At 39.0% G+C, this 144,179-nt stretch overlaps 10 protein-coding genes across 15 annotated transcripts in view; 4 read left to right on the top strand and 6 right to left on the bottom strand.

Annotated features, from left to right (window-relative positions):
* Positions 1-3,120: 3,120 nt before the first annotated feature.
* Positions 3,121-16,596, bottom strand: LOC117299490 (F-box only protein 30-like). Its single transcript, XM_033783033.1, has 6 exons — positions 16,414-16,596; positions 12,625-13,601; positions 11,991-12,134; positions 10,959-11,114; positions 5,316-6,200; positions 3,121-4,470 (listed from the first exon to the last, which is right to left on the bottom strand). Exons 1-6 carry the CDS (start codon positions 16,415-16,417, stop codon positions 4,249-4,251), a joined length of 2,388 nt encoding a protein of 795 aa, XP_033638924.1. The 5' UTR covers positions 16,418-16,596; the 3' UTR covers positions 3,121-4,248.
* A 10,980-nt stretch (positions 16,597-27,576) lies between these two features.
* Positions 27,577-41,067, bottom strand: LOC117299432 (crk-like protein). Of its 2 annotated transcripts, XR_004520075.1 has the most exons (8): positions 40,816-41,067; positions 34,629-34,748; positions 33,416-33,563; positions 32,105-32,260; positions 30,996-31,124; positions 29,733-29,927; positions 27,813-28,391; positions 27,577-27,773 (listed from the first exon to the last, which is right to left on the bottom strand). XR_004520075.1 is itself a non-coding variant. In XM_033782968.1 (7 exons), exons 1-7 carry the CDS (start codon positions 40,839-40,841, stop codon positions 28,224-28,226), a joined length of 942 nt encoding a protein of 313 aa, XP_033638859.1. In that variant the 5' UTR covers positions 40,842-41,067; the 3' UTR covers positions 27,577-28,223. The 2 variants fall into 2 exon arrangements, 1 of the variants encoding a protein (XP_033638859.1); XM_033782968.1 differs by having other exon boundaries at positions 27,577-28,391.
* Positions 41,068-48,708: 7,641 nt separating this feature from the next.
* Positions 48,709-70,607, bottom strand: LOC117299678 (oxysterol-binding protein-related protein 11-like). 2 transcript variants are annotated; one of them, XM_033783229.1, is made up of 17 exons: positions 70,497-70,607; positions 68,169-68,194; positions 66,846-66,951; positions 65,085-65,135; positions 64,729-64,890; positions 62,319-62,552; positions 61,565-61,749; positions 60,591-60,691; positions 59,072-59,202; positions 57,760-57,845; positions 55,943-56,024; positions 55,411-55,561; positions 53,854-53,964; positions 52,174-52,334; positions 51,329-51,445; positions 50,266-50,427; positions 48,709-49,271 (listed from the first exon to the last, which is right to left on the bottom strand). In XM_033783229.1, the coding sequence occupies exons 1-17, from the start codon at positions 70,605-70,607 to the stop codon at positions 49,149-49,151; spliced, it is 2,100 nt and encodes a 699-aa protein (XP_033639120.1). In that variant the 3' UTR covers positions 48,709-49,148. The 2 variants fall into 2 exon arrangements, with proteins under 2 accessions (XP_033639120.1, XP_033639122.1); XM_033783231.1 differs by having other exon boundaries at positions 66,846-66,954; positions 70,497-70,548.
* A 787-nt stretch (positions 70,608-71,394) lies between these two features.
* LOC117299051 (tripartite motif-containing protein 3-like) lies at positions 71,395-75,172 on the top strand. Its single transcript, XM_033782454.1, has 2 exons — positions 71,395-71,521; positions 72,709-75,172. The coding sequence occupies exon 2, from the start codon at positions 72,735-72,737 to the stop codon at positions 74,508-74,510; it is 1,776 nt and encodes a 591-aa protein (XP_033638345.1). The 5' UTR covers positions 71,395-71,521; positions 72,709-72,734; the 3' UTR covers positions 74,511-75,172.
* Positions 75,173-80,377: 5,205 nt separating this feature from the next.
* LOC117299587 lies at positions 80,378-81,253 on the bottom strand. The gene has a single exon (XM_033783137.1). It carries the CDS (start codon positions 81,251-81,253, stop codon positions 80,378-80,380), a length of 876 nt encoding a protein of 291 aa, XP_033639028.1.
* A 2,848-nt stretch (positions 81,254-84,101) lies between these two features.
* Positions 84,102-92,525, bottom strand: LOC117299718. The gene is made up of 5 exons (XM_033783274.1): positions 92,025-92,525; positions 91,183-91,298; positions 90,445-90,741; positions 86,076-87,322; positions 84,102-85,682 (listed from the first exon to the last, which is right to left on the bottom strand). Exons 1-4 carry the CDS (start codon positions 92,068-92,070, stop codon positions 86,981-86,983), a joined length of 801 nt encoding a protein of 266 aa, XP_033639165.1. The 5' UTR covers positions 92,071-92,525; the 3' UTR covers positions 84,102-85,682; positions 86,076-86,980.
* A 1,264-nt stretch (positions 92,526-93,789) lies between these two features.
* LOC117299106 (solute carrier family 46 member 3-like) lies at positions 93,790-116,338 on the bottom strand. Of its 3 annotated transcripts, XM_033782551.1 has the most exons (7): positions 116,222-116,338; positions 115,494-115,608; positions 112,569-113,657; positions 111,890-112,024; positions 97,768-97,851; positions 96,145-96,304; positions 93,791-95,222 (listed from the first exon to the last, which is right to left on the bottom strand). In XM_033782551.1, exons 3-7 carry the CDS (start codon positions 113,530-113,532, stop codon positions 95,126-95,128), a joined length of 1,440 nt encoding a protein of 479 aa, XP_033638442.1. In that variant the 5' UTR covers positions 113,533-113,657; positions 115,494-115,608; positions 116,222-116,338; the 3' UTR covers positions 93,791-95,125. The 3 variants fall into 3 exon arrangements, with proteins under 3 accessions (XP_033638440.1, XP_033638442.1, XP_033638441.1); XM_033782549.1 differs by lacking the exons at positions 115,494-115,608; positions 116,222-116,338 and adding an exon at positions 114,435-114,563 and having other exon boundaries at positions 93,790-95,222; XM_033782550.1 differs by lacking the exon at positions 116,222-116,338 and having other exon boundaries at positions 115,494-115,730.
* On the top strand, positions 98,787-109,406 carry LOC117299107. Of its 2 annotated transcripts, none has more exons than XM_033782552.1 (10): positions 98,787-99,097; positions 100,772-100,998; positions 104,110-104,193; positions 104,830-104,969; positions 105,708-105,795; positions 106,109-106,316; positions 106,765-106,928; positions 107,662-107,827; positions 108,284-108,402; positions 108,968-109,406. In XM_033782552.1, exons 1-10 carry the CDS (start codon positions 99,034-99,036, stop codon positions 109,292-109,294), a joined length of 1,587 nt encoding a protein of 528 aa, XP_033638443.1. In that variant the 5' UTR covers positions 98,787-99,033; the 3' UTR covers positions 109,295-109,406. The 2 variants fall into 2 exon arrangements, with proteins under 2 accessions (XP_033638443.1, XP_033638444.1); XM_033782553.1 differs by lacking the exon at positions 98,787-99,097 and adding an exon at positions 99,114-99,792.
* Positions 116,339-131,459: 15,121 nt separating the features above from the next.
* On the top strand, positions 131,460-136,181 carry LOC117299586 (G-protein coupled receptor GRL101-like). The gene is made up of 3 exons (XM_033783136.1): positions 131,460-131,674; positions 134,188-134,275; positions 134,994-136,181. The coding sequence occupies exons 1-3, from the start codon at positions 131,460-131,462 to the stop codon at positions 136,179-136,181; spliced, it is 1,491 nt and encodes a 496-aa protein (XP_033639027.1).
* Positions 136,182-141,540: 5,359 nt separating this feature from the next.
* Positions 141,541-144,179, top strand: part of LOC117299091 — a 5,472-nt gene continuing 2,833 nt past the window's right edge. Inside the window, exons 1-2 of the mRNA XM_033782516.1 lie at positions 141,541-141,723; positions 142,801-142,916. Coding sequence (XP_033638407.1) covers positions 141,678-141,723; positions 142,801-142,916 — 162 coding nt within the window. The 5' untranslated portion in view covers positions 141,541-141,677. The remainder of the gene's footprint in view (positions 141,724-142,800; positions 142,917-144,179) is intronic.

Genomic DNA, 144,179 nt, shown 5'->3' with positions numbered 1-144,179 from the left:
TTGATAGCCTGTTACCAATACAAGTAAGTTTTTATAAAATGCTAACAATTATTTTGAGTAATTACCAACAGTGTGCATGCCTTTAACCAGTAACAGTCGGTAAAGGGCAATATTAAAACAACATCACTCTTAAAATCCAAAACACAAAAATTAAATTTCATGTTTTAATATTGAGCAGCGTGTACTATACAATTGAATGGGGGAGGGGAAGTGTTGCTCTAAATAGTTGTTACAAATGGGAGTTTACAGTAAAAAGTGCAGTTGTTTTGGGGAAAAACACGAAAGAAACACGACTTTTTCAAAATCGAAGTACAACTCATATAGCTGAGAAACAATAGAGCTATATGTATTTAGAAGCCGTGTGACATATAAATGTAAGTGAACAAACCTATGTAAAAGCAATTCATTGGCAGTTCAAAGTTACAAATAGGCCTACGGTGATAATACACATATTGGTGTAAGGGTAGAAACCAAGAATTAAAAGTTTCTCAATGGTTGAGGTACCTGCTGCTAAGTACTCAAACTGCATTGAGCCATCAGGCTAGCACGGTGGTCTAGTGGTAACACATCTGCTCTAGCAATGCAATGGTTGTGGGTTTGAATCCCACATGCGTGATTCTCCTGTGAATTTGATTCACATAACTTGAAAAGTACCGAGTACATAGGGCCTACCTTGTATACAACGGTGGCTGATCTCAGTATGGAGTTATAAGGGCCTATACAGCGTTATAACGCCCTCAATTTAGGGCGTTATATCGCTCTATTTTACAGCATTGTAACACTCTATTAGGGCATAACAATGCCCTATTACTCAATTAGGGCGTTATAACGCCATAAATCAGGGCGTTATAGTGCAGTATTATAAGTTATCACACAAGCGCTCGTGGGATACGGAAAAATATAGCGCTTCTGCGTCCCATATCCGAAGGCCTCGTTGGATATGGGACACGGACACGCTATATTTTCCGTATTTCCACGAGCGTGCGTGTGATAGCGTATTTATCTTCAAGCAAACTTGGCGCGTGACATAGAACACACAAGACGCATGGTAGTGATATTAGCCGTGCAATAGAGGTTTTTATCACCACTCCGTTCTGCGAATCTGATTGGAGGATTAGCGCGTACTTGAAGATAAAGGGCTTTATTACGCCCTATATAAGGGCGTTATGACGCCATAAAATTAGGGTATTATAACGTCGTATTGGGGCTGAGCGTTATAATGCCGTAAAAAAAGGGTGTTGTAACGCCGTAAAAAAGGGTGTTATAACGCCATAATTTAGGCATTATAACGCCATAAATTAGGGCGCTATAACGCCTTACAGGGCATTATAATGCCATACTTAAAAAGTGTTTAGTTGTTGGCGGCGATCAGCCACCGTAGTATGCAGTGCCTATAACATTTATCTGGTGTAAGGGCTTTGTGCCATGTCTGAAGTAGCGGCTAAGAGTGTAAGACTGTTGCTAACAGCCTATGCTTCAATGCATGCTAACATGTTCGGTTAGCCACAGCCATAGCATCAGCCACTAATTCACACAGTTCCTTGTGGTGAGGCAAACAAAATACAAAACAATGAAATAAAATTGACAGTTTATTGAGATACATGTTAATCTTACTCCTGTATAACGGCAAGCATTTCAATACATTATCAAGAACGAAATTGCATAGAATTTGTACATATTATTTAAGTTAGTTTTTATATTTAAAATATTGTTGATACAATAAATTATTTAAATCTAGTGTAGCTTATTTAGCTACAAAGAACAACGACTGATGATTCATATTTTGATCATTATGGAGTTGTTTGCTGCGGGTGGTTGTGGCTTAGTGTTCCGTTACACTGGACTCTGAGTTTGGGGGCCCTGACCAGACACAAGTTGGTGATGTAAAATTCACATATTTTTTTTTTTTATATACATTGCTTGTGACTGGTATTCAGCTATTGTTTACTTAGCATAACAATGGAGTTGAATCTTGGTCGGTATTCTGATTTTACTAAGCATTGATTATTTTGCTTAAGCAGCTCTATGTAATTGGGCCCATGTCGGTAAATCTATTCTCAGAACGAATGTAGTAGGTTAGACTTCCTAAACAGAAGATGTACTGCTGACAATCAGAGTGCTAGATGGTAAACCACTATGAACAGTATGGAAGTCACATCACACTCAAAGAAAAGTAGGCGTATTGAGCCCATAAAAGGGACAAGAATTGTTTTATGTTTTGTTCCCTGGAACACCCTTTGATTGGCATGGATCTTGGGCACTAAATACATTAGACAAATTTTAAATCTAATCGTCAAACCATCAGTCAAGTCAAACCAATCATTCAATATAGAATTAATATTACATGCATTCCTCGGAATTACATTCTGATTGAGTACAATTTAAAAACCTGTCAAATATTTCACTATTTTTCATTGCACTCACTCAACTACTTCACATCTGTCGGCAACTTGAAAAAGAAAAAAAAAAATCCCCAAATCAGACATGTCAGAGAGAAACATTGAAGAACGAACAATGCTCAACTTCCACAAAATGAGAAAACTGCAGCAGAGTTCACGAAATGCTACGATTAATCCTATCTCGAGTTAGATCGAGTAAACTTGTCCTAAGTTAGGATGGGTTCAATTTTGTCCTAATGTCTATTGGTCTGACACTTTACTCGTCCTCAGTCCTAAAATTAATCCTACATTTAAGTTAGGAAGAGTTTGGTAAAATCAGCGGCTGGCTACCTCCCAATAATACCCAAGTAACCTGCCAGCCCCCGATTTCACCAAATTCTTCCTAACTTTGGATTAATCTTATTGAACACATCTTAAAGACCCTGGACACTATCGGTAAATGTCAAAGACCAGTCTTCTTACTTGGTGTATCTCAACTTATGCATAAAATAACAAACCTGTGAAAATTTGAGCTCAGCTCAATTGGTCGTTGAAGTTCCTAGTAAAACAAAAAAAACCTTGTCACACGAAGTTGTGTGCTTTCAGATGCTTGATTTCGAAACCTCAAATTCTAAATCTGAGGTCTCGAAATTAAATCCCCGGAAAATCAAATCTTTCTGTCTGAAATGTCATATTTAATGAGAAATAAATAACACTAATTTCATTTTATCACTCAGTGAACGTTTTTTTTTTTTTTTTTTAACAGACACTGACAGATGTCATGCAAAATGTGCCGTTGGTTTTTTTCACTACTTTTCTGTGACCCAGATGCCTGATCGATCTCAAATTTCTACAGGTTTGTCAGTTTACATACATTTACATGGTGGCTTGCATAAAGTGCTTACACTGCCAGCAACTGTTTTGTTAGCAAAAAGCAGTTAATTCTGTAATAGTTCCTTTAAGGTTTGGAAGTGAAAAGCTCTTTTACAAATTTGTAAATCATAAAATAAATGAGATTGGAAGAACACTTGTCAGTGAGATTACTGGCCCAGTGCTAAAGTTAAACTAAACTCAGACCAGTGGTCTATGGTCTAGTTAATACTTCAAGCTCCGTTAGCTCAGTACGCCTCTCTTAATATTTATGCATGACGTCATAATTCTTACCTAAAATGAGGCGTTGGGCGCACATTCCCCATCACTTGCAGTGGTTGCGCCCATTGCCTCGTTTTGGGTAGCATTGTGACGTACTGTACCTCATGCACAAATATATTTATCAGGGACCAAAAGTGTTGGACTTGCGTATAAAGTCAAAAGAGAAGAACAGTACAACTGGGCTCAATTTCACAAAGCAATAAAGTCCATCGTACAACAACGTGTCAGTATGACCATAGTGATTTGTATTGTGACATCACACTTACTAAGCAACTACGATTGATTTGCAGTTATTAGATTGATTAAAGCCTGGTTTATATTTCCTGCGAATGCGATACAAATTTTGATGTCACAAATTCGCAACAAATAACTCGCATCAGTTTAAATATGCTCAACTGCTGCGAAACATTTGCAGCATAAACAGAGCTGATTCGGAACTCATATCGCTTTCGCATTCGCAGGAAGTATGACCCGGGCGGGCTTTACTCTTTGTGAAATCGGCCCCAGGTAGTGTTTGGTACATGTAGGCTGTCTGTGGTTGGCAACTTCTTGGCTTCCCGATAGTAGAATAGTAACAAGTGGTCAAAGACGTAGGGAGCAAACCGGTAACCAGCAGTTTTTATCAGCCTACAATAAACAGGAAGCCAATGTTTCAAACTCGATCCACAGACCATGTTCAAGATCAACAACTGCCACTCCTACCTCCCCCTTTTGGCTCTCAGCCACTCCCCTCAGTGAGATCCTCCTGTGACCTTTTGACCTCTAGCGATTCATCAGCAGTGGGTATTACTGGCTGTGGTAGTTTGATCATGACCCGCACTGGATCTGTCTGCGTGTGTTTGACATTGTAAGGGCACTTACTAAGGTGAACTGCCATACTGGGGAAATCATCAAAACCCCACTTCCTGATGGGTGTGAAGGCGGTGCTGAAATGCCATACCTATAGTGTAACAAGTAAATCAAAGTCAGTTAACAAATTCTTTACCCCGATGCAAATTTAAGAACTTATTATATTATTAAAGTGTTTGTCTTAAAAGGGCAAGGTGATTTTGATTTTGAAAAGGGCACTTCCATTAAAAACTATTAAAACAGTCTATTGGAATTTGTTGAAAGGGCACCCAGGTCAAAAAGTTGGGGCCCCCTTCATACATGTCATAGCCTCCCTGAAATTCCAAAATTGTAAGCATCATGGGAAATAATTTTGTCTGAAGCACCCCAGCGGATTCAAAGCTAATAAAATATGTCAACATTTCCCTATTTTCACTTCAATCCAAAGATTACCAGAAGAAGGTGATCTAAATAATAATAACCAGTTTTTATACAGCGTTTTTCAAACCAGAAAAGCGCTTCCAACATTATTAGGCCTACCCCTGTTCACTGGGACATTTAATTTATTCCTTAAACCATGATATCAAATCCCAAGGGAGTTAAAAGCATGCGCACCAAATTTGCGCTAGCCTGCTCAGATAAATCAATTACAAGTACCATCTGTGCCCTCACAGGTACCCATTTACCCCTGGTGCAGAGAAGCAATTATTATAGTAAAGTGTCTTGCTCAGGGACAAAAGTGTCACGACCGGGATTTGAAGTAAATGGTCATCACAAATACATAACATATGAATTTGAACTTAGAAACGTAGTGTTAAGCGCGGTATAAATTTGTATTATTATTATTATTAGTATTATTGAATTTGGTGCTCTCTTATCGGAGAGGCCACGACACCCTACAAATAGTCCAGAGCTGGTGTTATACCCTTGGAATAGAAACAATATCCACATACTTACCCTGTAGGCCACTTTCCAGTGTCCACGCTGCTTCTCCCACTGTTGAATGACCATGCCGCGTTCCTCGAGAATACTACAGCATATCTGCCGCAGTAACTTGGACGTCACTGCAAGGTTGCACAGACTGAAGGCGTCCAGGAATCGAGTAAGATATCTTAGAAGCTCTGAGGGAAGGCCACTCAGATAATCCGGCTCAGAATCTGCGTTGACTTTCTGATTGGATGAAGTGTTGTTAACGTTCGATTTGTCTTGGCCAGAACAATGTGTCGTTGAGCTGTTTGGAACAGCGTTTATTTGATCTTTGGTGTCAGCCTCAAAACCGCCATTTTGCTTTGTGGCACATAATTGCACAGTCTGCATAGCACCTTTACAAGAGCTGCTTCCCGATTGGTTGGCCTCGAGAAGGGAGCCGTCTGATTGGTCAACCTGGTCTGAGTTTCTTAGTTCAACATTTGAGGTAGACATTTCAAGCTTGCCGTTTCTCTCGGACATGTTCAAGTGACTGTTTGTGATAGCTTTAAAGGTGTTCTCGGAGAACCCTGGATTGTCATTCTGATCCTGGGAATACCCGTTTACAATGGTTGGTATTGTCTTGTCCTTTCCATTGGATGTGACACCCACCCATTCCATCTCGATGGGTCCATCAGCCAGAGTTATTTCCTCCATCGGTATGGGTCTGTTCCCATCCAATCGCACACCAAAGCTTTCCAGATTCTCATTGTGGACGACCCTGGCGGATTTCTCACCAGGGTAGAAACGGCGTTGTGAGAACGTACAACCGTATGGTGCTAGAGGACAGCGTGGCTCCAGCCAGCCATTCAGACCGCCGTGAATGTCGCTGTGGACATTTTGAAAGTGGGAAGCAAATTCATCTCTTCTGAAAACCTACAGGAAACGGATTTAAAAAAGAGTAAAGTTAAGTGATTTAAAAAAGAATAAAGTGCAATTAAATTGTCTGCTATTATAGACTCATTGTACTGATTACCATCTGCCCCCAGTCTGCCATTTTGAAATTCAAATTACATCTACATGTAACTCAGTGAGTTGTGTTAGATGAATTAGGTCAATACATGTACATGGTAATTTCAGTCGCGGTTTGGGGAAGATAAACGTACCTGGCAACACATGTACAGCAAAGAATAATCGACTAGAGATGGATTTGAACCAACGACCTCCGGTTTAACCATGGAGGAAGGAAGAAAAGGAGCTTGAACGAATGGACTTCAAAAGTCGAACCCGTGGTACCGCGGTCGTTTAACGACACCTCGTCATTACACACATACCTTACATAAACAATGGGCGACCTGGCGCTTGTGAATTTGCGCGTGCACACTTGGTTCTTCGCCAAACTATGGCGTCGTAATGTCGTATGGATATAAAAGAGGAAAAACTACTTTTTTGAGACGCGATAACATTTTTCAACGATACTGTACACCTTTACGATTAACACAATTGAATACCAACCACTCTCGTGTGCTAATACCCAAATTTTGATCCACCGCTATCTTTTTCCACTGGTCAGACAGGGGCATTGTCAGGGTATTCTTTTGTTACTCTGCGGTTTTGCGGGTCGTTCGAGCTCCTTCTCTTCCTTCCTCCATGGTTTAACATGCCAACTGAGCTACGTACATGTATCTAGCCCTACCATGCCTACATGTACATGTACATGTTTGTTGGCGTTCCCCAATTTGTTGTCAATTTCTTTGTCATATAGCTGCAGGGATCACACCTATATATAATACAGCCATGGAAGCAGCGGCCAGGGGATCACCTTGACAGGATGCCACTTTTTTATTTATTTTAAATATCAAGAAAACCACATGGGAAACCGACTCGGTAAATTTAAAGGCAGTGGACACTATTGGTAATTACTCAAAATTGTTATCAGCATAAAACCTCACTTGGTAACGAGTAATGGGGAGAGGTTGATAATATAAAACATTGTGAGAAACGGCTCCCTCTGAAGTGACATAGTTTTCGAGAAAGAGTTTAGAACTTGTGGTCTCTAAATCAAGCATCTGAAAGCACACAACTTTGTGTGACAAGGTTGTTTTTTCTTTCATAGTTATCTCACAACTCCGACGACCAATCAAGCTCAAATTTTCACAAATTTGTTATTTTATGCATATATATGTTGATATAACTATAACAAGTGAGAAGACTGGTCTTTGACAATTACCAATAGTGTCCAGTGTCTTTAAGTCCTCACAACAGCAACATAGAAACAAATACAAGTTTGTATACTACTGTACTTGCATTCTCTGCAGAAATGGCGAATACAACAACACCAGATATTATTTTTCAAAAACGTCTTTTACATCTAAAAGCTAGTTTATGTTACAAAAAAACACTTCAAGAGTTCAACAACTTACTGAGAAGTGGGCAAGAACATGTACATTCAAAAAGGCTAATTGAAACATACACAACAACAATTTCCAAAAGTTGCCTGCAAGTGATCTTTGGACATTTAAATTTCTAATCATCTGGAGTACTTCAGACCAAATCTTTTCACAGCATGGTTGCCACCATTACCATCTTTATTTAAACAAGTCGGCTATTGGATAAAAGTTACACACTTTATTTTGAGGGTGATGACCAAACTATGACCAAGGCTAGAATTTTTTGAAAATATCCACAAGACCCCAGGACTTCCGTCAACCAATAGGGAAGACACTAGACAAAAAATGGAACCCCCCCCCAAAAAAAAAAAGAAGGAAAAAAAAAAAAAAGAGACGGGTAAAAGAAAACAAACACACATAACAAACGAACACACACATAACTAAAACAACTATTACAAATAAATAATTATAAACCAACCAAAAAACAAACCTAAACACTAGTCTGAAACGGTATTGAGTGTCTGCCATCTTGAATGAACTATAAGACACGACTGTTTCATGACCAAGTTGTACACAACATAAAACAGCCGCAGAACTTAAACAGTTCATCCTCGCCCAAAGGGTTGTTTTTATTAAGAGTGAAAATGGTTTGAGTTGCGACTTGTCGCGCTTACAACGTGTTTGGTGAAATGGATTGTGAAACTCGTCGCAGCCGCGACGTGTCTTAGGTCCGTGACGCATCGCTAACCCTACGATGCGTCGCTACTTGCGATGAGTTTCGTGAAATCGGGGGCAGGACTCGTAGCTCAGGATCTTTACTGGACCGGGGTATCATTAACAAGACAGGACTCGTAGCTCAGGATCTTTACTGGACCGGGGTATCATTAACAAGACAGGACTCGTAGCTCAGGATCTTTACTGGACCGGGGTATAATTTACAAGACAGGACTCGTAGCTCAGGATCTTTACTGGACCGGGGTATAATTTACAAGACAGGACTCGTAGCTCAGGATCTTTACTGGACCGGGGTATCATTAACAAGACAGGACTCGTAGCTCAGGATCTTTACTGGACCGGGGTATCATTTACAAGACAGGACTCGTAGCTCAGGATCTTCACTGGACCGGGGTATCATTAACAAGACAGGACTCGTAGCTCAGGATCTTTACTGGACCAGGGTATCATTTACAAGACAGGACTCGTAGCTCAGGATCTTTACTGGACCGGGGTATCATTTACAAGACAGGACTCGTAGCTCAGGATCTTTACTGGACCGGGGTATCATTTACAAGACAGGACTCGTAGCTCAGGATCTTTACTGGACCGGGGTATCATTAACAAGACAGGACTCGTAGCTCAGGATCTTTACTGGACCGGGGTATCATTAACAAGACAGGACTCGTAGCTCAGGATCTTTACTGGACCGGGGTATCATTAACAAGACAGGACTTTTGGTAATTACTCAAAATAATTATTAGCAATTCTTACTTGGTGATGAGTAATGGGGAGAGGTTGATGGTATAAAATATTGTGAGAAATGGCTTCCTCTGAAGTGACATAGTTTTCAAGAAAGTTCCACGAGATTGATTTGAAGACCTCAGATTTAGAATTTGAGTTCTCGAAATCAACCATAACGCAAACAACTACATGTGACAAGGGTGTTTTTTCCTTCATTATTACCTCGCAACTTCGACGACCAATTGAGCTCAAATTTTTAACAGGTTTTTTATTTTATGCATATATAAATGTTGAGATACACGTACATGTACACCAAGTGAGAAGACTGGTCTTGACAATTACCAATAGTGTCCACTGGCTTTAACTGCCCCATGCTGAAGTCACTTGCCTTGGGTCACTAGTAGGGCCACTGATTTTCCGTTTCAGAAAAGTGCAAATTCCGTTTGGCAAAAACATGAATTCCGTTTCAGGCACAAAAAATTCCGTTTCATGTTTTTTTAATTAGATAAAAGGTTGTTTAATACCCAGGGACACACTTATAAAAATCAATTTGAGATAAGTTGCACTGTTGACTTCGTAAAATGTTCATTTGAACTGACAAACTTCAAAAAAATACTTTTTTTTTATAATTGTAGATTATTTTGTGTACTGCTGTTCTAAAAAGGTTGCACTGTGACTGCAGTATCAATGCACATGATGTGATAGACTTGATTCCAAGTCTAAAACTGCAGTTGATTCTCTGCATCAGCCACATTGTAGGCTAATGACAGGAGTGTATCCACAAGAGGGCGCTGTTTCAGCATGATCAAAGACTTGGAAACAAGTCTATGGACGTGACCATTCTCCATCCACAAACAAAATGTCAGCCATTTTGTTTTCGCTTTGGCGACAGAATGTTGACAGTTTCTGGTTTTATTTTAGACCTTTCCGAGATGAAAAAACATTGTATGTGTTCTTATAGATCATAGGTAAGCTAGTTTGTGTATGATTGTTGGTAAAAGAGAGGGAGAAAATGCAATTTGGGTGAACAAAAAATGTTTAAAACGTGCCGCGAATAATGCCCTTCGCTTAACCATGTTAACAACGTGTGTACATCATGTGTGTAAACATTGAGGATGGTGTGAAGTAGAACAGAATGATCCACGGTTACGATCTCGTACTTTTTAATGGTCTGATTTCTGATGCCTTTTTAGTTTAACAAAAAGAATCTTAATAAAGAATGCAATTTCAATAGTTTTGGCGTCAAGAAAAAAAAAAAAAAAAAAAAATCAAATTTTCTGAAATCCCGTTTTCCGTTTCAAAGGGCGGATTCCGCGAATTCCGTCCGTTTTCCGCGATCGCGGAAAATCAGTGGCCCTACACTAGTCAAGTGTAAAATTTGAACCCTGATGACCCAAACTCAGGCATGGAGTTTCAACTTTGAAAGGGCAAGGCCACTTTCTTTTTGCAAAGGGCACTTCCATTGTAAAATCTGAAAGTCTAGCCTATGGGACACTTTTGAAGGGGCACCAAGGCCAAGACCAGGGGCATCGCAGGTCGTGGCCTCTGTGGCCTCCAGGTAATAAACCAATCCATTAGGCTCCGCCCCATTGCGTATTGACCAATCACAACGCAACGAAGGTCCGACAAATAAGGTCCGACATGCGTGCACGTATGCTTGGCGTGCGCGGCAGAGTTGTGCAGAAAGGCATTGGAGAAGCTCACATGTTCCTGCTCACACGTGCGTCGGGGGCGGAGCCTAACGGATCGGTCTATTCCAGGCCTGCCAAACGTTAAACAAAACTACAGCCACAGTAGAGACTACTAGTGTGACGTATTTCCTGGTCTGACTGGTCTTCTTACATACCTGAGCACACAGGAAGGTGTACATTGAATCCGGTTTGGCCTGGTACCTAGTGATAGACTCCAATGATAAGTCAAGACTCAGAGACGCTTGTTTTGGAGAAGATGACCCAGTGGCTGGAGAGTAGGCTACACTGGACCCAGAAGTTGTCGTCGGAGGCTGGAGCCAGATTAGATTAACAAAATAATAATAAAAATAGAAACTAAATTTGAACTGTATGGTGGTCATGTATGACACAAGCACAGGGTCAGGTATGGCATACCAACCCTAAAGGGACACGTTGCCTTGGATCGGTCGAGTTGGTCCATGAAAACTGTTTGAAACCGTTTGTTATGAAATGCATGATTGGAAAGATGTATTACAAGTGGAAATATACAGTGTACATTTAACAGTTCAAGGCGTATAGGGAAAACCGTGCAATTTCAAGGCATATTTGTGTGGATCATTATATTCTACTTTTACAACATCTTTCCAACCATAATAATATGCATTTCATAACAAACGGTTTCCAATGCTTTTCTAAGACCAACTAGCCCGATCCCTTTAATATCCCAGTCCAAATTATTTGGTGTAAAAACAATGAAAGAAGAGGAACTAGGCATGGTGTAGCTGTTCTCTTGCAGTTACAAAAATAATCAATGACAAAGTACATTCAATACAGTATTAACGACAGTGGACACTATTGGTAATTGTCAAAGACTTGTCTTTATAGTTGGTGTATCTCAACATGTGCATAAAATATAAACCTGTGTAAATTTGAGCTCAATCGGTGGTTGAAGTTGCGAGATAATAATGAAAGAAAAAACACCCTCCATCACATGAATGTGTACTTTCTGATGCTTGATTTCGAGACTTCAAGTTCTAAACTTGAGGTCTCAAAATCAAATTTCTCGAGAACCACGTCACTTCAGAGGGAGCTGTTTCTCCCAATGTTTTACACTATCAACCTCTCCCATTACTCGTAATCAAGAAAGGTTTTATGATGATAATTGTTTTGAGTGATTACCAATAGTGTCCACTGCCTTTAATACATACCTCAATCACTTGTATCTTTGAGTGCCCCCACAGTGGTGCTGCTGATACTTCCCCTGTACTAGACGGTGTGACAAATAGCACCGGTAGTGGCAATCCAGTCAAACTATCTTCACTGCTTGATGAGCTGTGCCTATGATCTGCAAGCTTTTGGGAGGGAGTGGGGGAGATAAAAATCAAAATAGTAAAGTGGTTTTCTGCAAAGTATAAAAATCAAGGCCTAAAATTGGTGTGTGATGAAATAATATTCGAGGCGGTAGGCCTATAGACAGACCTTTCTAAGATCTCACTGATATCGCTCACCAAGCTGGAGTTACAAGAGCTGAGCACTCAGAAACCCCATGTAGTGTACAGTACTCCATTATGGCAGATAGATTCACAATTTGCTGCAGATGAGATTCGATCGGGTTTGGAGTCATTTGTCTGAAATAGTATTAATGGAGAAACAAGCCAAAACAGGCCAACAGGGGTGACATTTAAACAAACATGTTTTTGTAAATTAAAATGCTAAAATACATCAGGAAGTAAAAATTAGTCGAGACTAGTGTCTCATACTCGCGACTAATTGAGCCGTGACTGTCGAGTAGTAAATTTCGGGAAAGTTGGCCAAATAAAAAGTGAACATCAATCAACTTACTTCTTGGGTCTGGTCTTTGCTCTTCAAATCCCTCGCCAATGTCTCCCTGATAATCGTCAAATGCACATCGTCATCATCAAGATGATGTCCCGCTGTATTCTGATCAGTGATTGGCTCATTGCTTTCAGACAACTGCTGTGATTGGCTGTCCTCTTTCATGGCCTCCCGTGAATCTAACAAGCGGTCCAGACGTTCCTTGCGCCTCTCGCAGTGTTTACAGTGAATGTATGGATATGCCGAGGATCCCATACTAAAATCGGGGAGTTCAGGAACAGGTGATGACTCAGTCATAACATTAAGTGCCTTTGAAAGTTGCTGCACAGTGTCCTGACTCGCACGGTAAAGCTCATCACAGATGCTCTGTCGCAGCCCAGCGGGGCTACGTGATCGCTTCTGCTCAGTTTTATTCTCCCATTGATGCATATCCTGTAGAAGGTTTTCAAGTTCTTTCTCCTCATCAAACTCTTTCTCCGAGCTGCCGTTGGTGTGCTGGTTGGTGAGTGGTACAGCTGGATGACGCCGGTTCAGACTGTTGGTCAAGATCTGCCGTGTGCGGATTGATGCTCGCATCGACTTTGTCAACATGCGTTGGTCGCGTAGAGCAAGGGCGATGTCCAGTTGCTCCTTGTTGAAGTCCATCAGGACTTGCACAGGTTGATGGGACTGACGCTCGCTGGAGCACACCGGCCAGCGATTCCACTCCATGGTGCAGTGGACGAGGCTTGCAGGACAGACATTGAGATGTTGAGACATGTTGGATCGCTGCACCTCAATGGGGCATCCATAGCCACAGTTGATGCATTGGACCTTCTCGTTACTGCAGAGCATGCGGTGTTCCACTGCCTTACAGCTGTGGAACCTAGCCCCACATTCCAGTTCACATTGTATCATGTGGCATGATGTGAGGCGCGTGTTGCACCTGGTGTTATGGCAGGTTTGACAGTGGTCATGGTTGTCTAGTCCCGATGAAGGCATCCCTTGATAGTATAAAAGAATAAGAACACATTAATTACTTAAAATTGTGGTGAACCTTTATCACTTTGATCAGTTCACCAGCCAAACTAGCCTTTGCAACAAAAATCCACCCGCTGCTTTGGGTGCTAATCTGGACTTCACGTTCATGAGATTTCCCTATAATAATACTAGGGGCCTTTCTCAAACCTGGGCTCGGCCTCCAGCTTAGGCTCTGTGCGCTGTGTGCGTGCGCAGCTCGGCCTCCACCTGCTTTCTGAAGTAGCTCAGCGCAACCTGCACGAACATCAGAACACCGAGTGTAAGCCTTAAGCCAAGGTTCAAGAAAGGCCCAAGATGTACTTGAAACAGAAAAACCTCATGCTGCCGATGTTAGTGTGGAATAGCAACAAAAGTGGTTATTCAATATGGAAAAAATACATTTGTATTGACTGAGTGAGGGGCAGAGTTTTAAAATTATAAGCCACAGGTGATGGCAAATTCATGACTTTGCCCAAAGCGAATGTAGCCATGGTTTTGGTTTTGTAATTTGAACTGTTCCCCGATTATTAAGCAGTCAATATTTCTTTTAGGTATACCGAATCAAGATTCTTCTAATCAACAACACTCTGACTATACGGTGAGAGGTCGTCTGTGACGAAAGGTCACGCCGTGACACGGAACGCTAAGTTGTAAATTAGGGCCTATATATATACAATACATAGTTTGCGTTTTATTCAGAGCGGGCATAGTCACTATAATATTTAATATGACTATGATGTCATCTTGATAGAAAAAGAGAGCCTACACAGCTCAGGGCTGTATGCTTCGTTTTTGAAAGGGCAAGGGCACCAAGGCATTTTCTCTTTGGCAATGGGCAACTCTATTAGAAAATTGCCAGATTCTACTGGAGCATTTCAAGGGCATCAAGGCAAAGACAAGTCGCCTCCGTTGCCTCCGTGAAGTATCAGGCCTGATAGCTATTTCCATGACTCCATTTTCAACCAATCAGAATAGAGGATTCTATATGAGGTATGTGTATAATATGATAGCCCTATTGGGCAGTCTCCCTACTTTGGTTAGTCTGTGTTCAGGCATGTCAGGGTATCTTATCGAAGACGCCATCTTGTTTGGGTGAATTATTGAACAGTGAAAAAAGCTTTAATTGTGCACTTTTTATGTAAACAGCGAGCAATGGGTCCTGCTGGCTAGTCACTGTACAAGCTACGGCAAACCCAGAGTTTGTGGTAGGCCTACCACCAGGGACAAGTGTGGGTAGAATTGAAGCCCGATCATACATGTATTCCTACAAATGCGAATGTTGACAGCAAATTTGCAATGAATATTTCTCTGCTAAACTTACTTGCGAATATCGCTGCAAAATGTCAGTGTTGTTTGAGTGTTGTGAATTAATTTCAAATTCACTTCGCATTCGGATTTCGCATGAAGTATGAACTGGTCTAAATACCTTGTTAACATAAAAATATCAAGATCAAAATTTCGTTCCCTTTTTTTTTTTTTGGGGGGGGGATTTAGTTCCCTTTATAAATGTTGAGAAAGTTCATTGTTAAAAAGATATGGTAGGCCTATAACTGTGATACTCTCCTCTAGAATGACGATTTGGTATTCAGTCTCTACCTGACTGCATGTAATGTACTTGCGTTTTCCCCATTTTCAGGTTTTTCTACGTCTAAAAAAGCTGAATTTTCTTCTATTTGTCTTGATAACAAAAAATTTGTGTGATGCTTTCTGCTTTGCAGACTTTTAACTTCTGATGACATGATATGATTGTTTGACATGTTTGACATGTATTGTAAAAACTAGTTTTAATATTATTATTAATTGTGTACATTACATGTACCTTGCTCCAGTTGCATTATATACAATGATGTAAATTCCTGTAAAAAGACGACTGCGGACAATCCTTGGTTCAGGCATGGAGGTATTTCTACCTCCATGGTTTAGGGTACATTTTATGTATGTGTGGGGACTATCCCCCCCCCCACTACCTATGATGGGGTGTTGATACTTCTAGAAACTATAAAAAGGTTCCTTGGGGGAGCCTTATTTATATTTTCTAGAAGTAGGGTGTTGAAACAAATATTGACTGCCTTTAAAGTTTTACTCGTGCTGTACCTCTCCATGCCTTCAGTGGTCCCCTGCTGAGTGTTCTACTTTCCCTCGGCTCCTGCTTGGGAAATCCGCCTCGTAAAAATAGAACGCTCAGGTTTCTTAGTTTTAACCAAGAAGCAGTTACTAATGGTAGCACTCCTGGAAGCAGTCAATAATTAGTCCCAGTGCTTACAATACATCATTACAATTACATGTAATAGTACTACTACTACTTGCATGATCATGAATTATAACTAGATTAGATATAAAGAAAAGTTTCCGTATGGCGCCACCACTTTTTCATTCGATATAAAATAATATTATAGGAGCTTATTTACCTGATTGATCCCTTTTTGTAAAAATGAGTGAAAAAGTGGTGGCGCCATACGGAAAGTTATCCAGATATAATTATAAACATGATAAATAGATTATTACACTATAATTTTCCATTTATAGGCCTACCTGGTACTGGTAGAAATAAGAATAAATTCCAATGCATGTTGGTAATCACACATGTACACAGTAAACCCTTGCTCTGTCAATTTTCTTCTTCCACGCTCTGTCTGTGTGGTGTAATCGAATTGAACTTTCTATTACGTGCTATACGTGGCTAGCTATTCTTTCAATACAAAGTTGTTTGTCAATTTACAATAATAACATTCCAATCAGAACACACACTACACTACTGTCTACAGAAAGAACATCATAATCATACTTCTTACTTACCCATTTCTTTACTTCAAAAGCCGGCAAGCAACACACCAAGCAAGGCGACCCCTTCACGTCCCTTTGTACCGTCTGTAGAGCTAGCTGGCGAATGACGAGGAATGCGGCTGCAGAGCGCAAGGCTCGATTAAATCGACGGGGAAATTCTTGGAATTCCGGGCATGATTATCGCTGTCTCTACCCTTGCCGGCCGGTCGGACCTCTAGCTCACAAGATGAAGTTTTTATCGTGTGTTGTTCTTCATCATCACATATTCACGCCGCGCTGGTGAACAAACCTAATACTAGACTTGGTTCCAAGTCTGTGATCTAGGCTAGTGTACCCGATCCCAACACATTATTGCGCCCTCTTGCACATTAACCACTGTCACATTGGCCTAGGATCAGGAAAATGAGAGTTGAGCGTGTGATGCAGAGAAATAACCACAGTCTCAGACTTGAATGGAAGTCTAACATCATAACCCCGCGCTGCATGACATTGATTACTTGCGGATACCAGGGAAAGCTGGAGGATTTTGTTGACATTTTGATGGGGCAGAAGAGCTAAAAATAGGCATACAGTAAAAGAGGGGGCGGGGTTTGCCGAGGAGAGTGCGCTAATTTTGCAAACATTTAATTACTTCTTTTATAATAACTTTTAAATTGAGGAGAATTGTGATTCTATCTCCGAAGTTCAATGATTTTGTTTTACAAAGGCCTGTGTGGAAGGAGGTGGGCTCACAACCCCCCCCCCCCCCCATTTTTGAAGTTTGGCCTTGACTTTTGTTTCCTTCATTTGTTTTTCATATATCAACGGTGAAATATTTCAATTAAATTCAATAAACATATTTGTTTATCCTGAGAAAATTTGTTACCATCGCTAGTTATTCCTTTCTATAAGTATCTCATTTTTGTTATGTAGGTGTAAAACTGGAACACAACTTTACCTGATGTATAATAAATTGCGAATTGAACTCGATACCAAATTAGTTGCCCCAAATACTTTGGCCCTATTAAAATTATGCAATTGTTAGAGGTTTACAATAATTACTGTTATAATATGATTATATTGGAGTGTACAGGTGGATCCATGGGCTGGGGGTGGGGGGAGGGGCTGGGGGTGGGGGGAGGGTCTAAAAATAGTAAATCCAAGACTCTGTGGCCAAGTTACTGTTGGTTGATCTATGGTTTATCAATGAACGGGACCCAAAACCCTTCATTATTAACTCCTCCCCAAACTGGAAAACGTGATTTCAGGTTTCTAGTTTCTCCTATTTTGTCTTTACTTATCCTCATCCGGAGGGAGTGGAGTGGACACTCTTTCTCTTCCCCGCCTTCTTTTGTTAACAGGGGCGCGGGGGGGGGGGGGGTAAGATAATTTTTATTTTAATTTTATATTCTTCAAATTTCTTCCTTCCAAAAAATTACAAACATACTAGTTTTACTCAAAACCTTTGTTTGTAAATTTCACCCCACAAGCCGGAGAATAAGGAATGGGTACCCCCCCCCCCCATGTACAATGTATACACATGCCTATTTCACAAAGAGCTACAATCTTTTTGCAAATCAGTTGTGGTTGCCGAGTAAACTGTGATGTCACAGTACAAATCACTATGGTGATACTGACAAATTGTCTTGCGGTGAATCTTACTGCCTTGTGAAATCGAGCCCAGACACTTACATTTTATTATAAATGAACAATGGCTATAATCATTGTTATGTTTATTTACATTTTATTCTAAAAAGGATTTAGTAGGCTTTACAACATTGCTTCTAGGGTTGTTAAATATCAATTTGTTTCTGATATAAATGGATGTCATTTTAATAACCAACAAATTATGTTCCAAGGTTAAAATTTAAATAACTTTTATTCAGCAATTGCATAATGTTTATGATATAATTTGTTTATCTCCACAACATTTGTAAGATTAGGTGGAAGTGAACCACACTGACAATACACTTTATTAGGATTAAAACTATCTGAGATATTGTTTAAGCGATAAGGCAGTAGAAGAGATTGTCTGTTAACCTGACTTGTCTAATATTAACCCTGAGGACGATTTCACAAAAAGCTAAGATTGATCTTTACTGCAAATCCATCGTAGTTGCTAAGTAAAGTGTGATGTCACAATATAAGTCACTATGATGGTGAAACTGACAATTTGTCTTGCCATGAATTTTATTGCTTTGTGAAATCGGCCCAGGTTCAAAACCAAAACGCACAACACACCTTTTGTGACATGTAGCAAACACAAGAACAATACAACTCTGTGGCACCAGTCTACTACGGACAACAACCTTTGTCCCCTAGTGGACCATGTATGGCCCAATTGTGCATAACTAATCAGTACTCAAATATTTCTGGGCAAAATTTGAGTCCAAGCATTACGGTACACCGATTTTGAAGCAATGTCGTAAAACTATAAAACCTGGCATATAGTTACATGTAAACTTCAGCATGGCATTCATCTTGCCAGCTTCATCCGTTGGTTTCCCACGATGCATTGTGTTTTATTAAAACGATGGCACTAGTGCATCTGGGCTCGTGAAATGCATAACACATGAACAGAAAGCCGCTTTGTTGAAGAGGCTGCAAAGTTGATTGGTTGGAGAAAAGAAAAAAACCTTACACTTGTAAGAGAGAAGACACTTCAGTTCTGGGTAGTGCAGAAGAAGCATGTTTTTTTTTTTTACTCATACAGGTTTTTTTCAAAACCAAGAATTCCGCTTTAGCACTGCCTTAAAGGATTTTGGTACTTTTTGTAACACAAAACACAATGTCCACAGATTAACATTAAATTTAAACCATTTGAAGATAATGAAAGTAGAAAGCGAACCTTAAAATATTAGTTGCTAAGGTGTTGTAGTTTTTGAGAAATGAGTAAAACAATGTCATGAAAATACGTTTTTACATGCTAAAATAATTTTCGTCTCAAAATCAGCGAGACGAAAATTCTTTTCATGACATTGTTGTACTCATTTCTCAAAACCTACAGCACCTCAGCAAGTAATATTTTCAGGGAAGCTTTCTACTATCATGATCTTCAAACTGTGTAAGTTAAATGTAATTGTTGACATTGTGTTTTTGGTCCTACAAAAAGTAGTCCTAACATAATATCAGATAATGCAGAAGTCTTGTGAGTTTTAACAAGTAAGGTTCTGTGCAGCCTCGCTACCATGGGCAGCACTCCGTATCGATACCTCACGTCACTGACCCCCTGGGAGGGATGTACTGGGAAACAACGCTGATTAGCTCAGGAAATGGTTTTGAACGCATATTATGTCAAGTGCGTGCGCGCGTCGTTTTGTCTGTTGATCACGCCCGCATTTTTAAGACACAAACACGTTTTTTAAAAACGAAAAACATTCTTTAAGACGAAAGTGTATACCAACAGGAACATGCCCTTGCCCCTAGAATGTGCCAGACTTTTGAGATGTTCCCTTACACTCTAAGGGTTGTATCTAAATACGATCCATCAAATGCAGCTATATGGAAATTGCATGAAAAACACAAGTTGAGACAGGAAATGTGACTGTAAACTGAAAAAGATAAATTAAAGGAACATGTTGCCTAGGATCCGACGAGTTGGTCTGTAAAAAGCGTTTGTAACCGTTTTTTTTTATTAAATAAAATACATATGGTTGGAAAGATGTTTTAAAAGTAGAATACAATGATCCACACAAATTTGCCTCGAAATTGCGTGGTTTTCCTTTTATTATTTGAACTAACAGGGTCGGCCATTACGGGAGTCAAAAGTTTGACTCCCATAGCTGGCCGACCGTGTTAGTCGACGAGGTAAAAAGAAAACCGTGCAATTTCGAGGCATGTTTGTGTGGATCATTGTATTCTACTTTTACAACCTCTTTCTACCCATATGCATTTTATGACAAACGGTTACAAACGCTTTTCAAAGACCAACTCGACCGATCCAAGGCAACGTGTTCCTTTAACTGTCCAGTGTCTTTTTATGTTACGAGACTCATTGCAATATTCAGAGTTAGTGACAAAAGTTATTAACGATCTGCTAGACAGCGCCCAATTTCATAAAGATGCCTATAACAGCATAACAAGTACACTGTAATCACAGTTTTTATCAGCGAAAGTACTTCATGGTGCTGATTTACATGAACACACGGTGTGTTTAAGTAAATCTACTTCAAGTTATTTAATGTAAACTGGGGCAGAAATTACTGCTCGCAAGTCAAAGTATTTGAACAGCATAGGTAATTGTGTGACCCAACACATACTTGAATAAACAAGTTAAAGTTTAAGCTCAACCAGTCACGGCAGTCACAAGGAAACAGTGAAAACCTCCATTACATGTTTTCATTGATTTTAAAACTAATTGTTATACTCATTTCACAAATACTAGCGTTTCAAACCAAAGACTTTCACCATGTTCACAGGGGAAGTTTCCCACCACGAGCATATTTATACCATCATGTTAGTTACAAGTAAATTTGTGACAAATTTCTGTTTTCAATTTAACAAAGTTTACCAATGTTGTGTGCACTTGTGTGTCCTGTAATTGTAAGCCCATTTAGTACTGCACTAAATTGCGAAAAATAGGCGAATATGTTTTGCGTACAAAACTTGGAAAACAGTGCATACCTTGAGCACGTTATTGGTGGATACGTGCACTGCCGTCTATTTCACAAAACTCTTCCTAACTTAAGACTAATCTTAGGACTAAGGACGAGTCCCAACCCTGCACTGTAGCATGCAGACCTTAAGATTAATCCTAAGTTAGGACAAGTTACTCGTCCTAACTCGAGATAAGACGAGTCCTAACTCTTTGCGAAATTGACGGCTGTATACGTGTTAAGACTACATTATTTTAAAATGCAAATGGGGACAATGACTCCAAATTGTGCAACCAATAGGTGGACTCAATATGCGCCATCGACCGCCATCTTTGATGTAAGTATTAAGGGAAAAGTGCATGCACAGCGCGTACGCTTTTTCCTTGTTAATACATGATCAGGTCAGTACATGAAACTGTGCCATTTATGAGCACCATGAAATTTAAAACAATTCTCACAAAGACATTTCTAATAATGCATTGCAAGACTTCTTTCGTTTGAAACAATGGCTCTACTCTACACCTACAGTATTCAATATCAATTACTCTCTTGGATCAGTTCCCATTTTAATCATTGGATAAAAAATTTAAGGCAACATTGAATTAAATACAACTTTGAAATAACTGTATAAGGTTTTTATTACATGGCAGGCAAAATGGCCTTTAATTATCTAGAGACACAAGCTACAACAAAGTCAGCTGGAAACCAAACAACTTTTCTTGTTTTTTTTTTTGTGTTTTGAGCCAAACGTGAACAAATAATACTTTTAAAGGCAGTGCACGACACTATTGGTAATTAATCAAAATAATTATAAGCAAAAAACCTTCCTTGGTGACGAGTAATGGAGAGAGGTTGATAGTATAAAACATTGTGAGAAACGCCTCCCTCTGAAGTACAATGTACATGTAATGTAGTTTTCGAGAAAGAAGTGATTTTCCATGAATTTGATTTCGAGACCTCATATTTAGAATTTGAGGTCTCGAAATCAAGCATCTGAAAGCACACAACTTCGTGTGACAAGGGTGTTTTTTCTTTCATTTTTATCTCGCAACTTCGACGACCGATTGAGCTCAAATTTTCACAGGATTGTTATTTTATGCATATGTTGAGATACACCAACTGTGACAGCTGTCTTTGACAATAACCAATAGTGTCCAGTGTCTTTAAAAGCCAAATGGCTTTACTGATTCGCATCAATGCTCATAGGAAACACAGCACAATGACTTTAAATTGCTCTATAAACAGTTTTATTTCGTTAGGAACAATTTGCAACAGCAACAACAGCAGAAACGTTAATTATTCTGTCAAAGCAGACTTGTTCTCCAATTTCATTAAAGCTGGCAGGCAACAACATTTCCGAAGGTAAAATAATCATGCTCAGCAAAAACAGACCACTAATAAACATAATATACCATGTAACTGGAACCTGGAGGGTTAGTATTGGTGGCATGTCTGACTCGACTGTCAAGCACATTGGACTGAAACTCTGGTGTTTCTGACCAGCAAAGTGTGGGTTCAAGTTCCGGTTGTGGTGCCTAAAGGCAGTGGACACTATTAGTAATTACTCAAAATTTTTATTAGCATAAAACTTACTTGGCAACGACAGAACGAGTAATGGGGAGAGGTTGATAGTATAAAACATTGTGAGAAACGGCTCCCACTGAAGTAATGTAGAATTTGAGAAAGAAGTATTTGTCCATGAATTTGATTTTGAGACCTTAGACTTTGATTTTGAGGTCTCAAATCAAGCATCTGAAAGCACACAACTTTGTGTGACAAGGGTGTTTCTTTCTTTCATTTATCTCGCAACTTCGAAGACCAATTGAGCTAAACTTTTCACAGGTTTGTTATTTTATGCATATGTTGAGATACACCAAGTGAGAAGACTGGTCTTTGACAATTACCAATAGTGTCCAATGTCTTTAAGCAAGACGCTTAACCAATATTGCTTTGTCCTTCCTGATGGGACTTACAGCAGTACATGTACAACCTGTGTGTTGTGTATTGCACACCAAGCACCCAGTACCCATGGCAATTTTTTTGCGACAAGAAACAATTTTCTGCTCGAACAGTCGACAAATTTGCAAAGAGCCAAACACTTTCGCTTTGTTACCAACGAAAATTCCATGTCAAATGTAACAAGCTTCTTACATGTCTTACATTATGTTTGCTTGGCAGAAAATTGTTCAGCATTACCGTCTGCAGATGCAAATGGGCCAACTGATATGTCCATAAAACTGCATTAACTGAAGATCTTTACAGAGACAAAAGTAAGGAAAAAAGTCAATTACTGATCTTGTAATTGTCAATTAACTGTATCATTTTTAGATTACCTCATAGTAATGTTAATTTCTGAAGTCCCCTACACAGAACATACAAAACAGGTGACATTTAATACTTGAAGACAGTTTAAAGTAGTTAAGTTGCTTTGCAGATTTCATATTATCAACATTTTAAAAAATGGTTAGCAGATGTATCAATCACACTTTAGTGTTTAGAGAACTGGAATACAGGGTTTCTTCATGTATTTGCAAACATTCAAAATGGATACTTGCATTTATACCAATGACTAGGGCACCAAGACAATGACCAGGAGCACCAAGGTAGTGACCAGGGGTACCAAGGTAGTGACCAGGGGCACCAAGGCAATGACTATGGGCACCATGCAATGACTATGGGCACCAAGGAAATGACCGGGAGCAACATAGACAATGACCAAGAGCACCATGGCAATGACCAGAGGCACCAAGGCAACGACCAGGAGCAATGACCGGGGGCACCAAGGCAATGACCAGCGATAAGATTTTGTAAATGAACTAAAACAAATACACCTTCGTTGTAATAAATGTTTGGCCAAAAAGCAACAGCTACGCAAAAGGCTGGCGTGAGCCATGCAAATTAAGAACATAGGTGGGAATATATATATTTGCCATTGCTAATTAACAAACAAAAATCTACTTTTTGTTTATTTACTTGTAGTAAATGTTTTCAAGTAGAAAAAAACAAAAACACTTCCTAAACAGAAGTGATGGTCAAGTCTTGTGCATAAAACACAAACAATTCTTTGTCAAAGTCAAGTTATCATTAAACAAATAATTTAAGTTTGGTAACTGCTTAAGCTCATTGAGTAAGCAGAATGAATTTTTATTACATGTGTTTTGTCAAGAACCAATGAGAACATTCCTCAGTTATAGGGTCAAATTTCATAAAGCTGTTAAGTACAACAAATTTACTTAGCCGTGAAAACTCATGCTTAGCAGAAACAGGTTACAAGCCCAAACACCTTGTAATGTAAAACATTTACGACTGGTTACTAGCTAAGTTTTGCTCAGCTGAAAATGTTGCTTAGCTGAAAGTACCTTTAACTGCTTAAGAGCTTTATGAAATTGGGCTAATGTAGAGCATGAGACCAAGTTCAGTTGGCGTGGTTAGGCACCACTGTATACCACTACTACCAACACCAAAGGGGGTTAAGAGCAACAATCACTGGCCCCCAAAAAAGTGCACTTTTCCTTTTACGCTTAATGTCAAAAGACATGCATGGCGTCTTCACACCTTTCCATTATTTGGTCTCAGCGATCATGGCAAACAATAAGCAAAGTATGCTAATGAGATTGAGGTCATGCGGGAATGCCACTACCTAAGCAGCAGTACTCTGCTTACAGCTTTATGAAAGTTGCTTGTCAAGTTGCACAACACACTATGGAGAGGGACTTGGACATGTTTACAAAAAAGAACAGTAAACTGGTAAAACTACACGATGATACAGACTGATGTTACTAGATGTACATGTATGTGAATAGCTTTTGAATTCCTTACCCAATGAGCTCGTCAACATAATAAAAAAATAAATAATAAATCCACAATGGGTAAAATATTCAGGATACATTTTTCTTTCTTTCTTTACAACTTCTTCTTAGAGCCTTGTATTAAATAATATCACTTCATAAAATGCAAAATAACAATGTTTGGTGATTTTCCTCTACATTTTGTTGGATGTGTTGATTAAAAATTAAGTCTTTACTTATAAACATTGTTGAATAAACAATAATATAGTTAATCAAGGAGGACTTAACATTCTGCAACGTATGTTGGCTACATGTATGGGCACTAGATTCGAGCTCTAGTTCGAGTAATGGTTACTTGTGTTGATGAGCCTAATACAATACTATTTGCTTTGTCCTTCCGATGGGACATACATGTAGGTAAGCCATAGGTTCCGTGGACTAGAATAAGTAGTGCACGTAAAAGAACCACGCACACTAAATCCGGTGTGTCTAACCACATAGCAAGTACCCTATTGTTTGTTCGATTTTATTCAGGCTTGTGAGCTACAGTGATTAAAGGGTAACGTTGCCTTGGATTGGAGCTTCTGAAACCACTTGTTCCGAAATGCATATGGTTAGAAAGCTGTTTTAAAAGTAGAATATAAAGATCCACACAAACATGCCTCGAAATTGTATGGTTTTCCTTTCATTTTGCGAACTAGCATGGTCGGCCATTTTGTGGAGTCAAAAATTCGACTCCACAAAATGGCGTGTCGTGTTAGTTCACAAACAAAAACCTTGGTTTCATTACCAGCAATATAGTGTTATACTTGTAATCATAATAACAATGAAACAATACAACATGTATGTAAAAACTAGGGTCTGCATGTGATCGTCTTCGTTATCAATATTTAGTGGCGATTCTGAAAAGAACCAGTCACTTGTCAGTGAAACAACTCGACATTTTGATTTGTTCTATCCCGATATGCATACCGATCATACTGTCCCCAAAAGTTGTTACTTTATAACATTAAGCACACATTTTACCATACCTTTACCCAACCTAAAACTTTAGGCTTGGGCTCAATTATTTGTTAACCACAGTAAATGTACTTTGAATATCAACACCTTATCATTAAATGAAAGAAACTTAAAAGCTGCAAAACTAGCAAGAATCAGTGTGCATTGTCTCAGTGATTGGCTCTTTGCTTATAAATGTTGGCTAGGGGAATAAAGCTGATAAAAGCCGCTCATAGTGTACGTCACAATTTCGGTGACTGATTCAGTGCTCTATAGTCTTAAGCCCGGTTCATACTTCCTGCGAATGGGAATGCAAAGCGAATTTTGGTGACTCAACAATCGGTACGCGCTCCATTTACCTTTGTGACATAATGAAATTCGCATCGCACGAAGCATTCGCAGGAAGTATGAACCGGGCTTTACTCTTGACCTGAGAGACTGTAGTAAAAACGTGTGGGCTAAAGTGAGCTTCATGCCTCTTAATTCTCAAAAATTATCCTACAGTGTAGTTAATAGCAGAGCATGTAGAAGCCTTTGAATTGTTTCATTTCGCTGCATGAATGTACTACTTTACTCAGTCCACTGTGTTACTTGAACAAGAGAATAACAAATCCCACTGCTTATTACACAACAAGCCTTTGCTGTCTTTCTTTTGTCAAGTCAGGGTCTGCTTGAGGGAATGATATTTTCACATCTGTGAACTGCCTGATGCTCCATAACTCAATTCAAATCATGGAGTCAGGTTTCACAGGGACTCGGGACAATGCCTGGGCGACGGTTGATATTTACTACTCGACTAGTCGCACCTCTTACAGTTGTGACTCCTCGACTAGTCGCGACTAATTTTTAATTTTCAAGATGCATTGCGGCATATTGTTTGCCACAGGCACAATAAAGTAAAATTCACGCTGAAGGATTGAAAGATTGTGTCACTGATGACTGATTGTGTTTCGTATGTAAATTATGTTGTCATGAATAGTCGTGAGTGAGACAATTGGTTCACCGAGCAGGTCATCTCGACTAATTTTGAGTATTTTTGGCGGCCCGATCAGAGGGACAGGTTGCCCTGGATTAGGCGAGTTGGTCCATGAAAAGCGTTTTGAATCCGTTTGTTATGAAACCCACTGTCGAAAAGATGTTTTAAAAGTAGAATAAAATGATTGATACATGTATTATGCCTCAAAATTGCATGGTTTTCCGTTTACGTCGTGAACCAACCCGGCATGCCATTTTGACTCCACAAAATGACAGATTGTGTAAAAATAAAGAGGGAAAACCACACAAATTTGAGGCATATTTGTGTGGATCATAATATTCTACTTTTAAAACATCTTTCTAACAATGCATTTCATAACAAACGGTTTCAAACACTTTTCATGGAACAACTCGCCCAATCCAAGGCAATGTTATGTGATGTGGCGACTGGACAAGATGCATTCAATAGTTGCGACTTACACAACAGTTGCACTAGTCGGCCCAGCTTACCCAGTGCTTCAGTGCAATCTCCCCATTATGAGGTCAAGTACACCAATGCCACTTATCTTTTACATTTTCATCTTTAACCGACAGATTAAACGCGGGTGGCTAGGGCGTTAGGATTTATGTACATTTGTAGAAAAATAATTTGCCATGAAGATTGCCAGATCTTTGTTTTGGGGGTGTGGGCTTCAAGGGCCCTCACTCCAAAGCCTTCTTCAGAGGTAAACCCAATTGCAAACAGTGAACCATGACCAAACGACGCTCCTTGTGTTTCACTGTGGAGTCTACCAAACATTCTAGTATGCATTATGGGGCGTGCTGCCCCTGGTGTATCACCTTGGAGTTTCCTTGGGTGTGCTGCCCCTGGTGTATCACCTTGGAGTTTCCTTGGGTGTGCTGCCCTTGGTGTATCTCCTTGGAGATTCCTGGGGTGTGCTGTCCCTGGTAATATCACCTTGGAGTTTCCTGGGGTGTGTTGCCCCTGGTGTATCACCTTGGAGTTTCCTGGGGTGTGTTGCCCCTGGTGTATCACCTTGGAGTTTCCTGGGGTGTGTTGCCCCTGGTGTATCACCTTGGAGTTTCTTGGGGTGTGCTGCCCCTGGTGTATCACCTTGGATCTTCCTTGGATGTGTTACTCTCACCATTGCGCCATGGAGCTCCACGAAGCACTTTTCCTAGTGTTTCACCATCGAAATGTCGTTTCACTCCTGTTCCACCTCTACAGTTCCAACCAATGCTTTCCACTTTATAGATTCCTTGCAGTCATGTGTATTTTATTGTAACTTCCTAAGTAATAAATCCTTCTGTCCAGCTTCCAATAATAAAAAAACTCTGGGCACCCGCATGCAGAGTTTATACGGGATCGTATTCACAATGGTCTAGATGGTTATATACAGTGGAGTGATAGATGTACATAAAGTCTTGTCTCTCTTTGTTCTCTTTTTCTTTGTCTTGGCTAACGAAGGGTAACACACCCCTGACATTATGCATTGGCACCGTTGGCTTTTCTTTTTTCTTCTATTAGTCCCTCGTAGGTCTTTTGGTCTAGTAACCGGACCCTATTGAACGGGAAGTAGCCCTTTTTGCCGTTCACCTCTCCTTGCCAGTTGCCAGACACGTTCTGGTCCAGCACTTTAATTATACTTCCAACCTAATGAAACAAAGAAAATTAAAAGAATTTAAAATCATGTGTGTCGTAATTTTCCGCGGATAAGACATGTCTCATCCGACTAACGATTGAATTCTTATGATGATCACCTCGTGAAGTCTTACGATTATACTGGAAAATAATACCTTTATTTTGTCCAGGGTAATTCTACTTGTTATCTTTTTTGCATGTTGTGTAGTTTTAAACAAGCTTTGGCGAACCCTGAACGAACGTATCGATCAAAGAACTTAATCACTGCCATGCTGATGCCCGCTAGTACATGTAATATTAAAATGTTAGGCCAATCTTTGAAAAGGTGGACTCAGGAAGTTACAATACCTCCTAGGAAAGTGACCCATGTGCTTCAGCTCAAATCACTGCTGATGGTCATTGCTGATAAACAAAATCTCAAACTGTGGCCGAGTCATCAACCACTTGTCATCCAACATTTGCAATGAAGTCTTTTTAGGTTTAATGAGTGCTGGAACTTTTGCTGGAAATCTCTTTTTCCAGACCTTTGATCTTGATTGAAATCAATAGGCTGCCACCCTTGCTTATAATTATACTTAGCAACCCTCTTGATGCTCGAGTGGTAAAACCATGTAGTAACCAGTGGTTAACATGTCAACACAATTTGCAGGCCTCTACGCTTTCATTTTTGAAAGGGCAAGGGCACCAAGGCATTTTGTCAAGGCACCTTTTCAGGAAATTATAAATTTCTACTGGTATAATTTAAGAGCACCAACGCAATGACCAGGGGGCATGGAGCGAGGCAATCACCTCCGTGAAGTATCAGGCCTGAATTTGGTAATGAGAGTTTTAAATGATTTTGCCTTGATGACCTAAATGGAAAGTATACCTTTGATTGTTGTAATCCTATATAAATTTAGATATTACAATAAGACTAACCATTGAAAATTTTGTTTCAAAAGGAAGTTGCATGTTTGACATCGTCAAAAATATGGAGTGATTATGTCCACACAGGAAGAATAATCCATAACTGGCATACATAATCTGAGAGACAGCGCTGTCAGTAACGCTTCTCAAATTCAGATTCAAAAAGTGATATATTTGTTCATAGCCACACTTCTTCAAAGTGTCATGATTCTTAAAATGCTTTCAAAAGCTGCTGTACTGTCATATCAAGTAAGATTTTATTGCCAATCAATTTAAGAGTCGTTACCAACTGCATACTGTCCCTTTGACTTAACTTATAGTACCAACATGTAACTTACATGTCGTGGAACAGAGGTTAAGATCAGCAGTGTGTGGGTTTGAGCACTTGGAATCATTACCACACAGGTACCCAAATAACTACCATTTGTTTTTTGTAGTTAAACATACCTCTAGTTTGAGTTGTGTGGAGTCGTATGCACAGGGCACTCTCTCTTGCGTGACCAGTGCATGTTGTACGGTGTTGGTTTTGACTGTGGTTATAACCTTATATTGGTCTTGGCTGGATGTCTTGCCATCCTCCCCCATTGAGAGCCTGCCGTCTCCGCCCCCTTTACCCTCCATGCTGGACCTCTGATCTGATACCTATTCCGGACAAAAGAAAAGAAAAACATTAAAACACTGGGGCCAGGGGTGTGATCATCCATGACAAATCCTGAAAGATGGAAGGCATTCTCCAAGGTGCTCATTCAATAGAATTTACAGATTCTAATTCCAAAACACACTTTTTTCCCCTGTGACAGTCAGTTCAAGTCATTTGACCTTAGAGCACATTGGGGTCGATAGCGACCACCAAAACAACGTCAAATTGAACTTTGATAAACTACAACACCATCCGCTCTTTTTCGTTTTATTTTAGAGCTATTGTTGAGCTTTCGTTTGATGTGATGTTTAACAGGGTTGAAATTTATTGGAAATTTATGAAAAACACGGTTGACATTTTAATTTTGTTAATTAATCTGTGCAACAAAGGGTTAAGAAATGCTGTCAAGCAAAGTGACACCAAAGAAATGTTTGAGAACCAGGAAAGAAATCAGAGTCCTGAGGGATTCCAGACATCCACGTAGTGAGAACCTGAACTATGTCAGTATGAATATCATCTAATTCATGACACCATCTTGCGCTAAAGTCTGCAAACTTTGACTTGTTTCAAAGCCAGCAAGCCAATAAAAGGTTAAGGCACTCGGCCGTAACCCATCGGGCTGACTGATGCTTCTGACTGCTGAGGTGTGCATTGCTGAGGTGTGCATTGCTGAGGTGTGCATTGCTGAGGTGTGCATTGCTGAGGTGTGCATTGCTGAGGTGTGCATTGCTGAGGTGTGCATTGCTGAGGTGTGTATTGCTGAGGTGTGCATATTGTCATGAAAACAAGCTAATCTTTACAGATGTCAATTATTTATTGACGTATTGTATTGATAATAAGAATTTAAGAAATACCCTATAATTTTGACAACAAATTTATTGTGAGGCACTTTGTTGCTGACTGAAATCAAAAGTATAAAGTTGAGCACTTTTGACAAAACTTGGTGACCCAGTTTTTAGCGACCCACTTTTGGGTTGCAACCAATAGTTTGCAATACCTTCATGACAAAGATCTATTGTTTACCAGACTGTCCAGAATCCTAATAAAAAATTTCAGTAAATAGGACTCACAGGTTTGATGTAGGGGGCAGGTACCAGACCTTCCTCACCCGCTGCATTCCTGGCTAGCCACCATTGGTCCTCATCCTTTCTGATAATAGTCAAAGTTTCGCCCTTTGAGAAGGCAAGGTCTTCTTCGTCCTGTGTAGGTAAGAATACAACAATATACTTTGAAACAATGCATGGGAAGGTATAATCTGTAGATTACAAGAGCTGTTACTTATTTACAGTACGCAACATTTATTATACGGCCATTTCTAAGCGCACATCCAGTATTTGGGCTACATCTGGATTAGTAGCTACTCCTTTTACATAGCACCATGCAATAGTTTACAAGGTTCCATGGTGCAATATACTTTCGATTAAACCACGAACACCAGCGGGAACCCCTTCTCTTTTTGATAAGTGCACTGGGTTCTTCTACCTGCGTTACACAACACAAAGGACCGACAGCTTTACGTCCCATCTAAAGCAGATGCATTATGGTAAATCATGGTAAAGTGTCATGTGTCACGACTGGGATTCAAACCCACACTCTGCTGATCAAAAACATCAGAGCTAGAGTCTGATGCTCTAAACGGCTAGGCCATGAAATGCCTTAGTTTACTGCCAGAGTAGATTGGGAATCAGGAGAACACCAAGCTCAAATCAAAACCAGTCCTGCTGTTCATCTCCTACGACAGAGTAGATTGGGCATCAGGAAACTAAACTATCGATTCAAATAAGAGCTTGTAATTTTCTGCACAGAGTAGCAGGCCTGAAATTTAACCATTGAAAGGGCAAGGCCATTTTCATTTTGCAAAGGGTGCAAAATCATAATGTCCATTGGAAAATCATTAAGTCAATGGGAAACTTTTGAAGGTGCACCAAGGACAGGGGCAATGGAAGCCATGACCTCTGTGGCCTGCTTGTAATTCCAGGCCTGCAGCCTATTTCACAAAACTTCACGCAGCTGCGTAAGTCCACTTGCAAAACGTTTATGGTGCAAGTTGCGCCATAAACATTGCGCAGTGGACTTACCCAGTTGCTTAAAGTTTTGTGAAATCGACTACTGGAGTAGACTGGGGACTGCAGAGTTCATTACCAGAAAGATTAACCAACATCGCAGAACAATAACTTACTGTTTTCTTGAAATTGTAGAGAGCTTTGCAGACCAAGCCGAGCCCCTGTCCCCTGGGATGATCCATGGGGGGTAGCGGAGGAGGGTTCTGTACAGGGTGAATGGGAGCTACTGGCTCAAAGCCGCCTATTTCTCTCTGCTCTTGGTGTTTGGGGCACTGCACAGGAAATAAAAGGTATTAGTTACTGAATGCACATTGAGCCTCTTTTCCTGTATCTAAAACATTCAGAACATCAGGTAATTAGGATTAAGTAGTAATTGGAATAGTGTGTCTTGCAATTTCCACTTTCCATTTAACAAAATAAATATGAAGCTTCCTGTATTATTGAGGAGAGTGCTTCGTGATCCAAGGAACCAATTTTAACAAGTAATAAAGCCTTGGTTTAATTAAAACATGGATGATTTCAATCTGGCTGATACTTATGATTTAAAAACCACGTATGATTTGGGATGTTTCATGGAGGTAACGGAGGCAATATCCCTTGGTCCACTATCCTGAAGTGACCTCTATCCTCCACGATCTTCCCTTGGTCCACTAGCCTGAAGTGACCTCTATCCTCCACGATCTTTCCTTGGTCCACTAGCCTGAAGTGACCTCTATCCTCCACGATCTTCCCTTGGTCCACTAGCCTGAAGTGACCTCTATCCTCCACGATCTTCCCTTGGTCCACTAGCCTGAAGTGACCTCTATCCTCCACGATCTTCCCTTGGTCCACTAGCCTGAAGTGACCTCTATCCTCCACGATCTTCCACTCCTATGCCGTCCACTAGCCTGAAGTGACCTCTATCCTCCACGATCTTCCCTTGGTCCACTAGCCTGAAGTGACCTCTATCCTCCACGATCTTCCACTCCTATGCCATATCCTAACAACATGTTTGGACTTGGCAGTTTTTTCTCATTTTGGTTCTGGTCTTTTACAGAAATATCTGCCGTCGATTTCACAAAAATCTTCCTAACTTAAGACTTATCTTAAGACTTACGACGAGTCCCAACCCTGCACTGTAGCATGCAGACCTTAAGATTAACCCTAAGTTAGGACGAGTTACTCAACCTAACTCGAGATAAGACGAGTCCTAACTCTTTGTGAAATCGACCCCTGGTGCAGTAAACATTTTGAGCTACAAGCCCTGGTCAATGGATCATTCTATTCCTGCAGTCGATTTCACAAACCTTTACGCAATTGCGTAAGTCGACTTGCGCAACGTTTATGGAGCAACTTGCAAAATAAACGTTGCGCAAGTGGACTTACGCAGTTGCGTAAAGTTTCGTCAAATCGGCTGCTGATCTGTATTTTCATCATAAATGTCTTACCGGTTCGATGAGCGTCGTGGTATCCAAGAAGTGCATCTTATAGAAGTCCAATAGGCTGGGAAGACTTGTAAACGTCTGGTCACCAATCATATAGATGTCCTTGTCTTTTGGCAAGTGGATAATGTAGTGGGACACTTTGCTGTTCTCACTGAAACACAAACAATTCAAATAAACATGTAATATCCTATTCTGTCAGCAGACTCTTCTGTGTTGCTAAGGGCTGTCCAATTGGAATATTGTTATATAGTATCTTGTTTTGTTAATCAAGTAGCCAAGCCATGACAAAGAGAATGATTTGCGCCCAAAAATATGTGAATACAGAGACCACTCCACAAACGCGCAGTATTGAAAACAGCTCTATGTAACTTGTGGGGGGGGGGGGGGGAGGGAGTTGTGGACTCACCAGTGGTGTGACTGCTCACACCCAAACGACCCTTCCCATGAAATATTTAAATTGCACTTAGCGCGTGCACACTAACATTTTGGTTGGCAAAACTGAGTGAATATCGCGCCGTTTTGTACATGGTTAACGCGATTGCGCGTCTGCTTAGTGCACAACTCTATGGCGTTTGCCAACCAACAGGGTCTGTACGCATGCGTGAAGGTAATTAGCATATTTCATGGGAAGGGTCCATTCACATCATGACTGAGCCTGTTCTTGAAGGGGCAGGGCAGTTTCTCCTAAGAAATGAGCACCCCTATAATTGGAAGTTAAATTTCTACTGCCAGAAAATTTCAAGGGCCATCAAGGTAATGACCAGGGGGCAAGGCGGCAATGGACCCTTCCCATTAAATATGCTAATCACATTCACGCATACGTACAGACCCTGTTGGTTGGCAAACGCCATAGAGTTGTGCACTAAGCAGACGCGCAGTCGCGTCTGCGTCACGCAGCCATTAGCCGTGTACAAAACAGCACGATGATCCCTCATTTTGCCAACCAAAAGGTTAGTGCGCACGCGCTACGTGCAATTTACATATTTCATGGGAAGGGTCTATTGTCAGTGTGCCTCACTACATTCAAAAACTCTCCCATTTTCATAATGACAATTTTGCATTCATACATTTGTACAAAGGAGATAAAATAGTTAAAAGATGGAATGTTCCATTCAACTCAGCATTAGGGCCTACCTTGTTGAAAAGAACATTCCATCTTTCAACTCAAGAAAATATTCTTACCACACAACCATTAATAAATTGTATAGTGAATTACCTGACACAGAGTACATAGTCTCCTGGACAAGTACTGCTGTCTCTGACAAGGTACGTCCCAGCCTTAGTGTTCTGAAGAATGTTGTCTGTTTCATGTCGAGTCAAGGGACCAAAGTACCACCTTAAGAAAACAAGAGAAAAAAAGAAAACCAATAATAACAATTTAGCGAACATTATATTTTGCATAAAAAAAATCTATAAATAAGGTACTCAAGCGTTGAACAGAGAAACATTACAAATTGTTTTCTTTTTGTACACAATAATATTTGCGTATCTGCCGCAATTTGCGTGTGTTGGCCTTATTTTCTACACGTACATGTAGCCCCTGCCTGGGGAGAATCATACCTCCCTCCAGTGACCTTTTCAGGGTTTGTAAGCTTCCGTTTTAAAAAGGTGAAGGTCACCAAGGCATTTTCTCCTTAGTGTTAGTAAAGGGCACCCTATAAGGAAATTGTTAATTTCTACTGGAGTACTTCAAGGGCACCAATGCAATGATCAGGGGGCTTGGAGGCAATCACCTCAGTTGCCTCATTCAAGTAATACGTAACAAGCATGGACTTATGTGCAAATCAATTTTTTTCAAAGACATTGCACAAGCATACAGGGAAGGAATTGTTAAATTCACCATTGGGGTTTTGATTTATATTCATAACTTACACTGGTACTTTAAAGGAACACGTTGCCTTGGATCGGACGAGTTGGTCTATAAAAAGCGTTTATAACCGTTTGTTATAATATGCATCGTTGGAAAGATGTTTTAAAAGTAGAATACAATGATCCACACAAATTTGCCTCGAAATTGCGTGGTTTTCCTTTTGCTTTGGGAATTAACACGGTCGGCCAATATATGAGAGTCAAAAATTTGACTTCCATAAATGGCCAACCATGTTAGTCGACGAGGTAAAAGGAAAACCACGCAATTTCGAGGCATGTTTGTGTGGATCAATGTATTCTACTTTACAAAATCTTTCCAATCATTGCATTGTACAACAAACGTTTACAAACACTTTTCAAAGACCAACTCGACCGGTCCAAGGCAACGTGTTCCTATAACATGGAAGGAAAGGTCCAATGCAGACACTTTCATAAAAAAAACCCCAATGTTTATAATGGAACTTCCCGCTGGTAGGTCCACATACTACTTTTCAAAGTATCATTCAAGTCGAAGCAAGAAGAATTCACATTAACTTGTAGTGTACATGTACACATACAACCCTTTTTAACATTTCTCAAGGAATGTTAAATGCAGTCTAAGGTGTGTGCACAAAAAAGGTCAAGATTGAAAAAAAATTATGTTCATGTAATGTTCACATGATGTCCTTACACGTACATCACGTTAAGGGCTGTAGCGAAATTGGTCATGGTGGGAGAACTTCCCTTGACAATTTTTGCTTGAAATGCTGTGCTGTCGTTTTTGAGAAATGAATAAAAAAATTAGTTTTGATTTGGATGATCGATTTTGCATGACATTTTGTGGGTTTGTTGTTTGTTATGTCACAGAAAGTGTACTGGCCTTTGCAATTACTGACTGCACATGCTCTAAGTCAAGGTCTTATAAATGCCCTCTCACACTGTGGCAAATATTCTTGCAAAATGAATATTTCAACTTCATGGTGAATTCGCCCAAAAATTACAATTGGATAGTTAATATTTTCATCTCAGTCTCACCCCTCGGTTGTCCTTGGTCGGCCTTCTCCTTACCAATATCTTTCGAATATATTACGAATGCTTACCAACGCTTGCCTTTACGAATGTTGCCATCGCTCACACACACGCTTTACCAACAATAGCAATGGCTTTTCTTATCAACGCTTCACAACATTCGCTGAAATTTAGAAACGCTTCCTAAATTGACCGATCTTTGTAAGGAGTTGGAGAATGACTTGTGAACTTTCCGAATTTGTTACCATTGCTTACTAAGACATGGTAAATATTGCAAAAATTGAGCGATTTTCAATTATTTCCATTCGTAAGCACATTCGCCTGCAAATTCGCCACAGTGTGAGAGCAGCATGTAACAGGAACGCTAAGCTCAATTGATTCAAGATAGTTGTACACAAAATACTACACTGCGACAAAGTAAGTAATTCATTAGTTCTGTCAGTTGGTGCATCAATACAGTGTACACCCAGAATAACAAGTGACCAATGATGTTTTCCTGCTTGCTTGGCACAAAACCAACTAGTACTGTGTTGTTATTATAAACCTCTAAAGAATACATATTTTTTTGTATGATAATAAGTACAGGAGTTTTCCCAGTTGCTGGAAACTTCCCATTACAGAAATACATTCTGTGGTAATACTTCTTGAAAACACTCTGCATTTCCTTGTAACTAAAAATTGTTTTGCATGCAACATTACATCTACAGACCATTGATCTGTTCACATATTTGGTAATACTATACATGTAGAGTAAAAAAGGACAGCAACCGGATGTGCATCAATCAAATATTATCTTACTGAAAAAGGTTGCAACGTTCATGTCTTAAATGCCCCATATTTTAAATACCCTACTTAAATGTGATTCTGTGACTGTAAAGACTGGCTATTAATCTTGGATAACATTTGCTTCTTTTACAAGTCAGAATCACTGGATCAATGGTTTTAAAATGGTAACCCAAAAGTCACAAGTTCCTTTTGGGAGAGTCACTGTACATGTAATTTGCATACAACCACCATGGTGAGGAATAGGCCTACCCACTGATTAAAGTAGACCCCTAAAAATAATAACAATATCATACGACTCATGACAAAAACCATAGTGGTCATTGTACATTGTATGTCAAAACAACCAAATGTGCCACAGGTCCCCAGGTAACCCTCTAAGATTTACATGAAACTTTACGTCAAACTTCTCTACTATCTGAATGGCTAAAATGAACACACACAACCAATTAATTTCATTCTCCATGTTGTTTCTGACATACAGACTAAGTAATATTTGCTAACAGCCTCCCCTTTTTGGAGCTCTGCCCCTGCGCATCGTCCAAATTGTGTCGTTGTGCTTTTTTTCAAGCTTAAAGAGCCCATTGTTTGATAACGGTATACAAATAGGGCTAAAAACTTTTACGCTTACTAAGGTTTGGCCCTAGATTCAGTTTTCGCGAAGCAAGCTAAAGGTCTCCATTACAGTGTACATTATGCGCGTGATACACATACATGTATGTACAATAAACAATACGGTTTTCAGGTTGACATAATGCGGGCGACGTTGAACTTGCGCACAAGAACATGTAAAAAGTGTAGGTTAAATCATCCAATTGATTCCTACTACTTCCTACCCTGGTACTCAGCAAAGTCCACTTCTGGATAATGTACATTTACACGTAAAAGCTGAGGAGAACTCAACTCGCAGTCAACTTTCCTGAATATGGAATAGTCTTGGCCCAAGACACCAATTACCTGAACCGCATAGTGTATTATGTACTGCGCTTCATGTTAATTGATTGCTGACGTCTTGGGTCAATCCATACCAGCCATATGCGTAGAGGCTGAGTTGGCAGTGAGTTGACGGCACAAGTGATTTGGCGGGAGTTGACTGCAATTAGATGTAGTAGGACCGATCTAATCTGCCTAGTGAAGGAAGGACTTGGAAAAGTTGAGGATAACTTTCTGTATCACGCCACCACTTTTTCATAAACTTTTACAAAAAGGGATATCTCATTGAGGTAAATTATATACTTTATTGTTTCATTGCATATAAAATAAAATAGTGCCAAGTGGTGGCGTTATAAGGAACTTTCCCAAAGTTAAATACGGCGCAAACAGTGAAAACTTGCCAAGGCCCAAGAAGGTGTTTGTGTGTGGTTTGGCAAGTTTTTCCAGTGTTTTTAAGAATTTCTGTTTTTTTTCCCGCAACACTGATGCCTAAGTTAAGTAGGCTAATCGCCGTTTATTGCAGTAAAAAAACAGCAGCTGATGAATTTTATCGCGCATCATGTTCAAAATGCTGCAAATCCTGTAAATTTACCTGCCATCAAGATCATACATGAACATGAAAACTAGGCCTGGGCGAATTATTTTAATATCCGGTTAATGGCGAATAGGTTTTCCTATCCGTAACCGCGAATGCCTTTTTTTTCTTAACCGGATATCCGCAATGGGCGCGAATACTTATTTATAAACCGGATAGTTCTGTAATTACAACCAACTAACCGAATATTCTTTAATATCCGAATATCCGCGGACGTCGGGCGACAACTGATAGGAATGTTTAGTCTGAATCCTTATGAAACTTCTATTTAGACAGCATAAAACAGCATAAATTAAGTATTTAACTATGCTCACCTCCGTGAAGAGTTAAAACAATCACATTTCTGACGTAATTTGTTCAAAGATTATGAAAGTTTTCTTTCACGTAGAGTCAATCCCGATCAAAAGAAAAGCAAATCGCCATCTTTAAATTAGATCCGGTTATTTTTATGAATGAACCGAGTGACAGTCTAAAACTAATATCAATCCGACCATAAGATCTCATTCACAAACGAACAGCGCCCTCTAGCGGCAAAACAAAATATTTTTAATATATTTTTTTAATAGCGCCCGCTAACGGCGAAAAAAAATATTCGAATATCCGGTTAATTTCGGATAGTTGGCCAGCAGTATCCGAATAACAAAATTTCACTATTCGCCCAGCACTAATGAAAACCATTATGACCAACAATTTGCGAGAAAAAAGTTGGAACCTGAAATTAACCGAAGCACTGTCTAACGTATGCCTGTCATAGAGCAAGAAAGGACTGATCCTAGTTGTGATGATTGCAGCATGGAGGAAGGAAGAGAAGGAGCTCGAACGACCCGCAAAACCGCAGAGTAACAAAAGAAAACCCTGACAATGCCCTGTCTGACCAGTAGAAAAAGATAGGAGACCTCCAGCTGGACGGCCGATTAACGAGCAGGATAAGATCTCTTTGTACAGAAGGTGTGGTACCGCCAGACTGCACCGTTGCCTTCAAAATTTGGGTATTAGCACACGAGGGTGGTTGGTATTCAATTGTGTTTCTCGATTTGGGGGGCGAAAGTGTGCACAATTTTTATCAGTGTCTTCAAAAAGTTGTTTTTTCTGTATTATATCCAAACGACATCATAGTTGAGTGAAGAACCAAGTGCGCACGCGTAAACTCACATACGCCAGGTCGCCCATTGTCTGTATAAGGTATGTGGGTTATTACGAGGTGTCGTTAAACGACGTGGTACCACGGGTTCGACTTTTGAAGTCCCTTCGTTCGAGCTCCTTCTCTTCCTTCCTCCATGATCGCAGCTGGAGGATGTTGACATCGCAACTGAACTAGGAAATGTACGCAACATCAACTCATCAACATCAACAAAGTGAAAATAAAAAATGTCTGTTCTCTTCTTGCCCATACACCAACTTGTTCGTAGCATTCTGTATACGGAAAAGTTTCCGCATGGTGCCACCACTTTTTCATTCGATATGAAATAAAATAGTAGGCCTATATGTAAAAATGAGTGAAAAAGTGGTGGCGCGATACGGAAAGTTATCCAGGCCTGCTGAAAATGAAATTGAAGTTATCCATTTTGTTTATACCAGAGCGTTAAAGCATGATAAGGTGTATTGTCGATCGTTTGATTTCAACAGGTGGCGCCCTGCGGTAAAAGGCATGCTGGGATAAGAAAGGGTTACTGTCTGCTGTAGTATCAGCAGACAGTACCCAGCATGCCCTAGCGCAGGGCGCCACCTGTCATGCCTGTTGAAATCAAACGATCGCCAATAGACCTTTTTTGCATGTATTATTTTGTATTTGTACGCGCTTTATTGTTTTTTTATATTATTAGGCCCCTAAGTCTTATTTATTATTATTATTTAACAACTCTGGTCTGTCTTGATAATAATATTCCCTTCTGACACACAAGCAACACAAACTATGTATTATAAAAAAATAAAAAATAGTAACATCATCACCCTGCGGAACCCGACAAAAAACACACACACACACACGCACTGTGGCGAGTGTGACAGTACTCAATCAAGAAATATACATGTATTGTAATGCCAATCAACACTAATTTGCAATGCCAATCGACACTAATTTGAACTTGTGTTTAAAATGGAGCCTGTACTGTACAGTAAAATCAGTAGAGCAAAACTGAACAGATTCTTTAAATCTCGTCTACTCGCAATATTTTGCTTGCGTATCTGATTTCACGCACTAACGTTGAATACTCACTTAGGATCAAGTTGGTCTGCCATCATTCCAGCTCGACCCAGCTCACAAAATGTCCTCAAAAACAACTTCTCCTTCCGAGAAAATACCTGACGATCCTTCCACTTTAGAGAAGAAGACTTCCTACGTCAATTAACGAGCTCGAAAGTGGTGTCAATTGGTTGAATCGTTCGTATGCTTAGGTCAGAGCCTTAACGAACTCTTTCGTCAAGTTCATCTCAAACATCAGGAAGTGGAATCGGATCGGGATTTTCAGTAGTCTAGTCAGAAAATGGCGGCGTGACGGGTTTCAGGAAGTTTTATGCAGGGACCAAAATAGCTCAGAGACGAAACATAAACTGGCCATCAAAGTCCCTCGCTTGCAATTATGTAGAAAATAGTACTACAACCTCATGCGCTATGCGCGGATGCTTTTTGAATACCACGTGTAGGCCGATACACAATTGGAAGTTTATAAACATCTTCCCGAAACCTTAGGGAAAATTGAAATTATTTTAATCGGCAGTTTTTTCCTTATTTAGGTTTTCCATCATTTATTTAGAACTTTCCCGAGCACCCTTTTGAGTTTTATTCTTGAAATTGTCAATTTCAAGGAACGCGGAAAGTGGCTGAGAAAAGTTGTATGCACGGTATCTTTTGGCCATCGTTTAGGATGCTACATCTTTTCCATTGGTCACAAAACTTTTTTTTTTTCAAAGGTTCAAATTCATCTTGTCAAAATAACTCTTTTCTCTGAATTTCTCAACATCATATGCCTGTACTGGTCTTAAGAAATGGAAATTTGTTGTTTATAGGGTGCAAAAATAAAGAAAGGAAGTGCAAGTCACCAGAAGCTCTAAAACCTTTCATGTGTCTATTAAGTTATTCCTGTTATTATACTAAAGTAGGATTTGAAACTTTGCATGGTGGAAATAATACGATATAGAAAGGTTTGCGATAACACCACGTAATGACTATCTCTAATGAGTTGGGGCGGTTCTGGTTTCAACTCTACGTTTCGATCAGTATGCTCTATTTCTCCAGAAGAAGATCAGAGCATACTGATCGAAACGTCGAGTTGAAACCAACGGTTCTTTTCAAAACCACCCCAACTCATGAAAGATAGTCATTACATGGTAATACCACAAACCTTTCCATATCTTATAATACTTGTTTTTTGTTTTCTGTTGAATTGATTTGTCAAAATTAAAGATGCTGTACATGTAGGTCAGCCTTTTGGCCGGATTTGAATATTCAACATGTTCAATCAACTTTGTTAACAGACACTTTGAATTCAGTGAATGATATTAGATGGTCAAGACGCCCTTGGTCAGTAGTTCTCAGAGAAGAGTTGTTTTAACAATCATTTCAATTTCCCTTGAGGTTTCTTGGAGATTGCAGGGAACTGGTTGCCTGTAAATTCCCTTATGCGACATGACCCTAAGTTTGCAAAATCGCATTCTTGTCCTAAAAGTGAAACGTATAAAAACAACTCTCTCAAGTGCTTCAATATTCATTGACTTTTATCCATAACGTTAATTTCAATTTGTACAAATACACAATGAAAGTCGAATCAATTTATGCATTAAAACTAAGTTATCAGGTTTTTAATAAGTGAGTAATATTGTAATATTTTGCAAGAAAAAAACACAAAATACACAAACACAAATAATATACTTGTAACCAATAAACTTCTGCTTTTTGTGTATAAATTGCTCACCAATATTGTTAGGCGTTTTCTCAGTTCAAATCCTATTATTTTAGCAGCGGGTACTGCAATGTTGTCTAAAGACATTCCATCTCCAGCTAAGATTAATAAGATTTTTTTTTTTTTTTTTTTTTTTTAAAGTGACACTCATTGCACTTCAACATTCTGGTCTTTGGGCCATGACACCATCTCAGCTCCCTGGGGAGTATACAGCCTGCGCTGATAAATATATGTAGCACATTACACAAAGCTAAATCAATCACAAGAACCATCTCTGCCCTCACAGGTACCAATTTATACCCCTGGATGGGTGAAGAGAAGCAGTTATAGTAAAGCACCTTGCTAAACACCTTGCCTTGGACACAAGTGTCGTGAGTGGGAGACGAACCAATACTCAGATGACTTAAACCACCAGAACTTGAATTTGATGCTCATAGACCCAACCTGGACATACAAAGTCAACAGAACAGTATTTGTGCTTATTGCAGACTGACAAAAAAATTAATGTTGCAAAATAAACAAAACATAAACCATATTTTCGATGTTTTTATGTCAAGGTTGACTAAAAAGATTCTTCAATTTTCTTAAAAGGAATTGGGTACTTTTTGCAACACAAATCACAATGTCCACAGGTTTACATTAAACTTACACCGTTTGAAGATAATGATGGTAGGAAGCTTAAAGGAACATGTTGCCTTTGATCGGTCGAGTTGGTCTTAGAAAAGCGTTTGTGACCGCTTGTTATAAAATGCATATGAGTAGAAAGATGTAAAGGTAGAATACAATGATCCACACAAACATGCCTCACAAATTGCACGGTTTTCCTTTTACATCGTCGACTAACGCGGTCGGTCATTTATGGGAGTAAAATTTTTGACTAGCATAAATGGCTTACCGGGTTAGTTCGCAAAGTAAAAGGTACACCATGCAGATTCAAGGCAAATTTGTGTGGATCATTGTATTCTACTTTTAAAACACTTTTCCAACCATATGCATTTTATAACAAACGGTTACAAACGCTTTTTTTTCGACCAACTCGTCCGATCCGAGGCAACATGTTCCTTTAACTTAAAATATTACTACAGTAGCTGAGGTGCTGTAGTTTTTTGAGAAAAGAGTGAAACAATGTCACAAATATACATTTTGAAAATTATTTTGGTGACTTGTTTTACTCATTTCTAAAAAAAACTACAGCATCTCAGCAAGTAATATTTTAAGGGAATCTTTCTACCATCATTATTTTCAAACTGTGGGAAAAAAGTTTGAAGTACATCTGTGGACATTGTGTTTTTACAAAAAGTACCATGCAGACCCTTTAAACGGTGTACTTTATGAAATCTAGGATGAGAATGTGAAACAAAAAAATGTAACAAATGAATAGAATAATTACATGTTCACACAATGACATAGTATGCCAAGTTCCATCAGATTCACAAAGTCACATCTCAGATGCACAAACCATACACTGTGACATCAGCGAATGATTTTATCTTGTGATCATAACACAGCTGCATGCAGGAAAATGCAGGACTGGATGTATGTTTCACAAAATCTATCAATTGCTACTCAAAAATCATCAATTGGTACTCAATATATAATTAGCATTCAGAGTACAATAAACATATTCAATATGAATAAGTTACTTTGCTTTGCATAAATTGCTGAAAAAAATCATTCAGGTACAACCAATTAGTTGCTGATTCTGAACACAACTCATAGAGTTATATATAAGAACTAGAGGGCGCACTGGTCTATATACGCGCTCCGGCATGCGCGCAGGCGGCCAAGTTGACAAAACTGGCATCCCACAGCGTGTGTTTGTACAACTCTCTACCTGAGACCTAACTACCAGGCTAAAAGAACATAAAGCACACGGCCACAGAGGGGAATATGACAAATCTGCCATTGTCAAACACTCCACCCATTTAGACCATGTCATAGATTGGGATCAGGCTCGCATCATAGCACCTGAGAGACATTGGTATACAAACGTTGAGACCAATTTCAGAACTGACTCCGCGGCAGTACAGTTAATTATGATCCTATAAGCTAAAGTAGTAGTCCAGTCTAATTTCTATACCATCCGCCCTGGTAATAGTTAAAAGCAGGACAGTTCTTTTCAGAACTGAGAAGTCTTCCGAACCTCCAATTATCTACTCCACGGCAGTAGAATAAAGCAAGACAGTTTCCCTAAGAACAACTCTACCTGGCAAGTAGATACACACATGGTGTTACCGCAAACCAAATATACACCTTCTTATAAATATTCATTAGTAATTCTCATTGATTTCATTTACATATTTACATATTATACTATACTTACATTATAAACAGTTCTAATTTAAGACTAATTTGCAAAGCTACTATACATAATGTGCAAAGGGCATGAAGGCAGCTGTCTCCATTTACGGTCAAGTCAATCATGTTTGGGCTGATTCAAAATTGTTTGGCAGGGAAAATTATTCCCTTTCCCAAATCGCTGGAAGTAAGAATCTGTGTGCATACAATAACAGGCAGGCAAGCTACATGTAGTGTGCCTACTGCTTTGCTTTTAGGAATGTATACATTTCTAACAGGATCTCTCAATAAGCATGAAACAATTTTGTAACAAAACACAATATCCACAGATTTTCATTAAACTTACACAGTTTGAAGGTAATGATAGTAGAAGGCTTCCCTTAAAATATACTTGCTGGGGTGGTGTAGTTTTTGAGAAATGAGTAAACAATGTCATGAAAATGTGTTCTACATGCTAAAGTAATTTTTGTCTCCCTGAGACAAAAACTCATTTCATGACTTGTTTTTCTCATTTCTCAATAACTACAGCACCTCAGTATGTAATATTTTAAGCTTACCATCATTATCTTCAAACCAGGTAAGTTTAATGTAAATCTGTGAACACTGTGTTTTGTGTCTTACAAAAAGTACCCAGACCTTTAAGAAATTTGGTCTTAGTTTTATGACAGTGGCAGATCAGAGAACAAGCAAATCTCAACTAACTTTTAATTGTTATTACATGTTTAAAACAAAAGGAATACAATACAAGCTGCTGATTTTAACTGTAAGAAATAGATGCAGACCTTAAGTTCACACCGGGATTAAGAATATTATTTGTGTTTCACCCAATGTGTGTTTTAAGTACTTTCCAGAGTTCCACGGTCAGATTGCCACGGTCATGGGTTGCTGTAGTAATATGCCTATGGATAATTTCCTGCAAGACTTTAAGAAAGTATTTAGTACGTTCCGCTTACAAACTGGATTCCTCAAATCATACACTGTATTCGGCAATATTTAATTTCAGGTTTATTTCTATTATTGTTTTTCAAAAGGGGGTCCCCAGAAGAAGCAAAGTACCGTTTTAGTGATAATGGGAAAATTTGTATTTTTAATGCATCTTGTGAAACTAAATTGTCTTTTCCTGATGCAAATTTTCATCTACATCATGTATTAAATTGTCTTTGATATGATAAACACGTTCCTCTTGTTTGTGTTGTAAAAGGTTTGTCCATACTGTAAGATGCAGCTAATTTGCCAAAAGACTTATGGAAGTCTATGTTTTTGGAGCCAGCGGATTGGGACGCACAGGGAGCAACTTTTCTCATGCATGTTATCCCATATGGTATTTATTAACAGTGCCATCCAATGGAGTTCTCTACATATTGCAGTCCTGGGTGATAATGCATGAACATGAAGGACACTGTGCCTATGGGCTACATGTAGTTATCAAGCTAATCAGGGGACAGTAAACTAAATTAATACAAATCATCAAAGGTGAAAGATATTTTGTTAAACCTGTCGGCGCCTACTCCTGCCCGCATATACCACGTGATTAAATAACACTTTGCTTGTAATGAAATACAATTACTTCTGATAATTTTATGCAAATTCTCCGTGGGTGGAATACAAATTGAATTTGATGGTATATGATATATCTAGAGCAGAGCGAACATGGGTCAACAATTACAAACATATTGCCCCCCCCCCCTCAATTCTGCCAGAGGGCAAATTTGAAGAAGTCAAATGAAATAGAAAGCGAGCAGAAATGAATCATTCTTGGAATGTTAAAGGGTGATATTTTAGCAGCTTGGTGAGATTGCTGGAAATGAAAAAAGCCCAAAGTGTCAAATTCACGTCAAATTATAATGTAGCGTCTTATTCGCAGGTACATTATGAATTGGGCTTTATTAGAGTTGTGCGTTGGTTTACTCCTTTGGTTTCATTCTGCCCGACCCCAAATCAGCTTCTTTGCTACATCAGTGGAAAAGCCTCAACCAACCAGTTTTGACACGGACTGAACACTCTACTTGTCAAAGCTGGATATTTGTACAATGAAAAGGTCACAAAATGTAACGAGAGTCGGACTCGTGTCCAATACACAGATTTGTTGTAGTGTGAAAAGGCCTTTTGTGGTGGTGGTGGTGGGGGGGGGGGGGCAAAAGTTGCACTCTAATACAAAGTTACATCATATCGTCCTCATAAATACAACCTGAGTCATGTATAGACCTGCTACGTTACTGTTAAAGAGCAAATTAACAAGTTTTATATAACACCCAACATGTCCAAGCAGATCCTTTTCATTTGGTTGGAGAATTGTCCGTCACGTAATAGCAAATAAAAGTACTATAGCACGCTATGTCACTCAGCGTGCATTTTTTGTTCCATTCACACTGCATTTTCGTTCCATCTGATTAGTACTATTGCACGGTGTGTAAAACATCACTGTGTGCGCGTGTCTTTGGTAATGCACCAGTTTTACTGCAAGGCACAAAAGAAACGGTTGCAATGTCACAATTAGAAATTGTAGGCCTAGGCCTACGTTTTATTTGTAATGAAAGTTGTATTCTTCAATCAAAATGGCAAAGACCTACTTGGATGTTATATAAAACAAATACTGAATGTTTTTCATTCATACAATATTGCAAATATTTTTATTCGTGAAAATATTTGCACTATTGCATGAATTAAAAACATTTATTATTTGTATATTATTTCTCTCTACTTTCTATTTTTGTTTGTTATAATCGTACAAACATACCTTTCCCTATTCAACAAGAGTGTGATTTGGTCAGTACAAGTAGATTAACAAACCGTCCTATAAAGGTGGATTTAAGTAACAAAAGAATGACTTAATTCTTCCAACAAAAATAAAGAGTTGTGTATTAAACATTTTAACATTGTACTTTTAAATTTCATAAAACAAAAAAGGAGTTTACAACCAACAAAAATATTGTTTACTCACTTTTTAAACTCCAAAAGGCGACACATTTTCAAACCTTTTTGAAAATTATTATTTTAGACAACATTTATTATGCTTTAAACAATACTCTTATGTAATTTATATTGAAATTACAATACAAAATGTAAAATTTCTTATATAGCAACCATATAGTTTCTTGCCTGCCGGATAATGCCCTGGAATGCACAAGGTTACTCTTTCTGCAAACAAAGTGACATGGGTGGTAATAAAGCTGCCGATTATAAAACATTCTAGTTCACCCAACACTCTACTGTTGAAATCTGAAATCTTGCCCAAGTCTTAAGCTGCGTTCGCATTGGACTTTGGGGTCTGGTAACTTATCGGCCCGAAGTTAACAGCTGTTCCCACTTGGATTAATTTGTGTCCGGTTACTTACCAGGTTGACAATTTTGGTCACAGGGTACATGTAGGTCACCATATTATTTGTTAAGTTACCGGAATGGTACGTTCGGATTGGACTTCTTGTCCCTGTTAAGTTAACAATGTTAAAAGTTACTGAAACTCGAATTGGCCTGTTAAGTTAACATCGCTGTGGTGGTAATTTCCCAACCTGGTAAGCTACCAGTTACTCTCACTTGGACTCAATATTGGTAAGTTAACAATTTTCAGCAGTAAGTTAGTCATTTTAAAGGAACACGTTGCCTTGGATCGGTCCAGTTGGTCTTTGAAAAGCGTGTGTAAGCGTTTATTATAAAATGTACACGGGTAGAAAGATGTTGTCGAAGTAGAATACAATGATCCACACAAACATGCCTCGAAATTGCACGGTTTTCCTTTTACCTCGACGACTAACACAGTCGGCCATTTATGGGAGTTAAATTTTTGACTCCCATAAATGGCCGACTGTGTTATTTCGCACAGTAAAAGGAAAACCACGCAATTTCAAGGCAAATTTGTGTGGATCATTGTATTATACTTTTCAAACATCATTCCAACCATATGCATTTTATTAAAAACACTGTTACAAATGCTTTTTACAGACCAACTCGTCCGATCCAAGGCAACGTGTTCCTTTAAGTTCAATGCGAACACGGCAAATGTTAACAGCGATGTGGCAGTGACTTACCATCCCAGTAGGTTACTGGCTGTTCGCTCTTGGACTTAATATTGGTAATTTAACAGTTTTCAGCTGTAAGTTAACAATTTTTAGTCAAATGCAAACACGGACAGCGCTGTGGCGGTAACTTACCAACCGGGTAACTTACCAACTTGGTAAGCTACTGGCTGTTCGCACTTGGACTCAATATCAGGAAGTTACCAATTTGCAGCGTTAAGTTAAACATTTTAAGTCCAATGCGAACATGGCTTTAAAATCGGTAAGATAACAAATGTTAGCGGTAAGTCTAAAATGCAAAAGCTGCTTCACCTATCTCGTCTCGTTGGATCTTGCTGTTACTGAACCTCAAGGGGCTGCGCATACTGCCATCCCTCATCCTTCTTTTGAAACAACTTGGTCTGCCAGTCGCTCTTGGTCTCTTTCCTCTCCCTTTCCTCTTGCCGCTGGTGCTCTTCAAGCTGAGTAGAGTGAGGTGCAAAAGTTTCAATATTAACCCTCCCACTCTGTGTACACTTTTTAAGCAAGATGACTACGGAGATGACCAAACATTTGGGAGCATTCAACTGCACCGGTTGTGTATGAAGACACAATTGTGCACAGAAACTTAACTGTATACGTGTCATTACCAGCAATCAGAGAAACAGCATTTAAAGTTGAACGCTTTTTAAAATCAAGCTTTCCTACAAATATCAGGCAATTTTCAACTAGTTTCCTTACAGTTGACAGAGGAGAGTTGATTGTTTGAATTTTATAATATTTAAGGTGTTTATTACTGCTTTTCGCCCTTAACTAATAAGACTTGGGGAACAAATTTATCAATAAGCAAAAAAGTAAGAAAAGTTTGTAATAGCTCTTGGCATCAAAGTTGAATGAAAACAGACACTTTCCATTTTTACTTCATGAAATGCAAGTTAACACACTCACTTCACACCGGGTTGCTGTCAGTTTGTGCATCCAAGCAGACACATGTTTTTTGTATATATAATGTATCCTGCATATTGCTTATTTCTATTTTTGCTTCACTCCATTATGTATTTGCCGTTATTTTTCACAGAAGTATTAAAGGCATTGGACACTATTGGTTATTACTAAAAATAATTATTAGCATAAAACCTCACTTGGTGACGAGTAATTGGGAGAGGTTAATGGTATAAAACATTGTGAGAAACGGCTCCCTCTGAAGTTACGTAGTTTTCGGGAAAGAAGTAATTTTCCACGAATTTGATTTTGAGACCTCAAGTTTAGAATTTGAGGTCTCAAAAACAAGCATCTGAAAGCACACAACTTCGTGTGACAAGGGTGTTATTTTATGCATATGTTGAGATACACCAAGTGAGAAGACTGGTCTTTGACAATTACCAATAGTGTCTAGTGTCTTTAACAAGAATGTTTATTGAATTGAAACTAGGCTTGTTCTTTAAACCCCTCTGAGATAAAATCAGGTGTACTCACATATCGCTTGTGTTCGGTAGCAGTGTTAATATCTCCAATCTTGAGGCTGTTTGTTACATTCTGCCATAAGCGTCTTGATTCAAACGGTCCTTGCTTTGCCACAGGTCGTATTCTCTTGGGTATGCTGCTAAGCTTGGTGGTGTCAATCACTTTCTTCTCACCCTGCGGAGAGCGGATACAAAGTCACTGTTATAAATACTGGGCATACAGAGCTGCTAAGCAAAACCATTTGTTTATCATGAAATTTCTTCCTTGATAAAAACAGGATTACCAACCATATTTCCGTTTGATGCATATTGCTTGTTCCTGGTATTCAGCTTGTTCCTGGTATTCAGGTATTCAGCTGTTGTTTGCTTATCCTGAAAATCATGGTTGGAAATTTGGTTGGTAATCCTGTTTTTTATTAAGGCAAAAATGTCATGCTAAGCAGAATTTTGTGCTTAAAAGTATGAAAATGGGCCCAGGTTGGCCAATTGCCTTGCCTGCCTTTCACAACTCCCTGTGGGAGTAGGAACACCGGGGATAACGCCCTTCTCTTTAAGATTAGTGCACTGGGTTATTTTATGTGTATTACACAACACATAGGACCTATGGCTGTAAGTCCCATGCAAAGGACGCAGCAATAATGGTTAAAGTGTCTTGCTTAAGGACACAAGTGTCATAACTCTCAAACCCACACTCTGCTGAACAGAAACACCAGAGCTTGAGTGCGGTGCTCTTATCCGCTCGGCCACTACACCCCGCAACATTCATTGTATACATAATTATATTTTTGTTCCTCTGAGCGCTTAGAGACTTTCTTTTGAAGGTGTGACCCCCGGTTCATACTTCCTGCGAATAGGAATGCGAAGCAAATGTTGACATCACACATTCGCAACAAGTAATTCGCAGCAGTTCAACTGTGGTCAACTTACTTGCGAATATCGCTGCGAAAGGAGTGTTTGACGTCAAATTTACGTCAAATTCACATCTCATTCGTAGAAAGCAGGAAGTATGAACTTGGCTTTAGGTGCTATAGAAATGCAGTTGTTAATAATATTATTATTAGATAAACTGAACGTACACTGGTGTATGAGAACTCTAGCTGTCCGTTCCATTCTCCTTGCACTCTGCAGATGATGGTGCTGGTTGGATTCTTCACCTCAGCGTTCAAACGATGAACCTTCCCACCATAAAAGGGCTGAAATGGAATCAGAAGGTTGGATTCATAACAAAAATAAAAAAAGAAATACAAATTTAAACAGTGCCCAATTTCATGGCTCTGCTTATTTCCGTAAGCAAAGAATATGCGGTTACGGAAGCATGGAATCTGCGCTTACGTCAAGCGTATCTCACAGGTAACTAGGGAGTTTTGGCTTGTGCACGTGCGTACTCCACATAAGCAGGCATTATACGCTTACATGGGGCAGCATGCTTTCGAGCAACAGTAATTTGGTTTACTTTTGTTACCCCTGACCCGCATGATTTGTCCGTTTTTTATTCCTTCTGGTTGTCGTTCCCATTTGGTTCTGTTTTCCTCCTGCATGCTCCGCCCTCAGTCGCCCTCTTATTGTGTTTATTTTTTGCTTTTGTTTTCTTTTTCAAATAATTTATTTATGTTAATTTAATTTAACCTTATTTATTCTTTTATTTAATTCTGTATTTATTTTCCTTATTTCTTGCTTTTTAATAATTTTTTTTTCCCGTTAATGTTCTGTCTTGTGCTATTGTTACTTGTTTGTTGTACCTTGTATTGGTCGAATAAATAATAATAATAATAATAACGAGGCTGGCGCAAAACTTCAGCGATTGCCCTGCAAGTGGAGAATGGAGATCGTAAGCGCAGAATTCGGTGGTTAGCAGAGCCATGAAATTGGGCCCAGCTAAACAGCTTTACAGAATTTGACCTTTGACGTACATAAGTCTCACCTTAGTTTGGAAGGTTATTGCTGCCTGGTACCCCGTCTGTGCGCAGTGTATTGTACACCTGCCTCCTAACTCCATCCAGGGAACCGTCAGTATCGAGCGTCCGTACGCGCTTGGAAACGTCATTGTGTAGTCTTCGCTATGCACCATGTCGTGGATAGTGCCTAATGTTTACAAAGTATAGGTACAAATTCAAAATGAAATTTTCAGACTAAAACATTTTATGCCGACATACTATATTAAGGTCCAATTTGAAATAACCACCCTAAACATGGATTTGAATGCCTCTACTCAATACACACAGGTCATTATTATGAAACCAATCATGCAACCTGCAATATTTCAAATAGTAAAAAGGAAGAGGGTTGAGGCTAATTATTTTGGTGATGAAAAATGAAACAACGTAATACTGTCAACTCGCTGTCAACTCGTTTGGTGCTGTCAACTCGCCGTCAACTCCTCTAATATACATTTAAAATCCACAAAAGAGGCATAAAACTCTAAAGTAATAGCTAAAAGAGAATTTTCATAAGTTTTAGGTTACATTTCGGTTATAAAATTGAGTTTATTTCTTGTGAAAAAATTATCTCTAAGCAGCAAATCTGTCACGCGCCATATTGCATTTCCACAGGGCTTATATAACATCGACAACAGAGGGCGCTTTCCTGCATTTGGAATAGTCTTGGCCCAAGACGTCAGTGATATGTACTGCATAGTGTATTACTCACTGCGCTTCGTGTTAATTGATCGCTGACGTCTTGGGTAAAGACTAATCCATACCTACCACCTGCGAAGTGGTTAAGTTGACAGCAAATAGTAGGACCAGTGCATGCTTTAATATTCGCGAGCGATCTCAGCCACATTAGTGAAAATCAAGACTTGTCAAACCATTTTACGCTATTGGATTTTACCATCGTAACCCTCATTGATACAACTAGATGCGTTCTCAGTAATTCGTCAGTAACTTTTTTACGCATTAAAAATAATATCGAGAAAGTTGGGAAATCGGGATCGTCACGATTTTTAGGGTCTTCAAAACTCAGAAACTGGGACTGTCCCGGGAAATTCAGGACAGTTGGCAGGTCTGTATCTTTTGTGCTTTAAAGGCAGTGGACACTAATGGTAATTACCCAAAATAATGATTATCATAAAACCTTTCTTGATTATGAGTAATGGGGAGAGGTTGGTAGTATAAAACATTGTGAGAAATGGCTCCCTCTGAAGTGACGTCGTTTTTGAGAAAGAAGTAATTATCCAAGAATTTGATTTTGAGACCTCAGATTTAGAATTTGAGGTCTTGAAATCAAGCATCTGAAAGCACACAACTTTGTGTGACCATGGTGCAAGAAGGTTTTTTTTTCTTTCTTTAATATCTCGCATCTTCGACGACCGATTGAGCTCAAATTTTCACAGGTTTGTTATTTTATGCATATGTTGAGATACACCAAGTGAGGAGACTGGTCTTTGACAATTACCAATAGTGTCCAGTGTCTTTAAGCAGCTCTCTGAAGCAGCTGAGTTGAGGCCGGTGCAAAGGTTTGTGGGTAAAAAACATTTATAAGGGGTGATTTAAAAATGTTACTCTAACTTCAAGTCTTGGGACGCCAGCACCTGGCATCATACTCTCATCGAGTCCAGCCAGCGAGTCTCAAAAAAGTAATAAATGCCAAATCCTGCACTCACCTTCCCCTGCGTTGTTGACACCAACGGACATGCCAAGAAATTTAGACTTTGTCCAGATCCATGTATTCATACAGATCTTATTGTTGGGACATTCCACGTAGAATGCAGACACTGAGGAGACAAACACAAAACACTGGTTATAGCAGGAGAGCGTCACAAAGTGTGCAAATCAATGGTCAAATTGTAAGTACGTGTACATATATAAACACCTAGCCCCATAAATTGGTCAAGCCCACTCCGTATCCTTGGCCCCACCATTGCTGTCAAACTCTTTCACTTTTTTGGGAAAAAAACTTTCTGCAATGATCTGCATCATGAACCTTACTGATCTATAATGCTTCTGAAGCTGTAGATAGCCCTACGCCTGGATTTGTTCAAAAAAACATCACAAGTTTTGGGTAAAAATCAAATGATTTTTGAGTGTGAAATTTCTCAACGATCTTGACAACTTGCTCGATTTTGAAGTACACACACGTTCTCATAATTAGTGGCCTTTCTTCAATTGTAGCGATTGATCATACAATACCATTATTGATTAGTAGTTAAGGGAACCCGGAAAAAAAAAAAAATAAATAACACCATATTACGTTAGGGTTGAACAAAGACAAATTTGAGTAGATCAGGATGTGAACCAATAACCTTCAGTTTAACGTGCCGGGAATGATTGACATCCATTTTGGTCTGAACAACCTTATTTGAAAAAGTAATTCAAAACGTAGACTTTGCTATACATTTTGCATTGTGCGCCACGCCAAAAACCTCAAAACCCTTGAAATACGATTGCAATTCAGATGCTGCAGTATGGAAGTCAGTGATGGCTTGTCGGTCACTAGTTTGATCGTATTAAGTGCAGGCTAGAGCTAGTCTTTTTGTCTTCATTTTTGGCAGGGAGGCCAAATATTTTAGCAGGGCGGCAAATTCTTTGGCAGGGCGACCTTCAACTTTGTGGAGAACACTGTTTTTTTGTTTTTTTTTGGTGCCAGTATGTACCATACCACAAAGCTGTTGTGTAGCAGCGGATCACAAGTTAACGATACAACCTAGGAAGCTGCAGCCACGGGATCACTTTAAAGTGGCTGCTTAAGTTTCTTGCTAAACTGTGACATAAAAAAAAGAGATTCTGCCAAAGAGAAACATTTTCTTACTGTTCATCAGCTCTATGAAATAAGGAGAAATGCCAGTCTTTACAATGATGTATCTGATCTCTCACAACCAACTACCATCCATAAATCAACTCAACTTTCTGACTCTTGTTCCCCTGGTATATCAACACGCAGTTACCATCCACTGAAATACAATCTCTTTTCACCCTGCACCAACATCTACAAAAACTCTTTTTTCCCAAGAACTACCCCTGCATGGAACAATCTTCCTCTGCCTGTTGTCAATGCCTCGCTCTCCCAGTTCAAATCCACTCTGAATCTACCCTAGTTGCTTCATCCGTCAAACACTTGCGTAATCTTGGCGTGATATCCCATCATGGGACTTTGTCGAGTAGTAAAGTAGAAGTAGAAATAGAAGTAGAAGACCTAAGTTCTAAACAATTAATGAGCTCACCAGGAGGATGATGGGATACCTGTTCCGCAACGAAGGTCACTCTGGAGTTATCACAGCTGCCTTCTGATTGGTTAGGAGTGGGAGGAACATCCCATGAACAGTGAAACGTCTCACCGATGATCGGGTTGTAAGGCTTCTTGGCGATTGAGCCCTGGAATTAAAACAACAAGTTCCGGTCGTGACACTTGCGTCCATAACAAGACACTAATTCATGATTGCTTTGTAAAGTTTGGGAGGTTGTGCTTTCTGCTCTACCAGCCAGGCTTCGAATTGAAGATACCCAAGCCTACATCCGTATGGACTGTAAAGGGGGTAACTCTGTTTCAGCCAAAGGAGTAGGTGGCAACTGCCCCTGGAAAAAGAGTTGATTGTAGCCCACACCTTGAAGTGGCCTGCAGGCCTTGTTTGTCTAGCGACTTGCATACAAAAAGTAAAAAAAAAAAAAAAAAATTGCTTATTTGCCCTAAATAGAGAGAAATCAATTTCACACAGTAAGAGGGTCGATGACTGAATAAATATCATTAATTCTCACCTTTCTGCCGACGTGAAATGAGCAGAGATAATATTCTACAACGGCCATCATACGGGATTCTGCATTCGGTAAACTGGGAATTCTGATGTAGTAATAAAAATAAAACATAAATGAATAACAGAAAAACGAATTGCTAAGGTGGATAAAAATATCACAAGACTTGGCAATACTGATGTACATTTTTTACTTTAAAAAGTTTCTAGCAGAGCATGATTTGGCGACCACAACCAGAAACAGGTTTGAGCTTCAGTTTTGTGTTAAATTTGAGTTTAATTCATGCATTATAAGACTTGATGATCACAACAAAGTTGTCAAACATTGTCAAATAGGGTAAATCTCGCAGAAGGATAAATGGACACTATTGGCGATTGTCAAAGACAATCTTTTTTTTCATTTGGTGTATCTCAACAAATCCTGATTTTTGAGTAGCGACATTTTGCCTTGCTATGCAAAGAAAATCTTTCACTGCATCACATGCGATGTTTGAGACTCGTAATTTTTTGCCATTTTCGTTTTCAATTGGAAAATGAGTGCATCAGAGAACTGAGATTGACCTTAGAGCCCCTCTTTAGTTAGACTTGACTCAAGTCCCAATCCCGTGCCATCACCGGAAAACTACTGTTTTGTGATGCTCTGCATTCCCCCGACCCGTTCCGCACATATGAATATGTAACATTGCTGCGTGATACGTATTGACCAATCAAAGCACTAAAAAAGAAGAGAAGTTCTTTATGGGTTAAGTACTTAGTTGACGATTGAAATACATTTTTGAAAAACCATTCATAAATACCTCAGATAGTTTCGCTATTCCTATTGGTGGAGAGCGCGTCACGTGGGTGTGTATAAACCTTTGTTTATGACCAGTTAAAAGTGTTAAAACATGGGCGTGACATGTGAGCTTGCACCAGTGCTTATAAGACAGTTTCTTCATTCCTATTGGTCGAGAGCAACGGCCGGGACAGTTTTGCCACATCAAGCCATACGCGCGACATGCACAGCATTCCCTTGATATAAGGGCAGCGAAGGGCCTTACCATTTCATAGCTGGAGGGGTGTTGTGTTGAAAGAAATCATTGAACAATAATAATTTTCGCATTTACTTTACTTTTTAACCAGTGTTGATGTTTTTTTACCGAAAAGGTATTTGAGAATGGGAATCAAAGTGTGTTGAGTCGGTTTCAACTAGTGGTTTAAACCCGCCGAGGCCTGGTTCTTTATAATTTACCTTGACTTTGTCTTGGTAAAATTATCAAGAACCAGGCCTCGTTGGGATTAAACCCCTAGTTGAAAACCTCTTCACCACACATTGATTCCCTTATTTAATTATAAAAAGAAAGCACTAAAGGTTCATTTGAATTTAAGTTAATACGTTTTAACATACATGTACATTGGGGTCAGTTTTGCTTGCAAAGTTTGAAATTGGGAAAGTGCAGTTCAACGAATTATGATACCGACACCCCCTTGCCTGCTGATGAGTTTGCCCGCACCGCGCGCGCTGCGTCTAGTAGCGTGCCTTACAATGCCTTGCACTGTGATGTCACAGAGAATAATGAATATTTTACTGGCGGGGCAGCGCTTTCCGCTCCCATTGGTTTTGTACATCTCCCCATGTGGGGAGATTTTCCAATAACAACGTGCAGAGTTATGAAACACCCTCATCAAGTCCCATTCTTGGGACCACATTTTGACGGCCAGCGCACACTGTACTGTGTCTGTTATGTGTTGTTTTATAGTTAGTTGGCGTGATATGCTTAGGGACCTCTCACACGAGAATGGGACTTGAATCAAGTCTACTCTTTAGTATACTGAGTTGCTTACCTTGCAAACATGTCCGGGTGAGCCATGAAATCAGCATACATTTCAAGGAGTGATCTCTTCTCAAGAATGAATGTTGGTAAAACAACCTAGAGCAGTGTAGAGAAAGATGGTTGAAACAATTAATAATAATATCGAAGTCTTATATAGCGCATGTATCTACCAAAATGGTACTCAAGGCGCTGAGTAGACTTTCAGAAATATATTGCGGTGATGGATTCTGAGACCCAATTGTGTAGCACCTTACAAGGTGCTATGGCGCATTCAGCAGCTACAGCCACAAACACCGGGCGAACCCTTCTCTTTTTTTATAAGTGCACTGTTTTTTTTTTTACATGCGTAACATCCCGTCTTAAGGACGAAGCAATGGTTAAAGGAACACGTTGCCTTGGATCGGACGAGTTGGTCTGTATAAAGCGTTTGTAACAATTTCTTTTTTAAATGCATATGGTTAGAAAGATGTTTTAAAAGTAGAATACAATGATCCACACAAGTTTTCCTCGAAATTGCGTGGTTTTCCTTTTACTGTACAAACTAACACGGTCGGCCATTTATGGGAGTCAAATATTTGACTCCCATAAATGGCCGACCATGTTAGTCGACGAGGTAAAAGGAAAACCGTGCGATTCCGAGGCATGTTTGTGTGGATCATTGTATTCTACTTTTACAACATCTTTCTACTCATATGCATTTTATAACAAACGGTTACAAACGCTTTTCAAAGACCAACTCGACCGATCCAAGGCAATCTGTCCTTTAAGTGTCTTGCTTAAGCACACTAGTGGCACAGCTGGGGACTCGAACCCACACTCTGCTGATCAGAAACGCCAGAGTTTGAATTCGATGCTCTTAACCCTTTGGCCAAACGGTTGACAATGACCAGTTGGAGCTGTTTATAACCGGTTGTTTTCAGATGAATCCCCGGGGTGATTGATCTTGCAGCCAAGAGCCCATGGATACGAGGATGCATTACGCGCACGAGTGCATACCCGAAAACTGTATCATAAAAATAGACCACAAGTGCAGAGCTCAGACGTCTGAAAACAAACAAGTTTTCAGTAAGAGTTTCTTACTTTATTACACCTTTCAACCAAAAAGACATTTATGAATGGGAATAAAAGAGTAGTGACTCGCTCTTCGGCGTGGGCTTTTATACATTGTAGCAGGGCCACGACCCTGCAAGGTTTTAAACAGTTTGGGCCTTTATCACACGACCACGACCCGGACGGTTGTAAACGGCCGGTTAAGAACTCATTGCTACCGTTTTATTTCCTTATTTAGACTTGTTATGAAGGGACAAATCAAATTAACTTACCTTAGTAAGATCCATGCCAAGTTTGAGTTGTGAGAGCAAATGAAGAATGATACTCTTATGTTCCTCCACTCCACCAATATCTTCATCCTCATCCCCGTCTCCTTCTACAACCTCATCCTCAGGATTGATAGCTAAAATCAAACCCATGAAATGAGACTGTCAGTACCGTTCTTGTTTTATTGATTCTGTTACAATATGCAAAAAGGCAATAGTCGCAACTTTTTGAGACTGTCAGTAGATGTTTGATTGATTCTGTTACAAATGGCGCAAAAGGCAATAGTCGCAACTTTTTGAGACTGTCAGTAGATGTTTGATTGATTCTGTTACAATATGCAAAAAGGCAATAGTCGCAACTTTTTGAGACTGTCAGTAGATGTTTGATTGATTCTGTTACAATATGCAAAAAGGCAATAGTCGCAACTTTTTGAGACTGTCAGTAGATGTTTGATTGATTCTGTTACAATATGCAAAAAGGCAATAGTCGCAACTTTTTGAGACTGTCAGTAGATGTTTGATTGATTCTGTTACAATATGCAAAAAGGCAATAGTCGCAACTTTTTGAGACTGTCAGTAGATGTTTGATTGATTCTGTTACAAATTGCGCAAAGGCAACAGTCTCAACTTTGACACAGGTTCTCATAGGTACACTATTGGTAATTACTCAAAATAATTGTTAGCATAAAAACTTACTTAGTTTACAAGTAACGGGGAGAGGTTGATAGTATAAAACATTGTGAGGAACGGCTCCCTCTGAGGTACCGTACTTTCGAGAAAGAAGTTATTTCCCACGAATTTTATACCAAGTAAGGTTTTTGGCTTATAATTAGTTTGAGTAATTACCAATAGTGTCCACTGCTTTTAAAGTGTGGTAATGTAAAGGAGGTGCTACAAACTACAAAAGATTTCACAAAACTTTTCCTAACTTATGACTAATCTTAGGACATATGACTAGTCCCAACCCTGCAATGTAGCATGCAGACCGTAAGATTAATCCCAAGTTAGGACGAGTTACTCGTCCTAACTCGAGATAAGACGAGTCCTAACTCTTTGTGAAATCGAAGGCAGACCACATAACGTCTAGCACATCCGTAGTATGATCTAAGTACAGCAATTCAGTTCGTAGTACAGTCTTCTCAAAAGTATGTTACCACTCCGCTTAATTGCAGGATGGGATGGTTGCCCAAAAATGTTCAACAGGCTCAAAGTTCTGCAGCACCATTCCGATCCAACTTGTCCAAGCTCGTCCATGAAGCTTGTAAATAGACCGTCACAAGTTGCTACTACGTCCACTCCGTTTGAACACAGTTCAAGCTCGTTCGGCATCAATTTACAGAACGTAGTGAAAACCAGTTCAGTGTGATTGGGGGTATTAGCAATTAAGATCGAGTTGCAGCTAACATCAATCAATACTCTATGTGAGATCGGCAACAAGGGCAGATGGCAAGCTCTAACTGAGGTGGAAGGCAAAGAGAGATACCACTATGCCATGATTGGCAATCTGATGATGACATAAACTTACCCAAGACCCTAGGAGAACCATCGGGTTCCCCATTTGTAACAGGATGATGGGCAGCATTGACAGCGCCCTCGTCTGGTTGATTTGTCGGGTGAAGATCAAGACTGCGTATAAATTAGATAAAGCATACGATTTAATTTTAGTTTTTAAACTGTTTCCTTGAGTTGCTAGCACTATGACACAGAATCGTGTCAATCAAAACCAACGCCAACAAGGCCCTTTTAAACTTTTAACATGTTTTACATCAATTTTGCCTGGATCGTTATTCATGTGTGAAAGGAAACACCTGAAAACAAAACTACATACAACCCCCAGATTAGCTACCCAAACAATGCTAATACAAGGAAAGGTCTCCCTGTTTAAATACTCACCACATCCCATTCCTGACAATTATTAAAATACCCCACGCTGAACAACTCTCCACAGAAATATGGACAAAAATGAACCCTCACAACATCCATTTTGTCGTTGAGGTATAACAATACAAATAATGCTACATTCTATATAGCACTTTTTCACACCTACACGTGTACATGTACACAATGTAGGCGTATCAAAGTGCTCAATATTTTTTTGCTGCAAGGTAGTTGGAGCTACATTTTGAAGTATGAGACCTTACAGCACCATATAGTGGCTCACGTGGTTATGGCGCAATATACCGCTGATCAAACCAGGAACTGCGGGGCCAACCCCTTCTCTTTACGATAAGTGCACTGGGTTTGTTGATATGCATTACAAAACTCACGGGACCTACATGCCTAGCTTTACATCCTATCTGAAGGACACAGGAAAGTGTATTGCTTGAGGATTCAGGTGTCATGACTGGGATTCAAACCCACACTCTGCTGATCAGAAACGTCACAGCTTGAGTCCAGTTCTCTTATCTGCTCGACCACGACACGCTAGGTATAAATGCCCATAACTACTGGCCTTAAACCTGCTCTTTAAAAATCAAGTTGACGGCAATCAGCTCTGACCTGATATTAGCCATTGACCTCTGCAGCTCCATCGCACCAGATGACCTATGACCTTGGGCGATATCCTGCCTCTGCAAGATGTTAAGGCAGTCCTCTAGGCATCCCATAGTTGACTGTGATGTGGACTTGAGGAGAAGGCAGTCATGATCTAAGGAGTTGACAGGGTGCCCAGACGGTGGCAGTGACTGTAATAAAACAAAATAAAAGTATAAAGCAAAGCGTGGTGTTACCGCAAACCTCGACTGGTTATAAGCAAAGCCCAGTAATTTCTGTGTCTGCTCACAAACTCTAGATCTCTCAACCATTAAGAAAAATGGGGTTTTAGACTGCGCAAGCCTCAAGCAAATTCAAATTTCCGGGACCATTATGGTCCCAACCTTATGCAGTTACATGTTGGTGAGATTTTGCTTTGTCAACTATTTTAGTTTAGCACAGAATGTGGGAATGTACATGTCTTACTTATTAACAAACTAATGAAAGTCAAATCAACTCATAAACTTTGAAAAGTGCACTGGGTTCTGTTACAGGTGTTACAGAATAAATGAGACCAGCGGCTTTCAACCCATCCGAAGGATGAAGCAGTCATGGTTAAGTGTCTTGCTTTAAAAGGTCACAAGTGTAACGACCGGGACTCGAACTAACTCTATGCTGATCAGAAACAACAGGGCTTGAGTTCGGTGCTCTGATCCGCTCGGCCAGGACACGCCACTTATATTAATTCTACATCTTGTTTCAGTTGGTACTGTTTACATACCTCCATAGCTTGGACCAGCATCTTCTGTTGCTCTTCGGCCATGGTTATGATGTCTCTAGCGTTGTATAGTGACTCCTGGGTAATTGACAATGAGGATGACGCTGGCCTGGCGTAGGATTGCTGAGAGTTGGTTTGGGTGTGTCGTGGGGCTTGGTGACGCCGAATCCCAGACAGTCCATGTAACGAGTCGTTGGACCCCCTGCTGGGGGAGGGAGGCGTGGTGTCGCATAGAGACTATATCAAAAGATAGACAAATAATTTGAAAATGCAAAAGAATTTTTTACAATGTCTACAACATGTCAATTTTTATGGTAATACCAAATAATGAAACCACCTGGCCAATTTCATAGCGTTGCTGAACATAGGCAAATGTTTTTGCTGAAATATAGCAGAAAAATTTGCTGAAGCGTAAGTGTATTTCGGGTAGTGTAGTGAGCAAGAAATTAGGCCGCCAGTTTGCGCGTTCACTTTGGACATATGCATTGTCAAAAGATTTGGGAACTTTTTGTATTACAAAACACAATGTCCACAGATTTACATTAAACTTGACACAATTTGAGGATAATGATGGTAGAAAGCTTCCCTGAAAATATTACTTGCTGAGGTGATGTAGTTTTTGATAAATGAGTAAAACAATGTTATGAAAATGATTTTCGCCTCAGTTTTAGCATGTAAAATGTATTAACCAACTTTGGTATCATGCAATGTTTTACCCATTTCTCAAAAACTACAGCACCTCAGCAAGTAATATTTTAAGGGAAGCTGTCTCCCATCACTAATTTCAAATCGGGTAAGTTTAATGTAAATCTGTGGACATTGTGTTTTGTGTCCTACAAAAAGTACCCAAGTCAAACAGTGAGCACCAGAAGGTTAGTATGCCTTGTCATGTGCTTTTGGTTAGCAGCGCTATGCAATGGAAGCTCGTACAGCAGCTCTATGAAATTGGGCCCCATTGATCAGTCAAAAAGCCATGCCTGAAAAGAGGGGGGTAAAGACTTCAAATCAAGATAACAATTCTGGGATGTTGATGTTATGGAAAGGTTTGCAGTAACACCATGTAATGCCTATCTCTAATGAGTTGGGGTGGTTCTGAAAAGAACCGTTGGTTTCAACTCAATGTTTTGATCAGTATACTCTGATCGTCTTTTTTTTTTTCCTCCAGAAGACGATCAGAGGATAGTGATCGAAACGTCGAGTTGAAACCAACGGTTCTTTTCAGAACCACACCAACTCATTAAAGATAGTCATTACATGGTAATATCGCAAACCTTTCCACATCGTATTTCCACCATGCAAAGTTTCAAATCCTACTGATGTTGCTGTTGTTTCTGTGCGTTCTTTTTGCTCAAGCAGTGCATTGCCTGGTGTACCCAAAATGAGTACATACATTGTACATGCAAAAATGTGTTCAAAAAAAGCACAGCTAAGAGGGTGTGGGGGTCGTCTAAAGTCTTCAACATTTTCAGGACATACTCTTGCTCAATGGTCCAACTGACCCAATTTCATAAAGCTGTTTAGCAGAAAATTATGCCTGACAAATTTCTTTGCTAAGTAAAAATTAAGTCACAACAGTGTAAATTTTTGTAATTTTGGCTGGCAACCTGTTTCTGGTAAGCAATACTTTTCTGTGCTAATAATAATAATAATAATAATAATAATATAAAGCATTTATATAGCGCTCTACGGAGAACAGAGCGCTTACATGAGACTATGACAACAAAAGAAAAACAAACAAACTAGGATGGGTGAGGAAAAAGAAATGTCTTGAGGAGGCTTTTGAATACAGGCAATGAGATCGCCTCTCTCAGACCCGCGGGGAGCTCATTCCATAGGCGAGGGGCGGCTATGGAGAATGAGCTATCCCCAGCTTTCCGTCTAGTTCTAGGAACGGAAAGCCGGGTCTGATCAGCTGATGAGCGGAGTCGTTGCCTGTATTCATCAGCAGTATTGGAGTTGTGGGAATGAACAAGTTCAACCAGATATGATGGAGATTGGGTGTGGAGGATTTTGTGCTTATCATGTTTTTGTGCTTACAGTCTTTCAAGAAACAGGGCCCAGGTTTTAGGTTTTAATGAAAGCTAACCCTGACAGTCTAAATTCCTTCTATACCCACTTGCCAAAGTGTAGGATTCAGAAGAATGTGGGCCACACGATAACAGGGTCAGGCAGTCTAGTTTTATTCAAATCTAAATAATTTGGTTTCGGAGTGTCAAAGACACCAGCTTAACTGCAGCTTGTCTGTGTAGTAAAAGGAACACATTGCCTTGGATCAGTCGAGTTGGTCTTTTGCGCGTTCCTTGACTTTTCAAAGACCAACACGACCGATCCAAGGCAACGTGTTCCTTTAAGGTTCTAAGCTCATCAAGGTAAAGACTCATTTTTTAAGCTGCCTAGGTCAAAGTTCACATACCTGTGAGATGACCTCTCCTTGGCGTTGAACCACCGCCCTGAGCCGACTGACCCAAAACTGTCTTTCCTTAGCGTCCATGGCCCGCAGTCTATAGACTTCTGCATTTGCTGCATTCACATTAAAAGTTTGTGAGTCTTCGTCACTCGGAGAAATCACTGCACCCTGTGGTAAAAGGAAAAGTTAAAAACCATTAATAAACAATAGTGCTCAACAACTTTCTGCTAAGCAAAAAATGAGCTGGAAACCAGATACAAACGCTATTTTGGTTGATACAATCTTTCTGGAAATTGCCCCCTGGCCTTAGGCCTTATTTGTAAGAGCTGGCTATATGATCTTGAAATGAGCTACATACTTACAGCGAGATGAACTGAACCTCTTGGCCTCTGTGTTTTTCTTGATTCTTCATTCTGTCAACAAAAACAAAATTATTTATCTCTTTATATGAAAGATTATACGTTTGATAAAATTTGCCAGTAATGTTTGACCAACCATTTAAAGGCATTCAACTGCAGGAATTGTTTATGGAAGACAAAAATGTTCCCAGAATTGCCTCAGTTCGGGCTAGCGTAGTTTATTATCATTTCAAACCAAATTGGACAATACTAATGGTCGGACAGTAGGAGGGTTGACTGTGTACTTTGTACTTTAAGATTCAGTCACCAAATAATATCATTTTGCAGGAGAGCATGTAAATAGTGTATGAATAATTTCAAACCAAAGTGGACAATTTTTAATGGTCAGACTGTAGGAGGGTTGACTGTGTACTGCTATTCATTCACTACATTTAAGTTTGCAGGCTTCATGTACCATGTATACATTTCAAAACCACAGTCATGACAGTGGACAAATGGTCAGACAGTAGGAGGGTCAATTGGTACTGTTAAATGCATTTGCCATATTTCACTTTAGGCTAGCATTGTATGTACACGTATCATTTCAAACCACAGAGAATGATATTGAATGGTCAAGCAGTAGGAAGGTTGACTGTGCAATGTGTAATGTGTACACAAATTAACATTTATTTCATCATTTTCCCGTATGTATTTGGAGAGGGAACAATCAGTTTGATATTTCTGAGGTTTTCTCAAATTTATTTTGGCCATGAGTATTTGAATTTAGATTCTATACCTGGCTCCAATTTTTCCGAGGCCAGTGTTTTTTAGCCTTGGCCAGTAAACTCATGATTTCACAAGTCTTGAGATTTTCAAATGAATAATATTCTTTTTTAAAGGGAAGGTACACGCTTGGTAATTACTCAAAACAAATATTAACTAACTTGGTAATGAGCATTGGAGAGCTGTTGATAGTATAAAACATTGTGGGAAACAACTCCCTCTGAAGTAACGTAGCTTTTGAGAAAGAGGGAGTTTCTGACTAAAGTAATAAAAGACTTCTAGCTAGAAGTCTTTTATTCCATCTGAAAGCACACAAGTCGTCCAACAAGGGTATTTTTTCTTTCATTGCTTTCTCGCAACTTCGATGACCGATTGAGCCCAAATTTTCACAGGCTTGTTATTTTATGCTTATGATGAGATACACTAAGTGAGAACACTGGTCTTTGACAATTACCAAACGTGTACAGTGCCTTTAAACAGAAAGAAAAGATGCTCAAATGTTGACTTTGATTGTGGAAGGCCTACTGATACCATTCTGATGAGTATCAAAATATACTAACACAGACAAATGAGATAGCTCTTCTGTTCAAATAAAAACAAATGACAAGTTGAACTGGGTCAAAAGCTCTTTCTCATAAAAATTCTGGCCTTGTGAAATAAGTTCTAGTCCGCTAAGTATTTTGAGCCACAAGCCCCACAGTCTAAAGCCCGGTTCATACTTCCTGCGAATGCGAATGCGAAGCGAATGGACGTGAGTTTGACGTCACACCCTCCTTTCGCAGCGATTATTCACAAGGGATAGAGCAGAGGGCAACTGCAGCGAATTAGTGGAAGTTTACCCCAAATTCAAGCCCTGCTTATGCAAATTAAGTTAAATATATCCACCATTAGGTCAATAACTGAATTTACAACTACTGGGTCAAACAATATGCAAAATACTATGCAAATTTAGATTTGAATATTTTTAAGGCAAAAGTAATTAGTGCAGAGTTATCTACTCACCACGTAGTATTCTAAGGATCCTCTCTGTGGGTCTAAGACAAACCATCTATTCTGCCAACCCTTCACAACGTTGGTATATTTATTGAGTGTGCCTTGCATTGGATGACTGCTGTACACAGACAAAAAATTAATATTCATGAGTTGTGATCCATATTCATTAGGCCGAGTAACAAAAGAAACATGTTTAGCATCCTGGTTTCTAAAATAAAAGGAAAGAGGGGTTTTATTTTTTAATTTCAAGATGGCCGCCATTCTTTTTACAATTTTAAATATCCAGTGTTTTATTTTCTAATGTTCGAACACACAATACATAGATGAAACATGTTGGACAAGACATTAAATAAAAAATAAAAATTAAAAGAAAAGGAATCATGGCTCTTTTTTTTTTTTTTTTTTTAATGGCTGCCAGACACATTTTTTAAAATGGCTAGGCTAAATTTCCTAACTTAATTTTGGCTGAGATCATCAAATTACCAATCTCTTTTTTCCATTAATAAAAAAAAGAAAAAAGAGGCAGCCTCATAAAGGGAAGCAGGCGGGGTTGTTAAAATCTTTCTTTTTTTACATGGTACTGTTTGGTTCTATACTCGTTGTACATTATGTAAGAAACCATAGTGACCAAGTGCAAAGGTGTTTATTAGCCTAAGTGTGGACTTACAAGCATGTTCCTGTGAACAATTTGATCTTTTTCGTAGTTGTTTCTAAAACTTTCATCATGGTAAAATGCCAATATCAGATGACTTGTATTTACTGCAATCATGAAAACAGATTGATGCTTAGAATTCCCGGCCAGAAATTAATGGTTTTTTTATAACACCACCCAAAGAGACTCAAAGGCATTATAAATGTACTGCTTGTTTGTAGTACATGTACATGTACAGTACATGCCAACTTCATTGCCTAAAAGTTGCGTCTGATTGAATCCAACAATCAAATTTGAGCTACATCTGGCCTAAAATTACAAAGGGGCGGAATGGGCTTTGTTGCCCCATGTGTTGGCCTTGATGCCCCTTCAAAAGTGTCCCATAGACTTCTCGCAATTCCAAAACGGAAGTGCCCTTTGCAAAATGAAAACAGCCTTGCCCGTGGGTCTTCTGAAATTGCACCCCAAACTTGAGCCTAGCTGGAGGGTTACGTACAAGGTACATGTACTCCTAGAACTTTGAGGTTCGTTCCACTATAGTCTTCATTCCTCATACATGTAGTTCCAGGAGTGTAGGTACAATGTACAAACGCTGTAATGAAGAGGGCCTACTTATCCAGAGAGAGGGAATGGGTTGGACTTGTAAAAGATAACTGAGATTACGTCGCACAATACTTTACCTGAAGAAATCTTCTTCGTCAATTTCCTAAATAAAGAAAAACAACAAATGAGGGTTAAAAACGAACCAATAATGTGGTACAAGATTTCTGTTCGGCAGATGTCACATACACGTACATAGGCCTATAAGAAAAGAAAATATCTACATACAATCATGAAGAAAGTTAGCATGGTTAGTATCGCGGCTCGCACAAGTTAAAAAATTAAAAATTTTGAAATATGAATCTGGTTTACCCCTAGCCCCACTTGTGTGGCCAAGGATAGCTGAATCCTTAGCCACACGTCCACACCATTTCCTCATGCAGCTAAGAAATAAAAAAATTCTGGCGCCTTATCTACAAGCCACCTGGCAGTATAAACCAGCTGAATGTGTTCACCTAACTCTTAGCTTGCTTTGTGTGTATTGAAAAGTGAAACAAATAAAAAATTCAAAAGAAATCTTTAACGATAACTTTTGCTGACTCTAATTTCATCGTTTCGTACACGGCGCAGCTATTTTGGAATATGCGAATCAACATGGCGTCATCGACCTGCCGAGCTGTGGGCCCGTGAGGGCGCGAATATAAATCAACGACTGTTTTATGTGATTTAAGCTTGTGTAATTTTTCGTGAACTACGTATGTAACATATAGCCCACCTTGTTGAGCTGTTAATGGCTCCGCTTTTAACATTGGTCTCATCACTGTCACCATTACAGCCCACCTTCGATACATGTCCAAAAAAATGTGTACAAAAATTACATTTAACGTGACATGTTCTTGGGTGCCGCCATGTTTTCATGATTCTCCTCTTGTTGGACGTGAGAAGTCAGGGTACTTGGCAAATCTTGCAAGTCATGAATATCCAAGAGGTCATGTCACGTGACGCGGTATGGCTACGCTGATTTATCAATTTGCGCGGTGTACAAAGTAAATATGAATATGTATGAGGTGACGTTGCGCGGTGGTAGTTTCCAGATACAGCGCAGCGCTACGTCACCTTATACATATTCAGTTTTTACTGTACACGCACATAAGCCTAGCGGTCATGACGTCACCTTATGGATATTCATGACTGCAAGATTTGCCGGGCGCCCACGATCAACAGGAGTAGAATCATTGAAACATGGCGGCGCCCAAGAACATGTCACGTTAAATGTAATTTTTGTACACATTTTTTTGTTACCTATTTTCAAATCATCACATCTGGACGGACAGAGTCATCATTTAGTAAGCCCTGTGATGTGTCAAAGTAATTCCACAAATGTAAGGAATAAAATGAGATATGTTGGAGTAGTATTGGACTTTTTAAAATGGGAGAAATTTGCAATCAAACTACCTCGCATTTTGCGACCTTTGAAAACTTAGCGTTTAAGACATGTATTGAAGGTGGGCTGTAATGGTGACAGTGATGAGACCGATGTTAAAAGCGGAGCCATTAACACTAATAACAGCTCAACAAGGTGGGCTAGTACTAGTACGTAGCACGTGCGCGTAAAAAGTTAATCGTTAAAGATTTCTTTTTAAAATTTTATTTGTTTCACTTTTCAATACACACAAAGCAAGCTAAGAGATAGGTGAACACACTCAGCTGGTTTATACCGCCGGGTGGCTCGTAGATAAGGCGCCAGAATTTGTTTATTTCTTAGCTGCATGAAGAAATGGTGTGGACGTTTGCTAAGAATTCAGCTATCCTTTCCTTGGCCACACAAAAAGTCACAAGTGGAAGTGGGGCTAGTTTCCCTAGTTTACCCCAAAAAGTATTTATAGATAAGACATTAATGTTTCTGTTTTCCCTATTTTTATAATCATACACTCAATAAACAGAGGTGTCACACAAAGTTACAAGTACAACGCATCTATTTTTTTTTAATACAACTACTGTACTAGTACTAGCCCAAACACCACCCAAAACACTGTTCACAAAAACGAAGTGATGAGACAGCGAGTGCTGATGAGACAGCGAGTGCAGATGAGACAGCGAGTGCAGATGAGACAGCGAGTGCAGATGAGACAGCGAGTGCAGATGAGACAGCGAGTGCAGATGAGACAGCGAGTGCTGATGAGACAGCGAGTGCAGATGAGACAGCGAGTGCAGATGAGAGTGAGCGACGGTGATCGATCAGTGAGTGAGTTTAACTTTAAGTCAGCTAATATATAGAAGAGTTTGCGGTGTAACAGTAACACCATGTAATAATCTCTACTAAATGAGTTGAGGTGGTTCTGAAAAGAACCGTTGTTCTTGTTGGTTTATCATCTCCACCATGCAAAGTTTCAAATCCTACAAGTCAGCTAATGTTCCATACACAACATTAATACGAATACTATAGTAAGTTTGTGCATCAAACTCACCTTTGCTCTTTTCAACACTGACTCCAGTCTAAGCTTTTCTGCTTCAGACAGACCAAGGTTTTCATTTTTTATTGCATCTTCGATGCTTAAGTTGTCTGTGGTGGTCGCCATGTTGGATCAACTTTTTTAGCTGGTAGTATAGACAATAGTATGTAGTCGTACACAATGGTGTTAAACCACGACAGTTGCGGGTACCCGGCGTGTTGAACACTGCGCGCGTGTGTACTACTTACTGCGTATACGTATGCCTTCTCGAAACCGTGACTCTGAAGTTCTCAGGCTCCGCTGTGAGGGGCGGGGTCGTGCCTTCAAACAGTGGAGGGGGAGCCTGAAGGTTGAGAGTGCCCTTTTGACCCATACCCAGCCATTAGGGCGCGGCGTTTGATAGCTAATTAATATGTGATGTTGACAAAAACCGCCTTCTCAGACTTGAAATGAAGTCTAGTCGACTGTACGCACTTGTACACTGTCACGTGCCGAGCATGCACTGTGTATGTTGAGCGCAGTCTCGTACAGTTATCACATTATCAAGATTGTGCGCTCAATTCCGAGAATGAGTCTTTAATTACTATCATAATTTGTTTAAGCCAACTTTTTTTTGGGTGGCACCTCCCAATTTTATTTTATTTTGTGACTAGGCTAACAATTTACTAGAGAAGAAAACATTAGTAGTCGGTTTTCAGTATGTTGTTTGTCTGTACATGGTCTGTGTGTCCCCAAGTTGCCACAGAAAGTATTATTGTGCAGAAAACTCCGACATGGAGCCGCAGGGAGAATTCTCCATAAAAATTTATAAGGCGGGGCAGCTTGCGCAGGCCCATCCCGGTATTGAGCAGAGTTTGTGCATTTCGGTTATTGCGCTCACTTATAAAAACGGGGAATCCCATAATGTCAGCAATAAAAATCAGTAACACTCAGGAAAAAGCGTTCTGCATTGATGCTGGCCGCCGTTTTCAAAGGTCCACTAACCCAGGATTTATGCTGTAAATTGTGTCGACCAGCCTCACTTTGTCACAGTTCAACAAGTAAGTCCGTATTACACTATTTTCTGATTATATTTGTACTTTATTCATGGCATGTTTTTAATGATATTTAGGGAATAACAGTGTGTTTGGTTTAGGGAATAATAACAGTGTTCCGATTTCCTTCCCATGTCATTTTGACCCGCCAAACCAGTAACAGGCCATATTTTGCAATAGACCGACAATCATGTGCCTTTTTTAATTTGTTCAATCTAACAATGGGCAAAGAAAAAAATTGTAATATTCTTGTGACACGTTAGGCCCTATTTGATGTCCTTTGATGTGAATGGTTTAATATACACATAATGAATGTTTATGAGTGCAATGGTGCGAATATGTTCATGAGTTGAAAGATGGAATGTTCCATTCAACGAGGCGGAGCCGAGTTGAATGGAACATTCCAGCTTTCAACAAATGAACATATTCGCACCATTGCACGAATGAAAAACATTCATTATTTGTTTTATATAACATCCAAGTAGAACTTTGTCATTTTGATTGAAAGAAACAACTTTCAAAACAAACAATTTCAACTGTAGAAGCCGAATGCTAGTAATTTTACTATGCCTTCTTGCAGTAACACCTGCTGCGTTACCAAAGACACGCGCACGCAGTGATGTTTTTACTCAGCTTTTTCGTTTTTGCAGCCCCCTTCATCTACTGAGGGCAACATCAGGGCAGTCCATTGCCCCAATACTCAGAGGCCATAGAGAGGGCAGTTTCGTACCTTCTAACTCACAAGGTTGAAGACACGACTGTACTCATGGCTACGCTATACTGTTCTCGCTGTACAATGTACTGCACATACAATGTATACGTTGTTCGTGTATACACTGCGTGCGGTTTTTGTTGCCGAATCGTGCTGCGCACCGGGCCGGGGCACACTACGCCAACAGGCTTGAATCAAGGCTACCCAGAGTGCAAAAATAGTCCCTTCCCCCTAAGCGGGCAACAAGAGGGCAGTCCATTGCCCTTCCTTCTCAGAGTAGACTACAGGAGAATGGCCCTTCCCCCTCTCCTCATCTCAGAGGACAAAAAACAGCAGTCCAACCCTCCCCTGATCTTTCTCTTGTCTTTGTTTATCATTGGATTATTAAATCAATACCCAAGAAAATTTGAATGACAATAGAATGTGTTATAGTGTAAGCCTGGTAAAAGACTGAAAATTTTCTCTTTTGTTCAAATAACAGGTGAATAATTCAAGCCCTCTTTCAAAATGGCTGCAAGCGTAACAGTTGAGTCAGTCTTACAAAAGATCAGTGAGGGACACCTGGAATGCCAGATCTGCACTGACCGCTTTAAGGAGCCCAAAATGTTGGAGTGCTCTCACTCATTCTGTATGGAATGCCTTCAACAACTCGCACAGAGAGAGAACCCACCCGCTCAAATGCTAATCTGTCCAGTGTGTCGAGTTCAGACAGTTTTGAGTGAAAAGGGAGTTGCGGATCTGCGTGCTGACTTCAAGTTGACTTCTCTAGTGGACGAAATAAATCAATTGGAAAGTCGACAACAGAATCAGCGACCTGGTCAGGGGGATGTTTCTAAATGTAGCAAGCATACTCAGGATCTGATAATGTATTGCGAAACATGCAAAATGATGGTATGCAAAACTTGCATCTCAAGAGACCACAGATCGCATCCTGTTATTGAAACTAGCGAGGCTTTACATAAACGGAGACAACAGATTAATGATGAGTTGGCAAAAGTACGAGAGAGCGTCAACATTTTCAACATTGCTGTACAAGACTTAGATATGATCCGCAAGACATTAGATGAAATGTTTGCCAGCACCAAAGACAAAATCGCTGAGAAGGCTGAAAAGGAGATTGCCAAAGCAGTTGCAAGGATCAAAGGCGAGGAGCAGAAACTGGTACAAGAGGCAGAACGTTCTTACAAAGACAGAGTCAAGACAATTGAAAATGCACAGGCTACAAATATCAAAGTGGTGACAAAAGCACAGCATAAGCAGCATCAGGTTAGCACCATGAGTCACGGGGAAGACATCAAGATTCCAGATCTCGTAGAGAAACTCTTGCTAGACCTAAACAAATTCACACAGATTCAGCCAAACAAAGTCCCCGATGCATTGGCTTTTATGGACTTTGAAGATGGTCAGAAACTTCTAGGGAAACTGGTGCTGAAAACACCTGATGAAAGACAAATGGTTTTGAATCCTCCTCAAAACTATACGCGAAAGACATGGACTCTCAAAGAGGAATTGATGACATATATGAAGGGTGTAAACCAAATGGTGAAGTTTTCTCCATGCGATGTTGCAGCGTACTCCAATGGCGATATTGTTGTGGCAGATTTTCAAAATCGCAGCTTGATGACAGCAGCAGGTAACTCTCAATCCATCCTAAAAGTGCAACCAATAAAAGGTCTGTCTCGTCCAAGAAGAGTGGCTATAAACAAGAATGATGAGCTCATTGTTCTAGAGAGTAACTGTTTAGTCAAGATTTACAACAGGAAATATCAGCTTCTCGCCGAGTTCAAACTAGGTGGATTTTCGAGCAACATGCCTTCGTGCATTGCAGTGGATAACAACAATCTGATAGCAGTGGGATTTAATCACAACCAAGATGAGATCTCACTATACAGTGCAGATGGATCCATCATCAGAACCATCCATGCTGGAGGGGTCGGTACAAACTTGACTTTCTCCAAACAGCAACTCATCTACACTACTTCAGATGAAAAGAAGTTGGTGTCAGTAGACCGCAATGGTGAAGTGGTATTCTCAGTTGATATCAATCACTCAGGTTTGCCATATGGTTTGCCTTATGGGTTGTGCTGTGACGAGGACGGTAGCATCTACGTTGCTGTAACTGAAGAATCATCAGGTGAGATCCAGCAATACAGTCCTGATGATGGTAACTACCTTGGTTGTATCATCAAGGGATGTAATAACCCACATAGTATCGCACGCACATCTACCGGTCATCTTATAGTAGCTGCTAAAAACTCAGTTCAAATATATCACCATGACTGAGTACAACAATAGACTACAATGTAATACACACAGTGTGTCTAGGGGTGGATTTCACAAAGAGTTAAGACTAGTCTTATCTCGAGGTAGGATGAGTTACTTGTTGTACTTAGAACTTGCCTGAAGTTTTTAATAACTCCCAGGCCTAGGACTGTTCCTATAACTTAGGACTAGTCTTACATGTAACTCTTTGGAAATGGACCCCACCTCTGTTTTACATTATCTGTGTATCAATTACAAACATGGTTCACAGTCGACTGACTGCAGACAGGTCTTCTCACTTTGTGTATCTCAACATGCATAAAATAACAAACCTGTGAAAATTTGAGCTCAACTGGTCGTTGCAATTGTGAGATAACTATCAAAGAAAAAACACCCTTGTCACACGTAGTTACCAATAGTGTTTCTCTGTATAGAAAGCTTCTCTTTGTGAATGCATGTATATTGCCTTGCGTCACTTTTTAGAGCTTTTAATCTTTTTTTCTTCTAATATTCTTGCTCATTCCCATAATTAGTGTTTAAACATTGTATTGTGTATTTTGAACGGTTCTTCATAGCTTCGGTAAAAAAATTCTCACTTGAAGGCACTGATATTAAAGGTCTCAAATTCAAGAATCTGAAAACACACAACTTGTGCGACAAGGGTGATATTTTCTTCAATTATTCTTTTGCAACTTCGACGACCAATTGAGCTCCAAATGTTGCAGGCTTGTGTTACATGTATATGCATGTTGGGATACACCAAGTGAGAAGACTGGCCATTGACAATTACCAAAGGTTCCAGTGCATTCCTTTTTTTATTGTACATTGGCATGGGTCTTTTAAAGACACTGTAGACACTATTGGTAATTGTCAAAGACCAGTCTTCTTACTTGGTGTATCTCATGATTTGAAATTTTGAGCTCAATTGGGCGTTGAAGTTGCGAGGTTATAATGACAGAAAACACACCTTGTCACACGAAGTTGTGTGCTTTCAGATGCTTGATTTCAAGACCTCAAATTCTAAATCTTAGGTCTCAAAATCAAATTTGCAGAAAATAACTTCTTTCTCAAAAACTACGTCACTTCTGAGGGAGACGTTTCTCACAATGTTTTATACTATCAACCTCTCCCCATTACTTGTTACCAAGTAAGGTTTTATGCTAATAATTATTTTGAGTAATTACCAATGGTGTCCACTGCCTTTAACAGTGTTATCTGTAATTTGGCGCATTATAAATTTGGTTATTATTTGGGGGAAACTGTTTGAGTTTTCTTGCATTCTCTGCATTTATAACATAGCTTTCAGAAATTCTAAAATTGAAATCACTAGGTTACATTTAGTGTTGTAGTGGAGTTCTTTTTTATCGAGTATCAAGTATTGCCGAGTAGGGTGAACGAGTAGTACTTGAATATCAGTACTTGGACTAGTACAGGTTTAAGAGAATTGAGTATTGAGTATTCTGATATATAATGCCTAGTCTAACAGTCGAGTATCATGTACCGCTGAGTACTAGTGTGAAAAAGTTGTACTTGAATATGAATGAGTAAATGGACAAGTAGAGTATAATTGTCTTGAGCACTGAGTATTATGATATACGCGTAGCTACTCAAACAGTCGAGCACTGAGTATTATGATATACATATAGCTACTCAAACAGTCGAGTATCAACTATATGGATCTAGAGACATATAAATAACTGAAAAAAATATAACAGTTTAATATTTAATATTTCTTATGTGCTTGATAAATGTTGTTTAAATCTCCATAGATATTCTGGAGGGAGATTTTGTCCCCTGTACTGAGAACTGTGTTCAAACTTCTCCTGATAGCGCCCTCTTTTGACTCCTCTTCATCCATTCAGCTAGTTTGTGTTTGTTACCCATACTTGGGTGTTATTTTTGTAATTGTGAGACCAAATTAAAGTCCCATGAGACAGTGTAGTCAATGTTGGCTTAAAACTTGCACAACGAGCCTGCACAACGAACAATGGAGAGCTGTTGCTAGCACATTATGAGAACGGCTAACTCTGAAGTAATAGTTGTTGAGAAAGTGGTAATTTCTCACTCAAATATAAAAATACTTCAGGCTTGAAAGCGTTTTTAGCCGTCTGAAATCACACAAATTTGTGCAACATTTTTTTAATTTTTGTATATTATCCTTTGCAACTTTGATGACAAATGATTCCAAATGTTCCATATTTGTCATTTATGCATGTTTGGATACATCAAGTGAGAACACTGTCTTTGACAATTACCGAAGGTGTCAAGAGCTCTAAAGACACTGGAAACTATTGGTAATTGTCACTTGGTGTGTCTCAACATTATGCATAAAATAACAAACCTGTGAAAACTTGACCACAAATGATTGGCCGTCGAAGTTGCGAAATAATAATGAAATAAAAAACACCCTTGTCACACAATGTTGTGTGCTTTCAGATATTTGATTTCGAGACCTCAAACTCTAACTCTGAAGTCTCAAAATCAAATTCGTGGAAAATTACTTCTTTCTCGAAAGCTACGTCACTTCAGAGGGAGCCGTTTCTCACAATGTTTTATACTATCAACCTCTCCCCATTACTCGTTATTAAGTAAGATTTTGTGCTAATAAGTATTTTGAGTAATTACCAATAGTGTCCACTGCCTTGAAAGCCATTGGACACTTTCGGTAAACAGTAAAATTGTCCTAAGGCCTACACTTCGTGTATCACAACTTATATACAATATCAAACCTGTGAAAATAGAGGCTCAACCGGTCATCGGAGTCGGGAGAAAATAACGGGAAAACCCACCCTTATTTCCACACGTTTCGCCGTTCATGACATGTTTTTAAAATAAGTCCGTAATTCTCGATATCGAGAATTGATAATTGTGTCAATGTTTTCTCAAAAAGTAAACCCTGTAAGTTATTTGTAAATATGTGAACTTTTATTTTTGTTTCTGTTCCGAAAGTGTATAATGGCTTAAAAGATGCTATGTCAGATTTTTGGCCGATTTGACCATTTTTGTTATATATTTAAAATTCAATAGGTATTTTGATGGGGGTATAGAAAGTTACAAGCTTTCATTTGAGCCATTGCTCGAAACAGTCCGCCATTTATTAGTAGAAGTGAAATAAAGTGCTCAAAATTAGTTTTTGTCGGGATCCCGACAATATATCACGTGACAAATGTGGTTTATAAGAAACGTAAAAAAAAAAAATCATGGTTCCTGACCATTAAAAGTTAAACTTTTTTTCGTTAGAGCGGGTGATACTCTTTGAAATACCATTCACTCAAAAAAAATCTATTTATTAATGTTTGGGGCCAAACATCTGACATAGCTTCTTTAACAGCAGTGTATTATTAGAATATTTCATTTTCCGGGTAAATATGTATTTTAAATAAGCAGGGTAGAGACTTCCATTTTTTAGAGGGCTATAGGCCATTTCATTTTGCAAGTTATGAAGAAAACTTCCGAAAGGAGACCAGTGGCCGATTTCACAAAGATCTAAGATGGATAGTAACTGCCATTCACTCGTAATTGCCAAGTAAAATGTGATGTCACAATACAAATCACTATGGTGATACTAACGACTGGTCTTGGGATGAATGCTATTGCTTTGTGAAATCGGCCCCTGGGCATTTGTTGCCAGGGTTTCCATTGAACTCCCTACCCGAACAAAACAATACGAAAAACACATTCTGATCTCTTTCTATCTGCTTTGTTAATTTCATGAAAGTAATTAAATCAAAAAGGCTGTAAACATTTTAATAGAAACCTGCGTCAAAGATTGTTTTATTTATTAGTAACTACTATCCATAGCAGAGTTGGTTTCATTGTTACATATGATTTCTTTATAGGTTCCATTTTAAAGAACCAATCAATTAACACGGACCTCTTCCTCCCATTTAAAGACAGTGGACACTATTGGTAATTGTCAAAGACTAGCCTTCACAGTTGGTGTATCTCAACATAATATGCATAAAAACCTGTGAAAATTTGAGCTCAATCGGTCGTCGAAGTTGCGAGATAATAATGAAAGGAAAAAACACCCTTGTCACACGAAGTTGTGTGCGTTTAGATGGTATATTTCAAGACCTCAAGTTCTAAATCTGAGGTCTCGAAATCAAATTCGTGGAAAATTACTTCTTTCTCGAAAACTATGATACTTCAGAGGGAGCCGTTTCTCACAATGTTTTATACCATCAACCTCTCCCCATTACTCGCCACCAAGAAATGTTTTATGCTAATAATTATTTTAAGTAATTACCAATAGTGTCGACTGCCTTTAAAGGAAAACAAAAGATGAATATATTAACACAGGAAAAAACAATGTTGATCAGGGGCTGTTAAGGTTATAAAAAAGAAAAGCAACTATCAACGAAAGATGTGTTCAACTAGACAACGAAGCAAATCGAAATAAGTTTAGATTATTTAGTGAATTTTAAAGTCATGGCAATTGATACGTCGTTTACTAATGTTGTTAATAATCACCGTTGCCTATTATAAGGTACTGCAACTTAATTAAATTAATATTCATAATATTTATATATACATGTATTCATTATTAACACCAATTTGGAATTGGATGCTGAGGTACACGGCTACTACAAGCATGGAGGCAAAAATGTAGAATGCTACAAGGGAATAAACATACGCTATAAATAAATTTAAAAAAGTAATTTGAGTTTAAACATTATTAATAATTTTGTTTACAATTTATTTATTTATTTATTTATTTATTTATTTTTTCTTTTTTTTTTGGGGGGGGGGGGGCAAACAATCCATGTATGATTTTGACTTCGTGGAACGAGTGACGATGAAGTCAATCCAAAACCCTATATCTACACGTGAACATTTAAATTTAAGAATAAGTATTTTAAGTTAATGCAATAAATGAAGTTTGAAACCACAGCAAGAAAGTAAAATTGGGATATGTTTAACGTAGACATTGGTATAAAAAATCACAAGTTTGGGGAAAAATGTCCGTGTCCTGCCCATACGTTTTCATTCTATATGAAATAATATTACAATATATATTACAATATTATGAATATATTATAATTTACTCAAAAGTGAGTGGGACAAGTGGTGATGAGCGGATAAGGAAATCTTTCCAGTAATATACTAGCATAACAAGAACATGTAAATCAATAATATAGAACCTCCATGCCGCTTACGTGTGTTTAAAGTAGCACGTTCAATGCCATGGATCGGGCGAGTTGGTCTATGAAAAGCGTTTGTAAACCGTGTTATTATGAATTATAGATGCATGTGGTTGGAAAGTTGTTTTCAAAAGTAGAATACAATGATCCACAAAAAACCGTGTTAGTTCACCAAGTTAAAGGAAAACCACGCAAAATCGAGGCTTATTTTAATTTGTGTGGATCATTATAATCTACTTTTAAAACACCTGTCTAGCCATATTGATGCATTTTATAACAAACAGTTTCAAACACTTTTTATAAACCAAATCGCCCGACCCAAGGCAACGTGTCCCAAGGCAGTGGACATGCACTATTGGTAATTGTCAAAGACTGGCCTTCACAGTTAGTGTATCTCAATATATGCATAAAATAACTAACCTGTGAAAATTTGAGCTCAATCGGTCATCAAAGTTGCGGGATAATAATGAAAGAAGAAAACACCCTTGTCACACGCAGTTGTGTGCGTTTAGATGGTTGATTTCGAGACCTCAAGTTGTAAATGATGTCTCGAAATCAAATTCATGGAAAATTACTTCGTTCTCGAAAATGGCACTTCACAGGGAGCCGTTTCTCACAATGTTTTATACCATCAACCTCTCCCCATTTCTCGGCACCAAGAAAGGTTTAATGCTAATCATTATTTTGAGTAATTACCAATAGTGTCCACTGCCTTTAATTATTGATAAGAATTATTCAAAATGTCTATGGAACGAAGCGCTGTCCGTACATTTTGTTGTAAAACGGCATTTCGCGCTGAATTATTTCAGCTACCTTTGGATGGAGCGCAGTACTTGGTTTAGCTTGGATGTTTTTTGTGAATCCTCTACTCTTCATCGCGTTACTGTGATGAAGGCACTGGAAATATTGAAGATGAGACTGGCACGTGGTCCATTTGACGTTGGGTGGCTGACCGCTGTCTTCCCATTCGACCATCTTCATGCTGAACGGTATCCCCGTTGCTCTGCAGTACGCCTTTAGCACTATGTCAGGGTAAGCTATCAGATCATCGGCATCCATGATGAAAGGGTTGGGGTCGAGGTTGTTATCTGTGACGTAGTCGTAGAGATCCGAGATGGATTTGAAGTCACCTCCCATGGTTTCGAACTGTTCGTCCTGCCAGTCTTTAACCGCAGTCTCGTCCATCAAGCCCGGTGGTTTATATTCTTCATTGGCCCTTTGGAGAGACGGGTAGGTCTTACTGGGGTTCCGAATTAGAAAGGTATGTTGATATCCCTGTGGTATGGTATCCCAGTCACGCCCAGCCAACTTCAATGAAAGTGGGGTATCCTTGACGATAACGAACCTTGCTCCTTCGTGTTGCCCTTCCAAAGTGTCCTTCACCCAGGAAAAGGTATTATCCGATGGACTGTAGGCGAGATCTGCACCGGGAAGGTCGACGGTTTCTTCATCTTGTTCACCCCTTGGAAATACGCTATCTGGCCCTTCGTAAGCCGCAGATAAGAAAGGTTCGTAGTAATAGACTCCACCGTCAGCTTGGCTGATCGAGCGAAGCACAGCCGTGGAACAAGAACGCCACACTACCCACAGCATGACACGGGGCTGTCCATAATTCGCCATTATACTTGATTCGGAACAAGCAGTGGCCGGTGTTACAAAGTTGCAGAAGGTTGTTACTTGAACAGTTCTCGATATCAGATTATCTCAAACTGGAAGATGCTAGTCAAGGTTATACCCAACTTTATACGGTGTTACAAAGTTGATCGTTACTCGGACAGTTCTCCCAATCAAATGATGCGATAGTCTTGGTTATAGGCTCGCAATATAAACAGCAGAGGGTTTCATCTGAAATGTCTGCTTCGCCTTACGAATGATAAACCAAGCGCAAAGCTTTTTGGTATATATACCAACAACACTGTTCAAAGCCGCCAATGAGGATTTTCTCGTTCATTCTGGATCCTCTATAACTCCACCCCCTCACGCCACCTGAACCTATAATGGGCCCACAGCCAGATTTGCCTTTCAGAACCAACGATTTCATGCTAAAGAAAAGAGAAAGGGCATTGGGTTTTGTTCGATTGAAAGAGTCCGTGTATAGCACCCATTGTAACGTGTGCGTGATCCTTTGACGGCCCGAGAACGGCCTTAACTGTATTGAGATCATTTTGAACCGTAACATTCCAAAACCATTCAAGCATAGCGAACTTCTCAGTATAATATTGGGTGTGTTCGATTAGCTTCCCTGTGTCGACCATGCGGTGCTCTCTCGGGTGAGAGTCCCAGACAAGAGCTAATCGAACGATCTCACTCGCCCTCTCGTGGTAACGTCATGCACCTCGGGTCACCTCAAGTGATCCAATCGACAAGCATGGCACTGGGGGCTGACCCGGTGTGGCGGTTTCAGTCTTCAGTCTGACGTATCAGTTTCAGTCTGACGTATTTGGTCATTCGGAAAACTGAACACGGCCGGAAGTTGAAACCGCCACACCGGTTCGCTGCACACGCATGCAGTACCGTGAGTATACGGTCGTGTCTCTGTACTTTCAACCTCATACACGTGGCTCATAGGAAGTACCCAAGTCTTGGTGCAAGACGTTTCTCGTTTCCTTTTTACGCACACCGCGGCCAGTTCACTCACCGCCCCGGAGAAACGTCTTGGTCCGTGTGCATGTTTGAGTTATGTGACCTCACATACATATTCAACGTGTGGGTCAACAAAATACTACGCACGCGCACAACTGGAAACAGACAAGTGGGCCAGCCTGGTAACTTGCATGCACCCGACGTGTCGAGTAAAAGCCTCGCTGCATCATGCTACGGCGGGAACCCGGGGAAATACACACCATGTGCGTTTTGTTGTGCATGCAAAGGCGATCACTGATCTTTATGTTATTATTAATTAGAGATCAGCGGTTGCGATCGATTGTTAGAGGGAAGAAATTGTCAGTCAATGAAAAAATACTATAACAATATTGCTGACCGCATCGTCAAGACTCGAGGAGTCGAGAGTTTTATTTGCGGATGAGAGAACTTGTAACTTGTATGGGTATATTTGCACATTATTTCGAAAATAAAGAAAGATATCCGCATGGCTATCGGCACTTAACTATAAAGCACAGTTTTGGGCGAAAATTGTCCTCCATTACATGTCACGTCTAATTGTGGCCAAGTGCGTCGGCAAAGGATATGTCTGACATGTACATGTACCTTCTTGTACACATGCACACAGTACACAACCGAATGCCAACGAGGTGTTGTGGCTAGGCTTCTTATCTTCGCGAAGACGTGTCAAATTACTCATAGGCTTGACCTCTAATTCTACCTCCATGTTTTGACCAAGCTGTGTGAGTATGATACGGAAGTTTCGGATGTAGTGTTTAGTTTTTTCTGCATAAAAAGTACTTTCAGGCACTGTGACCCTATAATTTGTTTTACCTACAAAGTTACCCTTTGGACTAAGACTAAAAATGCCAGAAAATCCCATGTTCGTGAACATCGATCTATTTTTGTTAGCTCTGTTGCTAAACATCCTCGTTCATAACATTTTAAGATTCCATTCCCCTCAATTAATTGCACTTACAAAATTCTCAAAATCTTCCCTAAAAACGTATTTTAGGGCAAACTAAAATTCGCACATCGTTCAGCAGCAATCATGTACAAAAATTAAAAGACGAACGTAAATATACAAGCCCTACACACCAACTAACATACGAGGAAGCCTGGCTGTTTCTGGTTGCGTTGCACCAAAGACGTACAGATACCAGACTGTGGGAAATTATGCTGATACTGCTACGTCAGAGTTATGCAGGCCTAGCGCAGCACGGCATGATTGGAATGTGCTCGGAATTTCCCGAGCGATCAGCAAACGGACCAAGACGTTTCTCCGGGGCGGTGAGTGGACTATAAGTCAGGTGAGTCGGTGCGCGCGCTGTCGGTGAATTGGCCGCGGTGTGCGTGAAAAGGAAACGTCTTGCACCAAGACTAGAAGTACCCATGTACCGTAAGTGTACCGTATACAGATGGTACATGTACATGTACAGTACGTATGTGTACATTATGCTGTACACGTATTATATGCACTGTGTTATGTATGGGGGTGCGCTGGCGGAATTCAGTGATGGGGACTGGGATTTTGCAGATCGTGGCTGGCTGTAGCGCCTTGATCAAGACTACACACATTATGGTGTTGCCATTTTTAAGCTAAATGAAATTATACACCTTCTGACGCTGACTGTGGCGAGCTGGAAATACTCATCGATTAAATAAAGAAGGCGACTTTGGAAGCAGGATTTGAACAGACACTTTACAAATACAAATACAAAGACCCAAAATAAGTGTACTGTCCATACTGGTGTTTAGCGGTATTTTATTTTGGGGTGATCATTGACAAAACAACATCAAGAAGAAAAACAACACACACATTAGTATTAAAGGCACTGTACTCGTTTAGTAATTGTCAAATACCAGTGTTCTATGATGTATCCCATCATAAGCATAAAATAACAAGCCTGCGAAATTTGGTCTCAATTGGTCATGGAAGAAAAAAGGGTAGGAAGAAAAAGCAGCCATGTTGGACGAATGTGTTTGCTTTCAGTTAGGAATAAAAGATTCTTGCTAGAAGTCTTTTATTAATTTAGTGAGAAAATACCTCTTTCTTAAAAACTACGTTACTTCAGAGGGAGTCATTTCCATCAACGCTCTCCTGACCAACAAACTAGTTTTTTTAGTTAGTATTTGTTTTGAGTATTTACCAAACATTTACCTTTCCTTTAAAAGAGAGTAACGAGAAGTACAAATAAATTGTACTACGAAATAAATGGGAATCAATATTTTTTGTAAAAAGAATCATAAATTGATAAACTCAATTTATATTTCAAATAATATAACAACTAATCTGAGATAAACAAAACTTACGGCTTTTTGCATTGATTGCTAGGCCGTGCAACACGAGACTGTTCCTGATTTGAAACTGTGTCACGACGATTATATTTACCATAGGGAACCATACACACGTTTGCAGCTTTAAATGCATAATGTGATAACATGTAAATAAATAACTAAATCAATCAATAAATAAATCAACCAATCAATCAATGAATAAATAGATTTTATTAGTAAACCCGGTCGTATACTGTTGCAACATTATCGATGGACGCCTGTTTGCTCAGTTTACAATAAATTGTGTTACTAAAAGTGATTTTATTTCTAAACTGAGCAATGTTTATACATGTAAATTGAAAGATAATATATTTTTCATGTTTTGTTGTATTTCATGCTGTCTTTCAGTTTGACAGTAATTTAATGTTCAAGTTGAACTAAATGTAGATTATTTTACGAATCTACACTTAGATTCGTAAAAATAATCTACTTTTTCAACAATAGAGTGACGTCACATATATAATTTAACAAACGTATAACCTTTACTTTAAGTCACCATTTTTATTCCAAAGCAATGTCAACTCCCTTTATTTGAAGAAGAAGGGCCGTTTTCATCGACAAGTGACTTACATTCTTTATCAAATAATAAATAAAGATTTTAGCTATTATTTTAACAACTTGCGATTATTTGAGACTTTTGAACGCTTTGTGGCAGCAGACTTACCAGGTAAATTGCCATTGATTACGTAGTTCTGAGAATGCGCACATGACCGAGAACAATGGATTGTAGTTGGTAAATCTGCTGCCACCAAGCGTCCCAAAACCTTTTTTCACGATTCAACTTTCAGTAATTATTTATCGACCAACGCAGCACACTGCCCATCAGTGAAATAATCAAAATGTCACACGGGTACTTGTACAAACGGGTTCCTTTACCAGTGTCATCTTGGTCGCCATCTTGTTCGTCATCTTGTTCGTCATCTTGGTCGTCATCTTGGTCGTCATCTTGGTCGTCATCTTGGTTAGTATTGGCTGTTGTAGCACCACTGGGACCAGTCAGTGCCTGAAACACAGCTTTCCGTGCAGTGTTTCAGGCCAGCATGACGACTCCGTCGCTAGGGCACCCTCTGTGCACAATTGAGTTCTGAGACCATTCTTTGTAATGAAAGATCTGGAGGGATGAAATTGCATTGATTTATGTCCCCGGCCATGACAAATTTGATCAGTAAAAAACAAGGGGAAAAGGGTAGCGACGAGTTCTTAAGCTGCTGTTTAAAACCGACAGGGTTGTGGCCGTGCGATAATTAGGGCCCGTGACACACAAAAAAAAGAAAATAATAATAATAATACAACATAAAGTTTCAATGGATTGAATGATGCTCTGACAAAAACAAACACTAGTGAAGTTCCCTGTATCCATAACAAATGATAACAATTATTTCACAAAAAGGAACCAGTCTATACACATCTAGACTTTGGTTTACAACGAGTGTGCTTTGGGGAAAAAAGCAAGAAGACCACATCACTTATAATGCGAGACAGAAATTTTGATGGAAATGCTTACCGCGCATTGGCCGGATGTGCATGAAACCATAAACAACTGATGGATCGGCTGGATTGAAATCGTCATTGCACGCAGCAGAAAGTGACCTGTTGCATCCATAGCAGGAGATGTTTCCATCAAACGGCTCAACGTCACCTCTGTTACATAAGTCTTCGCTGCAGCAAAGGCTTCGACACTGGTTACCACTCACTGAATACGAAGAGCAATTACTCTTACACTCTTACTCGGATATACAGCTTCTTGAGAATTCTTTACTTCCACTTCGCATAAAATCTGTTGTTACCTGGATTTGGTACAAGAAGAAGCCACTGTATTAGATTTAAGGATGCATGTCACACAGGGCATTGTTCACAGGCAACTCGGAGTCAAAACAAGACACACATTTGGTTGAGAATTACCGAAGGTTAGTAGTTTTAAAAACGCCACAAAATAAATGGTGCTGCATAAAAAAAACCTAATATTTATTGATGTGCCTCTTTTACTGAACCCAACCTTAATTTTATTTCCATCTAACATTCACTAAGGGCGCCTGCAATGACGTCAGATGTTCATCAAACTTGAAAAGGGTTGTTTGTTTTCATTCGGCACATGGGAAGGAAAATAAGCTCAACTGGACGATTTCTGTTTTCTTATTATGAGGTAATTTATTGGTACCTTGAGGAACCGATGCTGTTCCCTTTTCAAAAGCAAACTAAAATTCTCGAAATATTATTATTTGGCTATAACAAAAAAATAAACCCTTTAATATTATTACTTTATAAAGACACCGGCTACTTTTGATCAACACAAGAGCTTTTATCAAAATGCCAACCTTTTTATCAAATTGCAAATAAATATTAAAGTAGTTATAATACCATCCACTAACTATTTAATGTCATTATAACTAAACGAATGTGGCTTTCTAATCAAATCAAGGTTATATTATGCCAGTTATTTATGAACCAATTCAGCCAAATGCTGGCAAGTGAGATAACACAAATGTTACGTCCATAGCTGGCTACATTAATGGTGTGTCCGTTGCTGGATACATTATTGGTAGCTTGCTTGTTGTTGGCTACACTAGCAGTGCTTTGTTCAATGCTGTCTAGACTTCTAGCAGTGACTTGTCCGTTACATAAGTTGCCCGAGCAGCAGTCAATACACTCGCTTCCTTTACATTGGGTTTTAGTCGATCGGCATTTTAATTCTAAATCTGGACATCCTCTGTATACGACCGTGTTTTTGGACGATCCCTTTTGATAGTAGACCTGTGGGAAAACACAAAAAGGATAATTAGTCACTCATATGTGGGTCATTCCATGTCAGACCAACGCACTTTTTTACCTCATGTCTTCCGATTTTGATAAAAATTGCTGTGCTTGTAGGTCCTAATGAGCAATGAATGCACACCAATTTTTAGCCCGATCTGACTTACCGTGTGGTCAGGGCAGAAACCACTAAAATCTGACGTTTTTAGGGTAAAATACCACCTTTTTGGTAAAAATATGTCATAACCATGTCAATTCTCATCACACATATGCAAATTTGGTATCAAAATGGTGAGAATTGCATGCTGAAATCAATTCTTTTGTCAAAAATAAATTTTCTGAAATGTAAGTCGCTGTAAACTTTATTATGTTATCGTGACCTTTGACCCAGTTTTTAAAATTATGTATCATTCCAAAAATCAACGAAATAAAAATCACTTAATAGAGCATGTCTTCCTCTATCAGAATCCACTAAGAAACAGTTGGGCTCTCCAAAATTTACAACTTTATGACTATTTTTGTACAAGTCACCATGATCTTTAATATGTTGTCGTGACCTTTGACCCAATTTTTGAAACAATGCACCATTCCACAAATCAACAAAATAAAAATCACTTGATAGAGCATGTCTTCCTCTATCAGAATCAACCAAGAAACAACTGGGCTCTTCAAAATTTACAATTTTATGACTATTTTTGTACAGTTGTTAGGTTACAAATTAGTCAATTTATATACTTACATAATAAATCCACCAACAAAACTCACCCTTCTGTTTTTAAAGTTACTCAAAGACTTCATGGTTTGCGATTTTTGTCTTGTTGATGGTTGATGTGGTTTAACCAGAATCAGAATTTAAATTATCAGCAGTGACGCACCCAGGATTTATTATTTTTGGGGGTGGGCCACATTTTCCCAAAATATTTCTTTCGAAGATTGTAAAACAAAAAATCAAAACAAATCAAACAAACAAATTGAATACCTTGGAGGGCTGGGATCAATCCCCTAGACCCATCGCCCCCCCCCCCCCACCACCACCCTTTCGGGTGCACCACTGTGGTTATTAGTGATCCCAGCTAGAGATAACATCAAAGTTGAGATGGAGAAGCTGTCTGCCTTTCTTCAGTAGATCACAAAATTATGCAGTCTTGCTTTAACCCCCTGTGATGAATCTTGAACAACAAATTAATGCATAATAACTTTCTGAGAAATCCTCAAGAACAATTTGTTTACCATGCTGCAACTCTGACTTCAGGGCCCATTTTGTGCTGATTGTGCGATTTCCATTTCATAGCGCCGCTAATCGTATAGCACACGAAAAGGCATGCTAACCTTCCGATGAGGTCAGAGTTGCAGCATGGTGACATTATTTTTACCATCTTGGAAATAATTTTGTTTGGGAAATATGCCCCCCCCCCCCTTCAACCCACAACCCAAACTAAATCCTGGGTGCGTCACTGCTGGGATCTTAAAGTATGATTCTGGTTAGACCACATCAGCCCTCAACATAAACGAATCCCAAACATTTACAGTTTTAGTAATTTTTGAATTTTTTTTAGTATTTTTTATTTATAAAGTGAAGTTTATAAATTGACTAATTTGTAACCTAACAACTATACAAAAATAGTCTTAAAGTTGTAAATTTTGAAGAGGCCATTTGTTTCTTAGTGGATGCTGATAGAGGACGACATGCTATATCAAGTGATTTCCATTTCGTTGATTTTTGGAATGATGCGTTATTTCAAAAATTGGGTCAAAGGTCACGATAACATATTTAAGATCACAGTGACTTGTACAAAAATAGTCATAAAATTGTAAATTTTGAAGAGCCCAACTGTTTCTTAGTGGATTCTGATAGAGGAAGACATGTTTTAACAAGTGAATTTTATTTCGTTATTTTGTTGATTTTTGGAATGACACATTATTTCAAAAACTGGGTCAAAGGTCACGATAACATTATAAAAGATTACAGTAACCTACATTTCTGAAAATTTATTTTTAACAAAAGAATTGATTTCAGCATGCATTTCTCATCATTTTGATACCAAATTTGCATATATGTGATAAAAATTGACGTGGTTATGACATATTTTTACCAAAAAGGTGGCATTTTACCCTAAAAATGTCAGATTTTAGTGGTTTCTGCCCTGACCACATGGTAAGTCGGATCGGGCTAAAAATTGGTGTGCATTCATTACTCATTAGGACCTACAAGCACAGCAATTTTTATCAAAATCGGAAGACATGAGGTAAAAAAGTGTGTTGGTCTGACATGGAATGACCCATGTGTTGAAACAAAACATATTGAACGCAGAGTGTCGTCTTACAAACATCATTATCTCAGGATGACGACATGTTGCAACATCTCAAAAGTACAATGTTTTCTTTCCATTGTAATTTACATCGGGTTCTCGAGATAACATTAGGGTGTTATCATCCTGAAATAAATTATCTCATGAAATCTACATCTTACGTCCACGATGTCTAAATTACAAGATGAATGATCTCGTTATGTCTATTCTTGCTTAGAATGTCGCCATCTTCTCAACATATATGAAAGGCACATCCGGAGCTCCGTTTAAACTTTGGAGTTCTTTAAAACCATATACTATTATGAGTTCATGATCTAAGAAGTATCAAAGCACCGTAACCAAAGGTATGGATTGCTTGAAAAAGAGTCGCCATTGTCGGTAAAAGAAAAAAGCATGGTGCGCAAGAGTATATTTGGGATGTGCAGTCACATATACCGAGGGATAAACAAACCCATGTCAATTCCCCAGTATTCAGACTGGTCTAGAGATTGTATTTCACCTGATGAATGTGTACTGAAAGGGCAGGTGTGTCTATCGCAAATCATTGCCACGACATACTATATAAGGCTTTGTTTTTATCACAGGCCTTGTGGAACTCCCTTGAGACAGCGGACCAGTCTATGTTGCAAAGAAATCCAGCGGATAACCAACCTTGCCCTAGCCACTTAAACTTTAAGTTATGTTTCTCACGTCTCCTGACGATGACTACGACTAGTAGATACACACATGGTGTTACCGCAAACCAATATACACTTTCACAAGTGTGTTCACAAACAATTCATACGAAGAAGTAACGCACTAAAGGTAACATACCGCACAATGGCCGGAGTAGCAGGTTGTTGTTCCAACCGATACATCATGCGGGTTGAAAGGGTAGTCGCAAGCACTAGGTCCATCTCCCCCTGTTATTAAATGGATGTTATAACATTCATAGCAAGAAACGTCTTCAAAAATCGGCACACCGCTATTGCAGCGGTCTTCGATGCAGCAAGATGTACATTCTGGTGACTCATCAAGGAACCCAGAACAGCCGTTATAACAGTCAGAGTCGGGTATACAGCCTCTTTCAGCGTCGACTACGTCTCCATTTGCTAAAGTCAGTCGTGTGACCTACATCAGGGCATAAATGACATCAAGAAACCAAATGCAATTATTAACAATCATGATACTGTTTATATATTTATGAACGTCTGAAAACATCCGCTGTTTCTTACATGAGCAATTGGTTTGGTAAGGGTGGCATGTGCTTTTGAAAAAAGTTATTTAGCCGTAATAATTAAAGAAATTGTTCAGAGTGTTTTTTGTTTTCAAATGGAGTATTTGATTGTGACTGAACAAAATATTACCATTGTATGTTCAGGAAAACCAGATCATCTCAGTAGCAAACTGAGAAGATCGCAAATGTTTGAAGGTACACGTTGCCTTGGTTTGGACGAGTTGGTCCATGAACAGCGTTAGAAACCGTTTGTTATGAAATGCATTTTGGTTAACAAGAAGTTTTAGAATGCAGAATCAAAAGGGAAAATTTCCAATCTAGTTGTGAATACTTACATGACATATGCTACCGTCGGCGCAGGTTTCCAAACCTGGTGGTGCTGATAATGACAAATCTTGGCAGCCCTCATCAGAAAATGTGCATTTGTAGCACTCCAGAGAGACACATATACCTGAATAGATCAAAGCCAAATTTTATACAAGATGTCACTGTTTACATTACCTTAAAAAAAGCCTCAAAGCATCGAATTTTGCAGGCACAAAATGTACACAACTGAATGGAATAACAGCATTTGTAACTTGCTACGATTATCTATAATTTCTTGTTACCAAGGGAAATAAATTTATTTCAAAAGCTTTATATACATGTTGTTTGTTTACTTAATAACTTGACTTGACAAATTTACTTGGTTATGTATGCTAGGGTATAATGAATAACAATTCAGCATTACAACACTTTCCATCTGAGTTTTCAGCTCTTTGATTTATGTCCCTTTTTTTTTTAATTCAGTGGACCCCGGTTTGAATCCCACGATAGACCTAAGCCTTGTGTAGATTGTAGATGGGTTTCATATTTTCGATTGCGGTTTTTTAATTTTTTTTCAGTTTGGGTTTTTCATCTATATCTTTGTAATTTATATTACTGTTTGCTACTTATCCCGCTATTGGCGCTAATTCTGCTGTTGGATATGGGTATAACCAACGGCATTTTATATTATCCAGTAGCAAATTTCACAATGTCACTCTATTGGTGGGACAAGTCGACCTGTCCACAATTTAGCACTTACAATACAAAAAAGCACCACCGAGCATGTTTTAGAACCCACACAGAGCAATGCAGTGTAAATGTCGAACTGCAGTCCTTGTGATTTTGAATAAAAGTGGATTCAGGCACTTACCATGAAGGGTACAAACCAACAACAGGAGTAGAACCAGGTTCTTCATGTTTCTTTCAGTCGAGTTAACCAAAATTTACATGCAACAAGTAATGTCTTCTCAGTAGAAGACGACTACACACGAACAGGAGCTGCTTCGGAATGGAAGACGCAATGATGCATGGAAAACGTTAACCAGTAGCAAAGTCTGGAATCTCAAGCTGGTGATAGAGTTTCGATAATCACGAAGGTTACCCGACTACCACAGTCAGATAAAACCCAGTAACAGGTGGCAGTAACAATGGAAGAAATATCTCAACCAATCGCTGTGGAGTTTCCTTCTGTGACACCATTCAAAGGCCTACAGTGTGACGCACCTGGTAGAAAGCGCATACCTCCAGGTCATTGCGAAGAAAGAGTTGAACAAACCAACAATGAAGCGGGATTTGTAAATGCTGTTTTCTTTACAATCGTTTGGAAGATCAGTTTTGGTGAAACAAATCAGAGGTGTTCTCACATGGGTTTAAGGGAGCTTGAGAAATCGCTACCCTCCCTCGTCATACCCGCTGGTTTGTAAAATCATACAACATTACAACAAAAGAATTATGCTAATCAAATGCCTCACTTGCAAAGCTCTTCAGGGCATATCTCCCGACTTTGCTATTATCCATAATATAGTAAGTTCCTGTTTGTCCTCTTCGTTCTGTTTGCATTTCCTTACTGACAATGACTACTTATTTCACCTAATTATATAGCCAAATTGCCTTTAACCTAATTACATTTTCGTCATGGAGCATGAAGCTTATAACGATTAATATTACGCAAGCTGACATTTGTCAGGCTTTCAATGGACTTTAAAATAATTATTAATTTTGCTTGTTTAAATCCATATGTTTTTATTTTTAATGTTTTTTTTTTCACGTTAAAGGAACACGTTGCCTTGGATCGGTCGAGTTGGTCTTTGAAAAGCGTTTGTAACCGTTTGTTATAAAATGCATATGTTAGGAAGATGTTGTAAAAGTAGAATACAATCATCTACACAAATATGCCTCGAAAATGCATGGTTTTCTTTTTACCTCGTCGACTAACACGGTCGGCCATTTATGGGAGTCAAATTTTTGACTCCCATAAATGGCCGACCATGTTAGTTAGCGACGTAAAAGGAAAACCATACAATTTCGAGTGATACTTGTGTGGATCATTATATTCTACTTTTAAAATATCTTTATAACCATATGCATTTTATAACAAACTGTTACAAACGCTTTTTTATAGACCAACTCGTCCGGTCCAAGGCAACGTGTTCCTTTAAGCGTTTTATGTATCGCATTGAAAACGCAGATGCCATTTTGGCTAAAAGGCATAATAAAGAGGAAACTCTTCAAAAAGCTTGTCTGTTTTCCAACGTCCTTGAGCTCTGTACGTGTGGTGCATTTTAGAGAGAGTTTTCGGATATGCATTGCCGGCGTAGTAGTGTATCCTCGTATCCATGAGCTAAAATGGTGCGGCGATGTCGATCACCCCTGGCAACGAGGTTGTGGACTAACCCGCACAAATGCTATCCGAAAACAACCAGTTATAAACAGCCCAGCTGGTTATTATCAACTGTTTACCCCCCCCCCCCCCGTGACGCACTTTCCACCAATAGGAATAGCGAAACTGTCTGGGGTATTATTGAATGATGGTTTATGAAATAAGGGTTGGGAAATGTTTTTGGTTCTTTCCTGTGATATTTACTACATAATCCTCCTCGTTTGCTTATTTGTTTACAATACCTTATAGAAGGGGATAACATATAGTATGACGTAAGAGCACTAAAATTAAACACATCCAATAGTTTGTTACACATTGCACCAGTTATATGTTTTTATTTAACTTTCATTTATACTTATTACAAATCGAAAGACGTAAACAAAATATTTAAAAGTATCATAACTTTGTTTATATAGGTTTAAATTTCAATATTGTTTGTGACTTTCCGATAACGTTTTGTTTTTAAATGTCAGCGTATAATAAAAAATACTTCTGAAACCTCTTTTTAACTTCACAGCTTTGATGAATATCAAAAGGATGAGCAAGCAGCAATTCTTACTTGTTTTTTTACATTCCACAATTTATTTAATCATTATAACTATTTTGGCGAGTCAAAAGCATAACGATTTCCTTTTCATCTGTCAACTCACACCTGTTATCTCCATGTAATTCCTTTTCCAGACAATGAATTAAGTTTGATCATGGAACAAACCAAAAGGGCTACTGACTGCCCCTAGCACACAATCACCTGAAGTTGAATTAATTTGATATTCAATAAAGCGCGCCGCCAAGAGATTGACCGATTGAATTCAAGGACACAGGTAATTTTAATTCAAATTGAACGCACCCACCTAGTGTAATATCATGTAACCTTTATTGTATATTACATGATTTCAACATCAGGTGATTGTGTGTCTACCTGAAGTTTGTTTTCTGTCTGTGGAGTTTTATTGTGCCCAGGGACTATTTTCACAAATCTGCTCTAAGCAGAAAAGGGTACTTACAAAATTTCTGCCGACCAAAAAAAAAAAAAAAAAAAAGCTAAGCGCAGACTGTACAAATGCTATTTTAGCTAATGACATTATTCAAGTAAGCAGAATTTTGTTAAGCTTTTGGAACCTTTGGAAGATATATCTCTACTCATTCTGAATGGAGATTTGTGGAAATTAATTGTTTGGAAAAAAGGGTGAATAAACAGAGCAGAATTTGCAGGAGAGTAGCGTAAATACTTTGCACATGCTATAAATAATTTGGTCTCCTGAAACGACAGTGAAATTCCTTTACTAATTTCTCAAAAACTACAGCACCCCAGGAAGTAATATTTTAAGGGAAGCTTTCCTCAGTCATTATCTTCAAACTGTGTGAGTTTTTTTTGTAAAAAGGTGGACATTGTGTTTTGTGTCCTAACAAATACCGAGACCTTTTAAGAAGCTCTATTAATATGGGCCCTGCTTTATGCTGCACTCGCATTGAGGTGGTGACATCAGATGTGATGTCGGACTACCAGTGTAAAATGGTAACCAGACAGTGCAGCATCGATTATGCCTAACGGTTACTTTGCTGTCACTCAGAAAGTACGTTATTATTACTCACTACGCTTGACTCGGCCCAGTTTGATCTATGGCTTGGTCACTCGAGCTGTTGTTGATTGGCATGTACCCCGGCCTCGGCTGTCGCACTTGTAAAATGCTGCGGGGAAGCAATAAATAAGAATGTAGAATTAACAGCTTAAATTGTTCAAATTACTCAAAAAAGGATTTCACTTTTTGCAGATACTCTCACCCCCCCCCCTAAACCCTCTTTATAAGGTTTTCCAAACTTCACTCATCCACCCGACCCCCCCCCCCCCCCCCCCCCGAAAAACCCACACGAACGCACACACAGTCGTGTTTGACCATTACGTTAGAGGAAACCTATTGTACCATCTGTTGTTCCTGTATTGAAGCAATCCCTTTTGGTTGCGTGCACTGGCTTAATTACTACAGAGATCCCATGAAAACAAAGTCCCGACTAAAAAGTAAGAATGTCATCGTAGGGTAGGCCAGACAAATCCACACGCACCCACACCAGAACAACACAGTATGATAAACAATCATTCATAAATACCTCAGACAGTTTCGCTATTCCTATTCGGTGGAGAGCGCGTCACGTGGGGGTGTTTAAACTTTTGATACTAACCAGTGTTTCTAACCGGTTGTAAGCGGATACTCCGTGCTAGTCTTGATGCAAGACGTTTCTTGTTACGGCACGGAAGCGCGATGCAGCGAGGCGCTGTCGGTGAGTTGGCCGCGCTGTGTGTGAAAGGAAAACCAGAACGTGTTGCATCAAGAATATACGCGCATGCGCACGAACGCAACCGGAAACTGTCGGAAATAGGCATGCAACACACGGATACCATTGAGGTAGAAACATACACAGCTCAAGCACGTCGGATACGGATAAGTTTTACAGAGTTTCTTACTTTATTTAACCCCCTAAAAAAAAAAAAAAAAAAAAAATACCCTTGGCTATAACGGCAAATAAATGAACAGGCAGAGCAACTCTAACAAAACTTTATTTCAAATGTTGGCCACCTATTTGAGAATCGAGACCGTAATTTAATTAATCTTACCCATTTAAGATAATAGGTACGACCAGCAATCCGGCAGCAACGTAAAAGGCTATGGTTGGATGATCGGTCGTGACCGTGGCCGAGTAGATTCCATTCAGTGTTATAGGGGACAGGACTTTCCCAAACGCCGTCATTAGGGCAGCTGCACCAAATAGTGTCCCTGTCAGAGTGACGAAATAAAAGACAAACATGAATAAGTTAAGTTAATATACAGACGATGCTGACAAAATGCGAAACCGTACACTGCAAAAACTGGGGCGTTAATATGATTTGACAATACCGACACGGTGTTAATTTCACCAACGATATAGTAATGGGGATATTAATAACGCCATGCTGGTGTTGTCACATAAAGATACCATGAAGAATCAATTGAACCCTGTTTTTTGCAGTGAGCGTGCTATGCCTCCCCTTAAAGACTGCGGGTCAATTTCAAAGCGCTGCTTAGAGGATGCAACTTTCCGTGCAAAAATAAACAGCGAATGCATTGTGTAGGCGTATTCAAAGGTTTGCAGGAAAAAAAAAATAGATTGATTTAAGTTGCGTCATTCATTTTGTACAGAAGGCAATAATAATATACCTTTCCGTGTGCTAAATGTTAGCAGTGCTTTTAAACAATGGAAAGCACATCGGTGGTGAAGCAAGCAGCTCTATGGAATTGGGCCATGATGGCAACAAACGAAAAGGCTGTGAGATGTGCAGCGGAGCCTGGCCAACTAGTAAAGAGAGGCCTTAACTAGGCCTAGACGATGAATTCAAACGACGGAGTGCGATATGATATCGCAATCTGTTTGACCTTGTGAGGTGTGGGCGCTCTCAATAATTATTTGTTATCACTCCCGGCGGGGTTAAACGCGATTCGTTTGCACAGTACCATCGACGTTTTCTCACTTCTTTGCGCCGTAGATTTAAGTTCATTTCAAGTTGGATTAATTCAGCTCATTTCAAGTCTCATTGTCCGTGATCGATATCATGTCTGTGGTGGTAATGTGTTCCAGTCTTTAGTAGTTGTCTTTGGTATGAATGATACCCAAAGAAGTGGTACAAATATTTTGAGAGCGCCCCCAATCGGTCAAAAATACGGTGGACTAGCAAAGAGACGCAATACCTACAGATTTGGTGCTTTGGTTTGTAAAAAGCGTTTAGTAAATATAAATTGATTGGAACGCTGTTTAAAGAGTAGAAGATAATGATCCAAAAAATAAACCCTAAAAATGTTATGGTTTTCGCTTTACTTTCCTGACTTACCACGGGCCGCCATTTCGTAGAAACCATTTTTGTTTTTTTTTACCCCGAGAAAATGACGACAGGTGCAAGTTTAAAACGGCCGTTTAAAACCGAGGCACTTCTACTGATTCGACAGTCTACCATCCAGACCCATGGCGGATAATAACGACGCCTACATCATTGCTGTTAATAAAGGGGGTAACCCTGTTTCAGCTACATGAGTTGTCAATGTTCCCCTGGTGAGAGGCGATTTGGGTTGATAGCCAAAGTCAGTTTAGAGTAGCTTTCACCCTGTTGCTTTTACCTTAAGTTGCTGTCCGGCCATGTGATGTTAAGCCGGTCGTTTAACTTAGTTGTGGTAATATTTTCTATCATTAATAAGATGACGTGTTTTACCTTGCTCTTGGTCGTCAACTTGCCGTGTTGCGAGGTACTTCAGCAGCGGTGACGGCATAACACGAAACAATCCAACGGCAGTGGCTAGGGGTTAAAACAGAGTTTCAATCTTATATATAAAGTTTTGACAATTTAAAAGAAAATATATTTTATTTGCGGTAATACCATATATTTATCTGCTTGCCAGGTAGAGTTTGTTCTTTTTAGAGAACTGTCTTTCTTAATTCTACTACCGTGGAGTAGATTTATCGGTTGTTCGGGAGACTTCTCAGTTCTGAAAAGAACTGTCCCGCGTCTAAGAGGCAGTGACCACTATTGGTAAATACTCAAAACAATTATGAGCATAAAACCTTAATTGGTAACGAGTAATGGGGAGAGGTTGATGGTATAAAAAATTGTGAGAAACGGCTCCCTCTGAAGTGACATAGTTTTCGAGAATAATTTTCCATCTGAAAGCCCACAACTTCGTGTGACAATGGTTGTTTTTCTTTCATTATTGTCTCGCAACTTCGGCGACCAATTGCGCTCAAATTTTCATACGTTTGTTATTTTATGCACATGTTGAAATACACCAAATTGAGATACGCCAAGTGTCTGCGGCACCAAGTGAGAAGACGGGTCTTTGACAATAACCAATAGTGTCCAGTGTCTTTAACTACCAACCGGGCAGAAGGTTAAGACAATATGCTGTGACTATTACTTTAGCTTATGGGGTCGTTATTAACTTCACTACCGCGGAGTCAGTTCTTGAATAGGTCTCAACGTTTGGACTAGCTTGCTCTAGTCATCGTCAGGAACTTTCAATTCTCCTCCGATAAACCTGAATCAGAATCAGAATCTCAATTGAAATAACAAAAAGGCAGAACGTTTATTTATTGTTTATTTATTGATTAATTTAGTATTTATTTATTCATTTATTTGTATTCTTGTTTGTTTATTTACGTGTAAATTTATTTAAGAATTATTTTAAGCGTGATTAAAGTATCAGCTAATGGGCCGCCTTCACAAAGAGCCAAGATTGATCGTACACTGTTATTCTCCTGTGTAAAATAACGCTGTGTAACTTTTTGTTTAAACAACCTGTGTAATTTTTAAACAAGGTTGTGTGATCATATCCAAGCTGTGTAAATCCTATGTTGTGTAAATGTAGTTTTATGTTATAAACCGATATTTGCCGCCTAAAATGAACTTGAACAACTGTTGTGTAAACTTTTAAGCACGTGATATGAAAGTAGCCAATCACGACGTCACAAAAAAGCTGGAAAAATGGCAGACGTGCCGGAGTTGTTAGAGCAGTGGGGATTTGGGGATTTGGTTGAAGTTTTTGACGGTAAGTACAATGTTTCAATTGTTTTATTAATAAAAAGCACGAACATGAAGTATTGTAGCGTAAACTGTGTGTGATTTTATCACATGGCTTTTGGTAAATTAGCCCAAAATTTATTTCAAGAAGTTTGCTTACACGGCATCGACGGCACTGCATACAGTAGTGCACATGAAGTTCAACAGGAATATACGTTGATTCTGAACTGAAGGCTCGAAGTTGTTCGAATCTTCGATCATATTTTTTCCGTGCAAGTTTATTATGTTTGAGCCAGAATTTACACCCAAAACAATTTTTTATTTGAAGGGTATTCCGTAATAAATGTGTTTGTGAAATGACTTAATATTAGTACAACCATTTGTGACCAATGATTTTCCGTTTCGGAAAAGTGCAAATTCCGTTTCCGTTTCCGACATAAAAATTCAGTTTCAACTTTACACGTTAAAAAACTCTCTATTAACCAACGGCCGATTCAGTTCCGGAGTTGGCAATTTTCAAAATTTTACGGATCCAATGTTATAGAGATAAGCAGTAAAAACAAGTTAGAAACATGCAACAGCCGTTGCGTTATCATTGCACCAAGACAGAAACAGAACGTCAGCCATTTTGTTTTCACTTTGGCGACAAAATGTTGAAAGTTTATGGTTGATTTGTGACCTTTATGAGTGAACAATCAATGTGTGAGTTCATATAGAGCAGGGGTAAGCTGGTTTATGTATGGTTGTTGATTAAAGGGAGGGATATAATGCAATTTGAGTGAAAAAAAACAGTAAAGAACGTGCCGTGAATGTGATGATTTTGACCTCCAACTCCGTAGTCATGGTATGGTAGTGTTACTATAAATACCATAGAGCAAGGCCTATGCTAATACATATACTAGCATTGTAAACAACGTGTATTCATTTGTACATCGTTCGTAGGCTGACATGACCGGGGCCCAATTTCAAAGAGCTGCTAAGCACACAAATTTGCTTAGCATGAAATTTTTGCCTTGATAAAAACAGGATTACCAGCCAAATTTCCACGTGATTTTCAGGATAAGCAAACAACAGCTGAATACCATTAACAAGTATATGCAACAAAATGGAAATTTGGTTGGTAATCCTGTTTTTATCAAGGAAGAAATTTCATGCTAAGCAGATTTTCGTGCTTAGCAGCTCTATAAAATTGGGCCTGGGTTAATACGATCTCACTTATTACGGTCTGATTGTTGATGTTTTCTAGTATTAAAAAAGAAGAAGTTTAATTAAGAACACAATGTTAAATTCGCTTGCCTATTCAATTTCAACACTTTTGAATTAAATTAATAACATGAAAAAAAAATGTTTTTGTCACTTTTTTTACTTCAAATTCAAATTCAAATTCAAACTCAAATTTGTCACTTTTTTTACTTCAAATTCAAATTCAAATTCAAATTCCATGTCATGGCTCTCAACACTCAGCATGCACACAACGCACGGCGGCCATAGTACTATTCTAATATTTATTCTAAATATTTAAGAAATAAGGTCACATGTCAAAATAATAGGGTTTAGCATAAGTATACAGCTAGTAATAGTTGTGTTCTTTGAAAACTGTCTTGATCCTTGTCGCTTAGCCTAATCCACACAAAATAATAGAAATTAGCTGTGATGGAAAAGATTAAATCCTTATTATTTGCTTTGCTGTTGTACCTTTCAGATAATGGAGTTGACAATGAATCGTTCCTCCTTCTTGATCCTGAAACAATCAAAGAGCTGATACCAAAAGTAGGACCAAGGATGAAATTTCTAAAGAAATACAGAGATTACACAGCCAAGCCCAATGCAGTTGACGAATTGCAAATGGAGAATGAAGCAGTTGCCATTGTAGAAATTGAAGCCAACGGTGCAGCCGAGGAAGAGAATGACGTAAATGATGCAGATGAGGTAATACATGAAGGTCTTACTTGTTTCAAGTGTCTTAAGGTGCAGAACAATGCATTTGAACTTTTTTCACATTTGAAGTATGTCCACAATATAAATGCAAGTACAACAACCCAAATAGTATGCCCACAGTGTCAGCTAGCATTTGCACACTGCAAAACATATAAAAGACATGTAAGAAAACACCATGTACATGTACCCCAACTTCCACTTCATGAAGGTGGTGCACAGTTTGCCAGGGATAACTTTTACATGGAGTATGAAGAGGAAGGAGAAGATAGTGAATCTTCAAGTGACGAGGAATGTTTTGAAGGCAGCCTACAAGAAAAAATGTCTCTGTTTGTTTCACATATGAAGTTTAAAGACCTGCCAACATCTACCGTTAAAACAATTACTGAAAATGTCCAAGATATCATAGCCTCAACTGTCAATCTGGTTAAAAAGAACATAGGCACCATGCAAGAAGAATTTGAAAGTGGAGAAATAAATCAAGGATCATTTGCGGATGCCCTGGAGTTGTGTGACTCATTAAAGTGTCCCATGGAATGCCTGAAATCAGAGAAGTCCCAAATGGAGTATTTATTGGACAAGGGAGTGCTTATTTTACCAGAAGAAAAATTGCTAGGACATTGCTGGGTAGCAAGCCTAAACAAATCCACTGGACGAATGGAACAAGTGCGAAAGCAAGAACACTTCCAATATGTACCAATAGATAAAGTCCTAAAATCTTTTTTGGAACAACCAGGAATGATGCGCATCATTTTAGATGAAGTTAATGCAGTTGAGGAAATTGGTGTGTTGAAGTCTTACCGTGATGGTGAACTATACAAACATAGTTTCAATGAAGATGGTCGTGATGATGGTTTGATATTGCCATTGTTGTTGTACAGTGACGAGTTCGAACCCGCAAATCCTCTGGGCTCCAGGAGGGGGGCATACAAGCTTTGTGCATTTTACGCGTCAGTCCTATGTCTCCCAAGAAAGTACCAGAGTGTTTTAAGCAACATATTATTGGTAGCCTTGGTAAAATCAAAATTAGTCACAAAGCATGGAATCAATTCAGTTCTTGATGTCATTTGTGCTGAACTACATAAAATATATACAACTGGCATCGTACTTAATTGTGTTGAATTTAAAGGGCGTGTTTACCCAAAACTGTTTCAAGTAATTGGTGACAATCTAGGGCTGAATTCCATGTTGGGATTCACTTGCGGATTTACGGCCAACCACTACTGCAGGGAATGCCGATCACACAGAGATGACTGCCAAATACAAGAGAAAGAAGACAAGGATCAGCTACGGACCAAAGAAAATTATGCTTTGGATGTGGAGATTGGAAATCTGACAATGACTGGTGTGGCGAGAAGTAGCAGCTTGAATAACTTGCCTTATTTTCATGTAGTTGAGAACAGCACATTTGACATAATGCATGATCTGTTAGAAGGGATGGTGCCACTTGTCGTCAAGTTGGTTTTGAAATATTTGATAGATGAGCGGGCACTTTCACTTGACGACCTGAACAGTAGAATATTCAGCTACAGTTATGGATTTACTGAGAAGCAAAATCGCCCAAGTCCAATAACAATGACATCTTTGTTGAATCCGAAAGGGGCAAGTGGCCAAAAAGCTGCACAAATGAATTGCTTGATCAACAACTTGTGTATGCTTATTGGTGACAAGGTGGAACAAGATTCGGAGCCATGGCAAGTTCTGTTGAGTCTTCTAGATATATACAAAGTTCTGCAAGCACCCGTCATAACTGTTGAAGCTACCTTCATGCTGAAGGCTAAAATAGCAGAACACCTTCAACTGTATAAAGCTGTTTTTGAAATGCCACTGACTCCCAAGCAGCATTTCCTTGTACATTATCCTCGTTGTATGAGGCTTCTTGGTCCATTGAACAACTACACATGCATGCGGTTTGAAGCTAAGCACAAGGGCTTGAAGCGTATTGCAAGGGCTTCCAATAACTTCATAAATATCGCAAAAACTGTAGCTAAGAGACATCAGATTAAACAGAGCTATGGGTTTCTACTCAAGCAAGACATAGAGCAAAGGGAAATGGAAGTGTTAGGTCAAGATGTTATACCAGCATCAACACTGCAAAGCGCTGAAACAGTCTGCACAATACTTCAGTGTCCTCTCTACAGTGATGTAACTCTTGCAAATGCAGTGATATTGAATGGATACAAGTTCAGACCCCACACAATGGTCCTTCTTGGGTGGAATGAGGACCTTCCAAAATTCGGAGAAGTTCAAGAAGTTTTCATACTTAACGGTATTATTTACCTCTCGCTGCAACTGTGGGCCACCCTTTACTTTGATAGACATTATTATGCATATGCTGTGACTACCACTTCTGACGATGTGCAAGTAATGCAGGCCAATCAACTCGGCGATTACAGACCTGTTCATGCAGTGCAGAGCTATGATGAAGATGACCAGACTTACTATATAGTAGTGCGATATCAACCTGCATGAGGCTTGTTAGAGGTCTTGTAACCAGGGTTGTATCTAAACCACTTTGAGTATTGGTTGAAAATCCTGTTAAAAGTAAGAATTATTGCTCAAATTTGCGTAATAATGTGTCATTTTAATGAAACAAATTCCTGGTCATTCAACAGGTCTTTAGTACCAGTTGGTGGAGAAAGATTGTAACAATTATCAGCTGGCGCAGCTGTACAACTCTGTTCAAAACTCATAGAAAAGAAAATTGCTATCACCAATTATCCTAATTCATTTTACAAGTGTATTTTTGGTGACTTACAATGTTCTAGACCTGATGGAAAATAGGCATTCTTATAATAATAACATAAAATGAAGCATGTGTACAAAATACTAGACAAGGTCTAAGGGAAACGAGATTATGATGGTTGTGGAATTTTACCATATAACCCCATAAAAATATTTGGCAATAAGCAAAATGTACACACAAGGCCTTTTTTTGTCTTCCAAATAACTCTTTTAAAGAGTGAAAGTATTTTGAGCACTGCTATCATGTGTCTAATGAGATTCAATATTGTCAAAGTGTCTGTCACTCATTATTATTCTACTTACAAGTATATTTACCTTTTATTCTACTTATTTAATGCTTATTTACTTTATTTAATGCAGATTGTGCAGATTGTGCAGAAGAAGAAATTGGATGAAGAAGACAAAAGCCATGAGAGTACACCAAAGAGAGCAAAATATCTATTTGTAAGTTAAACTTAGGAAACAACCCATACATGTAGAATGATAGTAAAAGCATAGTTAGCATATTAAAAAACGCATTTCACAGGTTTTTCCACTTTCTTCAGAGACGGACCTTTAGTTTGCCTGAGGAGCCTCTTTTCGGTAACTCCATAACCTGCTTCTGACTAAGAATTTGTTTATCTTGCATTCATAAATACCTGGGATAATATTTCCATTCTGATTGGTCGAGAGCACGTCACGTGGTTGTGGTTAAACGTGTGGTATAAACGCAATTTATAGCTATTAGTACCCGCGATAATATTTTTGTACACACACGTGCACAACCCAACACGCACAAAACAGACTTTTAAACAGTTTTTGAAAATGTACAATTTTCGAAAATTCGCTTACAAACAGGTTGTCACAGAGTGTCTTTTTACCACCGAATGTCCTTATTCTTTCACTTTGTAACAAAAGGGCATTTATGAATGGGAATAAAAGAGTGGTGAATAGTTCAAGGTTTTAAACGGCCGTTTAAAACCTTGCAAGGTCGTGACCGTGCGATACCTTTATATTGCACGGCCATGACCCTGCCGGTTTGAAACGGCCGTTTAAGAACTCGTCACCACTCTTTTATTCCCTTATTTAAATATTTTGCAGGATATTGAAGGCATTCTTCTGAACAGCAAACAAGGTAACCTCGTGGAAAGGATGAAAAAGGATAGGATGCTTCTACCAACAAATCGGAGAACATTAGTGCAGACTCTAGTCAGCCATATGATAGAGAAACATGGTTTTAAGTAAGTATTCATTGTGTGTTAAACACATCAATTCAACTTTTAGTATTTTTTGGTTTATGAACACATTTTTGGTAGCTTATTAATCCCCACTCAATCTGATCATGACATCCAAATTTTTGTTGTTCTATGTAAAGCTGTGCAATGGCTAGTTTCAAGCTGTTGATTGTAACTCCAGGCAGTGGTTGGTGGTTTTGTAATCCCTTTTGAATCGCTTGTGTTAGGCCACATGATAGCCATTGTGATTATACTTGTTTTGTTGAGTGTGATTGCTATTATGATGGCTTATGACAGAAATTAAATAGTTGTATTATTTCGTGCAAAAATGCTTAAGAGAATGGCTCATAAGCTCTGATTGTTAGTATGATCTTCTTTGGTAAGGGTAACTTCTAAAAATAGAGGGGCACCATTATTCCTGTAACATGTGGGTTTTTTAAAAGTTTGTAATGAAAATTGCTCTTTCATTTTGAACTGAATAATGTCCCAGCATCCTCTTTCAGTATCGTACATGCTGATATGTTGATGCTAACTAATTGAATTACGCACATTGCATTACAAAATTTGCCCTCAAACCTCACAAATTTGTCTATTGTGATCCACTTTTTCTTTGAACCACTTGAACCTGCTCTTCACGAGACACAGTTGCACCACAATATGAAAGGTGGGTGCAATTTTCACGAGTAAGGGAAGATAATTATAGGCTTGTTGACACACATGTTTTGTTTACATGCTATTTTACAGTCCACCAGCTTGCATCAAAGAAACCTTGGCCAGCAGCCTTGTTGAGGAGTACGCCTTTCTTAAAGACACAGAAGGCATAACAGGATACGTAAGTTTTGCCATGCATAAACACATTGTGTCACTCTTGACTAGCACAGATTATTATTTTGGTGTACCATTATTCAACCACTCTCCTCAAACTGATTGGAAGTGTCTGCTCATGCCCTTGTTTTTCAGTCCCTCATCTACTGATATGAAGAAATGTATTAGTCTCCCATCTACATGTACTTTTGATATCAAGTAGTTTATCAATCTCTTATATATTCCTGCTAACATCATCAACCTTTTATCTACTGGTTGTGCCAGGTAGTCCCTCATCTACTCATGTTAACCTTGGATTGCTTCTTTCTTTTTTTATTCAGGAGCAGTGGTTTGTGAAAGGCAGAAAAAATTATCCTGCCGGTGGCAGCCTCAAAGACCGATTACGGTATGTCAGGATGAAACATTTCAAGCACATGAGAGAGACCACCGGGACCACTTCTGGGACAACTAGTGAAAAGAAGAATCTTAGCAAGACACCTGTGAAAAGGAAGGAACTAACAACCCTGGTTGAACTGACCGAGTCACAAGGTATGTGTTTGTTTGACCATTACTATTTTTTGACATTTTACACTTGTAAACAGATTTGCAGTTGGTTTTCACTGTTTTAACAGATGCATTGTAAACCATATATTTAAACAAATATTGATGGCTTTATCTTGCAGTTCTGAAAAACATAGTTTCCCATGTGACATAGAAACAATTGTTTATTTCTCACGGACTATTTCAAGTGAAAGTTTATGATTTATTTTCCAAATGGTCAGTTGTTTTTATGAAGAGTTGTTCTGCCTGCAGCTTTAAACAAAATTCCAGTATAGTCAGTACACAATGCACTCCTATTGTAAACCTAGGCCATGAAATAAGTTGTAAGCAAAATGGTTGTTGAGCATAAAAGACAAGTTGTCATGTTAAGTTACACTCGATGAAATAAGCACTGAAATTCGACGGTTCACAATTTATTTTTATGGTCATTTTTTAGTTAAAGAAGCAATAACATGGATGAAACATAATGAAGAACCAAAGGCAATGTTATTTGAGTACATGGCCAACACCTGTAAACAACGTTACAACTGGATCAAGACAGATAGCCCAACTACAGCAGAGATCCTGGAGGTGTATCCTCGGCTGTTAGATCCAGGAATTGTAAGTTGCATGTTTTAATAACTAGCTTTTCTCTTTGTTGCAGTGGTATATGCGTGTTGAGTACAACATTTAGTAGAATTTAAGTTGCATTAATATGTTGGAATTAGACAGACAAAGATCTCTTTTTTACATATCAGCATCAACAGTGACCTATGGAGCAATTATTCTGAATGTTTGTCCATAGCAACAACCTATTGAATCCGATGAAAGTGAAACTTTATTTAAAAGATAACAAATATATTTACTGCCAGAAGGTTAGCCAAGAGCATTCAATAGGGTGCAAAACTGTATGGATGTTTGCACAGCACAATTACTTTTATTGGTTGAACTTAGTTCAATTTTGTAAAAATCTAAATAATAATTACTGACTATGGCTTTAACATAACAAATAGCCAAATTCAAATTGTGGAAGAAACCTCTAATCCAGTGAAAACTGCACAGGACATTGACACTTATTGCCTTGTATTATTATTAAGCATAATGTATTGCCTTTACTAACAAATTGCTAATAACTTCAATAAAGGGTAATTATGACAAAAACTTTGAGAGATGCGGTGCGTAAATAATTAAAAAAGCTGGGAGACTGCATCCTTCTGCAACTGAGTTTTCCAGTTGAGGTTTTTGTGGTGGCTGTAGCGTTTGACACAGTTGTAAAAGCTCACCTGATAATTATGTTAAACCATTTATTTATAACTCATTTACTTACTTATTTTCCTTATTATGACAACTTTAGGTTGAGCAAGATTTCCGACTGGCGATCTCTGAAGAGACTAACCAGCTTTATGCTAAGTGGCCTTCTTTTTCCAAACAAGTGTACAAGTACAACTCGAAGGTACTCGGGATCAATTGGGAAAAGCAGTTGGATGTAGGAGAGATCGATTTTGGCAACTTGACAGAAGGTGAGGTATATTAAATACCCAACATAATAATTATTCTTAACTTTACCTTATTATATTCAGTGCAATGTGGAAAAAGAATACTCAACAATTGTAAATTCTGAAAAAGAGTTTTGAAACTGAGCTTTGTAGTAGCCGTTAATTGGATTGATTCCATTTCCATTATCGGGTGTATATCTTATATTAATTTATATTGCTACTACTTTCTGACATTTCTTATGACAACTTGGCAACAATTTCTTTTTTTGCTGCTTTAATTAGTTGCTTTAGAAATTACACACATGAGTGCCCTGAATATGGCCATTTTACAAGTGAACTCAAGGGACTCTTGCATTATTATTTCCATCAACATGTCTGCTCTGCAAGTGTGTATTTTTAACTGTCCCATTTTTCTCTCTATCCTGCAGTCGATTGACATCATACTTAATTTGTTCATTTGAATTATTTTCATAATTTCAGAGGAGTGTCAAGAACTGGCTTTCTCAGTTTTGCCATTACTTTTTGTGGGGAGGAGCAAAGGCATGAAAGGGAGATGTACCCCTGCAGAATCCCTGCGATCGTTCATCGATATGAAACCAGTAAGCTATTTTTTTAATTTTTGAGAATTTGTTCAATATGTCATTTTGATAAGTGGTTTTTTATTGTCAGACATTGTAAGACGAGGCTAATTCCTCATTTAGCTGGGGATTAACAAAAGTAAATTTTGTCCAAATCAAGACACTTTTCGTTTGTAGTGTTTGCGACCCTTTTTTAGAAAAGTAGAAACCATGTTTTCAGGTCTTCCATTTTACTATTTATTGGGAAAGCACTTCAAGGGTTTCAGTTTCCACTACTCCTGAAAATGCTAACTGATCCCTTTATACTTACAAATCTTGGTGCTTTTGGGGTTAACAAGGATCCTTTAATTTGATGGATGACAAGATACAATGAAAAAGGAGTCCTCTGGGCAATAGGCCTAGGTGCCAAAATAAACCAAATACACTTATCTTTAGAGCACACTGGATCCTGCATAATTGTTGAAAACAGACATGGTTTGGGATCCACTAGACCCCTTACATGTTTTAAGTGCAATCTCAGCTATTCAATTTTGTGCCAAGTGGGCTGTTCTTCTATGTTTAAATTATACCATATATTTTTTAATAGGAAGGTACTGACATCCAAAACTACATGGCGAGCATTCCGGCAAAGGAACGCCCACAGCCCTTCATTCTTCTTCTTGGTGGAAGCAGGTTCAGCCCTCAACAAGTCTTCATGGTAGTGGAGAGAAGGGCTGTTTTATGTTCATCAATTCTTCAAGCAGTAGACATATGCATGAAAATTATCTATGTACTCGATTTGGATTACCAGCCACACTGCAGTGCAGTGTGGCACATGCTACAACACATGGTGTATATGTTGCCACCAGGTTCCCTGGCAGGTGTCTCATTGATAACTTTCCGAACTTGGCTGAGACATTTGCCAGAGGCCTAGGTAGGAATCTATTTTCAGATAGGTTATACACACAGCATAAATAAAGAAAATTCCGAAACAAAAATATATGTAATGGCAAAGAAATTATAATAATAATGAAGTACATGCATAGTTACAAACAAAAACTGTTTTCAAAGTTTAAAGGCACTGGACATGTTTGGTAATTATCACAGACCAGTATTGTCACTTGGTGTATCCCAACAAATGCATAAAATAACAAACATGTGAAAGTTTGGGCTGAATTGGTCATCGATGTTGCAAGAAAATAATGAAAGAAAAAACACCCTTGTTCCCCAAATTTGGGTGCTTTCAGATGCCTGAAAAAGGCTTCAGGCCTGAAGTCTTTTTATATTTTAGTGAGAAATTACCTCTTTCTCAAAAACTAATTGGTAATTACTCAAAATATATATTAGCATAAAAACCTTCTTTGGTAACGAGCAACAGAGAGCTGTTGATAGTATAAAACATTGTGAGAAACGACTCCCTCTGAAGTAACGTAGTTTTTGAGAAAGAGGTAAATTCTCACTAAAATAATAAAAGACTTCTGGCCAGAAGCCTTTTATTCCTATCTGAAAGCACACTAATTTGTACAACAAGAGTGTTTTTTCTTTCATCATTTTCTTGCAACTTCAATGACCAATTGAGCCCAAATTTTCACAGGCTTGTTATTTTATGCATATGTTGGGATACACCAAGTGAGAATACTGGTCTTTAACAATTACCAAACGCGTATTGTAAAAGCATGTGAGATAATTGAGTTCTAAATCAACAAATTTGTTTACTTTTTGATGGCAGATGTGGACATGGGAAACCAGTGGTCAATTCATGACATGACCTGTACAATTTGTAGTCTTATATATTGTATAGTATGTTAATTCATTGACATTACCTGTACAATTTGAGTTGCTTTTAGATGATACATGTATATAGAACACAGAAAACATGAAAACTAATGGTCAATTCATGACTTGACCTGTACAATTTAGTATGTTAACACGCAAAACGTGGAAAATAGTAAATTCATTGACACTATACCTGTACAATTTGGGTAAGTTTAAGATTTCAGATAGAACAAGGAAAACATGGAAAATGGTCAATTCATGACATGACCTGTACATAGCTACATGTATTTTTTGATGAGTGGGATAAGGACAAACGCGATGAGGTTGTGCATGGTCACTGTACATGTAGGTGTTTGGTGAAGCCAGTGGCATGCAACCACCATAGCCACTACAAATTAAACAGGGAAATGTCTGATTAAAACTGACCCATTGGTGTATGTATAAATTAATTCTTTGTTTCCTGAATAAAAAGACCAAAGGTTGTTCGTGCATACAGATAAAGGTGTGCTATTTATCTGATTGCAGTTGAAGACAAATTTAACAAAGTTATAGTTTAAACTTCCTGTCAGAAACTTGTGCATAGCTATGAACAAACGCCACACTATGAGCTGTGGTGGTTCTGGGATGAACTGGTGGTTTAACAAACTTGATGTTTCGATCAGTGTGCTCTGATTGTCTTCAAGAAAACGAAGAATTCCTCTGAAGAAAATCAAATCACACTGGTTTGAGGCATCAAGATTTAAACCACCTGGTCTTTTCGAAACTCATGTACATGGTGTTTACTGCAAACCTTACTAGATTGTTTTTCCACTGTGCAATTATTGATTGGGATTTAATGTTTGTTTTTGTTGTGTTTTTTTTTTGGGGGGCGGGGGGTAGTGTTTCAGCTTTTGTTTTGTAATTTGAAATGTTTGCCCAATGGCCGCACATACCAGTGCGCATTACTTTTGAAATTCTTATTTTTTTCACATTATAGAAACAAAAAGGTAAAAACAAAATGTTTCAAATTGCACAAAACGCCCATCACTAACTCCCCCCCCCCCCCCCAAGAAGAAAAAATGGAAAACAAATTTAGACTGTCAATTATTGTTGTTATAGTTGTTAATTGTATGCCTTCATAAAAATGAATTGTGATGTGAAATGTTATTTGGTGTAGGCCTAGTTGTGGCTAATAAAACTCACCCCAAAATTTAATTTAAAACCAAGGTTTCTGAATTGTATATTTTTTATGTGTCTTAAAATGGCCATTCCACAACTTAAAAGTAATACACAACTATTGTGTAAAACATTAAGCAATAGCTGTGTAAACGATTTACACAACTAATTGTGTAAATTAATCTTACACATTATTGTGTAGAAATACTACACAACTGTTGTTTACAAATTACACAACTTCGGTTGTGTAAACTGTTTACACAACAGTTGCTAGGTTCATATAGTAAACAGGGGTTGTGTAAAATTTTACACAACTTGTTGAAGATTTTACACAACCGAAATAACAGTGTAGCTGCAAATCAATCGTAGTTGAAGGGGTCACAATACAAATTACTATGGTAGTACTACCAATTTGTCTGTCGATGGATTTTATTACTTTGTGAATCGACCCAGATGCTGTTTTATAGCACATAAGCAAAAGATGTAATATAAAGATATCAAACAAGCACATAACTTTTTTAATTAACAATTGGTTAAACATCCTTTTGGACGTTTACGTTCGCAGACAGGGTTGTATTCTTTCTAGATGAATACTCACCAACGTAAGCCAAGATGGTCGTTGTTTTAGCGAGCGCTGTAGTTGTCATCATGCCAATCCCAGACAACAGTCCAATATGCACCATCCAATATTCAGATACACACACTCTAAAGATTCGCCAAGCCAAAATACCCACTACAAAGAAACAATGTTGTAGTGAAAGCCAGTTAGGTACTAGTCTTGGCCCAAGACGTCAGTGATCGATAGTGGATATACGCAACTTGTAAATTGCTACAGCGCGCCCTCTTATGGTATGATTTAACCAACTTGACACAGCATAAGGACAAAAAAAAGCTTCCATATCTGTGTTTTGATTGGTCCGAGGTAATGTTTGTCAGCGGCACTCAAAGATGGAAAGCTCATTTCAATGCACACTTCTCCAATGATACCATCGTATCCAATAATCACTGGATCTGATTAGCAGGTACCCGTCTTTATCCTTGCAGGGGCCCAGTCTACATAGTACACTCACTGATCTATATCGTAATTAAAGATTGATCAGTGAGTACACTATCCACTATCGATCACTGATGTCTTGGACCAAGACTAGTTTATAGGTATACAATACTCATGTGTGAGCATCAACCTTAAAAAATGTCCTCTTCAAATGGGCAAGAAGGAACATTGATTTCAGGGCCTATGTCATCCATGTAAAAGGTTTTAATTTTATGAAACTTACCAAGTGCCGGAACAATGTTAGTCAGCAATCCATATACACCAACAAAGCTATCGCTCCAACAAAATGGCGGCCCTAGTCCGAAAATTGTGATCACGCTGTAGACAGCTTCATAGACCAGATCATAAAACACCATGCCAGTCATAAGTAACAAAAGCGTCACCCGTCTGCCATTGGTGTTGACTTTGAACAACAGGTAGATTTTGTGGATGAGATCTCGAACAACCCCGCGAGGAAATGGTCTCCTCTTAATGGTCTCCCGGACGATCCCTGGCACTGCAACGTAAAGGAAGTTGATAACTGCGGCACCAAATACGACTAGGAAGGCAATGGTGTAACTATTGGTCCACTGCAGGATTGACGTCACACCAAACTGGCTTCCGCCAAAACCGACATAGATTAGTAGATCAAGCAAAAATATGCGAAAAGTCATGGCTGTTCCTTCGTAGATATCGGTTACGTAAGCGAAGGACGTACTGGTCAGGACGACAGAATCACCGCAAATGCCGAGTATGCCCTCAGCGACGACAAGACAAATCAATGGCAGATTGAAGTAGCACACACTCAGGAATATCGCAGACGCAGTGAGATGGGCAACGGCCGATACAATCAGCACTGGTTTACGGCCGATGAAATCACTTGCAGCCCCGTAGAATACCGCCACAAATGCAGGCAAGAAGTCTGATATACCTTTCATGTACATCACCCATAAGGCGGTTTCGGACTCGATCCGCTTCTGCATGGGATCTTCGGTGTGGTTTCCGCCGCACGTGTCGTTACTACCCGTTGGCAGCGTGTAGTTGTAACTGAGAGCCAGACGATGTTCGATGTATAGCGTCCTCAACGCCACGAGGCTACCCTGGATGGCGCAAATTAGGATCACAGTTGGCTCAACGGTTATCAGCCTTAATGCTTTCGTACTTTGTGTCTTTGTGACTATCGGTTTGGCTGTGCCTTCTGACGTCATGGCGAATATTGAAGCAGCTGTTATAATTGTCAACCTGCAGGGTGAATATTGCGCAACCGAAGTGAAGTCTGTACGAATGCAACACAGAATGACCTTAAACCCAATGTGAGTCCGATGACTACATCCTAGAACAAAACAAGGAAATAAAGTGCGAGTGTTTTTTTTTTTTTTTGGGGGGGGGCTTGGGAATTTTAGGGAAGGGATCATGAGCGATAGATGGGGAAAGTATTTAAAAAGTAAAAGATAAAATTGAATCATTTGTCGATTGTAATATTCGTGAGTCAATTGGGACGCTACAAACACATACTATTGCAATATACTATTCATTCGAGGGATTAACTAAATGATGCAGTGGGTGTGTTCGATTAGCTTCCCTGGGTCGACCCCGCGGTGATCACTTGGGTGAGCCCCTGACAAGAGCTAATCGAACGATCACACTCGCCCTCTCGTGGTGACGTCATGCACCTCGGGCCAGCCCCCAAGTGACCCACTCCACAGGCAGGGCACTGGAGGCTGACCCGGGTGAGCCCCTGGAAGACACCAAAGCATCGACCAGTCTTTTCACTTGGTGTATATCAACATAAGCATAAAATAGCAAACCTGTGAAAATTTGAGCTCGATTGGTTGAAAACAAAACACCCTTGTCACACGAAGTTGTGTGCTTATAGATGCTTGATTTCGAGACCTCAAATTATAAACTTGAGGTCACGAAATCAAATTCGTGGAAAATTACTTCTTTCTCGAAAACTACGTCACTTCAGAGGGAGCCGTTTCTCACAATGTTATATACCATAAACCTCTCCCAATTACTCGTCACCAAGTTAGGTTTATGTTAATAGGAATTTTGAGTAATTACCAATAGTGTCCACTGCCTTTAATGTATAATTATAAGTTATGGTTACCTGAACCCCTCTGTTGTACGAGCATACACCACCGAGTCGAGTTCAGTTTCCATGTAGTCTCGGTGTGCACGATATTATCGTAGGAAGACAAGTTAAACAAGTGATGTATGGCAAACCTCGCTTTTTGAAAGTAGGATGGAGAGGTGGTGGGATTATGAAGCTATAAAAAGGCTTCGATGTGGCGAAGCCTGCTCCGTAGTTTGTTGTTACCGCGTTCCGCACATGTCTGGTTCTGCACCAATAATTATTCGTTGAATAGGAATGAGCTTGCAAATGGTTTTAAAGGAAGTGGAAACTATTGGTAATTACTCAAAATAATTATTAGCATAACACCTTTCTTGGTGACGAGTAATGGGGAGAGGTTGATGGTATAAAACATTGTGAGAAACGGCTCCCTCTGAAGTGCCATAGTTTTCGAGAAAGAAGTAATTTTCCACGAATTTGATTTCGAGACCTCAGGTTTAAAACTTGAGGTCTCGAAATCAACCATCTAAACGCACACAACTTCGTGTGAAAAGGGTGTTTTTTCTTTCATTATTATCTCGCAACTTCGATGACCGATTGAGCTCAAATATTCACAGGATAGCTATTTTATGCATATGTTGAGATACACCAACTGTGAAAGCTAGTCTTTGACAATTACCAATAGTGTCCACTGCCTTTAATTTATTAAATCTTTGTTGATGTTCACCTGCCAGTCAATATACCCTTTGGCCCTAAAATGGTAGAATTTACAATTAACACGAAGTCCGTGTTGATACAGAGGTAACAGTGATGTGCGGTTATTTATGAAACCCTATAACACCCACACGCGCCACGAACCAGGCAGTGTAAAATCATTGAGTATTTAATAAAATCCATAATCATAAAGAGCTGGAACTGTGAATGGATGGCATTGAGTTAAATGCCTGACTGCAGGGTGGGTCAGGCTGATCACAGCATACTTTGTATGCTATTTCTTCTTGCTTCTGTCAGTAAAAACAATGATTAACAGCTTTCGGCGGCTGCGATTAAATACACTATTTTGAAATGAAATGTAAATGAACTACATGTACTCACATCAACAGTCCCACTCAGTGTTACGCAACTGAAGCCACTTGTACCACGAGTATTGCTTCCAAAATGGGACTATTGTAGTAGGCCTACCCTGCAGCATGTATAAGCACACAGCACCCTGTGACAGAAATGACTGAGATTATCGGACTGTGGGTTCTTCCGAGCGGAAACAGACACAAGCTGTGTAACTTAACCATAGACTCGGCAACGAGACTTGGGCGGTGCAATACATCATCAACTGATCTCTAAAAACCCAAATGATAAACAGTGTATGTTATGCCAATGCCACGTACACTGAGTCAGCCTTGACTTGTACATGAACTTGTACTTGTACAATTCTTGCACATGTACATTGTGTGGTACAGCCACGTGACTGCAATTATGGCATAGTTTTTGATATTTTAGGCGACCCACTTGTACCATGCCTGTCCATGCTTATACAAAACAACCTTTAAACTTGAATGCGTTTATGTATAGGGCATCGTCAACAGTCAGGCAAGCCCTAGAGTAGCTTCACATTCAAACTTGACCTTGTCAACTTTCAACCAGCTTGGGGTAGTTTTAGGACACCAAACGCAATATCCAAAGATCTACATTAAATTTCCACGGTTTGAAGGTCGCTTGGTGTAAAAGTTCCTCGTCTTTACAAAATTACTTGCCGGGTGCTGAACGAAGTTCGGGAAGGATTTTCGTCTTAGTCGACGAACAATATTTTTGTACAATTTACTTACCATTGTTGGTTGCTTTCTACCATCAGAATCTTCAACCCTTGATAAATGTAAGTCCTATCTAAATGTATACAAACTGCTTAATTTTACCTAGATCCAAGCCAATGGGTTGATTGATTGTTGACACTACCATCGTCCCATACATGCCACGAAAAAACATAGTCTCCCAATCCTTGATCAAGTCTGGAAATAGTTTGGAAGTTCCGGTTCATGAACCCTTTCGGGGGGGGGGGGGGAGTTGGAAGGCCAAGGTCGTTTGCTTTAGTATGGTACAGTCAATTCTTAAACTAGGTGATTCAAGTTGTTGTCTGTATGTTGTTGTTGTTGTTGTTGTTGTTGTTTTTTTTTTTTTTTTTTTTTTGGGGGGGGGCGGGGGTAACTTTACGTCAAAGAACATGTACCGTTGAAGAGCATATCAGTTGTGTTGGTTGAGTTTTTAATCAATTTTCTTCAGCCACCGTTATGTTTCCATATTGAGAACAAAATATCCGGCAGAGAAATAGCTACCTACAAACGCATAAATAGTTGTCGCGAGTTCTCCAGTGTAAACATTTGAACGATGGTGGTATCGGTTTGTAAACATTTGAACGATGGTGGTATCGGTTTTGACCACGTAGCTTTTAAAGGCACTCTACACTATTGGTAAATACTCAACATAATTGTTAGCATAAAAACTTACTTAATAACAAGCAATTAAGAGCTGTTGATAGTATAAAACATTGTGAGAAACGGCTACCTTTGAACATGGAGGTATAAATAGCTCTGAAGTAACAACGTTTTTGAGAAAGAAGTAATATCTCACTAAAATATTTGACTACACATGTATTGAATTCGAGACCTCAGCTGAGGGCTCGAATTCAAGCATCTGAAAGCAAACAACTTGTGCGACAAGTGTGTTTTTCTTCCATTATTCTCTCGAAAGCTTCGACGACCAAACAGTGAGTCATAATTGTTACCGGTCTGTTATTTTATGCATATTGTTAAGTTACACCAAGAGAGAATAGGCCTACTGGACTTCGACAGTTACCAAAAGTGCCCAATGCCTTTAACTGGCCAAGGTGCGAAAGTCAAAAATAAAAAAAAATGAGATATGTCAGCCTTGGTGGTACGTTAGTGGCGGCGTACCCCCCCCCCCCCCCCCGTTAGAGGTTTATACTATACTTGAGTACTGACCAATCTGCAGACTATAATCAGCGCACTTTGTCATTGGGAACCGTGCCTTCACCAACCCTCTCTAAGCCATTGGACCCTTTCGGTAAACAGTATTGTCCAAGTCCCACACTTCGTGTATCACAACTTATATATAAAATAACATACCTGTGAAAATTTAGGCTCAATCGATCATCGGAGTCGGGAGAAAATAACGGTAAAACACACCCTTGTATCCGCACGTTTCGCCGTTTCATGACATGTGTTTAAAATAAATCCGTAATTCTCGATATCGAGAATTAATAATTAGCTGTTCCGACCTACCGTCGGAACAGGTGTTGTTTTCGTCGAGATTTTTATTAGCCGTTCCGACCTACCGTCGGAACAGGTATTGTTTTCGTTGAGATTTTTATTATTTTTATTATTATTATTATTCTTTGTTTCCGCCTAAAACCCCATTGCGTTTGTACAGCATTTTTGTTCAGGCTCCGTCTCCTAAAAGATAAGGATAAAAGAGTTAAATCATATATCAAATTGAAGCTTAGAACATAAGCTTTACTCTAATAAAAAAGTGTTAACATTCTTAATTAATTAACCACGTGGTCTTCATTTGAATTTTTAATTTGTAAACTTGATGCAGTCACTTTCATGTTATTGTGAAACATTCTCTTCGGTAATACAACACAGTATGTACCTCGATGAGTTGTTGACTTCTTGAGAGGAGTCTATACTATTTTGTTTCCTACCTGCGTTCTGGACACATTACTCTGTACACGCACAACGTACGGAGGTTTAGGATTTTCGTTAGAACGTGCGTTAAATTTGTCCTTGTTTTTCTAACCGCGTTCTGGACCAATTACTCTGTGCATGGGTTTTCGTTAAAACGAACGTGCGTAATTAGATAGGGGTTTTTGACGACATCGACGTCGTCGTCAAAAACCCCCTTAAGGCATCTAATACTACATTTCAACCCTACTTAATAGTTATAGGCGTTAGCAGTTCATATTTAGTGACAATGGTCGCAAAATCATGAAACGAGAATTATTTCGCCGGATCATAATCCCCTCTGTTGATGCACACATGTAAAAACCCACCATTTTTACATCGTGCCCTTCTAGCCTAGTGGTCATCAGTCGCGACTACACATCTGAGAATTGCGAGTTCGAATCTCCGTCAGAAATCAATATTTTGTTATCCCCCAAAACTAAAAATATATTTATTTTTGTAATATTTAAGTTTGATTCTTATCTTTATATCGATAGTGTTGCCTTTTCTTTTTCTCAATTGTTAGCTCAACATAACATGTGTGCATGCATGACACGATGATGTTTGAAAAACACAGTAAGCAGAAAATAATATTTTTTTCATTGCACTCCTCTATATTATGTTTCCTTATTCTAACAAGGGCCTGTATCTGTATTAAACGACTGCCACAATATATACTCGTTAAAAGCCAAAATCACAAGCACTCGTGCAGGAAAGGTTGGAACTGGACAACAGGCTGACTGCCGTCATCAAGCCTCCTGCAAACAAAATCTGTTACAAAAGCTTTCTTCCCCCGAGACCATTGTAGAATGGAACAAGCTACCATGGCATGCACAAGATATTCGCGAAGCACAAACTATTAATGTTTTACTTTCCGATATGTGGAGATTGTGCCAGAAACAGAACCAGAACAAACCTGGCTGACTGTCAACGTCGCCCGATACCCATCACTCCAATAACTTATAAAACAGAGGAAAAACCACCACATGTATTCAAAGGCAGTGAACACTATTGGTAATTACTCAAAATAATAATCATCACAAAACCTTTCTTTATTACCAGTAATGGGGAGAGGTTGATAGTATAAAACATTGTGAGAAACAGCTCCCTCTGAAGTGAAGTAGTTTTCGACAAAGAATTTTCCATGAATTTGATTTCGAGACCTCAAGTTTAGAATTTGAGGTCTCGAAATCAAGCATCAGAAAGCACACAACTTCGTGCGACAAGGGTATTTTTTTCTTTCATTATTATCTCGCAACTTTGATGACCGATTGAGCTCAAATTTTCACAGGTTTGTTATTTTATGCATAGTTGAGATACACCAACTGTGAAGACTGGTCTTTGACAATTACCAATAGTGTCCACTGTCTTTAATGAACCACGATCCAAACCGATTTCCGGGTAACCATTGTCCAAAAATGTTCGGATTAAAATCACATGATCTGACCAACTTGTAGTAGGATGTATGGTTGGCTTGATAAACAACGGAATCTCAGTCACGTTGACGTTTCCGTATTGTTTGTATCATGACTCATCCGAGAACAATAATAAGTATGTTAATGTCTATACCACATAGACATTGCTTTTTTCTCAGACAATGAAAGCTCAAACTTTGCGGAAATAAAGACAGACATATGAATAAAATATGCTAACCTATCTGAAATATGTAAACTTTGCTTCAGGGGTCAAAGAATATTATTTGTATTGTACCATGGTCCACCGATTGTTATCCTCACATCGTCTGTTTACTCAGTACATTATTTTGACCACTTTTGGCATTATGCTGGGACACACCTGTGCCCTATTTCATGGCCCTGCTTACCGTAAGCACAGAATCGGCGCTTACAGTAGCAACGAATTCTGTGCTTACGGCAAAGGTATTTCACGGGTTAGCGGCGAATTTTGGCTTCTGCGCGTGCGTTCTCCACGATAGGCATGCTACGCTTACACAAGGCTAGCAAATTCGGCGCCTGCAGGTTAGCGGGGAATCGTGATCGTAAGCGTAGAATTCGGCGGTAAGCAGAGCCACGAAATTGGGCCGGGGTGGGAAGACTAGTCTGTGACAATTACCAAACGTGTCCCACGTCCATAAGACGAACTTCACTTAATGTTAATACTTTGTTTTATTTTAGTGCTGCTCAACAGCTTTAGAAAGTTGTCCCCATGCCTTAACATATATTTTGTTTCTTCGGGATTTGCTGTTACATTATTGATATTATTGATAAATCAATAACTGTTAAGTACTCTTGTATTATCAAATATATTTTTTTATTAAAACTTGTTTGAGGAGCTGATGAATACTATGGCAAAATCATAACCCATGCATGAACAAGAAAAGACTCTAGTATAATAGTCCAGTCAATAGTCAATCTATGGTTTGACCTAGACACAATTGCAACAAAAATGATTTGTTTGGCAAGTGTCTCCTAAAACCCTCTTTAACAACATATCCAAAAAGTAGAAAAAAAAGTAAGCAGGGGAAATATGCATAAATTGCATAAGTTTTGTCTAGCTCAAGTAAAACTTTTGCTTAGATTGACTAGACTATGGGTGCGTTCGTTTAGCTTCTCTGGGTCAACCCCGGTCTGCCCCGGTACGTTCGAATAGCTTTGATGGGGCTCACCCCGGCCAGCCCCCAGTGCCCTGCTAGTAGAGTGGGTCACTTGGGGGTGACCCGAGGTGCATACCGTCACCACGAGAGGGCGAGTGTGATCGTCACTCGAGTGAGCACCGCGGGGTAGACACAGGGAAGCTAAACCAACGCACCCACAAAGACATTTTAAGGCTCTACTTACAATCGAAATTCCCGCTTTTAGGCAAATCAGAACGCCCATTGAATGCAATTTGTTTGGCTTTTTTGGTGTTCGTTGTTATCTCTTTATGTGCAATGCCTTGGAGGTATGCGCTTTCTACCAGGTGCTAATGGATCAAAAGATATGACAAAGGAAAGAGGGTTCCTACTTCTTGCCGATAAATCTCTTTGAACCGTCAACTCACCGTCAACTTCTGCAATATTCAAATCCATCTTGCCTTTTCACTGAGCTTGTACAAAATGGACAACAGAGGGCGCTTTCCTGCAGTTGGCTAGTATGAAATAGTATACACATAATGAATGTTTATGAGTGCAATGGTGCGAATATGTTCATGAGTTGAAAGATGGAATGTTCTATTCAACGAGGCGGAGCTTTCAAAACAAACAAAGCGTAGGCCTCCAATTTTTAATTGTAGAAGCCGAATGCTAGTAATTTTACTAATATGCCTTGCAGTAACACTGCTGCGTTACGACACGCGCACGCAGTGATGTTTTTACTCAGCTTTTTCGTTCCATCCGAAAAGTACCATTGCACGCTGGCAGCGTGCAATGGTACTTTTCGGATGGAACGAAAAAGCACGGTGAGTGACTCAGCGTGTATTGGTACTTTTATTTGCTATCACGTGACGGACAATCCTCCAATCAAATGGCAAGGATCTGCTTGGGTGTTATATAAACCTTTATATGCTGCCTCCTGGACCATCGTGGTCATGTTTATCGTATCAATTAAAAATAATGAATGCTCATAATCATTTTGAAATTAGGAACAGTTTTGTTTTCTATCAGCCTCGGTTTGGTAACTTTTATATAAATGGGTGAAATCCAAGATGAACGCACCGTAGTTAAGGTCTATAGTCTCGACACAAGTCGTCAGTGATCTGAACAGTATTGTGTAAGGTGTTAAGTACTGTGCATCTAAATCGATTGCCGAGGTATTGGTTCAAGACTTTATATACAAACCCTGCCATATGTTTTATTTGTTGTCTTGACGGCGAGTTGACGGTACCGAACGAGTTGTTGACGGTGAGTTGACGGGAAGTAGCACTTTATCACCATCTTGAGGCTCCAGACTTGGCTACTGGTGCACGTTTTCCATTCATCATTGCGTCTTCCATTCCGAAGCAGCTCATGTTCGTGTGTCGTCGTCTTCTACTGAGAAGACATTACTCGTTGCATGTAACTTTTGGTTAACTCGATTGAAAGAAACATGAAGAACCTGGTTCTATTTCTGTTGTTGGTTTGTACCCTTCATGGTAAGTGCATCGTTTTTTTGTTGCCTTTTTTTGCTGTCAATTCGTTCGTTTTTTATTTGTCAGGCATTTCAAAAGGAACCTTTCTGGCTTTTGTAAATGCCCCCTATTGGTTTACTGCATATCCTTTACATTTGTATCATTTTAATTTTCATGAATTATTTTTCTTGACCTGTTCTTGACTATCTTTGACTTAAAACTTGTACAAACTATTTTTAATCATTCTCAATTTTTCACCAATTATGGAAATAAATGTTGATAGAACTGAATTGAATAAAACCAGGTCAGGTTGATGTAGTGGTCTCGCCTTCCAGAACACATGGAACCTGGTTCGAATCTCGCCGGGGACACTATGGCTGAGTTCGGGCGGTGTGTTCTTGACCCGAGTGGGCTGTTCTCACGCCTGAACGATGAGAACAAGACCCGAGAATGATTCACTCGGAACAAGATCACACACCACCTTTCATCGGGGGTTTCGAGAACACTTTACAAAATGGCAGCACAACATCAAGAGAATAAGTAAATTAGATGCAAAATGACTCTCAAATAGATTGTTAAAGGTAATATTGATAAGTTGAAAGTTAATAGTCGTCCCAAAGAAAATAATGAAAGTGTGGTCTCTTTTCTACTGTCGGGTTTCCAACTGTTAAAAAAACATCCTATTTATCTGACGAACCACGTTGTCACATGACGAGTTCCGAACCTCTTTTCGTGGCGCTTTTATCACATCGTCGTTTGAGCGGATGAAACAAGAACAGCGCTCCGTCTTGTTCTCGAGCATCCAAGAACACACCGCCCGAACTCGGCCTGTGTGGATTGAGTCTTCATGACTCCCTGTTGGCTGCGTTGGTTTTCCCCGGAATAACTTTCTGATGTTTGCCTTTATCTCCCACATCTTAAACTGAAACTTCTTCACTGTCTTCTCTCTTCTCGTTTCAGTTGGCTCTAGATCAATCTGAGCATTGAGACTACTAATACATTTACAATTCCAGAAGCCCATTTTATTCAAATCCATGACGGTCTTTACGGCATTGACACGGCATGGCTGTTTTAGGGTTCTAACTGGTACTGTTGGTTATAGTTTTATATTTTGTGAGCAATTCTTAGCATGAAATACCTGAGTTTGTAGATTATTGATGGAAAGTATTATAAGTTCATCTTAATACAATGCTAGGTTAACTGTTGTGTCTTAACTGTACTAGACACCTTTGGTGATAGACCAGTCTTCTCACTTGGTGTTTCTTAATATCCTTAAAAATAACAAATCTGTGAAAATCTTAACTCAAATGGTCGTCGAAGTTGCGAGAGAATAATTAAAGGAAAAACACCCTTGTCGCACAAGAACTGTGTGCTTTAAGACTATTGAATTCAAGACCTCAGCTGAGGTCTCGATTTTACTTCAAATATTTTAGTGAGAATTTGTTTCTTTATCAAAAACGTTTTGTATCCTACCACGAGGTGGCACACCCAGATAAAACACCATAATCAAAAGATACTCCCAAAGTACCGAAGTGTTCTTGTTTGAGTCACATCTTACTAATGTACTTTTCTTTGTTTTGTTTGTAGGTTTGTGTGTATCTCTTGAATGTTACAATTGCCAGCCCTCTGATTATGGCTGTGAGGATTTTTCATGCGCGATTCCAGATATATACATCTTCCCTGAAAACAGTGTATGTCAGGTAAGTAATGCCTACCCGCGAGCTATATAGGCCACAAAACACAATAACACAAAACACAGTTTAGTTGAAAGCTTCCCTTTAAATATCACTTGTTGGGGTGCTGTACTTTTTTTTGCAAAATGAGGAAACAAGTCACGAAATTTAGACGAAGATTAAACACGTATGGTAATAATACCATAAATGCTTCATACGTTTTACATGCTAAAACTGGGACGAACATTATTTTCGTGATATTGTTTTATTCATCCCGAAAAAAAAGATACAGCCCCTCAGCAAGAAATATTTGAAGGTACGCTTTCTACTATGTTTTCTCGGTCAATTTCGGCAAATGAGCAGCCAATTTAACCACCAAGCTATTTTATTTCGCGCAAAATTGAGTGCTACTGAAAATGGTCATTCGATTTCGTTTTATGATTAGTCAAATGTAATGTTGCGTCATTCGATTCAACAAAACAATCATTCAATTTAAAATTCATCACAGCAGCATTCAAATTCGCAGACGCTTCATTATTTTCGTGACATTGTTTTATTCATTCCCAAAAAATAAATAAAAATACAGCCCCTCAGCAAGAAATATTTGAAGGTAAGCTTTCTACTATATGTTTTCTCGGTCAATTTCGGCAAATGAGCAGCCAATTTAACCACCAAGCTATTCTATTTCGCGCAAAATTGAATGCTACTGAAAATGGTCATTCGATTTCGTTTTATGATTAGTCAAATGTAATGTTGCGTCATTCGATTTAACAAAATAATCATTCAATTTAAAATTCATCAAAGCAGCATTCAAATTCGCAGACGCTTCATTATTTTCGTGACATTGTTTTATTCATTCCCAAAAAATAAATAAAAATACAGCCCCTCAGCAAGAAATATTTGAAGGTAAGCTTTCTACTATATGTTTTCTCGGTCAATTTCGGCAAATGAGCAGCCAATTTAACCACCAAGCTATTCTATTTCGCGCAAAATTGAATGCTACTGAAAATGGTCATTCGATTTCGTTTTATGATTAGTCAAATGTAATGTTGCGTCATTCGATTTAACAAAATAATCATTCAATTTAAAATTCATCAAAGCAGCATTCAAATTCGCAGACGCTTCTTGAGGCGTGTGTGTCACGAAAAAGAATGACGGTATACGCTAAATTGAGTGCTAAAGGAATTTGACTCGACTCAAAACGAAATTGAATGGCCGAATTCTGAATTTGAAACGCAGTAACAACTGGAGAGGCAAAACAGCTGTAATTTGAACGCATGAAAATGAAATTGACTGCTCAATTACATGACTTCAATAAAAATGGAATATTTCACACCAACATGTTTTCTAGTATAAACTCTCGCACTGGACAGCTTTGGTAATTTTCAACAAGTATTCTTTTCTCAAAAAAAAAACTTCAGAGAGTGAGCATGGTCTCATTTTTTGTTTACTCTCAACAACCTCTCCATTGCTCGTTACCAAGTCATGTTTTATGCTAACAATAATGTTGTGCATATATACTATACAAGAGTCCAGTACCTTTAAGGCATATTCCGCATCAAGGATGATTCTAGTCAATAGTGATGTTGATTGGTCGTTTCATTGAGGAGATGCAACGTGTTGGTGACTCCTTCATCAAATGAACTATACGTGCTAGCTCTCTGCGTTTGGGCTTCTGGAGTATTTGTTGCCAGTGCGTGTAACGAAAGACAAATTTATAAGTGTTCGACTGGCTTAATATTTCAAAGTGTTCTCAATCAGAAGACGTTTTGTAGAAGAATCGCTTATTTCACAATGGCAATAAGAAGTTTTGTCGTCAAGTTACTGAATCACTTTTCTTGATTTTTGCAATTCATAATCGTAGACGTTAACCCTTTAGTCCCTGCACCGCCCGAGTTTGCTGAAATCCAATTTCTCAAGATTCTTGCAGTAAATACTGGAATCGTAGTTCAAATTTTAAAAGATAGCCATGGCTTAATGTGTATGCACAATTTTTTACCCTTTCGGTAATATTTGTCTAAAAGTACAAGTTCTCATGGGAACAATAAATGCCTCTCGTTAAACGGCTACGGTAATTTTTATGGCGAATATTTTTGTGCACGGATAAAATGAACACAATAGCTTTTCAAGGCTTTTGTCTGGCTCAATGCTCATACTGATTAAATGCGAAGGCGTTAATTTTCGACAATATCATCATAAATGATGAACAGTTTCCTGTTTACCAATGAGCGTTTTATTTTTCGTAAGAGCTAAATTATTTCATCATCATTAGCTTCGACAAGTCAACTGTGAAGGGAGAATTAATAACGATCTATAACAACTACATAAATTAACAAATGCGTAGACCTACTAATGACTATCGAGTTTTCTTGATGTTCCTTTTTTTCTACAAACACAAGCTAGCGAGGTTTCCTCGTACCGCATACAGTGTATCGCTATATGCGGCTGGGCGGTACAGTGGCTAAATGGTTAAACCACTGTTTGTATTAGAGAGGTTGGCTGTTGCCTGCTGTGTATATTACCTTATGTAAGTTTCCTGAAATCCCTTCATGGGAAGATCATCTTTAAAAGTTGTTCATTTTGGCCCTTTGGAGATGGTCTGGAAAAACAACTACAGTATGGGATGGTTGTATTTGCTGTTTGGAGTTCTACTGCCGTGCAGTGTACATGGTGAGTAATTGCATGTTAGTTTTTATAAGTTGCTTTTGAAGCCGCTGAACAAAACTTGAGTGATATGCTGACCATGAGATGATCATTTAATGAATGATTAAATAACTATATTGAGTGCTCGATTTCTGGCATGGTGTACACTCACTGTCACTGTATTCTGTAATTAGAGGAAAAGAGTGTTTTGGTATGTGAATGGTTTTATTTTAAATATGTATTCTCCGTAAGCTTTGTAAACTTAAAGAAAAGAACACCCGTTACTTGTCACATCTTGATAATTACTGTTTTTATCGCTTGTCCCGTATCATTCCCAAAGGCATACAGATCAAGTGTACCCCTTCCTTTGGGGACCTTGACCCATCCTTCTTGAAGAACAGGAACATTTCGCCCACTATAACACCACGTCTTTCCGTTTGATCAAGTTGCTGGAAAATCAATGCAAACAATATTGATAACCGATTACTTGAGATAACAGACACTGAGTCTCAACTCCAGGAGTCATGCTCTATTGAAGAGTATGAACAGTTACAAGATACTATACTGTCTAACGTCAAACACTTAAACAGCTACCTGAGCGGAAGGTTTTTAACGGAAATGGTATTTAGACTTGTTTATAATGCACTTGTTGACCATTTTAATGTAATTTTGATATGTTTACACTTCTGAGTTTTTCGTAATTATCGACTAAAAAATCAGGCCCCAACCTAAAGGTTTTGAAAAACTAAAAACACTTCTGCCGTTGAGAGCGCGCGCCAAAGGACAATGCCGCTGACGTCATTTGTGGGAGTTTGCTTTGTAATACCTCCACGCTGCAACAAAGCGGCTTTACAAATTGGAGCTCCCAACTATGACGTTTTAAGAGTGATTACGTAACGGGGCTTTTCGCAAATCTCTCAGAAAAGCACTGGATAAGGGTATTCAAAATGATTGTTTTTTTACACAATCAAAATCTATTTATAATCATATGACTCGATTTCCTTATTCATTGAAAACATTTTAAATGGAATTCAGCAAAGTTCACGACTTGACATTTTCGTTCAAGCAGGTCTTTAAGGTCCACCCTAATGGACAAACATAAAAAGGAATGTATGAATGTCCAGGCTAACCATGAGAAACACATTCATATACGTCTCCACAGTAGGAGAACCACCATTGCTCCTCCTACTCTTCCATAAGGACCAATAAACCGCACCCTTTATCCACTTCAACAGCCGCAATCATAGTGTCAAGGATGTTGAACATCTGGTGATTGAAGCTTGCAATGGTGATGGCACACACCGCAAACAACACAGGATTCACCAACTCAAGACAGTCCAACCCTTTGGACTAAACATAATTTAAACTGGTGTTAAATAACTTCCCATTACCCACCACTTCACTCCTGCCTGAGAATGTATGCATATATTCTGCAAATAAATTGTAACTAAACATTAATTTCTGCCAATAATATATATTTTTTGTACTTAAACACTATCATGTAGTATCCCTTTTTCAAGCGGATCCTCAGACCACTTTTTGATATCATTCCACCTTTGATCTCGTTATCATCCCACCTTTGATCTCGTTATCATCCCACCTTTGATCTCGTTATCATCCCACCTTTGATCTCGTTATCATCCCACCTTTGATCTCGTTATCATCCCACCTTTGATCTCGTTATTCTTTAAATGACCATTGTTAGTTGCATCATGATACAACTTGCTCTCTAATCCTACCGTTTCATGTTTCCTCACCACTTTACTCCTATTGGTTCATAACCACCAACTGTCTCTGAAATAGAAACTTTGATTGGCTACAATTTTCCCGCTTCTTTCTGGATCCTACCCTTAATGGATATGTATTTAATAAGGTTATTGTTTTCTGTGGTATTGTGGTTTAACTTGTGCAATTTTTACATTTTAATATTTTATATGTTGCTGTACAAAAGGATTTTAAATGTCATGTATTTTTATATACATGACAAATAAACCATTCAATTCAATTCAATTCAATTCAATTCAATTCAATTCAATTCAATTCAATTCAATTCAATTCAATTCAATTCAATTCAATTCAATGCAATGCAATGCAATGCAATGCAATGCAATGCAATGCAATGCAATGCAATGCAATGCAATTCAATTCAATTCAATTCAATTCAATTCAATTCAATTCAATTCAATTCAATTCAATTCAATTCAATTCAATTCAATTCAATTCAATTCAATTCAATTCAATTCAATTCAATTCAATTCAATTCAATTCAATTCATTTGTTTGTACTTGTTTTTCGTCTCTGAAGAAGGTCCGGTTTGGATCGAAAGCTAAGGCCACAAGATACTCATTACTTAATTATATATATATAATTATATATATCTTTTTTGGTGTCTTCTTTTTTTTGTGGGGGACACCTGTTGTCAAACATCGACTACTCTTTACAAGTAGCCCAGATTAAGATGACCCTAGTTCATAGAGCTGCTTCTCTGTACGCTTCACTGTTAATATTATAAACGTATTCCACTGGTTAGCAATTAATGTATTCAATCTCTTCAAGAAAGTCTTTGGAGGTCATAAATATTAGCCAAAAATCGGCTATACTAAAAACCCTCTTGGACTGAAATTTCATGAACGTTATGTCTGCTTAGTGAATTTGTGTGTGTCCACCTCGTGATTCAATTATTAGTATATGTTTGTCCATTAAATTTGTATACCAAATTGTTTAGAATTATAGTATACAATAAAACAAACCTGTGTACAAATTCATTTCAAAAGGTGATCGCGTTTTAGATAATTATTGGAAAAAAACCGGAATTAAATCAAGAAAAAAAACAAGTATATTTGGATGTCTTTTTGTTAACTTGGTTTACAGAAAATGTCTCATAAGTTGCGCCTTGTTCACACTTGACTTTTGTGTTATGATATTTGAATACTTTACAGAATTACTTTTTATTTACAAATTTTTCCACATAAAAAAAAAAAATAACATTTTTGAAAAGTAATTATTCTTAAAACTGGGGAAAATTACACCGTGATTTGATGTTTTATTCATAAATTGCAATATCTTGTGTGGTCATCATGATCTGTCAAATATTCACAACTCAGAAAACTAGAGCATCCTGTCTTGCCACGAAACTTCACCGGCTGGTGAGTTGAACCAGTGCTTGATGAGATTTGCCTTCCTTGGATGGGGGTTATTTTTGATTCATCGATGACACTTCAGCCACACATCAACAATATTGTTCGTTTATCATCATATCACATCAGGAATATAGGTAAGATTCGCAAGTACTTGGATAAAAGTGCCACTGAAAAGGTCATTCACGCATTTGTTACTTCTCGTCTTGACAACGGCAATGCTCTTCTATACAGTCTACCAAACAACCAGATTTCCCGACTTCAACGGCTCCAAAATACTGCTGCCCGCATTGTGACACTGTCTAGAAAATCCTGTTCTATCACCCCCATTCTGAAACAACTACACTGGCTCCCTATCTCTCAACGAATCATCTTCAAGCTGATGCTCATTGTCCACAAAGCTCTAAATGGCAAGGCTCCCCACTATATTTCTGAACTGCTTCAAGTTTACACTCCATCAAGGAATCTTCGATCAAGTTCCATGCTTCTCCTCATTGAACCCAAGTCTCGACACTCATGGGGTGACAGGTCTTTTTCTTCAGCCGCGCCACGCATCTGGAACTCTCTACCACTTAATCTTCGATCTTGTGTTTGTACCGCAAAATTCAAGTCTCTTCTCAAAACTTATCTTATGTCACAGGTTTTCAATGACTAATTTTGTTGTGTCTGTTTTTCTTTGTGTTTTGTTTTTGTTTTTTTGTTTTTGGTTTTACTGCGCCTTGAACACCCAGCAGGGTGGATATGTGCGCATTACAAGTCTTATTATTATTATTATTATTATGTCGTGTTGTGTCATGTGACTCTCTGTGTGTCTGTGAAGTTTTAAGCCTTGCCTCAACTCTCCTGGGACGTACTGCTGGTTCTGGTTCTCTGCACGGTCAAAGCTGCTGCATGGCTCTGGAGCCCTGGTTACCGTCTCCTCATCGTGTTGCGCAGTACCATGCAGGCGACAACGATGAGCTTCACGGTGGACGGGTGATGCTGCATGGTAGTGAGCAAAACCTGAAAACGGTTTGCGAGGGTGCCGAACGCATTATCTACCACTCTCCTCGCTCGGGAAAGCTGATAGTTGAATAGCCTCATCTCATTAGTCAAACCCCGATGGCCGAACGGTTTCATCACGCTCTTGCGTAGGGCGCAGGCATCGTTGCCGATGAAGAAGTACTGCATATTCTGGGTGTCGTTGGGCAAGGGATTTGGGTCAGGGAACTCTTTGCTGCCATCCTCTGTGCCCCCTTCAGCTCACAATATTGTTGTAGATCTGCGCGTCGGAAGCTGAACCCATATCTGAAAATACATATAAGACAAAGGATTACTTGAAACCGTAAATATAAATAAGCAGCTACGCCAAATATTTGATAATGAAACATTTTCAGGGTATAAATAAATACCTATCTGACAAGATAAACTTGCAGTCGGCGTAGCACCAGTAGAACGACGATATAGAGTAGAACCACTTGTAATTGTAATACATAGAGCCATTTTATTGGAGGACACTTGCAGGCAACATGCTTCCCATCAGGTGCCCCTAGGATATGAAGGAAGTTCCACTTGGCCATGAACTGGTCTGAAATGGCCTGCCATTCTTGAGGAGTGTTTGGGCAGGGCATTACCTCGTCAAGGTACTCGTCAACGATTGCCTGGCACACTTCTCACGTCATGAGTGACTGGGTGTTGTGAGGGACCCTCAAGGCGAACTTCATGGGGACATACTTGTTCCCTGAGGCAAGGTGACGTAGAGTCGGGGCAAGCTTCATGCCGATCGGCTGCCTGTAGCAGGTATTCTGCTTCGTTATCATAGGCCCCACCCTGGCTTCAAGCTCTTTCGAACATATGTTGGAGCATCCTATTGAAATTGACGAAGAAGGCCTAGACCTCATTCCGGAGTTCCACCAGAAGCTGATCGTACATGCCAAACCATTGTCTGGTCCAGATCCGCCTCCGTTGCTGCCTTCTCCTTCTTCTCCTGTAGGCACGGAACTGCACAACTGCCAACTGGTTCTTATTCTGCTGATGCTGGAGAACGGCTGTCATGTACTCCTGTCGCAGTATATCACTTATTTACTTATTTTTCAACAACGTCCGGGGTTCTTGATCCAATAATAGTAAAAAGGATTAAACGGTTTCCCCCCGATATATTTGAGGCCTGTTCCTTACTTATTTGTCTTCCAGTAGAGGTCTCATTTCCTCAATTATTTGCTGGAAAAAGGCAACAGTTTCTACCGTCATGTACCAACAATCCATTTGTTGATTTGTTTTAATTTGAAAACACGTCGTTTGCAACGCGGACGCACTTCTTTATTTTGAACTACCGGTGGTAGCAATGGTGGCGGTGGAATGAGGGGCGGCGGGACAGCGAACAAACACAACCTAGTCGTATCCAATGCAAAGTCATCTGTGGTCAATCTTTCAATTGCCAACACACACTCAGACGTACACAATTTCAATAACATCATCAATTCAGTTTAGGAGATTTTCCTTCCATTCGTAAATGCCATTTCTTACCATTTGAACCACCGGGGTTAGGCTATTATCAAGAAAGGAAGCCACACATACCAGCCATTTACCCAGCGGTATGTATGGGAAGTGTCGTGGCCGAGCGGTTAAGAGCACCGAATTCAATACTCTTGTGTTTCTGATCAGCAGAGTGTGTTCGACTCCAAGACGTGACACTTGTGCCCTTAAGCAAGACACTTAGCCATTGTTTCGTCCTATTTTCCCTTGCTCCAAACAACTGAATAACATGGTTTATTTCGGGTGACTAGTCGATATGAGCTCCCCTCGGTATTGGAAGTTGACAAACCAGTTCCATAAGCTTCGCCTCGGGAACTAGCTTGGGGAGCTAATATCGACTAGTCACCCTAAAACCATGTCATATTTGTATATTATATAACACCCAAGCAGATCCTTGCCATTTGATTGGAGGATTGTCCGTCACGTGATAGCAAATAAAAGTACCATTGCACGCTGAGTCACTCACCGTGCTTTTTCGTTCCATCCGAAAAGTACCATTGCACGCTGCCAGCGTGCAATGGTACTTTTCGGATGGAACGAAAAAGCTGAGTAAAACATCACTGCGTGCGCGTGTCTTTGGTAACGCAGCAGGTGTTACTGCAAGAAGGCATAGTAAAATTACTAGCATTCGGCTTCTACAGTTGAAATTGTTTGTTTTGAAAGTTGTATCTTTCAATCAAAATTACAAAGTTCTACTTGGATGTTATATAAAACAAATAATGAATGTTTTTCATTCGTGCAATGGTGCGAATATGTTCATTCGTTGAAAGCTGGAATGTTCCATTCAACTCGGCTCCGCCTCGTTGAATAGAACAATCCATCTTTCAACTCATGAACATATTCGCACCATTGCACTCATAAACATTCATTATGTGTATACTATCAAACGCAGGTATCTAACCAAATGTTGGCATGCCAATCTAAGAGTGATTTCCAAACGGTATAGAGCTGGATATGGGATTTGAGGCATTGCATGATGTGGTATAAATATATATATTGGTTTGCGGTAACACCATGTGTGTATCTACTTGCCAGGTAGAGTTGTTCTTAGGGGAACTGTCTTGCTTTATTCTACTGCCGCGGAGTAGATAATCGGAGGTTCGGGGGACTTCTCAGTTCTGAAAAGAACTGTCCTGCTTTTTTAACTATTACCAGGGCGGATGGTATAGAAAACAGACTTGAGTGCTACTTTAGCTTATAGGATCGTAATTAACTGTACTGCCGCGGAGTCAGTTCTGAATTGGTCTCAACGTTTCGACTAGCTTGCTCTAGTCATCGTCAGGTATAGAGCTGCTTAAGCATAGGATATTCCTGAAAAATGGTCTGCTTTTAGCAGAAGCGAGCAGGATACCAGTCAAAAGTTGTACTTTTGACATAGTAGCTTAGCTTGTCACCTTATTCTGGTAACCATAATTTTGTAACTCAAAGCTACTTTTTGTGTTTTAGCAGCTCTATTAACCTGTGCTCTGACCACCTACACGGTAAAGAAAAACCACCACTTTATTATACAAACACATCTAATTGCCAGTTAATGTAAGTATACTTACAGTGTTTTCAGACTGCGGAGTCCGTTAAATGCCCCTGTCTGTATATGTTCCAGAGAAATGTTTGTAGCTAACCTTTGTTTCAAGAAATAACACAGGATAACAATCAAATTATACTAATAAAATGTAATATAAATCCATATCAAAATGCTTGATGGTGTAAATTTCAAAATATAATGTGTTGTTTGACCAAACTGCCTAAGTGAGCCATAATAATGTGACACGTTGTACCCTTATCATGCCGTCATGCTTTGGATCGTCGTGAATTTGTTTGAGGAATTTATAGCGAGGGTTAATGTGAACAGTAACAAAGTAAGAGACACATTGGGGAGAGATCTATGCCAACAAATCTAATGTTTTAACATTTATGCAATAATACAGAATAAAGAATTTTGAGAAACATTCCACTTCGAAAGTGTTTTTATTTTATTTAAAGATAATATTTGTTATGCCCTAAAATTAACAATTTTACATTATGGGTTTACTTGCTCTCTGTCTTGCAGAGCATTGCTAAGAAGCAAGTCCAATGGTGATACTGTACTGGTGGATACTGGTGCTGTGGCTGATTTGGTCAGTCTTGAAAAGATGCAAGTATGAAAATAAACTCTAATCGAAAAATATACTTTTTTTTCAACAAATAATATTAGGTATGCTGGATGTTTTATTATAAACTGTTTCGTTTTTTTTAGTTTGTATTTTTCAGTACTCGTTTTTTTTTGCATACTTCCTAAAGAGCAATTGCAATGAAACTTTCAGTGATGAAATGCAATAGTAAATTGATGATCCTAAAAGATTAGGATAACACTAAACAATCGATTCATATATTATTTTAAGCCATTGGACACTTTCGGTAAACAGTGTTGTCCAAAGGCCCACACTTCGTGTATCACAACTATAAAGTAACAAACCTGTGACAATTTAGGCTCAATAAATCCGTAATTCTCAATATCGAAACGTGATAATTGTTTTATTGTTTTCTCAAAAATTAAAGCATTTCATGTAATAATATTTCAAGAGAAGTCTATTACCCCTACCTTCTGTAAACCCTGTAAGTTATTGGTCAATCTGTGAACATTTTTTCTGTTATGAACGTGTCCAATGGCTTTAAGTTGTCCAGGTGGGTCTTGCATGTAATTACTGATGTGGTGCTTCTAATAATGGTCTGGCAGTTTTTATTAGCTTGAATATGGGAGTTGGTATGTTTTTTTCGAAGACATGCTTAATAGAGTGAGGCTGGATGACACCAATGGGTGTGTTTTTGTATGTTCTCGGGAATAAGTCAATTAGTTTCCATAAATAATAAGCATAGCCAATACTTTCTTACCATTGCAGGTACGTTGATGACTACAGACTCTGTTGTGAGTTTGTTTCTTTACCTACCTTCCAAGCTTCCCAATGTCACACCACTGAGTTGCAGCCTCCATTGAATCTATGCGGAAGTCTCATGCAGAACGACCTCCTCCGCGTGTCTATGTGGGTTCTTGGACTGAGCGCCCTCATCGGCAATGCAGTGGTCATCATCACGAGATCAATGGACACCGATATGTCCAAACCGAGCAGCAGGAAGATCTGTCATTCCATTATGGTTCTCAATTTGGCGATTTCAGACTTCATGATGGGTGTCTATATGCTGATTATCGCTGGTGCAGATATTTACTACGGAGAGAAATACTCACAAGTAGCCAAGGAATGGCGGTCGACAGGACTGTTTAAAGTAGCTGGTGTCTTGTCGGTCATGTCGAGCGAAGCGTCGGTGTTTATCGTTACCTTGATCAGTGTCGACTGTTTCCACGGAATCGTGTATCCGTTTAGCTCCAGGACACTTCGTAAGAAGTCGACCACAGTTCTGATTCTTTTAGTTTGGTTGTTGTCTCTTGGTCTGAGTGTCGGACCCACGGTCTCGGGTAGTGGCTTGGACTCGGATATCTACGGGTTGTCTGATGTGTGCATAGGGCTACCACTTCTCACCAAACCAACCAGTATTGAAATAAAAGAGGGCGCTATTGATGACTCTTTCGGGAACAGGACAGTCTCGATTCCAGTCGTAACGGGGAAGAAACCAGCCTGGATCTTCTCTATTATTCTATTCCTCGGGGTGAACCTGGCTTGCTTCGTAGTGGTCTTGTTCTGCTACATCGCGATCTTCGTCAAAGTAAAGCGTTCAGCAAATAAAGTCCGTACGGCTGCGCACCGAGATCGAGAAATCAAAATGGCCGTCAAGATGGCGCTGATAGTAGGTACGGACTTTGCGTGTTGGATGCCTGTCATCATTATGGGGATACTATCACAGACTGGGGCGGTAGATATTAGTCCTGACATCTACGCTTTGACTGTTGTCTTTATCCTCCCGATCAACTCGTCTCTAAACCCGTACCTCTACACGCTTTTTACGTCTATATCAGAGCGCAGGTCCAGCAAAAGTAACTCGTCATGCTTGAAGTCATTGAGCTTAAGAGTTTCAACCAAAACCACGGAACCTGCACAAGATGTTCAGTAGAAAACATTGAAGACGCTATACATTTGTCACCCTTTGACTTTCAAGTGTAAAGTAACTCAAGCTATGGTGTTTCTGATCAGGGCCCAATTTCATAGAGCTGCTTAACGGTCGATTTTGTGCTTATCGGGCGCACCTAGCAATTTTTTCATTTCATAACCTTGATTAAGCAATGTTATTTGCTTATAGCGGCAAGCAAGCAAACAAAGGGTCCTTAAAGCCCCATTTCTGCTTAAGCACTCTGTTTAAGCATGGAGCCAAATTTCATAGAGCTGACTATAAAGGTCGATTTTGTGCTTATTGGGCGCACCTAGCACATTATTTTCATTTCATAGCCTTGGTTAAGCAAGGTTTTTTGTTTAAAGCGGTAAGCAAACAAAAAGGATCCTTAAAGCCTCTATTTCGCTTAAGCACCCTATTCACACAGCGCATAGTGCAACATCATTGCAAACGTTGTTATTGAGCCGGCGCAGCGGTGTGTATTGTACGTGTGTTTGTATGGTAGGTGTAGCGAATAAACGGGTGTCTAAAATGCTCCAGAAATGATCGTCAATGTATTATCTTCTTGTTTACTTTCAAGTTGGTGTGTAAACCTTTCGAGGGGCACTTTAAATCATTAAACAGTAATACATATCAGACACAGAAGGTGATGCCCTTTTTATCGCCACTCCGCATTTATTTCGCCCGCCATTTTGTCATCACCTTGCTCCTTTTTGCTGAGGCAAACATAAAATGTTGCGTGCGCAGTTTGTTTACGTGCTGAAGATAGCTACCGCTCGTGAAATAGGTTTACGCTTAGTTGCTACTTTAAAATGTCCTTACCGTTAAGCAGCCCTATTACACACACACACACAGTGCAACATAATTGCAATACGTTGTCTAGTGTGGCGTGCAGCGGTGTGTATTTTACGTGTGTTTGTATGGTAGGTGTAGCGAAGTAAACGAGTCTCTAAAATGCTTCAGTAATGTTGTACAATGTATTATCTTCTTATTTACTCTCAAGTTAGTGTGTAAACCTTTCAAGGGGCGCTTTGAACCATTACAAATAGTACTTGTAAGACAGAGAAGGCGATGATTTTTTTTCCCGCCACTCTGCATTTATATCGCCCGCCATTTTGTCAGTAGGGGGCCTACCTTCTTCTGTGAGGTCGATACATCGCACATAGTAACGTGTTGAATAGACTGTTGAAAAGAGCCGCCAGATTAATCCTTGGTTGCCCCTACCGAACTTTCTCGACTGATATGTTTAATGAACTGAACTGGTTATCCTTTGCCGAGAGAATTTGTTTGGACAACAAAAACAAAAATTATCGTGTATAATTGCATACATCACCTATGCTCAGTGTAGGCCTACATGGCAAAACTATTCAGTCATTTCACAAAGATCTGTTCCACTAGACAAAATGACAACCTTATCCTGAGAGTTAATATGCCCAAAAAAGAAAGCTTGTGCTCAAGCTTTGCCTTTTCTGAGGCCAAATTTTGGAACGATCTGCCAGCTTGTCTGAAAAAAATTGAGTCTCTGCCTGTTTTTAAAACTGAGCTTTTTCAATTCTTAGTCGCTTAATTTATACTCTGTACATAGTGTGAGTTGATTTTATTTGTACTTCTTGTCAGTTTTCCCGCCTTTTATTATTGTGCACCTATATACTACTGCCAGGAACGTGTCTGTTTGTGTTGAAAAACAAACTCCCGGGTGTCTGTATTTTTTTTTTCTTTTTCCCTTTTGGTTTTCTAATTATCTTATCAGTGTCATTAGCACTATTAAACCTTTTAACATTTGATGAGTTATTATGTAATATTATATCGGTGTATGTAATAATCATAACAGAGTGACGGTAGTCAAAATCGTGTTTAAATGATAGGATTGTTTTTTGTAAACCCCCCACCCCCCAAAAAAAAAAATTAAATAAAAGAATTAAACGCAAACGATCATGAAAACAAAACCGACAATTAAGATGTCGTAATAGTTTGTGTTATGAGTATACAAATAATGTTTTAAGAAATCAATCTTTAAGAATGTTTTCTGATTTGAGAGTTTACCCTTTGTGTATAGCTTACTAAAACTAATGAAAACTTAGAAGCAGAATGGACGCCATTGGTAATTACTCAAAAAATAAATGATTGTCATAAAACCTTTCTTGATTACTAATAATGGGGAGAGAGGTTTATAGTATAATCATTTTGAGAAAAAGCTCCCTCTGAAGTGACGTAGTTTTCGAGAAAGAAGAAATTTTTATAATAATTTGATTCCAAAACCTCAGATTCAGAATTAAGTCTCGAAATCAAGCATCTGAAAGCACACACATTCGTGTGACTACAAGGGTGTTTTTCTTTCATTATTATCTCGCAACTTCGATGACCGATTTAGTTCAAATTTTCACAGATTTGTTATTTTATGCATATTTTGAGATACACCAACTGTGAAAAATACAAATAGTGTCCAGTACGTGTCTTTATATTTAGACAATGTAAAATTTAAATTGTGGCAAGAGCATCGTTTTTTGTTTTGTTTTGGTTTGTTTTACTTTGCCCGGAGAGTGGGGCTCTATAGTGTGACATAAACAAAACAATAATATTATGAATATTGGTATGACTAAACAATCAATAGTGGGTTCTACTGCTACTGCTTAAAACAAAAAAAATAATGTATTGCTTTACATTTGTGTCCTGATTGTGAATAACTACGTAAAGTAAACTTGTTGGTAGTTACTATGGTATTTGGTATATATTGTTAAGGCAACTACATGTTGCATTTATGTTCAAATTCATTGGTGTATTTTACGTGTTATTGTGAAAAGGAAAAAAACATACTTTGTGCGAGCACTGCTGTATACAATCGCATTTACAACAGTCATACATCAACTTCCACAAAGTGTATTGGTTCATTTAATCTTCAACAAAAGTTAATTTTGATTCGATCAATAAACAACTTTTGTTTAGTTAGAATGACATTAATAGTTAGTGGCTGGTATAACTACTTGAATATTTGCAAATTGATAAATGGTTGACATTGGGATAGAAGATCACTGAAGTAGCCACCGTTTCTAAGGTAATAATGATATTGGGTGAATTACTTTGTGATTTCCAAATTAATTCACTGTATCATGGGATCACGTTTGAATATTAACACAGTTCACATGAAAGTAATAATTTGAAAACGCAATTTTGCTAGAGAAGGCAACTCAAAAGTACAAAAGTCTGTTTGTTATAATAATTATAGTGCGGTTAATATTATAGTTTGAAATCTAAATAATTATGTGTAAGAAAAGTATTAGAGTAAACAAAAAAATAAAAAAAACCTTTGTGTCATCCTTGTAGAGATGCAACATTGTAAAGTTTTGTTTCTTATAACTATTATATTTCGCTAAATATTATAGAAATTCAATTTCGTTTTAAATTCAATAAAAATGTAGTTACATTGTTTGAACATTAATTGTGTCTTTACAGTTTAAAGAAAGGTGCTGTGTAGCTTTCTTCACCCATCTTGTCCTGGGGTAATGTTCTTGTGCAAAATGGGAAGAAGAAGAATACAAGAATTAAAAGTAAAATAAAAACAGATATTAAAGAAAATGGTTTTACGTCATTCTGGAGGAGACTTTTACTATTAGAACTGCTTCTCATTGCAACTCCTTTCCTGGTGCATGTTTCAAGAGGAATATACATTCCTACCTTCAGGTCCCCTGAATTATTTTCACTTTAAATAGGGGCCTTATAAATTTTCTTCCTGTAGCCCAATACAAAAAGGGGCTTCAGCCTTGTTTGGTGCAAAATTGCATTAAAACAAACATTGAATAAACAACACAATATTACCCCACAAGGCTCTCTTTGTTTTAGTGATACCCCACAACAAGTTTGTTAACTTTCTAAAAAGTACTTTTAGAACAACAATTAAAGGACCCCGTAACTGCCACCCGAGAGCGTGTGAATTTTAGACTCGAGCTCCAGTGGCTACGTCATCAAGTCGATGGGTACAAGTTCTGAAGGGGGGGGGGAGGGTCAGATAGTCTTGGTCCCAAGACCATTGGTGTTGCGAGGTCGCACACAACCAACGTTCAGATCTATGCGCGGCAAACAGTACACGCTTGTTTTGAACACACTTAGAAACCAAGACTAGGGGTCAACTGGATGGGAACCTCTGCATTAACTTTCTCTTTGCCTTGCCTCTTTTTGCTCCAATCCTGCATTGCTAATGAATGAACCCTTTCACCATTCTTGCAAATTCGACCCTTTCCTTGTTTTCTAATTTTGCCCTTTTTCATCTTTATTTGTTGTCCCAGTTAAATTTATTGTTACTTCGGACGAGTCAAACTAGAAGGATGCTCACCGCCATAACCATCTTTGAAGGCAACATTTACCTTTAGTTTTTGAAAACTTTGAAATAAATGGAGAGACAACGTTGAAACAATAAAACTGATCCATACAACTCTTCATAAAAAAAGGTGGTCGCGTTTTTGAGATATCGCGGACATATTTTGCGCGAAATTCTGTCCACGCAGGAAGAATACTCCCCAACAGAAGCGTTACTGCGGTAACGCCTCTATATTCAAGTCATTGTTGGGGATACATTATTAAATAATTCAGGGAGAAAACATACCTCAGGTCGACACACATTCGCCTGATGTTGAAATAGTGTGATATACAATAAAGCACGCCACCAAGAGGTTGACCCTAATATAATCTTTTTTGCTCATTGATTAAATGCAACAATTTATTTAGTTTGCAAACGCAGACCAATACTTAGGCAACGAAGCGCTTTAAAAGTGAGGATGTTCAAACATACGCGACACGCAATGGGAGACTTTCTGGGACGATAGAGGGCAGCAGACTTACCGGGTAAATCCATTGTTCTCAGAATTATGCGCATGTTCAGAACTACGTAAACAATGGAAATTTACCCGGTATGTCTGCTGCCACCTAGCATGGGAAAGTCTCCTATTGATTGCATGGGTACACACATATTTTGTTGTTGTTGAATGCTTTTAACTTCCATTGAGTATGATAAGGGAAGGTAGCGAGTTCTTACAACAAAAATCTACTCTGTTCAGCGTTAATCTAATCTACTCGCTCTGTTGTTGGTTTGACACAATCTGTTCATCCAAACGATTGAAAAGAAAACAATTCCCGCTTCATTATTGGTTTGTTCAACTCTTTTTTCACAATTACTTGGAGGTATGTGCTTTCTACCAGGTGCGTCATACTGTAGGCCTTTGAATGGTATCACAACAGGAGACTCCACAGCGATTGGTTGAGATATTTCTTCCATTGTTACTGCCACCCATTACTGGGGTTTATCTGACTGTGCAGTAGTCTGGTTACCTTCGTGATTATCGACACTCTATCACCATCTTGAGGCTCCAGACTTGGCTACTGATGTACGTTTTCCATTTATCATTGCGTCTTCCATTCCGAAGCAGCTCATGTTCGTGTGTCGTCGTCTTCTACTGAGAAGACATTACTCGTTGCATGTAACTTTTGGTTAACTCGATTGAAAGAAACATGAAGAACCTGGTTCTATTCCTGTTGTTGGTTTGTACCCTTCATGGTAAGTGCCTTGAATCAATTTAATTCAAAATCACGACGGACTGCGGTTCGACATTCACAACAGCGCTGTGTGTTGGTTCCAAGGTATGCTCGGTGGTGCTATTGTGATTTCTATCTTATTGTGTGCAGGTCGACTTGTCCCACTAATAGAGTGACATTGTGCATTTTTCTATTATATGATAAATGACGTAGTTGTATCCTTACTCTCTTAATGTAAAATAGTGAAAAGGCACCCTTTAAACTAAGAGCCAAATGAGGGACAACTCTTTTTTCGATTGGTCTTCCACCACTCCTTTAGATTGAAGTTTGCATCTTTTTGAGTGATTTTTTTCCCACTCTCTCCTGGAGTGAAACCCCTCTAAAAGATTGAAATAACCACCAATCTTTTTAGAGAGCCATATGAGTGACAACTTGATGGTAAAGAGTGTTGTTGTTGCACCTTTTCTATTAAGAGAGTATGTTTACACATTGAACAATAAAGTAATGACAATAACATGACGAGTAGCAAACATGCACAAATTGACAAGTTTTAGATCTGGGCGGACCCCCCCCCAAAAAAAAAAAAAAAAAAAAAAAAAACGCTATCGGGTATGGACTGAAAATCCAAACTACACAAGGATTCGGTCTTTCTTGCGATTCGAACCTGGGTCCTAAGATGTAAAAGGAAGGACCAGTAATTCAAGAACTGAACCCCCCCCCCCCCAAAAAAAAAGGGTAGTAATGCTTAATTGTTATTTATTATAACGTTAGAAGATAAATCAAAGAGCTAAACGCCCAGATGAAAAGTGTTGTATTGGTAAATTTCTATTTATTTTATTCACATTTATTTTATTCTGAAAAAAAAAAGAAACAAAAAATAGAGCTAAGTTTTCTTTCCTAGGTAAAAGCAATTTATTGTGTTTTGTTTCCCGTAACCCGACGTGTGTAAGCACTGTATACTCGATACTTCCCACAATCGTAGCAAGTTAAATTTGTAAGAGTTGTTGCTGTTCCACTCAGTTGTGTGTAATTTGTGCCTGCAAAAGAACAGGCTTCGTGGCTTTTTTGTAATTTGTATAACTGACTTTGATTTGTTCAGGTAGCTGTGTCTCTCTAGAGTGCTACAAATGCACATTTTCTGATGAAGGCTGCCAAGATTTGTCAATATCGGCACCACCAGGTTTTGAAACCTGCCCCGACGGTAGTGTATGTCATGTAAGTATTTAACAACAGCTAACAATGTTTCCCCTTTTGATTTTGCGTATATTAAACACCTGGCAACGTTTATTGAAAATGAATGAATGAGAAGAAATGATTTCATAAATGTATCTAGGTTTCCTTAAATGCAGTGTAATAAAATAATTATGAGCATAAAACCTCATTTGGTAACGAGTAATGGGGAGCTGTTGAAAGTATAAAACATTGTGAGAAACGGCTCCCTCTGAAGTAACATAATTTACGAGAAAGAAGTAATTTTCCACGAATTTGATTTCGTGACCTCAGATTTAGAATTTGAGGTCTCGAAATCAAGCATCTGCTGAAAGTACACAACTTCGTGTTACAAGGGTGTTTTTTCTTTCATTATCATCTCGCAACTTCAACGACCGATTGAGCTCAATTTTTTTCACAGGTTGGTTATTTGTATGTATATGTTGATACACACCTAGTGAGAAGAATGGTCTTTGACAATTACCAATGGTGTACACTGTCTTTAAATTGGCACATTGCCTTGGATCGGGCGATTTGGTCTATATGAGCAGTGGTTGAAACCACTTGTTATGAAATTCATGGTTTGGAATAATTGGGAATCAATGTGTGGTGAATAGGTTTTCAACGAGCGGTTTAATCCCAACGAGGCCTGGTTCTTGATAATTTTATCGAAGAGACGAAGTCGAGGTAAATTATAAAGAACCAGGCCTCGGCGGGTTTAAACCACTGGTTGAAAACCGATTCAACACACTTTGATTCCCACTCATAAATACCTTTGCGGTCAAAAACATCATCACTTTTTGGTCAAAAAGTAAAACAAATGCAACAATTTATATAATTGTTTAATGGTTTCTTTCAACACAACACCCCTCCAGCTATGAAATGGTAAAGCCCTCCGCCGCACTGGGGTAAACAACTTCTTATAATGGAATGTTGTGCGCGTCGCGCGTATCGCGTGATGTGGCACAACTGTTTCAGCCGTTGCTCTCGACCAATAGGAATGAAGAAACTGTCTTAAAATAACAGATGCAAGGTCGCGTGTCGCGCCCATGAATTAACACGTTTTACCTGTCATAAACAAAGGTTTATACACACCCATGTGACGCGCTCTACAGCAATAGGAATAGCGAAACTGTCTGAGGTATTTATGAATATTTTTCAAAAGTAGTTTGCCTTTGTAATGACAAACTATACTCCAAATCTGCTTCTTTCATTATTACGGCTCAAAAACATTTAGAAAACATATTCCACCGAGCCATATCAAACCAC

Source organism: Asterias rubens, chromosome 14 (assembly GCF_902459465.1).
Source record: "Asterias rubens chromosome 14, eAstRub1.3, whole genome shotgun sequence".
Classification (NCBI taxonomy): domain Eukaryota; kingdom Metazoa; phylum Echinodermata; class Asteroidea; order Forcipulatida; family Asteriidae; genus Asterias; species Asterias rubens.
This window is presented reverse-complemented; position numbering and strand designations above follow the sequence as displayed.

Excerpts from the sequence above, each read along its gene's own strand:
- LOC117299490 (XM_033783033.1), bottom strand. Across the intron at positions 6,201-10,958 it reads ACACCTTCCTGTGTGCTCAG|GTTTTCAGAAGAGATGAATT; the intron begins GTATGTAAGAAG and ends CGTTTCCTGTAG. Across the intron at positions 4,471-5,315 it reads ACTGGAAAGTGGCCTACAGG|GTATGGCATTTCAGCACCGC; the intron begins GTAAGTATGTGG and ends GTTACACTATAG.
- LOC117299432 (XM_033782968.1), bottom strand. The coding sequence starts at position 40,841 with ATGATGGCAGACCAACTTGATCCTAA. Across the intron at positions 33,564-34,628 it reads GACTATGTACTCTGTGTCAG|TGAGAACAGCAAAGTGTCCC; the intron begins GTAATTCACTAT and ends TTTGTGTTTCAG. Across the intron at positions 32,261-33,415 it reads CCACGACGCTCATCGAACCG|TGCCCCAAACACCAAGAGCA; the intron begins GTAAGACATTTA and ends TTTCCTGTGCAG.
- LOC117299678 (XM_033783229.1), bottom strand. The coding sequence starts at position 70,607 with ATGGCGACCACCACAGACAACTTAAGCATCGAAGATGCAATAAAAAAT. Across the intron at positions 56,025-57,759 it reads CACCCGGACATGTTTGCAAG|AATTCCCAGTTTACCGAATG; the intron begins GTAAGCAACTCA and ends TTACTACATCAG. Across the intron at positions 53,965-55,410 it reads GGTATCCCATCATCCTCCTG|TGTCTGCATTCTACGTGGAA; the intron begins GTGAGCTCATTA and ends TTGTCTCCTCAG.
- LOC117299051 (XM_033782454.1), top strand. The coding sequence starts at position 72,735 with ATGGCTGCAAGCGTAACAGTTGAGTCAGTCTTACAAAAGATCAGTGAG.
- LOC117299587 (XM_033783137.1), bottom strand. The coding sequence starts at position 81,253 with ATGGCGAATTATGGACAGCCCCGTGTCATGCTGTGGGTAGTGTGGCGT.
- LOC117299718 (XM_033783274.1), bottom strand. The coding sequence starts at position 92,070 with ATGAAGAACCTGGTTCTACTCCTGTTGTTGGTTTGTACCCTTCATG. Across the intron at positions 91,299-92,024 it reads GTTGGTTTGTACCCTTCATG|GTATATGTGTCTCTCTGGAG; the intron begins GTAAGTGCCTGA and ends TGATCTATTCAG. Across the intron at positions 90,742-91,182 it reads CCGACGGTAGCATATGTCAT|GTCACACGACTGACTTTAGC; the intron begins GTAAGTATTCAC and ends GCCCTGATGTAG.
- LOC117299107 (XM_033782552.1), top strand. The coding sequence starts at position 99,034 with ATGGCAGACGTGCCGGAGTTGTTAGAGCAGTGGGGATTTGGGGATTTG. Across the intron at positions 104,970-105,707 it reads ATAGAGAAACATGGTTTTAA|TCCACCAGCTTGCATCAAAG; the intron begins GTAAGTATTCAT and ends GCTATTTTACAG. Across the intron at positions 107,828-108,283 it reads TTTTGGCAACTTGACAGAAG|AGGAGTGTCAAGAACTGGCT; the intron begins GTGAGGTATATT and ends TCATAATTTCAG.
- LOC117299106 (XM_033782549.1), bottom strand. The coding sequence starts at position 114,459 with ATGCTCGTACAACAGAGGGGTTCAG. Across the intron at positions 112,025-112,568 it reads TAACATTGTTCCGGCACTTG|TGGGTATTTTGGCTTGGCGA; the intron begins GTAAGTTTCATA and ends GTTTCTTTGTAG. Across the intron at positions 95,223-96,144 it reads GTACCTATTATCTTAAATGG|CATTTTACAAGTGCGACAGC; the intron begins GTAAGATTAATT and ends GCTTCCCCGCAG.
- LOC117299586 (XM_033783136.1), top strand. The coding sequence starts at position 131,460 with ATGTTGGAGCATCCTATTGAAATTGACGAAGAAGGCCTAGACCTCATT. Across the intron at positions 131,675-134,187 it reads TGTCATGTACTCCTGTCGCA|AGCATTGCTAAGAAGCAAGT; the intron begins GTATATCACTTA and ends TCTGTCTTGCAG. Across the intron at positions 134,276-134,993 it reads TCAGTCTTGAAAAGATGCAA|CCAATACTTTCTTACCATTG; the intron begins GTATGAAAATAA and ends TAATAAGCATAG.